Here is a 129,252-nt window from a genome sequence, read left to right as displayed (position 1 = left end):
AACCTTCTGATGGCTTTTTAATGCCTCAGGCGGTGTGGCCTGTGCATGGGCGAGCACACGGTTAAGACGATGAACTCGCTTTGGAGTTGTTCCTAGTCCGGCGGTGGGGGGGGAGGGGCAGGGCGTGGATGACTGGGGGCCAGCCTGGTGTGGGGGGCACAGGCTAGGGTTGGACGGGGTTCACACCCGCTCTGCCCCTCGTTAGTGTGTGACTGGGACGTCGTCTGGACGCTCGGAGCCTCTTCTTCATCCATAAAAGGAGAGCGTGACACCCACGTCCCAGGCCCGCCCAACAACCCAGCGTGGAAGGGCTCAGGGTCAAGAGCGTGGGCGCTGCGTGCAGAGGTGTGTGCGTCCGAGGACCTGCAGCTCACCGCACTCGGGAGTAATCACAGCAAGGTTCCCATGAAGACAGGCCTTTGGGCTGAGCCGTCGAGGATGAGGAAGTCTTGGCGGGGAGGGTGCCCCGGCGAAGGGGGATGCTCTTTCAGCGTGCGATCAGGGGGGTCATCCTGATCGGGCCCCGTGGACGCTCTGTCCTCCCCAGACCTCCAGCATGATGGAATGCGCCAAGTGGTCAAAGCAGAGGCTGCAAACCCCAGCTGGGCAGACGCGGCCCGGGGCCTGTGTCTGTACCGTCCACAGCCCAGGCCAGGCTGAACGTTCATAAAGCACTGGGGAAAGGAATAGACGACAGACACACATGTGGCCCGAAAAAGCCTGAACTAGTTACCATCTGGCTTTTTAAAGAAAACGCGTGCCACCCCTGGATTAAGCCCAGTAGGGACTCCCCCCGGTCTGGGAGCTACACCGGCTTCATCAGAGCACAGAAACCGCGTGGGGAGAAAGGAGATGCGAGCCCAAATCAGGGCCCCGTCAGGAAGGGGAAGTGGCTCGTGAGGCACCCAGTGGCGTCTGCTCTAAAGCCAGTGCAGGTACCCAGGTGGATTCTGGCGGCTTAGGTCAGCAGGTAACACAGCAGGTAACAGTGGGAGCAGAAAGAGTTCAGACACGTTTGGAAACGCACTTGGTATGTTTGGCGCAAACAGACTTGGTGGGAAGTTGGGTAAAGGGTGTGAGCAGGGAAGGAGCACATCTCGCACCCAGGATTCTGGCCTGTGTGTAACGGAGTGGGTCACCTGGGTGATGGTGTTTGTGCTGAGATGGGGAGACTGAAGGAAGTGCCTGGGAAAAGCCAGAGGTCCTCCTGGCTGTGCTGGGTTTGCAGTGCCTAGAAGATGTCCAGGTGGATGTCTGTGTTCAGAAGATATAAAAGATTAGGGTCCAGAGAAGAGGACTATGCTGGGAACACACAGCCGGGAGCCTGGAAGGTGGAAGCAGTCGCCCAGGGAGAGAGGAGAGGGAAGAGAACCTGGGCCAGACCTGAAGAGCTTCAGCCGTCAGCGTGGGATACGGGGGGAGCAGGGGGGCTGAGAACCCAGAGAGGGGACGCCCAACAGGGGACGGTGCTTCGAGAAGAAAAGATAGGTCGGCAAAATGATGAGACCAAATAAAGCAAGGATGGAAGGTCCTGGTGACTTTGAAAACTTCAGTGGAGTGTTGGGGACAGAACTGACTAGAAAGAGGGAACACTCCTCCCGTATGAGGCTCACCTAACCTTGAGCTCAAAACCTGAAAAGGATGACTGAGGGGGGAAATGTATGAACCACCCTCACTCATAAACAAAGCCTAAGTAAGTTACCATAGCATCCTAAACAGGACACTTAGCAAACCAAAATACAGTAATATGTAAAACAAGAGCAACGACATCATGACCAGCTTGGCTTTACCCAAGAATATAACTGATTTAACACTTAAACGTCTATTACTGTAAGTCACTGTATCAAGACAACAGAGGAGAACCCCGTATGATCCCCACAACAGGTGTAGAAAAGGCACTTAATAAAACCCAGCATCACTCATGCTGAGAAAAACAAACTCTTCGAAAACTAGGACTAGAAGGGAACTTCCTTAATCTGATAAAGGAACCTACAAACCCCTGAAACAAAGCAGTGAAGTGCGAGGTGCATTCCCCCTAAACCAGGGACAAAGCGAGGATGATGGTTCTTTCCACCGCTGTCCAGCCTTACAATGGAGCATAAGCAACAGAGCGAGACATGGCCGTGGAATGAGATGGATAAAGAAAGGAAACAGTCACAGGTAATAGGACTGCATATGCAGAAAAGTAAAAATAATCTAAATTAATATATTTAATAAAATCCAGCAAGATTATTGAATATAGAATCGCCACACACCCCAAAAGAGTTTCTGTACATCAGCAATGGGCAACCTATAATTTAGAAAAATGACCCTGTTTGTAATAGCAACAAAAGTATGAATTACAAATAAATCTAACAAAAGAAGTATATGATCTTTCAGAAGAAAAAATGTTTTAAAAAATGATTGGAGGAGCAAGTGAATGTAGAGACATTTTAATACATGAGGAGATCCCAGTATCATAAAAATGTCTCTTCTCCCCCAAATCACCTATAGGGTCAATGGAATTCTGGTAAATATCCCAACATGATCTTCATGCACCTGGACTGATTCTAAAGTGTGTAACAGGAGGGCAAAGGGTCCAGAATATAGCCAAGACACCCTGAAGAAGAAGGCGAAGGATTTGCACCAGCAAATATCAAGACGTACTAATACGTTATAATAAGTCAAGCCATGTTGTTGGCCCGCAGGTGGACGAATTGACCACTGAAGCAAAATAGAAAGTCCAGAAACAGACCCACACGTGTTTTGACATATGACTGAAGAGGCATTGCAGATCAGTGGGAAAGGCAGTGACTTGGATAAATGACGCTTGGACATTTTTTTGTCCATTTGGGTAATAATTGGAATTAGGTATGTACCTTACACCTTACCCAAAACTCAGTTCCAGACAGATTAAGGAAAATAAAACTTTTAAACTTCCAAAATATAGGCAAATGTCTTTATGACCTCAAAGAAGGAAGAATTCTGTAAGGTACGAAAAGGGCTAACCATAAAAGGTAAGATTGATCAATTTGATCGTACTAAAGAACGTCTGCTCGTCAAAAGATGCAATGAAGTAAACAGACATACAGCAAGTAGGGAGAAAATATTCGCAACTATCGGAGGATTTGTATCCAGGACATATAAAGAACCAAATGTCCAATAGGCAAAGGCACACAAGCTAATTAAACATGGACGAAAGATGTGAACAGAAGAGGAAATGTGAGGCCAAAAAGCACATGAAAAGATGCTCAGCCTCATCACGGAAATGCAGGTTCTAGTCAAAATACTACAAGTTTAGAGCCACCATATTGACAAAAATTTAAAAGGCTAACAGCAAATATCAAGTGTTGGAAAGGACGTGGATCACCAGAATTTTGGACCATTGCTAGTGGGAGGATAATTTGCAACCATTTTGGAAAACACTTGTCTCATAAAATTGAATATTTGTGTACCCCACTACCCAACGACCTGACTCCTAAGTGTGCACCAGAAAGGATCCTTCCACGCATGGTCAGGAGACAGGCAGCAGGCCGGGTTCACCATGGCCAACCGTCCATTTCCTGGGGAAGATGAGCCACACGGGGTTTGATCCACATGTGGAACGCACGTGGTGAAGTGGTTATACAGCCGCTCAGTGATCAGTGACAGCAGCACCCAACATGGGCGAACCTTGGAAGTTAAACGCTGGCTGAAAAGCATGCCATTTTAGAGAGCCTAAAAACGAGAAAACTAAGCATCTGAGGACTTAGACATGCAAACACATGCAACGTGTGTGTATACATATATAACATGCATACACGTGTGTGTATGCATACACACATGCATGTGTACACTCGATACATTTACTGGCAAGGGATTGGTATGCACAGAGCCTCCAGCAAGCAGGAAGATGACAGGGAATAGGTCAGGGGACGAGCACGTGGATGGGAGCTCCTGGAAGCAGGCTTGGTCTTGGGTCGCGTGGTGGATGAGAGGTCAGATACGACGCTTTGTAACTTACGTATGTGCTGCATACAACCTTTTGGTAAATCAAAGAGCATATTAAGAATATTCTAAGATGTAGAAGCAACCTAAATGTCCATCGACAGATGAATGGATAAAGAAGATGTGGTCTATTTATACAATGGGATATTAGCCATAGAAAAGAATGAAATAATGCCATTTGCAGCAACATGGGTGAACCTAGAGATTATCATACTAAGTGAAGTAAGTCAGACGGAGAAAGGCAAATATATGATATCACTTATGTGTGGAATCTAAGAAAAAGATACAAATGGATTTATTTACAAAATGGAAATAGACCCACAGACATAGAAAACAAATTTATGGTTACCAAAGGGGAAGGGGTAGGAGGGATAAACTAGGAATTTGGGATTAACATATACACACTATTATATATAAAATAGATAACTGACAAGGACCTACCGTATAGCACAGGGAATTCTACTCAATATCTTGTAATAACCTATAAGGGAAAAGAGTCTGAAAAAGAATCTATGTAGAAAGACACATATATATGTGTATATAACTGAATCACTGTGCTGTACGCATGAAACTAACACAACATTGTAAACCAACTTTACTTCAATTTTTTTTAAAAAATTTAAGAATATTTTAAACTGTAAATTTTAAAAGAAGAACAGAGTGATAAAACACTTTGGAAAACAACTTGGAATTTTCATGCAAAGAGATGTAATTCCCCTAAGAATCTTCAGTCCCTCTCCTAAGCACACTCTCTAAAGAAGCGTGTACCTGTTTCCCAGAAGACATGTCGCAGCAGTGTTTGTAATATCAAAACTGTGGCAGACGTGACACGCTCTCCACGAAGGTTGGGGTTGGGTGAGAATCCCCTAGGACGGCGTGTGGGAGGATGTGGTTCTCCATGGTGAGAGCGGGGCAGTAACACCACACGTTATTGTGAGGACTAAATGTGACAAACTACTTTGTAGATGCTAAGGGACCATAAACGTTAGGGATTAGTATGGCCAAACACCTCAAATTCTTTGTGGAACAAATACATAATTCAAACAAAATTAGCACCTGCACCCGCTTCTTTTGCATGGTAGTAGGTTATTTGGGGTTTTTGTTGTTGTTGTTGTTTAGAAATCAGATGCAAAAACAGTATGACTCCTGGTACATACTATTCTAAAATAATGGACTGGTACCAGTAAAAGGAGCTTTTCTTTTTTTGCTTTCTTGCTGAGTTATCTCTTAATTATTATTTCAGCTGAAAGGCAACTGAGAACTGAAGCCGGGCAAGGGGGTGAGGAGGTAGGGGGCCTGGGAGGGACCCACGCTCCCTCCTCCCTTCCTCTGGGGCCCTTCTAGGGATGGCTGGAGGCGGAGCCTGTGCCTGAGGAAGGTTTGGTTAATGACAGCTTAGATGGCTCGTGGTTATTCAAAGCCTTCTCTCCGGGGGATTTCAACTACCATAGAGTCAGTTCTTGTAGTTTACAGTTTTAAACTTGAATGCTAGGGGCTCCAGCCAACTGTCACACACCTGGCCACCACCCAGACTCCCCTTCAAGCTCCCAAAGTAACCTCTGCCCTGACATGTAGCACCATAGGTTGGCTATGCCTGTTGTTTACTTGGCATGAGTGAAACCATACAGCAAGGGTCTTGCTTCTTCCACTGGATGCCACACTTGGGAGAGCCATCGTGCTGGGTCTGAGCACAGCAGTCTGGAGTATTGCCATTCCACGATATATTTATTCATTCAACTGTTGATGGAGTTTGGGGTTGTTTCCTATTTTTTGCTCTATGCGTAATATTCCAATGAACATTCTCATACCTGCCTTTCAGTACACACGTGTACATGTTTCTGTTGGGTGTGTACCGTATCATCGGGGACGCACATGTCTCACTTCAGTAGGTGACACCAGTTTTCCAAAGTGTCGAACCACTTTCCGCTCCCACCAGCAGCCGTGAGAGCTCCACCTACCCCTCGTCCTCAGCAACACTTGGTGCTGGCGGTCCTCTTCATTCCAGCCGTTCTGGGCGGGGTGTGATTCTCACCAGTGGCAGGCGGGGCTGAGCGTCTCTGCGTGTGCCGGTTATCCCTGGGCACGTCCTTTTGGTGAAGAAGCTACTCAAGAGTTTTCTTATTTACTTACAGAAATTCTTTGTATGTTCTGGACACAAAGTCCTTGGTCATTTGTGTGTATTGCAGATATTTTCTCACACTCAGCAGCGTGCCTTTCCACAAGCTCAATGGTGTCCTTTAATAAACAGTTGTTCTTAATTTCAATGTGACCCAATTTATCACCGTTTTCCTATGGTTAGTGCTTTCTGTGCCCTGTCTAGAAAACCGTGACTACTCCCTGCTTAGGAAGACATGCCCCTGTTATCTGCTCTAAGGTTTATTGTCCTGATTTTCAAATTCAGAGCAACAATCAGCTGGAATTGGTTTTTTCTGTACAGTGTGAGGTAGGGGTCTGGATTCATTTTTGTTGTTGTTGTTTGTATTTGGTATCCAGTTGACCCAGAACTATTGATGGGGAAGATTGCCCTTTGCCCTGCTGTTCTCTAGTGCTGCCTTTGTCATAAATCCAGTACCCACAGGAGCATGTGTCCTGTTTATAGGGAACTCAATATTTCGTTAGGTTAACATGCCTGTCCTTACACCAACACTTACTGTCTTAATTGCTGGAGTTGATCACAGTCTTGTTATCTGGTTGTGTTCTCTCAGTTGTGTTCTTCCTCAGAATTTTCTGGCTATACTTGTTACTTTATACTTCCATATATCTTTTTGAATTGGCTTTTCAGTTTCCCCCCAGATCCTGCCAAAATGATTAGAATTGCAGTGAAGCTATAGATCACTCTGGTGAGAATGAATGTTCCCACAATATTGATGCCCATTAATGTTCATCCCTCCCTCTATTTAAGGATTCTTCAATGTCCCTCATTAACTTAGAGTCTTCTGTGTAGATATTTCACACATATTTTGTTAGGTTCATTCCTAGGTATTTGGTGCTTTGGATGTTTTGTTTTTTTTTAAGATGTTGGGGATAGAAGTTTATTAATTTATTTGATTTATTTATGGCCATGCTGGGTCTTCATTTCTGCGCGAGGGCTTTCTCTAGTTGTGGCAAGTGGGGGCCACTCTTCTTCGCGGTGCGCAGGCCTCTCACTATCGCGGCCTCTCTTGTTGCAGAGCACAGGCTCCAGACGCGCAGGCTCGGTAGTTGTGGCTCACGGGCCTGGTGGCTCCGCGGCATGTGGGATCCTCCCAGACCAGGGCTCGAACCCGTGTCCCCTGCATTAGCAGGCAGATTCTCAACCACTGCGCCACCAGGGAAGCCCTGGATGATATTTTTAAATGTTCTTTACTTTTATTTTGTAGCCACTGGTTTCTGGTTAAAAGAATACAGTTGATTTTTATATATTGACCTTCCATCCTGCCATCTTACCAGATTCACTTAATAATTTTAAGACTTATCTGTAGGTTCTGTTGGATTTTCCGCACACACAATCATTTTGTCCACGAACACTGACTTTTTAATTTCTTCCTTCTTTGCTTGTTGCTTGCTCACTCCACTTTAGGTGTGTCAGTAGCGAACATCCTTATCTTATTCCTGACCTCAGAGTGAAAACATTCTGTATTTCGCCTGTGAGTGTGATATTCGTTGTAGGGACATTGTTTATATAGATGCCTTCTATCAGATTAAGGAAATTCCCTTCTATTCCTACTTTGCTAAGGGTTTCTTTTCATGAACGCATGTTGAGTTTTATCAAATGTTTTCTTCTGCGCCTACTGAGATGATAGCATGATTTTTCTGATTTGTTCTATTAACATGAGGAACTAAATTGATTGAAGCGCAAATGTTAAACCAATCTTGCATTTCTGGAATAAGCCCAATTTGGTCACAATGTGTTTGCTATCTCTTTTATATATTAGTAGATTTGATTCTCTGATGTATTGGTTAGGACTTTTGTATCTATTCTTTTGAGGGAAATAGGCTATAATTTTTCTTTCTTATAACGTCCTGACCAGGCTTTAGTATCAAAGTTTATACCAGACTTCATAAAATGCGTTAAGAAGTGTCCCCTCTTTTGCTCTTCTCTGGAAGAGTTTAATGTAAGGTGGATGCTAAGCCTTTCTTAACTTCTGTTGAATTCAGAAGCCTTCTAAGCCTGGAGCTTACTTTGTGAGATAGTTTGTAATGATGGATTCCACTTCTTTTCTGGCCGTAGGACTATCGAGATAGTCTATTTCTTCTCATTTGCACAAGAGTCAGATCCTGGTCTTGCCAAACCCGATCTCCACTGCCCTGGAGCGGATGGCTGAGCGGGAGGGACGGCTGAGCTGGTCGCCTTCCTGGTGTGACGGTGCCTTTGGAAGATCTGCTGGTCTCACACGCGAAAAGAATTGAAAAGTGACTGAACTCTGTATGTCAGCCAATCAGAGGGTGCCGAAGGGTGGAGGGGTTACATTCCCACACGCAGGGCAACCTACTCAGACCTTCCTCTTGGCTGTCTCCCCTGGGAAGCCCGGCTCCCCCTAAACTCCAGACCTCACCCCTGCCCAGCCGCCTTGGCTTCTGTGGTTTTCTCTTCAGGGAGTCTCTGTCTCGCCCCTTCGTTGCGAGTCATTAAGCCCATCTCGTCTCTTCATTTCCCTGCTGTTCCCGTGTCGCAGTGGAATACAGCCAGGAGGCAGGGATGGAAGAGGGCAGCTCTGAACACTTTGGCTTGATGATTGATTGTGACTGGATGAGTTACGTGAGTTTGCCTCCAAGTGTGGCCTCCAGGCTGGCCACCTTACGGTCACCTGGGCTGCTCTGCCCCTCACACCCTGCATCCGGGCCTGGGAGCCCGAGTCAGTGGGAGCCGTTGGGCGGGGCGGGGGGTAGAGTGTCACCGAGAGGCTGTTGTTTGCCGGTCGGCCCACGACCCGTTGACAACAGGTGGGGAGCTCGGGGACACAGCTTATGATGGCAGGACACCCCAGGGTAATGGCGCCCGAGCCGCTGCCTGAGGCCTGGTGCCACCTGCTCCCTGTGCCTCTGAGGAGTGTGTGCCCAGCACTTCCAGGGTTCCTGTGACACCCCAGCATCCCTCCAGGAGCCCCTCTGCCCTACCCCTCACCCCCAGTCTCAGGGCAAGCACCATTGTTCAAGGACGATGCCTGGGGAAGCTCGGGCCTCGGGCCTCCTGCCAGCCCTGCCAAGCCCTGCCTGCCCGGTAGCTGTGTCCTAACCCCGGACTGTGCCTGGAGGAGGGGACGCCCTCGGGAGAAGGCAGCCTGGCCGGTGGAGGACGGGCCACCCCTGCCGGTGGACAGGTCGCCCCTCCAGCGGGCTGTCTGCCTCTCTGGGCCGCACTGTCCTCAGTGGTTGTTCTAAACCATCATCAAGGTAAGTGGGCGATATCCTAACAGAGTCTGCAAAAACAAAATGTAAGCTGAACATGAGAACTATTAGGCAACGCGTACATTTCGATGTAAGTCACTGTTTCTGCCTTCGGGGGGCTGTATGCAGAGACCCTCCAGCACCACCAGGTGGACGTGGCTCTCAGCACTTTAAACCACCTAGAGTCCTAATGGGAAAATGTCGCTACCTGTCCAACGCCCGCCACCACGGGCACTTGTGATGGCGTGACCAGCCAGTAACGCCGGCCTGTGAGCAGTGCAGGGCCCCTGCAGCCCCGCGTGGTCCCGGGCCAGGCCTTCAGAGCAGGGAGGACGGGAGGCGAAGAAACCAGGGCCTGGAGAGGGTTCAGGGTGGCCAAGCTGGTACAGCCCCAGAGCAGGTCCCAGACGCCTCCGGCTGGTCCACGGCCTGGTGGAAACGCAGGCACACATTCCAGAAAGATGAGAGCATGGTCGGCTGTGCAGACTCGTTAGAATCGCATACATGGATAAGCCCACCTATTTTTGCTTTCTAGAATTCCACTTCTATTTTTGGTGGAATAGAAAAGCTTTGACTGTTTCCCAAAGTGGAAAAACACATTTTTTTTCCTTGACTGTCTTACGGATCACAGTTGCTGGTAAGTAGGTGCCTTCGGTCTGGATGGGCTTGGCGGCCCCCCAATCCCCTGAGCCGGAGCCGGCTGTGTGCACCCCGCCTTTACTTTATTTAGCTCCGTTTTTAATGCTTCGGGGTTTTGTTTTTTTGGGGGTTTTTTGCGATACGCGGGCCTCTCACTGATGTGGCCTCTCCCGTTGCGGAGCACAGGCTCCGGACGCGCAGGTTCAGCAGGCATGGCTCACGGGCCCAGCCTCTCCGCGGCACGTGGGATCTTCCCAGACCGGGGCACGAACCCGCGTCCCCTGCATCGGCAGGCGGACTCTCAACCACTGCGCCACCAGGGAAGCCCTATGCTTCGGTTTTTAACACGAACCCCAGGAGGTGGGTTTGGATGAGGGCATTAGCCGTGCCCACCATTCTGTAACTGAGGACTGCAGAGAAGCCCCTTCACAGGGATTCCAGGCCTCGGGTCCCAGGCCTGCCCCCCACCTGCCCCGGGAAGGGAAGGGAGGAAGAGGAAGGAGAAGGGGGCAGTGAGAGGGCGGCAGTCTGCCCTCTCATTGCCCTGCCCCAAGGATGCGCTCTTGCTATGAACCGGCTACTTCAGGAAACCCGCAGCCCCCGTCGTGCTGGTGTGAAGAGAACGTGCCCAGCTTGGCGCACTCCCGCTCACCGTCAGCCTCCATCACGACCGGCTAATTGGCAGGAGGATTTCAGCGTCATTATCAGACATTTCTAGAAAGTAACAGAAACTTCTTAACACATTCATTAAAACAGCAATCACTCCACTCTCCCCACCCCCACCCCGCCCGAAAAAGAGCCTGTAGTGGGTTTACCAGAAAAAACGAGCCCCTCTGTCCCTCCCAGCGATGCCTGGCAGGGCTCCTGCCCCGGCACCAGCACTGAGCCCCTGAACGGAGACACGGTTCACACGGGAAGGGTCAGCCTCACAGCAGGACGACCTTCGACGGAGCCCCAGTCACATCAGAGCAACTGTCCCCCGGAAAGTCCCTTTCAAGTCAAGCCGTCCTTTCCTCTCTGACCCTGAGCGGGTCTGTTTCTGGACTCTGTCCTATTCCGCCGATCTGAGTGTTGTCACCGCCACCAGCTGCCATGATTCCTGTAGCTTTGCCCCAGATGCAGCTGCATCCGCCGCCCCCCAGACCCCATCAGGACTGTGGGGCCACTCGGGTCCTCGGCACCTCCACTCGCGCTGGTGGGATTCCCTAGCTCGTCAGTTTCTACAGAGAAGCCTGCTGGGGTTTGGTGAGGATGGTGTAGACCGGGCCTTCCGGGGAGCGTGGACCTGAGTGCTGCGTCTTCCACCTGTGCTCATGCTCAGTACCCTGTTCATTTAGCTGCTCTCTCTGCGCACTGTTGTGGAGTTTTCAGGGTAAAGGTCCCACACATCTGTTCGTTAAATTCATTACTAAGCTCTTTACGGTTTTTTGCTGCTTCTGTAAAAGGTACAGAAAATCCAACTTTCCTGTTGTCTCTTGCCAGCACATAGAAATGCACCTGATTTGCTGTGCTACTTCGTATCCTTCAGCCTTGCCGTGTTCACTAATTCCAAGGTTTTTAGTAGGTCCTTTAGGATTTTCTACATCTAAGTAATGCGGCCTAGAAGCAGACACATTTACTCTATTTCTTTTTCTTGCCTTGTTGCACTGGACAGAGCTGAGATGCCGTGATGCTGGCAGCGCTCGCTGGGCCCACAACTGAGTTACTGAGGGACACAGGCGTCTCAGGTCCCAGGAAACCACAAGAGGAGGAAACCCTGGCAGGACGGCTTATATTTTCTGATGCCTGATGGCCGGGCCGACTATGTAACTTGCAGCACCCAGTGAAGAATGGGAATGTGGGGCCCTTGTTCAAGAAGCAGGGAGAGAGCTTTCCTTTCTTTCAAAGTCTGTGTCTGTGTCTCTTTGTCTGTGCCTGTCGCTCTCCCTCTCCTCCCCCTCTCTCTGCTTCTCCTCTGTCTCTCTCTATCTCTGTCTGTCTCTCTGTCTCTGTCTCTCTCTGTCGCTCTCCTGGTCATGGTGTTCATTATTTGCTACTGAATGTCACGCCCCCTCAGGCGTGGGAAGAGTTGCAGGACAAACACAGACCATCACAGGCACCAGGGGCCTCGCCCGACAGCTCGGTACTCTGGGCACATGTGCCCATCTGCACCCCTTCCCACACCAGCGCCCAGGTCCCCAACAGAGCAAAGGTGGCAGTGGCACTGGGTGGGGGCGGGCAGGTGGTGGGAGGGGTGCCTTCAGGTGAACCCAGGCTCCAGCCCTGCACATGCTTCATTTTCAAAACACAAATTCAACAATACAATTATCAAAATTCAAGATGGCAGCAACAAAACATTAAAACTGCAAACAGGGTCCTCCTGGTGGGACACCCCAAGCACGGCCCCCCGGCATGGAGCACCGAGCACGGAGCCCCTGAGCTGGGTGCTGCGCGACGTCAGGCACTGAGAGCCCTTTGAGATTCACCCACTTGATGGTGGGCTCTGGGCATCATGTAAAGGGGTCCTTTTTAAATTTCTAGTGCGTTTCCCTCTTCAGTGGCAGGAATCTAGGGCTGTGAAATTCATTTTGGGGAATATTCATCAAGGGACACCATATGAGGGACACCATATAAGTCACTTCCCTGGCAACAGAGATGAATCCAATACCTACCCACCCCCCGCACACGGATGACACAGGCCACCGTGGCCAGGCGTGTGCTCAGGGATATAGACCCCGCCTGCTCTCCAGGGCCTGGCCTCTCACGCTGCTGAGCACTTGCTATGGGCCAGCCGTTCTGCTCGTGAGACAGAGCCCCAGGGGGCCCGTGTAACGTGTCCTGATCACACACCTGGCGGGGAGGGGACAGCCCTGCAGTTGGAACACAGCTGTCTGGGCTAGCCCCATCTCCTCCCCCCATGCCCCCACCCTCTCCCTAATCAGCCTCGACGGACTGGCTGCCCCTCTGCCCCCTTCTGCCCTCCCAGTGCCCCCTGCTCCCCACACCGCTACCTTGCCCCCTGCCCTCCCTCTGCCGTCTCACACAGAGAGCAGTGCACCGTACCACTCTTCTGCACTTTGCTCTGGTCCCATCGCCATGCCCTAGAGTCACGCAGACCAGGGACCATCCATGGTCCTTTTGACCCTCTCCCGTGTGTGTACATTCAGGTTTTCTCCAGGGTTTTGCAGTTACACACAGAGCTGTGGTAGAACAACCTTGTGCACAGGTATTTTCGTTTTGCTGGAGGCATCTTCAGGGCAGCTCCCTAGAAGTGGAATAGGCGAGTCTGAGCACAAGTGGGTGTGCGTAGTTCGGTGTCGCCAAACTTCCCTGGAAGGGCCTGCAAGTTGCACTCCCACCAGCAGTGTATGAGAGGCTGCGTCCCACAGCTGTGCTCACAGAATGTGTTCTCACACTCGTAAGGTTTGCCCGTCTGACACCTGAGAATCGGCATCTCCCTGCTGCTCTAATTTGTGTTCGTTAATCATGGCTGAGGGAGCAGTTTTCAGCTGATGAAGGTCCATCGTCATGAATTGTCTCTTTATGTCTTAACCTATTTTTTCTATCTGGTTTTCGGTCCTTTGTCCCTCGATTTGTAAGAGATCTTTATATATTAGGGTTATTGGTCCTTCATGAGAACTTTATGGTACAAATATTTTCTCTTAGTTTTTTAGTTGTGTTTTGATTTTTGTTCATGGTGGGTTTTCTTGCTCTGCAAAAATATTATATTTTATTCTCATACTTATCAATCTTTTGTTTGTGTCTTGGTTAGAAAGCCCTTCCCTACATCCAAGTGAGAGAGAACTTCACCACCACGTCGTCGTGCGGTATTCGTGCGGCTTCCTGTTTCACACCAGGTCCCCCTCCACCAGAAGTCCATTCCTGGGTCTGGTGTTTGTGGGGGAGGGTATATTTGCTATATGAGGAATGATGGGGAAAACCATTGTGTCCTTATAATCACTGGGTTTCTCTGTCCTTATTGTTCGTCCTTTGTCTCCCCAAAGGGGTAGGGTTGGCTGCATTTGCGTAAGTGAAACGTGCATGTGCACCGTGCTACCTGCGTTCAGAGGACTCCCCCGTCTCCATCTCCCTGTCCTGGAGACCCCCTTGTAGGCCGATCACCTCTTCCTCATAAGCCTCCCCAGACCAAACTCCTCATTTCTTCCCATCCTTCCCTACCTCCCCCAGCCCCTGCCCTTCTCCTGTCCTGCCTGGACCAATGGTAGCTTTGTTCGACCACCCAAGCCAAACACCTGAGAACAGTCCCCAGATCGACCCTTTCCCTCAGCACCCACATTCCGTCAGTAGCCGAGTCATATTCATTCTACTTTTGTAAAACTGCTAAGACCCCTCCCCTTCTCAAGCCCCCATCCCAGTGCTATTGCCTTAGTTCACACTCTCAGCATCTTTCGCGGTTCCCTAGAATCTTCACACGGGCTTGTCTTCCCTCCTCCTGCCCTGTCCCCTCCTCACTCCCAGTTGCACCCAACATTTTTTTTCTAAGTACTAAGTGTTTTACCTTTTCCCCCCTCTAATATGATTGGTTATTTTCTCCCTATGTATTGTCTCCCTAGGAATCTGCATACAGAAATGCTATTTTAAATTATTTTTTATATATATACACACACATATATTTATACATATATACACATATATGTATATGTGTGTGTGTGTGTGTGTGTGTGTGTATATATATATATATATATATATAAAAGTATATTTAAGGCTCTATTTGATAGTCACTTTACATCAGATGTGGTCCTGGAGCTGGAGTGTGACAAGTGACCCTTAGGTTGTCTCTAAATACCTCTTGTTACACGCTTGTCCTTGTCTTCCCTTACATGGAAGAAAATTGGACCGTACGACTTCCAAAGAAGTTTCCCGAGAAAGACTGTTCTTTCTTCTGGGAAGCTTGGCTGTACTTCTTTCTTTCTTCATTTTTTTTCCATTACCTTTTAACCTCCCTCACCTGTTTCTTCCACCACTCGCGCCCGCCCCGGGGGTGGACTTACTTTACTCTCTCCCAAAGGCCATCCCACGCTCCACACTGTTTATTAAAATCCACTTTGACCCAGGGATGTGAGAGGTCTCCTTTGCCATATACTAACTCGTTGATGTACATGGGCCTTTTTCCGATTTCTCCTCCATCCTGGGTCTGGCTGTCTACTCACACACCTGACTGGGGTGCTGTGTGGTAGGGAAAGCTGGTCCCAACCTGGAGTCTTTTTATTTGGGGCTTTTCTGGTTCTCTTTGGAGGATCTTTCAGAGATAATCTCTTGTGACAAAGATTCATTTACGTGAAGCTTAGCAGTCTTCGATTTCGCTCGATTTCTCTTTCTTCTGTTAAAACCAGCGAAGGTCCTTGCACTCTATCCCTCTGCCTATCCACCTGTGTGACCCAGCGGCCAGTCTGTCGGTGGTCTGCACGGGACCTGCTTCCCCCGACGAGAACAAGGGGTATTTCTGGCCGTGGGGTTGGCAGTGAATTTTTTGTTTGTTTTTGCTCTCTCTCGTAACCTTTGGAATTGTTTGACTCTTTACAATGTGCATGCATCCCTCCTATAAAAAACAACCAAGTCACTATTCTCAAAAAGAATTTTAAAAGGTCACCCAGATGACCTTGGGTGGAGGAGGGGAAGAAGGAAGTGGCTGTCTGCAAACGAGTGCTTGGTACACTGATCTTTCCTAAAACTGCCTCTCATTTGCCTCTCTGACAAGCAGATGTTTCATGGGAAACCATTTTTCCTTCAGGATTTCTGGAGCAGCTGCCGTCCCCGCTCTGCCGAGAACGCCTGCCGTCCCGCGTTTCCTTTCATTCTGCTGCAGCTCAGTCCTGGCCTTCCACGAATAGAGGAGGCCAGAAGGTGCAGGAAGAGAGATAACCGTCGACAAGCGGAGCCGTCTCTGCCCCCCAGGTCAGCTCTGGGGTTTTGTCTTCACGTCGACAGTAAAGAAATGGCTTTTTGTTTTGTTCTTCTCATGGCTCATTTGAGATTCAAGGAGCCCAGAGGTGGAAGCGGGTGACTCAAGTCTGGGTTGGAGAGGGGTTTCCGCAGCAGACCTCTCAGTACGTGGGAGCGTGGCACCAGCCTTACTGTTTGCAGGGCGGGCTTCCCGTGCTGGGTGTGCCACCCCAGCTCAGGGCACTCGGCAGAAAGGAGTTGAATGTGACTGTTCTTGTCCCAGCAGCTCTAGTGCAGTAAGACCAGCAGAGCCTTCGGCTCACAGCGTCTGACTGAGGCAGGCTGGGCGCTGCCACCGCCGTGAGGTGCAGGCACTGGGCCCGTGGCACAGGATGCGGGATACGCCTCGCCTGTGCAGCGGGGCAGCGGCTGCTCCTGCCCTGCCCTTGCAGCTTGTGCCTGGAAGTCGCCCTTGCACTGCCCTCTGTCCCTGGGATTCTTCTTCAATGTCGTCTCAGCTCTGCAGCCACCTCCTTTTCCGGAGCCACAGCACTGCCACCCTGGGCTGTCCCCACGCCGTGCCCCCCTGCATCTCCAGGGGGCTCAGGGCGCCCACAGGGATGAGAAGAACGCTCTGGGCAGTCCCGACAGGTGCACTTTCCTGCCCAACCTGATGGCAGACTTGGGCTCACATGTCTCGCCCTGGCCATGACCCACCGGCAGGGTGGAGGAGGAAGAGAGCAGCGTGGCCCTTCCGTTCCTGCACCGCTGCTCTGGCCTCCCTGGCAACCCCTCCCTTTAGAGCTGGCCCTCCTCCCCGCCCCCACCCCACCCAAGGCCGCCGGCACCATATGCAGGCTCTGCTGGCCGCATTCCCTGGGCTCACCCGGAGCGGTGGTCTGCTCCTGGGAGGGGAGGACCCCTGCACAAAACACAAGGCGGGGGGGGGGGGGGGGGGATGGTGGAATGAAAGGGGCTTCCAGCCCCTCCCCTTGGCCCAGCCCCTCCCTGAGGACCACCCTGAGCTCAAACAGTCCAGGGCCCCCACCCTGGGCTCCACATCAGCATAGCTCTCAAGGGCTCTGTTTGAGGATGCCGTAGGTTTTGGTCACAAAGGTTTGCAGAGACGGCTCAGGTCAACCTGTCCTTGGGCCTCTCCCCTCCCCTCACCGCAGCCCGGGGCATCGCAGGGTCTCCCGTCTCTCGGGGATGGCTGTCCTTCCTTGTCTGACCCTTGTCTGACCCCAACCTTGAGAACCATTGTTTCATGTATTTTGTCTCTCCTGGGTTTTTCAGTTGTTCCAAGCAAGGGGGCAAATTTGGTCCCTATTCCTCCATCATGGCTGGAAGTGAATTCCCTTGTTTGAATTGTCGTACCTTCCCATTCTTTATTATGGAGAGATCTCAAACCCAGGAGTTCGCGACAGCTGGGTCCGTGGGTGTCCGTAGCTCCCCCTGTGTCCACGTGGATCCTGCTGGGATGTCCTTCTCTGACTTAAAGCAGGGGTGGCCTGGCCTGGCCTGCTCCCCGCGGAGCCCAACCTCTCCTGGACCACGTGAGCCCGGCCTGGCCCCGCCCCCTGCCTTTCGGACTCTGCGCCCGTGGAGGCTACTGGACCACGTGAGCCCGGCCTGGCCCCACCCCCTGCCTTTCGGACTCTGCGCCCCGTGGAGGCTCCTGGACCACGTGAGCCCGGCCTGGCCCCGCCCCCTGCCTTTCCGACTCTGCGCCCGTGGAGGCTCCTGGACCACGTGAGCCTGGCCTGGCCCCGCCCCCTGCCTTTCGGACTCTGTGCCCGTGGAGGCTCAGTGCTCTGAAGATTCTGAAGATTTAACGCTCTGATGGGTGTTGCTTTTTTTTTTTAAAGATTTTTTTTGATGTGGACCATTTTTAAAGTCTTTATTGAATTTGTTACAATATTGCTTCTGTTTTATGCTTTGATTTTTTTGTCCCCAAGGCATGTGGGATCTTAGCTCCCCGACCAGGGATCGAACCCACACCCCCTTCATTGGAAGGTGAAGTCTTAGCCACTGGACCGCCAGGGAAGCCCCTCTGATGGCTTTTGGTTTAGATGGCTTCTTGCTAACAGCTTCCCCCCAGGCCAGGAGGACCCTCCCCCCTGCCCTCCCAAACCACCAGGCAGGGATGCATTACCATCCTACCCAGGAGCTGTTCCTCCCCCGCCCCACTCACCCCCGGCTCCCTGCCTGGCACCGCCTTGGGCCTCCAGGGTGGTCCTGGTCACGATTTGCTGTGCTGAAACTTCTCACCTTGCTTTCTCACCCAGTAATACACTCCCGAGCTCATGGGGGGCGGGGATGGGGGTGGCTGGAGGTTCGGTCCTTTCCTCAAGGAGAGACAGACACAAACACAGAGCCCACACACCGGCTCTCACTGGTGAGGGTGCAGCACAGATGCTTGAAGCAGGGAAGCAAAGCAAGGAGCTGGGGGAGGGCTTCTGAGTTAATGTGTGACCCAACGCTGCAGGGAGGACTTCAAGATCAGACTGTGATGCTGATGCGGAGGGTGGGGGGATGGAGGGTGTGGGGACGACTGACGACCTGCTCGCTCAGGTAGCTCCGGCTGCAGTAGACACACTCGGGCTCGGACGGCGAGCACTCCACGCAGCCATTCGGGATCCCAGGCTGCTGGGGTCTGCAGTGCCAGGACTCCCCTGGGTGCCTCCACTGTCCGATGGGGACGGATGGGCCAGGCCAGGAGTGGGCACCCCCCTGCTGCCCACTTCCCATGGGGCCAGCGGGTGCAGGGGCCTGGGAGGAGGGGCTCTGGCGGGGGCAGCTGCAGTGCACTCTAGCAGAGGCTGGGAACGTGGCTCTCAGCGCAGAGCTCACCATCTGTGCCACGAGGCGAGGGGGCGGGGCAGGGGGACGCCAAGAAGAGGCCAGATTCTGGGTGTTTCGGGGGTAGAACCAACATGTGCTGACAGCTTGGACGCTGGGCGAGCAAGAAACAAGCGTGGAGAGTGGGTCCCAGGCTCCCGCATGAGTGAGGGGCCAGTGGGACAGCTGCTCCCTGCGGTGGGCTTGGGGAGCGGGGCAGACGCTCATCGTGGACTTGTTGGCTTGGAGGTGCCTGGTAGCATCTAGATGCAGAGGACTCGATGGTAGTTGGGTGCTGTGACGGTTAATTTTATGTGTCAACTTGACTGGGTCATGGGGTGCCCAGGTCTTTGGTCCGACGTTATTCTGGGTGTTTCTGGATGAGATTAACATTTAAATCTGTGAACTGAGACTGTCCTCCTCGTCCCATCAGACTGACCTCCCCCGAGTTAGAAAGAATTCTCCTGCCGGACGTCCTCTGAAACAGGATATCGACCCTTCTCCACGCTTGGCGTGAACTAAAGCACCCACTCTCGTGAGTCCCAGCCCGCCGACCCACCCCACAGGTCTTGGGACTTCTCGGCCTCCCCGCTCACGTGGACCGATCCTTGTAATACCTCTTTCTCTGTATACACACCCTGTTGTTTCTGAGGAGCCCTGACCAACACAGGTGCGCCTGCAGGAGTCCAGGGAGAGGTGTAGGCAGCAAACCTCGAGTTGCTTAATCACCCCCAACAAGGTGGGTCCCCGGGAGGCACTGCAGGCAAGTGAAGAGAGGAGAGCTCGGCCAAGGCCGGCAGACCAGGGACAGGAGCGCGGCCAGCTGGGCAAGCTGTGCTGGGAGATGCTGGCCTCGTGGCGGCCACCCAGCAGTGCTGTTCCCATCCTGGTCACGGCCCGGCCACTGTTTCCCGTCCTCCTTCTGCAGACAGCACGACAGTTGCCCAGGACCTCATGCCATTTCCTCCGTCTCGGCCCGAAGCAGGTCTGTGGGATGGAAGGACTCGCCTGTTCGTCGTCCGGCGGTGCATGGACTCGCTCCAGCCGGCTCCGTGTGAGAGTTCAGCTCATCGTCTTAAGATGATAAACTGAGCAGAGTCTTATGACCCAGTAACTCCTAGAACCTCCGGTGTCCACCCCGGTCGATGAGCTGAGGCTGCATTAGAGTTCCTGGACGCCCGCCCGTTTGGTTACTAGGCTTTTGTCTGTTACCATCCAGGCTGCGGAGCCAAGTTGGCGTCGGAAGGATGTTTTTCTGTTTAATGGACAGTCTCTGGAGGGCTCCAATCTTCCTTCGAGGTTTCCCCTCCCTGGGGCACTTTCTTTGCCAGTTGTTTTCCTGCCATGAGGTCCTTGGGGTCCCCAGGCACCTGCAGCTCAGAACATCTTGTCTTTTGTTTTGGTTTGGGGTTTTTTTTGCACAGGTGGAAAATGCTTTATACTTCCCCTGAGCTGATGAAATTCCACGTATGGAGGAAATTATTTTGGAATATGAACAAAAAATACCAAAAAACAGGACCGCCACCCAGCAGGACGGCTGCAAAATACATCACTATGTTATTAAGAAGGGTGTCAGAACAGCCAAGTTGGATCATCTGACTGAGTTCACAGAAAAAGTGGGGGATTTCAAAGTTTGTGCAGAAGGACAGTCGTAATGTTGTTAAGCTTTGTAACAAGGAATTCAGGACACTCATGATCCAGGACATCAGTACCAGCGGTCCACAGTACCAGCGGTTCATGACGACTGTGCAGTGCAGGGGGTGGCAGATGGCCACAGAGTGGTCACAGGCCATAGTGTCAGGCGAAAGATGTCCAACACTGCAAAGAATGTGAGAAAATAAATCTGTGTGACGCATCCTTCATAGCTAATAACTTTGCTCTATGTCTGGATAAAGCATCCTCTCTTAAACGACCCACAGCCGGGGTCCAGGGTCTCGCCCTTGGAGGAATGGAATTAATTTGAGATTGTATGTAATGAAACAGTTCTATATCTACATAAAGTTAAGGCTAAGCTCCGCAACAACATTTCTAATACAATCCCCACTTAAGGGTGGGTGGATTTACCTACCGAGAGGGAGATGCAGCCCAGGGAGACACGAGCAGGCTCTGGTCCCGTCACCACAGCACCAGCGTGTGCGCCTGCCTTGTGGGCAGGAGGGGTGGGGTCTCCCTGAAGTCTACCAGCTTCTGAGGGTCCCTCATGTATTCCATGGGCAGGGAATTCACCTTGCACCGTGAACCAGAAAAGTGTCCAAGATTTAAAGAGCTGAACGTAAAAATCAAACACAGACGTAAACACAGAGTACCTGACACCGTTATGGTAACTACTGAGGATAAAGGCATAAATCAGGGCGGGAAGAAAGACTGACAGAGTGAAACAAACAACGACAAAAACCCAAACAAAGTGAAAAGGCATATGACAAACTGGGAGAAATATTTGCGGCAAGTAAAACAAACAAAGGGTTAACGTCTTGCTGTTTAAAGGACGTCTATATATCAATTTAAAAAAGACTAAGAAAAAACAGATGATAAGGCAACAGGCAATTAACAAGAAGAACAGCAAGTGGTCAATTATGTGAAAATAGCTCAACGCCATACATAAAACGGTAAATAGACCGCGTTTCAGTGATCAGATTAGCAGGCGTTAAAAAGGATGTCATTCCCGGTGTGGAGGGAACATGGTGGACATCGGAGCTTTTGCCCCTTGTTTCTGTGGGATACATTGATAAAATCCACCAAAAAATCTCTCTGACTTCTTAGAATTAATCCTGAGGATATAATGAGAGACGTGCCCCAAATATACGCCCGACAGTGTTTGCACAGCATTCTTATTAGAGCTAAAATCAGAGCAAATAAGTGCTCAACAATACAGGATCAATCTATAAATTTTATGTATTCAAAACAATGTCATTCTCAACACTATTACAATGACCCAGTAGATCTACATTATTGATCTTGAAAACTGCTAGTGATATAGTTATTCCATGAAAAATTGTATAGGAGAGACCACACATGGCATCCCCGGACTCTACAGGACAGTGTGCATAGTTCTGTGTGTTCGTGCAGATACAGATATGTCAGTCGTTTTTCTGTGTGATGGAGCTGTGTCTTTTTCTACTTTTTGTTTATTAATTGTATGTTTTTATGCAATTAATAGGTAGAGCTTGTATAGCAAAAGTGACAATGTTTCCCGTATTCCACGCCCTAGGTCTCAATTCTCTGGAAGCGTGGTTTGGACAGCCAGCCTCTGCAGTCTGCTGTCCCATCACCTGCTCCGAGTGGAGCCTCCTGGAGGGACAGGCCTGGCAAGCTCCCTGGGCTGGAGGACGTACAGCTGAGTAAAGGCTCCGCCCCGAGCACATCCAAATGGAGTCTGAGCACCTGCTGTGAGCTCAGACGCCCCCGCGACGGAATGTTCTGGAGCGGCCATAGCAGGTCAGAGCGGGAGCTCTGGCAGACACCCACCGTCAGATCCCAGGATGGAGAGGGACGTGGCGAGTGTGACAGAGCCTCCGCGAAGCAGAGTTAATCATCGCTGCCGGGAAACCACCACAAGGACAGGGTGTTCGGAACAAAAGCTCTGTGTCCGGGAAGAACGCTTCTAAACCAGCTCCCATTGCGGAACAGAAGCTAACATCAGGAGGTGAACAGAAACCAGGGACGCTGAGCGATATTTCAGGATGAAGGTGTGAGACGAAACCTAACCGCTCGCTGGGTGCACTGGGGTAGGCTGACCGCAGAAACAAACAGACCCCGAACTGTTCAAAGGCACAAACACAGAGAAGCGTATTTACTGCCTGAGTATAAAGTGGAAAGAGGCTCTAGCTGATGGGCGGGCAGGGCGCGGGGTGGATGTCTGAGTAGAGGGACAGAGGATCCCTCCTCCACGCAGGCGTTCAGGGACCAGCTACTAGAGGCTCCTCTGTCTCCCCAGGGCCACCGGGCTGCCGCAGGGAAGCGGGGCGGGAGCAGCCTCTGCAGGTGCTGCGTCCCTGCTGCTCGGCTGTCAGCTGGAACTCAGTCAGAGCCCACCGGCCACAAGGAGGCTGAGTGATGTCCCCAGACGGTGGACCAGGAGAAGGGCGGCTGGGTCTGTGAAGCAGCGCCTGCATGCATTGTTGACAGATGACTATTTATACACTTGAGAAGTTCCAGTGCTTTCTAGAATAAAAATGATTAAGACGAGTTTGGATTTGACAATGACGCAGGTACAGATTCATACAGACGCAGTGGGTCACTTTAACTCTGCCACTGACAGCAAGAAACCAGGGAATTTCTAGACACACATTTGGCACTTACGAACTATTTTTTTCCTTTAAATCAGCAAATACAGGTAGTATTGTTATTTTATGAGCATACAGAGAAACATAATTATTTTAGACTCAAAAATTACTGAAAGTATTATCTATGTGGTTCTTTTCAACCAAAATTAATGTAAATACCATAAAAACGTTGAACTGAAGATGTGGTTTCTAAAAAGAATTTCTGTGGCTAACATTGCATTTCTTTGAACGGCTTTTAGTTTTTTTAAACAAATTTTCCTGTTTTTCTTCCAACGTGCTCTCCTGGTATTTTTATTATTATTATTTTTATTTTGATCCCTGCACAGCTTTGCTCTAATCACACTTATTTTTCTAAATTCTTTTGTAATCGAACACTGCATTTTCAGTTTGTACAAAAACTATGTGAAAATCACCTCAACCAGCGAGTCTAGCTGTTCACCAGATGGGCCGATGTCTGGCGTTCTCTGCAGAGAGCGTCCGAATCCTGCCCAGATGGTCGTGATATTTCCTGACAACAGGCTGCATGGGGGCAAGGTGGGCGGATCGTCTGTCTCATAGTTGCCAACATCGAGAATTGAAGAGAATTTCAAAGCAAGGAGGAGAAACCAGCACTCTTATCTAAGTTGCTCTCGATTTGAAGGACCTTCGGTGGGAAAGCCTGATCAGAAGAAGATAAATTTAGTTTGTAAGCATAATAATTACCTTATTATTAATCGGTGACAATTTCCACTCAACATGCTTTTAATATGGAGAACCCAAAATAAAATTTAAAACTGCAGCCATCGAATATGGAATTTTCCTTGCAAGTTATTTCTTACCAAAGGAATATATCATCTAGTGATGGGAACTTATTTTAGGGGTTTGCTTTCTTTTCACAGTGGAGTGCTTGGGGTCCACAACCAGCTTGAGAAAGCCATCTCGTGGTTTTAGTGTAGCAGACAGCCAGTTCTTCAGTCTTAGGGATTTTTAGATGTTGAGAGGTATTCTGCAGAAAAACCTTGAAAGTTAACCATCCAACCTCATGTTGGCCTAAGAAACGTAATCTTTAGTGAAAAGATAAAACAACTCTGAAATCCTATTTTATCGAGCTCCTCTGATTGTAAAACTATATAATCACAAAATGGAAGTGTCTTTTTTGCTATTGCTTCTGGCTCTCCAGCCTTTACCACCATCGGGTTTGGATACGAAATAAAAAAGATCAGCCTGAAAGGGGTGACACACGCAGACAATATTTCTTACTCTCATCACGTTTTGGGTAAAATAAACACCTAATATTTTGAGAACAATTTTGGAGGTATTAATTTTATTTCTAAATTTGGAGTAATTAGCTTCTGTGTTTGCTGCTAGTGTATTCTCCTATCTCTAAGCAATATGTACCAAGCGCCACCGTGAGCAGAGCACTGAGTGACGCAGCGGTTCCTTGCTCGCCCCGCCCCTCCATAACCCATCGTCTCGCTTAGTGCTTACCACTTGCTGTTAAACACACCTGCGCCTCTATCATTTGCTCTATCAATTGTAAATAATGTCTTTTAGCCCCTGGCTGTAAAGATGAGGAAATCAGCACACTTTTCCGATTTCCCAGCTCCATGCTCCTTTTCACTCCACACCATTGTTAGCATCACAGTTTCTCTGTGGTCAGAAATTTATGACCTTACATTCTTACAAACTTGTCCTAGCCATATTTGGCAATGTTTTAAAGTTCGTTTCCTAGTTGGCTGCAGTTTACATTCTAGCTTGTGGGAATAACATCTCCTGAGCTTTTGCACTGAGAAGTGGTTAGTTGGCTCTCACTTATGACAATTTAGCTGGATATAAAACTGCGTTCACACTGGCTTTCCCTGAGGATCTCAGGGGTGTCACTCTGGTATCATTTGGTGTCAGTTACTGTTGTGAAGAAGTCTGAGGGCAGACTGATTTTTTTTCTCTTTATAACTAACTCCATATTCTTACTGGGCTGCTGAGCAAAGATTTGTTTTTTAATTATTTTAAGTCTAGTAAATTCCCAGGTATCTTAGTATTGACAGTGCCGTGGGGTGTTCATTTTTCTTGAGATCTAATGTGACATCTTTAAAAGTCTTCTTTTATTATGAAGAGTATTCTTGAATGATATGCCTCAACATTTGTTCTGTCCCACTGGTGTAATTTTCCTCCTCCGGGGCTCCAATTGTGCACACGTTGAATAGCCTTTGACTGTCTTCACATTGAGCATTTTCTCTTTAATTGCTTTTTTGAAGAATACATTATGTTATGGAATAGTTCCAGCATGTTACACAGAATTATATAAAACACTTCTGTGTAGCCGACACTGCAATACTCATGAACCTCCTCCCATTCCTGATAATCTATTCTTCCACTTACGTCTCACTCTCACTCAGTTATTATTACTATTTTAGCCTTTTATGTATGTTTATGTGCATTGAAATGCACAAATCTTAGCTGTACAAATTTTAATAGACATCTTTAGAGCAGTTTTAGTTTCACAGCAAAATTGAGTGAAAAATGCAGATAGTTCATACACTCCCTGCCCCCGCACGTGCACAGCCTCCACCATCATCAATATCTCCCACCAGATGGTACATTTGTTGTTACTGATGACCCTACATTGACACGTCATTATCACCCAAAGTCCCTAGTTTACACTAGGGTTCAGCCTTGCTGTCGTCCAGTCTATTGGTTTTGACAGGTGCGTACTGACGTGTAGCCACCACTGCAACATCATACAGAGTAGTTTCTGTGCTCCACCTATACAGCCCTCCCCACCCCAACCCCTGGCAACCACTGACCTTTTTACTGTCTTCATGGTTTTTCCCTTTCTAGGATGTCATATGGTTGGAATTACACAGTATGCAGCCTTCTCAGATGGGCTTCTTTTACTTAGTAATATGCAGTTAGGGTTCCCTCGTGTCTTTTCATTGTTTGATAGCTCATTTCTTTTTAGTGCTGAATAATATTCCATTGTCTGGATGGACCAGTTTATTTATCCATTAACTTACTGAAGGACATCTTGATTGTTTCCAAGTTTGGGCAATTATGAATAAAGCTGCTATAAACATCCATGTACGTGCAGGTTTTTTAGGGACATAAGTTGCTAATTTCTTTGTGTAAATATCAAGGAGCATGATTGCTGGATTGTATGGTAAGAGTATATTTAGTTTTATAAGAAACCACCAAACTGTCTTCCAAAGTGGCTGCTCCATTCTGCGTTCCCACCAGCAGTGATGAGGGTTCCTGTTGCTCCACAGCCTCGCCAGCATTTGATGCTGTCAGTGTTCTGGATTTTGGCCATTCTGATAGGTGTGTAGTGATATTTCGTTGTTGTTTCCATTTGCATTTCCCTTATGACATAGATGTGGGACATCTTTAAATATGTTTATTTACCACCTGTATATCTTATATGGTGAAGTGTCAGTTAAGGTCTGTGGCTTATTTTTAAATCAGGTTGTTCATTTTCTTATTTTTAAATCTTAAGGGTTCTTTGTATATTGTGGATAACAGTCCTTTATCAGACATGTGTTTTGCAAATATTCTCTCCCAGTCTTTGGGTTGTCTTTCTATTCTTGACAGTGTCTTTTGCAGAGCAGAAAATTTTAATTTTAATGAAGTCCACCAATTCTTTCTTTTGTGGATCATGTCTTTGGTGTTTATCTAAAAAGTCATTGCCGAACCCAAGGCCATCCAGGTTTTCTCCCATGTTATCTTCTAGGAGTTTTATAGTTTTGCATTTTATATTTAGGTCTGTCCTCCATTGTAAGTTAATTTTTGTGACGGGTGTAAGGTCTGTGTCTAGATTCATTTTTGTGTGTGTGATATCCATTTGTTCCAGCGTCGTTTGTTGAAAAGACTATCTTTGCCCCATTTCATTGCATTTGCTTCTTTATTAAAGGGGAGTTGACTGTATTTATGTGGGTCTATTTCTGGGCTCTCTATTCTGCTCCATTGATCTGTTTGTCTATTCTTTCGCTGTAGCTTAGGAAGTTTTGAAGTACAGTAAGTCTTGAAGCTGGATAGTGTCAGTCCTCTGAATTTGTCCTTCTACTTCAATATTGTATTGGCTGTTCTGGGTCTTTTTTCCTCTCTTATGTAAACTTTAGAAGCAGTTTGTTGACAGTGCCAAAATAATTGCTGGGATTTTTATTGGGATCGCACTGAGTCTATAGATCAAGTTGGGAAGAACTGATATCTTGACAATATTGAATCTTCCTATCCATGAACATGGACTATATTGGCATTTCTTTAATTCTTTGATTTCTTTCATCAGAACTTTGTAGTTTTCTTCATATAGGTCTTTGTATATATTTTGTTAGATTTATACCTAAATATTTTGTTTGGGGGGGTGTTAATGTAAATGGTGTTTTTAATTTCAAACTTCACTTGTTCATTGCTGGTATATAGGAAAACAGTTGACATTTGTACATTAATCTTGTAAGCTGCAACCTTCCTATAATCACTTATTAGTTCCAGGGTGCTTTTTTTGGTCAATTCTTTTTCATTTTCTACCTAGACACTCAGGTCATCTGGTAATAGCTTTATGTCTTCTTTCCCAATCCCTATACCTTTTATTTCCTTTTCTTATCTTACACATTAGGTGAGACTTCTGGTCTGATGTTGAAAGGAGGTGAGACGTCCCCCCTTGCCTGTACCTGATCGTAGTACGAAAGCTTCAAGTTTCCCACCATGCAGTATGATGTTGGCTGTAGGATTTTTGTAGATGTACTTTATCCTGTTGAGGAAGTTCTCCTCTACTGACAGTTTACTGAGTGTTTTTCATGAATAGATGTTGGATTTTGTCAAATATTTTTTCTGCATCTGTTGACATGCTCCTGGGATTTTTCTTCCTGTTGGTGTGACAGATTACATTAATTGATTTTAGAATACTGAACCAGCGCACTCTGGGTCACTACCTAGCACCTTCATGGACTTGCTTTCATGTATCATTCAGAGTTTATAGTTGTCATCTGTGAAAGGACAGTCTGATTAGGAGCTACCTGGCCATGACTGGAAGCAGAACAAGTTATATCTCATTCTTTTGTTCACAAGGAGAGAAATGTTTTAAAATATTAAGGCAAGGGGCTTCCCTGGTGGCACGGTGGTTAAGAATCTTCCTGCCAATGCAGGGGACACGGGTTCGATCCCTGGTCTGGGAAGATCCCACATGCCGCGGAGCAACTAAGCCCGTGCGCCACAACTACTGAGCCTGTTCTCTAGAGCCCGCAAGCCACAACTACCGAGCCCATGTGCTGCAACTACCGAAGCCCACGCTCCTAGAGCCTGAGCTCTGCAACAAGAGAAGCCACCACAATGAGAAGCCCGTGCACCGCAACGAAGAGCAGCCCCCGCTCGCTGCAGCTAGAGAAAGCCCGCGCGCAGCAACGAAGACCCAACACTGCCAAAAATAAAATTAATTAATTAATTTTTTAAAATATATTAAGGCAAAAACAGCAGGGGAATAATCAGACGTATCCTGAAATCCCCGAGAAGAATCATATTCCCTGATCAAATTTTTATAAGTCTACATTAAAATTTCTTCAGACGCAAACAAGCAGCGCACATTTTATTTTTAATGTTGAAAACAGCTCGCTGATTTATATTTAGACTGGCAACTAGATCATCTTCTTGCAAACAACAGGAAAGACCTTCCTGTAGCTGCAGTGCGGGCGTGAGCAATTTCCCTCGGGCTCTGTCACATCCACTCAGGGCTTGGCCTTCCCTGGGAGGCCGCGGCTGTGAGGGGAACGAGCATTTGGTGGTGACCTGACTCTGTGGTCGCTGGTGGGCTGCATGGAGTTAGTCACGTTATTTCCCACTTTCCTTTGGCGGAGCATTAAATCCACTGAAAAAAGAGAAAAGAGTCCGCCGTCGACTGTCTTCCCTTGCAGCATCTCGTGCTTACCCCACAGCCGTGGCTCTGTTGCTCACAACCTGGGCCCTGCCAGCCCCACCACGGCAGCACCCCACTGTCTCTCCTCCGTCCTCTGCTGAGTCTCACCTCCTCTCTAAGCCAAAGAGATGGTACCTCCTTCAGACGACCACAGCCTTACTTCACGTCTGGGCATGCAGAGAAGGATTTCGGACCCGGCTTTGGGTTTCAAGGCGGGGTCCCTGACATCTAAACCGGGAGAGAAGCATTTAAATAGACGATTTGACATTAACTGCTACGTCAGCTTCACACGCGTTACACAGCTGTGCGGTCACACCAACAAAGGACCTCCCGGCTACTCACGGAGTGGTGAAACGTGAAAGGCCACGAGCCGCTAATGGTTTAGGGCCAGATGGTACCAAGGCACGTTACCCGCCCTCGGGCCACCCATTAAATTGCTCAGACGGGACTTCTGGGGTTGGCAGGAGCGGAGCCTGGAGGAGGAGGTGGTACAGAAGGAGAAGCACAGCCCTGTGGTTGTGAACGAGGTGTCCTGGCCAACCCGGATCCCGCAGTGCCTTAAACTCAACGCACGCGCAGCAGGGGTGGGCGCTGGCGGGCCCGTGGGGAGAAGTGGGTGGGGCTGCGTATGAGTGGGAGGGGGACATCTGGAGGGGGTGCTGGGCCGCGGCTACTCTGCGGGAATCCTTGCTCTCAGAAGAAGCACTTCGGAGGGGAGCGTCACAAGGTCTGCATCTTACCTTGAAACGGTTTACCAAAAAGTAAAAAGGTGTGTGTGTATGTAGAGAGAGAAAGAGAAAGCAGGATACGCAGAAATGTTTAAAATGGGTGAACCTACAGGCGCAGAGTATACAGTTGTTTATTGTATGTACTACTTTTCAACTTCTCTGTGAGTTTGAAGTTTTTTGAAGTAAAAGATTGAATAAAAAGAGAAACAATTCAACTAAATTAAACCATATTTTTACTTAAGTAATTCTAATATTTGCTAATGAAAAAAGAAAGGAAGTTTCCCATCCCTGATTTAGGAATCCCCGTGGCCCACCCATGAGCTTCTCCACGCACGGCCAAGTGTAACCTGCTCTCGGTGGAAGGCCCTTCTCTCACTTGGTGACATCAGAACTGCCCTGCCTCTCGGACCCGGGACACCAAGGCAGCACAGTCCAGTGGCTTTGAGCGTCGTATTTTCCCACAGGTCACCTGCTGACTCTGGGATCGGGGACAAGTGATCCTCCTTCCTGACCACTCATTTTCTCACCTGGTTTTTGAAAGTGGGAACATTATTACTTGCTTTGCCTATGTCACAGGTATTTTGTGGAACCACCAAAATTATATAATATATATAATGTTTTTATATACAGTGCTGAACAAATGTATGGTCAAATTTTATGATTATCATTATCTTATGTAGTTAGCATATGTTTATTATTCTGAAGTGTTGAGCGTTAAAAAAAAAAGATGATTTGTTTTTAAAAGGAAATAGAGTCAATAATAAACACCTACTTTGTGTGTTAATGCCTGAAAATAGACGTAGTTGGCATTTTCACTTTTATTCAGTGTTATTACGATTTGAAAGTGTTTCTGTTCATACCATAGTGGTCTGGAGCAATAAATAAACGGAGTAACCCCCCAGCCCTCCTGGGCCTTCTCCATCACTCATCCCTAGGTGACAAGATGTTCCCAAGACAGTCCCTGGGGTCTGCTTGGGACGGGGGGCCAGAACCCTGGCAGGGCCCAGGGCCTGGCGGAATTCTCCTCATTTCTCTCTCCTGAAGTGGATTTGGGGAGAAAGGCAAGAGAAGGGTGTGGGGTGGAGCTGCAGGGTCATCACCCCAGGAGACCCGTCCACATGGGTGGGGGGCCACCCAGAAGGAGAGAGACCAAGCAGCTACCCCAGAACCTCCGGGCACAACCAGCGCTGAACGTTGGTGAGGTTCCGGACTCACCAAGGCCAAGCGATTCTTCACTCACTTAAGTTTGTTAGTTTTTCTTTTTCTTCCCAGAATCGCCCAGACACCAGGGGCTACTCTCAGAGGGCAGACAAAGGAAACACTTCAGCTCCTACATCTCCACTGCTTTTGATTTATCTGTGGGCGACATAACAAAGCCTGGAAGATGCTTTTAAAGCGGCAAGGAAGGAATTCGTCACTGTACGTAAATTCAAAAATGAATGAAAGCAATTCAGTTAAACTGTAAGCTGTGAATTTACACAGAAAATTTCAGGCTGAAAATAAACATCTGTAGAGCCTTAAACTAACAGCCACTGTGGTGAGGGCTGATTTCCACCTTAATCACCACTTTCACATCCGTAAATAGAGAGACTTTTGTGCTGGGCGCAGAGCATGAAGCCCAGCTCCCACTCTCAGTGGCTTCTCCATAAAAACAGAGATCGAGGAACTCTCCAGACTCCGCCGCGGCCACGTGTGCCGACGTCGGCAGCGACCTGAGCACCGGTATGTGCGCCTTGCACATGGGGGTCTTTCACCCTTGTTACATTTAGTGGCAGAAACTTTTTCCCAAATAAAGTCTAACCCCATCATGTAAATCAGATAAAAGGGAGCTTCTTGGGCCAGCCCCCCCCCACCTGCAGGGCCCCTGGGTCACCTGTTCCCTCTGGGCACCCCCTGGTGAAGGCCGTGGGCCCCCGGTTAAACAGCAGTGTATCTCAGATACTGGTCCTAAACCTCTGTTTTCTGATGAAACTTGATTTCCACTTCATTTAGTTCTCCCCATTTACTCTTTGAAATCACAAACATAAGAGCCAAAATGGCATTTTAAAACAAATGATAAAAGTAATCGTAAATACTCAGACCATGAAATCAAAGCACACAAGCGGGAAAGCCATCCTCCGCCTCGTCCTGCGTCCCCGGCTGCCCTTCCCAGGGAGACGCACGTGGCTGGCTCTGCTCCCTTCTTCGGGGGGGTGGCCACCTAACCCAAAACAAGAGCTTTACACTCTGGGTTCTTTGAAAGAAAAATAACAGTAATTCCACTTTAGTGTAGATAATACATGTACAGGGTTCAAAATATAGGAGCATGGGTGTCCCCTCCCCACCCCCAGCCCACGTCCAGCCGGCAATGTCAGGATCAGGGCCATCACACCCTGGTCCCTCTGCCCATGGCCTTGCCCGTGCTCTGCCTGAACCAGGAACCGGGACATCCGGGCGACCCCCTTGGACAGAAAGAGTGTCCCCCGGCTCCATGTCTCTGCACCATCCTCCGTGTGAACCACGCAGGCCCCAGCTGGCTGACGGAGGGTGGTTTCTTTGGGTCTGAGCGATGGTGCACGCACATGCAGTGCATCTGCAAGAAAACTCCTAGGCGTGGACACGTGAGGTCCACGGGTCTGTGTGCGGAACGATGCTCGTGTGACAGGCCCCCTGTCAAGGCCACGGCACAGCGTCAGCAAAGTGGGGCCCTGCCCAGTCCAGTCAGTGAAACAGGGCCCCAGGTAAGGCTAAGGGCACTTTTCTCATGGGTTTAGAACGCTTACTTTCTCTTTATGTGGGCCAATTCTCTGACGTTTTCTTTCTCACTTTTTATATTATTAGTCTTTTTCTTCTTGATTCCTAGGAGCTCTTTATATATTAGAGCCCTTTGTCTGTGGGATGAGACGAGGTGCACAACCCACTGTGTCTTTTGACTTTGGTTACAACAGCTTAGGATGTGCAGAAATTGTTTTATTTTTTTATAGACAAATTTATCAGCTGTTCATAGTTTCTGGGTTTTGTGTCACAATTTAAAAAGCCTTTTCCCTTCTGAATTTTTAAAGAATTCTCCCATTTAAAAAAAAAACACTTTTAAGATTTTATTTTTTAACTATTAAATATTTGAGCCAATTGGAATTTATCCTGCTGCACTGGGTAATGTATAAATGCAACTAACTTTTTCTCTAGGTAGCTACCAGGTGTCCCCACCAAGCTACTAATTTCCCCGAGGATGTGAGTTTTGGTCTCAGTGCAGACCACACCCCTGTGTGCATGGGGGTCTACTTCCTCTATTCAATTACACCCACGGGCGCTACCATACACACTGAGGCTTTATAACTTGTGTTTGTTTGTTTTTTTGGCCGCACCGCACAGCATGAGGGATCCTAGTTCCCTAACCGGGGATTGAACCCCTGCAGTGAAAGTGCCAAGTCCTAACCACTGGGCCGCCAGGGAAGTCCCTAGAACTCGCCTTAAATACTCTGCTTTGTAGAAAGCGTCCCGGCTGCTCCGGCACGTTGGTTTCTCCCGATGCGGCAGGAATGCAGCTTCTTTCCTCCTCCCCGCCTTGCTCGGTGCAGGCCGTCTCCTGCACACTGGTCCTCTTTGCAGCCGCCTTCCCCTTCCAGCCTGATGCTTCAGCCTCCAGGTGTGCTGCGAGGCCCCCTCTGTCCCCTCCAGCTCCTCAGTTTCCTCTCCCTCCTGCTCATCACAGGACTCTGGGAGCCCTCACTTCACCTGTCGGAAGGTCTGGGCAATCCCCTGTTCCTTGGTTTCCAGAAAAGGGAGCTTGCACCTTTATTTCTCCTCTGTGCTGCTTTTGGGTGATTTCTAGGAAAAGGGACATGCTGGCTTTACCAGCCCTGTGGGACCTGGGTCTCTAGGTCTGGGCCACCTATGGACATCCTCTCGGCTCCTTGGCACACTGCACTGCCTTCCTCCTCCCCTCCCCCTCTCCCCCACCTCTCTTCTCTCCCTCCCTGTCTCTCCCTCTTCCCTCCCCCTCCTCCCTCCTTTTTTCTCTCCCTTCCCCTTTCCCTCCCCCTCCCCTCCTCTTCTCCCCCTCCCCCTCATCTCTCCTCTCCCTTCCTCCTCTCCCCCTCCCCTCCCCCTCCCCTCCCCCCTTCTCTCCCCCTCCCTCTCTTCTCTCCCCCTCCCCTCCTCTCCCCCTCCCCCTCCTCTCCCCTCCCCCTCCTCTCCCCTCCCCCTCCTCTCCCCTCCCCCTCCCCCTCCCCTTCCTCTCCCCCCTCCTCTCCCCCTCCCCCCCTTCTCTCTCCCTCCCCTCTCCATCAGCTACAGCACTACTTATACATTTTCAAGGTTCACGCTACGTACACTCCCTTTTAGGTCAAGGAGCACAAACCTCTGCTTTGCGTTTCAGGCTTTGGCTCCGTCAGCAGCACCCTCGGTGTTCTAAGCTTGGTGCAAACACCTGCGGCACCGAGGAGACACGAAGCAGCCCCGTCCTGGGCCGCAGATGTGCTGGTGCTCGATAGCAAGTGTAGCCTCAAGGCCAGGAGGGAGGGCGGGCGGAAGGAGGTGCAGACGGTCCCTTCCTATCTTTCCCCCTGAGTGGCTCTGTGTGTGACCCTGTGGCCCCAGTCTCCCGCACACACGGAGGCCTCTGCAGCGGAGCGTGGGCTGGGGTGGGGTCTGACGCTGACCCCAGGGAATGAGAGCAGAGCATGCGTCACATTTATTTCACACCCTGTTTAGAGCCTCACCCAGCCCGACCACCTCCCTGGACCAAAGGTGATACTTAACCTCCAGCTTTGCTCATCAGCATAGAAAAGGGATTTACAACTTAATAATGAAATAAAGTACCATCAGGCCAAATGTCCATTCAAAGTTTTTCTTTAATTTTATTTTTTCTTCAGTTAAAGCGTCTGTCTTCTGCAAGTGGGTTTCTGGCGTCCTGTTTCCCGTGTCAGAGAGATGCCTTGCTCCATGCTTCCTGCCGGCCATGGCCAGGAGCAGCACACTCCCTTCGTGCCATGGTTGGGTCTGCAGAGAAGGAATGGGGTCCCGTGGACAAGCAGTGCCACCAGGGCGATGGGACAGGTGGGAGGCCTCCCCCCACACATCCTCTGCTGCCCTCGCCCCTGCCCCGTCGGCTTCCCGCACAGCCAGACGTCCGTTCTCTCGTGCACATTGTGTTGAGCTGGGAGTTTCCAATTGCCTTCCTCCTTCTTGATGATGGAAATATGTGTCTTCACCCCAGCTCATCCGCTCCTTAATGATTCTGTGGCCGAAAGGACTCCACCCCTCGGAGACCTCGCTCCGAGGGGCTCTGACCCTGCCTGACTAGGACGGTACCATCTGGACCTGGGCCAGTTGTCAGACACTCTCTCTGTGCTCCTGGGTGGGGGAAGCAGGGGAGCACTTTCCCTCAGTCACATGTCTTCCTCTTCCTTCCAAGCCTCGTTGCAGGTCAGATGGGAAATGCATGTTTGGAGCTCTTGCAGGCCCTAAGGTGGCTCTGCTTCTCCATCAGCCTTGATGGACCGTTTGGCTGGGTATAGAATTCCAGGTTCCAAGCCATCGCTTACTGGAAGTCCCAAGGCCCTACATGGAAATCTAACACCCGCAACGCTGATTGCACATGATTCTGTTCCCCTGCAAGGAGCTCCGTCTTCCTCTTGCTGAGCTCTTAGGACCTTCTCTCTGCGCCAACGTTCCCAGATCTCAGCAGGCACCTCAGGGGCCGATGTTCTGTCCTTCCTCCTGTTCAGGACACTGTGGCCTTTAAGTCTGATTGACTTTCTTCAACTCCGGAAACTTTTCTTCTATTAATTCTTTTAGTATTTCCCCTCACAGTTCTCTGCTTTCTCATTCTGGAAATCCTAACAGGTGGTTTTAGGAGCACCCAGATTAAACCTCCATACTTACTTTGTCCTGAACTCATCCACATCTTTGTCTACATTTCTCTACCTTTTAGAAAATTTTCTAAATTTTCATTCTTCCTCTTTCTCCTCCAGCCCTCCACTGAATTTTTATTTTGAAAATCACATTTCAAATTCTAAGAACTCTGGCTTATTCTCCAGTTGTTTCTTTTTTTGTTTTCTTCAAAGAACCCTGTTCTTGGTATGGGTGTGGTGTCACCATGGACCCTTTCCAATAGTAACTATGGTTTCCAAAGGTTCTTCCAGCTCTGAAACATTAAGTATCTATGAGAACCTGGGCCCCATTCCCAACTGCGGTGCCTGAGGGGCAATTTGGAACAGCTGAGAAGAAAGAGCTTGTTTTAACCCTGACTCTGCCAGTAAGTAGCCTCAAGCACTCTCTGTGCCCAGCTCTGGGTGTCAGTTTATCCTGTAAACCTCAAGGGGCTATAATAGGTTGATTTTTAAAAATTCAGTTCCAAAGATAATGTACTGAGGCCCCTCGTGTGCCCATCTCTGTGCTGGGTGCTGGGGACACAAAAAGATGACACCTCACAGAGGAGAAGGCCCGGGAGCTGTTGTCAGGACAGTTGCTAGAGAAGCTGAGCTCCCTGATCAGTCCATCCTCCCTGAGTCGCTTCTCCCCCGTGTTCCTGGCTCAGCTCTGGGCCGCTCGACCATTCCTGTAACTCAGGCCCCAATCCTTGGGGTCCTTCTCGGCCCCCTCTTCCCCTCACACTGCATCTAATCTCCGCAAACCTTCCCACTTCTACCTTCAAAGCACCTCCAGGACCCACGTCTGTCTCACCACCTGCTCCACGGCCACCTGGGTGGGGTCGTCTCCCACCTGGACCCCTGCCCCACGCCTCTCCCGGGGCCTGTGCTCCTCACAGCAGGAGACACGGGGCCCCATGCATTCCCCTCGGCCCACCCTCTGCAGCTGTTGGACCGCTGTCCCCTGTGTCCCCCGGGCGAGCCCTGTGGTGCTCTCCTGGCCAGGCACACCTACTCACCTCCCTCGGGCTTCTGCCAGGGCCACAGCCCCCTCACGTCTCTCCTGGCTCCATCCCCGGCCAGCCTGCTTCATGTACACAATTGGCTATGTTGTCCCCTGTCCCTGACTCCGGGCCCCATGGTTTCCCTGATGTATCCCCGGCACCTAGATCTTCACCCCGCCCAGCTGAACTTCTACAGACAGTCATCAGATGGCCCAAAGGCAATGAAGGGTGCAGCCTGAGAAGCAGGGTCTGCTGGGCTGGACCACAAGGCGTGTTCACGGAGAAAATGCAAAAGTTCACCTTTTATAGACGGTGTTGGAGGGCGAGAGAGGCCCAGGGGGCACCAACGAGTGAGTGAACAGACAAAGGGATGGGGTGCTCTTCATCCCCCAAGAATCAGGTCACAAGTTATCAAAGAATCTCCTGAGTTGCCTGGTGTGGAGGCACCCAGCATACCCAGTGGCTGGGAGGAGATCCAGCCTCCATGATACCCCAGTCGAGGTCACGGGCCCACCCAGGCCTGGCTCAGAGGTACCTCTTGGGTGTTCTGTCCAGTTACCAAGGCCAACCCCAGTGACCCTCTGGGTCCCTCTGAGCCAGGGTTGGCACCCGCTTTGCCTTCTGCAGCTCCAGCAGCTGCTTCCGGTCCAAGTTGATCAGACAAATTCCGTTCTCCACAGGGAGACCCTGGCTCACACGTGCGTCTGGACTGGGCAGTCAGCTGAAGGCCACCTTCCCAAATACTGCAGGGGCCTTGGGCCCAGAGCCTGGGCCTCCCTGCCGAGGAGGAGGATTCCTGGTGGGCGTGGAGTGTACATCAAACACTTCAAAACTGGGATAAATTTCAGAGGTCGCATGAAGTTGGGCCTGCAGACATTAGAGCCCCAACCGCTGGGAGGCAAGGTAAGTCGCTGTTCGCAGGGTCTGGGCAGCTGTGGGGCAGACCCAAAGGGCAGCAGCTCTGCAGTCGCAGTGGACAGCAGGAGAGACCCCGGAAACTGTTGGAAAGGAGCATAGGACCTCCCTGTGCCTAGCTGGAAGGGTCCCCAGGATGGGTTTTTATGTGGAAGAATAAGACAGCTACCTTTGGTGTAAGAAAAGGGCAATTCTGAAAGTTTTTTCTGCTTGCATCTTCAAAAAGAAACAATGGAAGGTAAACCAAAAGCCATCAGGTAAACGTTTGCCTGGTGGGTGAGGAAGGGGAGGGATGAAAGTGAAGCTTCTAGAATGTGCTTGGTCATAGAGTTTTGACTGGGGAACCATATGATTGTGTTTTATAACTTTTTAAAGAAAATCAATCCCTAAAGAATATTTTAAAACTAGAAACAAATTTGTGGTTAGTAAATGACTTCAACATATATTATTTCAAGAGATTTTAAAATACAGCATTGTGACTGTGCATCCCCAGTGGGACATATTCTAAGAGCTCAGAGAATCGCACAGAAGCCTTAACGTGCATCTGGTACTCATAAGGTTCGTCTTATCAGTGCTGTTGTTTTGAAACTATTCAGATAGACTGTAGGAGTGAATAAATGAGGAATTAAGTTACTGCGGTAACAACCAAAATTTTTACGTAAGAGAAGAGAGATTCTCAGAGATCCCCGTGTAGAGTCAATGAAGCAAAGTAGAAGCTCGTTAGCAATAAATCTGAACAAATAGTAGTCAGAGCTCCTGCCTTTTCTCCTCTTAAAAATACGTATATTTCCTAAATCTGTCCACTGGAAACAATGGCGCTGTACCAGCACTGAGCACACCTAGCACCAAACTGTGGTTTCTAAAGACCATTTCTCACTCTGGGAAGCCAGGGCTTCTTGGAGAAATGGCCATTTCAGGTTTGGGACAGAAAATGCCCAGATGAGCCTGGCAGAGAGCAGGGGAAGGACTCGGTAGGCTTGAAGGGGAGCACAGGGCCACGGTGGGGCATCCATCCCACGACAGGCAGGTGCGCTGCTGCTTGGACCAAGTGCATCCCACAGTGATCCTGGGAGTGAAGGGATTGCATCGTAGACCCTTCAGGAGCGCGGCTGGAAACGAGGATACATAGAAACGCTGTTTCCAAAATTAGTGCAGACATTGAAAAATTAGCTTTCTAAATTATGAAAATGTTGTGGAAAATGTGGGCAACTCAGGGAAGTAGGAAGAAGAAGGTGGACCCTCCCAAACCCAAACCTGGTCTCACCCCCAAAAGCACCAGCTGGCTTTTGAAGCACCATGAGACTGAGATGGGCTGCTGACCCCGGAGCCGAGGGACAGACACACACACACCGCCCCCCCAACCAGCGCTGGATCGACCACATTCTGCCAGTGAGGAGAAGCACGTCTGAGGCCCTCAAAACCGTCCTGTCCCGAGGCATTGGGCCCCGCTGCTCCCGCCTCCACAGCAGTCAGCCGAGGAATCCAGAGACTCTGAGGACCCTCCTCAGCGTGTTCAGAGCCCACGGGGCTGCGTCCTGCCTCCCAGAGCGCTCAGGGTCCTTAGCCCGTCGCATACGTGATGTATCAGCACTTATGAGACTGTGCCAGGCGTGGGCACTCGGGGACGAGCGAGTGACATCCTGGCAGGGATGGTGGTCCCTGAACAAGAAGCTGGAGTCACAGAGAGGCCGTTGCCTCTGCAGGCCGGGCGGGCGGTGTCCGTGCTGCGCTCCAGGGGCTGGGCCAGGTCAGCTGCTCTCTGTGAGCCCCGCGTGACACACGTTTCACTTAATATTGGAAAAGCCTTTGCCTCCCGTTAAAAAAATCCCTGCAAAATGGAAAGAATGAAGTTGTTTAGAGAAAAGTGCTCAGCGACTCGGGGAATCGATTCAGGATGTGAAGGAGATGCACCGGCTCCAGCTTCATGGGGGACCATCCCCCCCACCCCACCCCAAGGAGGCACCCAGCCCGGCCCGAGGAAAGACGCCAGCCATCTCCAACCGCCTCTTCATCTGGGAGACAAGAGTATCTGCATGCAGGCCTGGTCGTGTCCAGCTGTCCAGGCAGGCGTGAGGGGCGACATCGGTCGTGGGCGCAGAGCATTTCCACCATCTCATCCTCACGGGGCTATTCCTGTCTCAGAGGGGCTGGGCACCGGGCATGTGCATGGCTCACTCAGGACAGTCGTTGGTGCGGAACCAAGACTCAAACCAAGGTCTTCACATCCAGGCCCGTGTCTCCCCGACAGGCTCTGCTCTGAAGGGCAAAGGCTGAAGTGCAGACCTCGAGGCTGGGGTGAATGGAGACCACCTGGGCCCCTTAGACGGAGGTGTGTGGGCAGCTGAGGACAGGGGTTTGGGCGTGACTCCCTGACACCCCGGTCCCAGCCTAAAGGCCATCACTACAGTGGGACGCCCAGCACAGCTATGGAAGGTACTGAGGCCAAGGCCCCCTCCAGGGCTATAACTCCGTCCTCAGGCACTCTGTACACCTGGGCATCCCGGGGAAGACCCAAGGGCTGCCAGGAGCTCGCGGGCTGCGTGCTCAGCCGGCTCAAGGGAAAGGCAGCTTCCTGGGTCTGCAACGCATCATCCTGGGGGGGGGCGTCATGACTCACAGAGAGGCCCCCCCATGGGGGTATCTGTCCCCTGGCCTGAGAACCCAGCTCCCACACCAGCTTGGAGAACAGTTTGCTTTCTGACCCGCCAGAGCCCAGTTCCTCCCGGCTGGTGGTGTGGACTCGGGGCACACGGGGGGAACTCGGGCAGAAGCCTCCCCAGAAACAGAGCACAGGACAGCTAGCTTTCTCCAGTGCAGAACTGAGACCCTCCCTTTCAGACGGGAAGGTTCCAGGATTGGCGTGGGGTTAAGGGACATAGTTCTCATCTTAAAGTTGGCCCATCTTAAACAACCCAAATAATATCAAGTGTCACATTCCTGAAGCTAAAAATAAAAGTGCAACCCAACATTTCCTAAGACACAAATGTCCTGGCCAAGAACTTTCGTGGCTGCAAATCCCACTGCAAAGCAAGGCTCAGACAGGAAAATAAATCACTGCTCTCCCAAACAGACATGCGCGGATGGCTCTCCGCCACCGGTGACCCCTGGTAAACTCTGCCTCTCCCCTTCACAAACGTTTCTGCCGGCAAACAGAGACCTCTCCGGCTCGGGCCTCAGGCGGCCCAGGTCCAGCCTGGCCTGGTCCCAAGTCCCCCCGTCATCCACAGGGGCCTCGGCAGCCACCCTGAGCCCTAGAACACAGATGTCCCTACACACGGGGTGATGGCGTCTGCCAGCCTCATGGTGGAGGCATGAAAATAGCCGGGGCCCCCAGCTCACGGCGGGGATGCGAGCACAGCCTCCACCCCGACACCGGCTCTTATTGAAATCACCCGAAGGAGCGGACCGGGTCCCTGGAGGGAGCAGGCAGTGCCTGCCCATGGGAGAAATTACTCGGCATTTCCAGGATATACACAGAGCCCAGAGTGACGGAGGGAGCGTGCCCACCCCATAGTTCTCACACGCGGGGATGCAGAGGGGTTCACCGTCTGGTGAGGGGCTCCCAGGGGGAGGTCACCCCACAGAAGGGCCAGTGTCGACCCTGACCACCGCCTTCAGACACAGAATCTTCTGGGAAGCTCCCACCCTGCCCCTGGGATCGGGTTGACTGGGAGCTGGGTCCCCCCGTGCGGCAGGGCCATCTGACAACCAGGCTGAAGGATCTGATACCCCAACTCCCGAGCCGGGCACGGACTCCGCTCGAGCCAGGCCAGCCCCTCCAGAAAGGGAGGAGGGCAAGGGACACTCCGCCACCCCTTCCCCCCGTGGAAGAGCCTGAGGGGGCAGGACCCGATCCTTTGGCCCAGGGGGACTGAGCTCCGAAAGCCCACCTGTGCGCCCAACTCGTCTCAGAGGGACCTGGTGCCTATGGGCATGAGCGGGAATCGTTCTGGGAAGAGGACAGGGTCTTGAGAGAAATGTGGGCTTGTTGACTCTGAAAGCAAAGGGCAACTCGCCCCCCCCCCCCGAAAAACAAGCCCAGGAATCCGAAGGGAAGTTCAGAAATCCTCCCAGGACTGAAAAGACAGAGGTAGAGGCGAACGTGGCCAGAGCGGCTGAGAGACAGAGCTAGGACGGGGACACACACCCGACGTGTGTAAAGGGGACAGAGGAAAAGCAGACACAGAGAAAGACCTTGCCTCTGAGTCAGACAGAGACACGTCTTCAGATACGAAGGGCTTGTGAGACAGAAAACTGATTATTGAAAAACAAGAGAGAGAGAGAGAGAAGGACAAGGATGAATCCCAAGATGAACTTGTGGGAGGTGGGGGCGGGAGGGACGGCTAAGATCCCCCCAGCGAGACGGAGCGAGGTGCCCCGGGAGAGGAGCCTCCCCAAACCCGCCAGCAGCTCCTTAGTAGGACTGGGGTGAACCCCATCTCCCCAGCCTGACATTACATTCCAGCTGTGTTCGTTAAATCTTGCTCTAGAGAAATTTCAGATTCTTAGAAAATCAGGTCCCACTAGCTTTACAGTTTGGGCCTTGGGTCATGCTAAAATTCCTCACCGCTGCTCGACCCTCAGACCTTTATCCTAGTTTTCTAATGCTTCAGCGGTTTCAGCAGTGCATACAGACATTTAGGTATAACGTTCACTTGGGTGACCATGAGTTGTTCTAACCTTGTGAGGGGTGCACATGAAACTGCGAGAACGTTTCTCCATAGGTCAGGACCCTTTGCAGCCCCCAGGTGAGAGCTCCACGGAGGGGGCTCTCCTGAAATGCACGTGGGAGGAGGGGGCACCACCAGGACGCAGGACCCACGGGCCAGAGTGAGTCAGCGCTGGAGGGAGACAGTTGGCCCCGGGCAGGGACCCAGAGCCTGCAGCCAGGCCACCCCCAGGACTGCAGGCCGGGCACACTCAGGGGCACTGGAAGCCCCCAACGCACAAAGAGGGGTGGGCACGGGGACCCTGTGGGCGAAGGAAAGTGTCACGAGGGGACGGGCAGTGGGGGCTCTCCCCCAGGTAAGGCCGGGGGGCCAGAGCCATCGCCAGCCTCTTGGTGGGCCCCGGACCTGGACACGTAGCAGGACAGGCTGGCGGGGTGCTGGTGAGGCCAGGCCTGAGATGATGTCCACGCTTCCCCCTCTCAGACCCCTTGGGCCACTGCAGGGGTCCCTGCGCCCCGAGTTCAGGCTTCTGTGGACACGTTCCCACCCAACGACGGCGGGGTGGCCTGTGTGAGTCTAGGGTCGTCTCCTGGCCTCACTAACTGACCCCGACCGTGCCAAGCCACTGTCCTGAGACAGGACTCAGCTCTCTGAGCCTGGACGCAAATTCCCCAAGAACGGGCACTTTAACCCTTTCTTTCAGACTTTAGGGTTTTTAACTCCCCCCCATGGGACTTCCAGAGGGGGGTTCAGAGACACGTGAGAGGCATGTGGGCGGGGTCTCAGGCATCATCTCTCACCACAGCACCGCCCCCTCCCAGAGAGGCCGCGCGGAGCCCGCGCAGGACGGAAGGATGATGGTACCAGGCGGCCTTGGAGGAGTGGGCAAGGAGGGGGCCTCAGGGCCATCCCGACTGGAGGCAGGGGCCTGGCTGACCCCGGGCTTAATGGGGTGACGGCCAGCAGCTGGGGGGCCAGCGCCCCTCCGGAAGCTCCTTCTCAGTGGCAGGACATAGGCCGGTGGGCCCTGGCCTCTCTGGAGGGGACACAGAGCCAAGGCCTCTGGGACAGGAAACCCTTCCTGCTCCCACCCCCACTGCCCTGTGCTACGAGGCCGGGCCGTCCTGGGCCTTCCTCTCTTCTGCCGTCTCTTTGCTCCTTGTCTGCAACTGGCCAGAGCCCAGGGGTGGGAGAGAAGCCGGGGCCTCGCTGCCCCGACAGCCTGGGTGACACCTGGCACCCGTGTCACACCTGTGCCTGACCCCTGGGGACACCAGCCATTCCCTCCTCTGGCTGTTTCATTGGCAATAACCCTGCACGTTTAGGGCCCAAGCCCAGAAGAACCCTTCCCAGGGGTGCCCAGGCCAGCGCTCCCCAGGACAGGTGCAGCCTCTGTCACCGAGTCCCCCGGGCCCACTGGACACAAGGTGACCGGCACAAGAGGGGCTGCAGCTCCCGCCCCGGGGGCTCTGCGGGGGGAGCGCTGATGCAGACGTGCGGCCTCCCTGGTGTCTCCACCGCGTCCAGGCTGCGGTGTCTGGGCACGGATCTGCCCCTTTGGGGTTGGCATCTTCTCGCGACCGCGATGGGCAGATGTGCCGCGTCCGGAACGGGCGGCGGGAAACCACAGTAGTTGCCCTTCATCGCTGGCTGCCAGACGCCGCGCGGCCGAGGGCGCAGACGGGCTGAGGCCTGCGCGGAGATTTAATCTCTCCGGACTCCCGTCTCAGGAGCCTGGCCTTGGAGCGTCTCTCTTCTGCTATAAATACTTATGTGAGTCAGAAGAGAAACCGCGTCCAGACGGGCAGCCGGCCTCCCCCAGCGGTGGCTCCACGCGGCCCGATGAGGGTCCAGGCTCCCCCCACCCCCTGCCCCGCTGGCCCGGCCGCGACCCACTTTCCAGGCCAGCACAGCACGAAGTTTGCCGGAGCGTGATTAACAAAGGGAGACTTTCTGCTTCTCGGCAGCTGCGCCCCCTGGCGGGCAGCCGCGTGTGAACCGGTGCTGCGGGCACCGTCTGGCGGGGGAGGGGCCAGGTGTCCGCCTTCCTCCAGACGCAAGTCCTTCAAGGAAAACCGACGGAGTCCTCATGTGTCTCAGAATAACATGGAAGTGCGGGACGCCCATTTCAGGGCAGGCCTGGGGCCAAGACCCCAACGGGGCCCTGGTGAGCTGGCCCTGGCACCCACCCCCGCCCACCAGGGCGCTTCCTTCCTCCCAGCTCCGGAAAACACGGAGCACCCAGGTGTCCAGGAACAAGGATTGGGTCCAGTGAGACCCTCATGACCGACCTCTGACCCCTGACATCCGAGGCAGCTGATAAATGAGAGGTGGGTGGAGCCTGGTTTTCAGGTCCCACAACCTTCAGGGTGTCAGGGCAGCACGGACCCCAGATTTCATATGAGCTTCTTGGAGCCTGGAGGAGCCCCACCTGTGGGCCCGTGTCGAGCGGGTTCAGAGAAACAGCTGTTTTCCCGTCTACCCCTCTCCCGGGGTCCCCTCAGGGGACGCGCAGCCCCACCCCAGCCCCTGCAGGTGCACCAACCTACGTGGGACCCCGACTCCTAGACAGGGTTTTAAATAAAGTGGGGATGTGTTTGCAACATCATAAGTACACGCTGTGGGCTTGCCATGGGAGAAGCAGCAGACCAAAATAACATAAAGATAAAAAAAGGCTACCGAGGGCACTCGTGACTTCTCCTGCTGAGATTTTCGTGGATTTCCCGTATCTTCTACATCGAGCAGCGTTATTTACAATCTGAAAAGGAGCACACCGTCTCCCACGGTGCCCCGTCACCTCGGCCAGGTCCTCACCTCCAGATGCGGCCACCTGCCCCTCAGGCAGCGTAGGGCTCCCCCAGCACCCCCAGAGCCTGTGGGGGCGGAAGCTGCCCCCAGATCCCTGGACAGGGCCCCCCGCTGCTCCCAGGAAGCTGCTCAGAAATGCAGCCCCCGACCCCCCGGCTCAGACAGGACTCATATGCGAATGCTCACTCGTGCATGAGAACTGTTAGCAAATCAAGTCTCAAGACTCCAGAAACCGTTAACTTTTTTTTTTTTTTTTACATCGCCATTGGAGCATAATTGCTCTACAATGGTGTGTTAGTTCCCGCTCCATAACAAAGTGAACCAGCTACACACATACACAAGTCCCCATATCTCCTCCCTCTTGCGTCCCCCGCCCTCCCACCCTCCCCATCCCACCCCTCCAGGCGGCCACAAAGCACCGAGTCGACCTCCCTGTGCTACGCGGCTGCCCCCCACTAGCCATCCACTCCACGTTTGTTAGTGTATATATGTCCATGCCACTCTCTCACTTTGTCACAGCTTACCCTTCCCCCTCCCCATATCCTCAAGTCCATTCTCTAGTAGGTCTGTGTCTTTATTCCCGTCTTACCCCTAGGTTCTTCATGACATTTTTTTTTCTTAAATTCCATATATATGTGTCAGCATACGGTATTTGTCTTTCTCTTTCTGACTTACTTCACTCTGTATGATAGACTCTAGGTCCATCCACCTCACTACAAATAACTCAATTTCGTTTCTTTTTATGGCTGAGTAATATTCCATTGTATATATGTGCCACATCTTCTTTATCCATTCATCCGATGATGGACACTTAGGTTGTTTCCATCTCCTGGCTATTGTAAATAGAGCTGCAATGAACACTTTGGTACATGACTCTTTTTGAATTATGGTTTTCTCAGGGTATATGCCCAGTAGTGGGATTGCTGGGTCGTATGGTAGTTCTATTTTTAGTTTTTTAAGGAACCTCCATACTGTTCTCCATAGTGGCTGTACCAATTCCCATTCCCACCAGCAGTGCAAGAGTGTTCCCTTTTCTCCACACCCTCTCCAGCACTTATTGTTTCTAGATTTTTTGATGATGGCCATTCTGACCGGTGTGAGATGATATCTCATTGTAGTTTTGATTTGCATTTCTCTAATGATTAGTGATGTTGAGCATCCTTTCGTGTGTTTGTTGGCACTCTGTATATCTTCTTTGGAGAAATGTCTATTTAGGTCTTCTGCCCATTTTTGGATTGGGTTGTTTGTTTTTTTGTTATTGAGCTGCATGAGCTGCTTGTAAATTTTGGAGATTAATCCTTTGTCAGTTGCTTCATTTGCAAATATTTTCTCCCATTCTGAGGGTTGTCTTTGAGTCTTGTTTATGGTTTCCTTCGCTGTGCAAAAGCTTTGAAGTTTCATTAGGTCCCATTTGTTTATTTTTGTTTTTATTTCCATTTCTCTAGGAGGTGGGTCAGAAAGGATCTTGTGTGATTTATGTCATAGAGTGTTCTGCCTATGTTTTCCTCTAAGAGTTTGATAGTTTCTGGCCTTACATTTAGGTCTTTAATCCATTTTGAGCTTATTTTTGTGTATGGTGTTAGGGAGTGTTCTAATCTCAAACTTTTACATGTAGCTGTCCAGTTTTCCCAGCACCACTTATTGAAGAGGCTGTCCTTTCTCCACTGTACATTCCTGCCTCCTTTATCAAACATAAGGTGACCATATGTGCGTGGGTTTATCTCTGGGCTGTCTATCCTGTTCCATTGATCTATATTTCTGTTTTTGTGCCAGTACCATACTGCCTTGATTACTGTAGCTTTGTAGTATAGTCTGAAGTCAGGGAGCCTGATTCCTCCAGCTCCTTTTTCGTTCTCAAGATTGCTTTGGCTATTCGGGGTCTTTTGTGTTTCCATACAAATTGTGAAATATTTTGTTCTAGTTCTGTGAAAAATGCCAGTGGTAGTTTGATAGGGATTGCATTGAATCTGTAGATTGCTTTGGGTGGTAGAGTCATTTTCACAATGTTGATTCTTCCTATCCAAGAACATGGTATATCTCTCCATCTATTTGTATCATCTTTAATTTCTTTCATCAGTGTCTTATAATTTTCTGCATACAGGTCTTCTGTCTCCTTAGGTAGGTTTATTCCTAGATATTTTATTCTTTTTGTTGCAATGGTAAAGGGGAGTGTTTTCTTGATTTCACTTTCAGATTTTTCATCATTAGTGTATAGGAATGCCAGAGATTTCTGTGCATTAATTTTGTATCCTGCTACTTTACCAAATTCATTGATTAGCTCTAGTAGTTTTCTGGTGGCATCTTTAGGATTCTCTATGTATAGTATCATGTCATCTGCAAACAGTGACAGCTTTACTCTTCTTTTCCGATTTGGATTCCTTTTATTTCCTTTTCTTCTCTGATTGCTGTGGCTAAAACTTCCAAAACCATGTTGAATAAGAGTGGTGAGAGTGGGCAACCTTGTCTTGTTCCTGATCTTAGTGGAAATGCTTTCAGTTTTTCACCATTGGGGACGATGTTGGCTGTGGGTTTGTCATATATGGCCTTTATTATGTTGAGGAAAGTTCCCTCTATGCCTACTTTCTGGAGAGTTTTTATCATAAATGGGTGTTGAATTTTGTCAAAAGCTTTCTCTGCATCTATTGAGATGATCATATGGTTTTTCTCCTTCAGTTTGTTAATATGGTGTATCACGTTGATTGATTTGCGTATATTGAAGAATCCTTGCATTCCTGGAATAAACCCCACTTGATCATGGTGTATGATTCTCTTAATGTGCTGTTGGATTCTGTTTGCTAGTATTTTATTAAAGATTTTTGCATCTATGTTCATCAGTGATATTGGCCTGTAGTTTTCTTTCTTTGTGACATCCTTGTCTGGTTTTGGTACCAAGGTGATGGTGGCCTCGTAGAATGAGTTTGGGAGTGTTCCTCTCTCTGCTATATTTTGGAAGAGTTTGAGAAAGATAGGTGTTAGCTCTTCTCTAAATGTTTTATAGAATTCGCCTGTGAAGCCATCTGGTCCTGGGCTTTTGTTTGTTGGAAGATTTTTAATCACAGTTTCAATTTCAGTGCTTGTGATTGGTCTGTTTATATTTTCTATTTCTTCCTGGTTCAGTCTTGGAAGGCTGTGCTTTTCTAAGAATTTGTCCATTTCTTTCAGGTTGTCCGTTTTATTGGCATATAGTTGCTTGTAGTAATCTCTCATGATCTTTTGTATTTCTGCAGTGTTAGTTGTTACTTCTCCTTTTTCATTTCTAATTCTAATGATTTGAGTCTTCTCCCTTTTTTTCTTGATGAGTCTGGCTAATGGTTTATCAATTTTGTTTATCTTCTCAAAGAACCAGCTTTTAGTTTTATTGATCTTTGCTATTGTTTCCTTCATTTCTTTTTCATTTATTTCTGGTCTGATCTTTATGATTTCTTTCTTTCTGCTAACTCTTATAGGAAGTGGGTGAACGTTAGGGAGAAGCAGAGATGCCTTCAGTGTTTCAGGACACCCTGTGTAATTCCAAAGTAGCTTTGCTAGTTTCTGAACCTAAAGTTTTATCACGCACACTCTGGTTTACTCAAGTACTAAACCGGAAAGTGTATTTTATTTGTACACTGATTGCAATTTTACCCCCTTTCGCTCTTTGCTCATTTAAACTGTTTCAAATGGGGCCACAGCTGCCAAACCCGCAGAAACCCACCATTGGTGAGTTTTTGCCAGTTTACAAGGAAGACCGGACGAAGAGGCAGAACTGCTTTCAGACAGGAAGCCCTGTGGGTGAAGTCAGGCTGGGGCTCCGGCAGCCCCACAGGAACAGGGAACTCCAGCCAAGATAGGGTCTGGAGGTGGCCACACAGGGGAGCCGCTCGTTAAACTCAGGCTTGTGGGGTGGGGGGGCGCCCTCAGAAAGCTGGCGATCCAGGACCGCCTGCCGCCAACGGGCCGGGAGGGACCCGCTGTCCCAGGACGCGCTGAATGCCACCTTTGTCCCGCAGCCCCTCTCATTAGAACCATTATCTGAGCTGTCACACGCCACACTTCCTGCCTGTCTGGGCCTCATTACACTTGTGGGGACAGGGGGAGGCTGACGGAGAGCTCCCGTCCCTGGCACACCCTCCATTCAGGGAAGAGGGGGCTGGGACAGGAACCTCATGGCTGGTGACACTTGACAACACCTGTTCTTGGGGGTGAGAACTGTGTCCCCCAGCGGGGACCAGACGCAGGCTGGTGTCAGCCAGGCTGGGGGCAGGCAGGGTGTCGTGATCTTGCGCCGGTCGGTCGTGGACCCTGTTTGCGATATTAAGTCCTGATGCCCCCAGCAACACTCGGCAGTGCCCCCGAGCTGTCCCTGGGTGATGCCAGGGCCACTTTCTCCAGATTCTGCACTGGCCACGGGACCAAGCTCTCTGAGGTCGAAGGTCAGAGACAAGGTCCCCCTTGGTGGGCTCTGATGGAAGGCGGGGGTGGGATGTCCAGGGGCCACAGGGCCTCCCCGAAGGAGGCAGCGTCCCGAGGGCTACAGGGGGGCAGAACGTCCTGTCCCAGGTGGCGGTGGGGCAGCCAGCCTTGGCCCCCCGTGGAAGCCCCTGCAGCCCTCCCCTCCCCTCTCCAGGACGCTCCCCACCCCACAAGGCCCCCCAATCCACGGCGGTCTGCAGCCACTGCTCCAGGACATTCGGTGTCCAGGGGTGAACTCCACCTTGCTTAGGGGGTGCACCCGCAGAGAGGGCTGGAGCGGGGCGCCCCGGGGAGAGGGTCCGACCCAGACAGCGTGCGGAGACTGAAGGAGGCTCGACCTAGATCGTGGGAAGGAGAGCACCGGCCTTCCCCTCCCCCTCAGGGAACCCCACAATGCGGACCAAGGCGGGGACTCTGCACCAGGATGACACAATGTATTGGCCTGTCCTCAGGGACACGTTTCTTAAACGATAAGGACTCCAGGAAAGCTTGTAGACTAGGAGCTCTCATCCATGAGTAACTCTTAACCTGGGGCTTGGACAAAGCCCCGCCCCTCCTCCAATACGCCCTGCTGACAGGGGGACCCTCGAGTTGAAGGGGTGCCCAGGGGTGCCCAGCAAACCTGTGGCCCTTGCTGCTGCGCCATCCTGCTGGTGGTACCCAGTGGACTCTGGTCTCGTTGACCAATGTGTTGGGATTGACCCGGGCCCACTGGGAGGCCGAGGGCCGGGGTACCGGGCAGATGCCAGGGACGAGGGTCCTGCTCTGGGCGGGGCCGGCCCAGCCCTCTTGCCTCCCCACAGCCTCACATGAGCCCCGAGTGGCCGGACTGCCTTTCTGCTTATCGTCGCACCCTGGGTTCAGACTTTACGTGTGCACCCTACTCACTGGTCAGGCTGGGGGTGCCCAGGGCCCCTTCCAGAAAGACCAGGAGGGGCAGCGTAGCCCTTGAGGGCTTCACCGCCCAATTCCTCACCACTGGACCTAGGCTAGAGGAGCGTTCACACCCCGCTCAGACCCGACCTGCAGAAAAGATTTAAACCCAGTCGCTTTGAGGCCTTGCTGACGCAGCCCACCTCTCCTCTAGGGCACAGTGCCTGGTTATCACGCCGGCTCCATCTTTGACAAATGCCCTGCCCGTCCTCCCGGCTATTGCGTTCTGAGAATAACCTCGATGGGAATTTGCAAGGCTGCACCTCTGGGCTCCCCCGTCACCTGTCACAGAAGCCCTTCCTGCTGGCCCTGCGGAGGGGACAGAGGATTCCACGACAAGGTGATGGAAGCTGGGGCCCTGCAGCTCCTAGACCCCACCCCTCCGCATGCACCGTGGGGTCCCCACTGTGCATCCAGGGTCCTCTCTGCTCGGCGGAGGCCCCCATGGCCCCCATGTCCTCACTGCTAAATGCAGCACCGGCACTGCAGCTGGTCCCTTGTCTGGCAGGTGTTTTAAACATTCTGGAGTGTGTGACCCACAAGACCTTTGCTTTGGTCCTCCCGACAGGGCACTGTCTGGACTGGGTGGTGGGGGGGGACCAGCTGCCTCCGCCTGGCTCTGATGGCAGCTTTAGGCTCTGGGGCTGCATAGTCAGGTCGCGCCGGGGTCTTTAAGCTAAAAATACGCGTTGCTGAAATTATGGCAAAGGCCGCCGCGCCCCGCACATTTGCTGAAAGCCCTCCTGCCAGTACATGGACCCCGGCAGCAAAACAGCTGCTCGACGCGGCTTCCCGCGCATGGCACTGAAACGAGCAAGGTCATGCGGTGTCTCGCAAGCCAGGCCAGAGTCCGGCCCACATGGCTCCAGCTGCCACAGAAGACCAACGGCCATCCCACTGCCTCCTCCCCTCATCCCCCAAAGGGGCTGGAGGCTGGGTGGGCGCAGCTGGGGGATGTCAGTGGCATGTCACCACTCCCAGCAGGGGATGACCTCCGGTCGTGGCTTGGACCTTTGGTCTGCCCACTGCCTGAGCTGTCCTCTCAGTTCTGACTGCTTGTCCCTGCATCCCTGCCCCATTCTCCATTTGTTCTCCACTTGTGGCCACCCAGAATTAAGGTGACAGCTGAGTCCAATAACGTCCTCCGGCCAGTGGGGTAGAAGTAGAAGCGGTAGATAGGCCTCTCAAGTAACGTCCAAGCAGAGAGCAGTCATACTTCCTTCTCGTTTACTTTCTCCACTTGGCTGGAATACAAACATGATGGCCAGCACTTGGGCAGCCATCTTGGACGATGAGTTAACAGCCAAATGTTGAGGATGACTGTGCGGCTTTTCTTGTCTTCCCTATGAACCTTTCCTAGGACTTATATACAGCGTTGACTAGAATGGTGACAGTGGTCACCTCTGCCTTGTTCCTGACCTTAAAGGGAACACTTTCAAGAGTTCACCATTAAGATATGATATATGACATAGACTTTTAGAAAAAGTTCCTTTTCATATGCTCTGAAATAACTTTTTTTAGATTAGAATCCTTTCTTTCTTAAATGCTGGTAAAACTTGCCGGTTAAAACTATCTAGGCCTGCTTTGCTTTGAAAGGTTTTATCCACTGGTTCAATTTTACTAATGTTTACAGGACTATTCAGGTCAGTTATTTCTTCTTGGCTTGCTTTTATTAAGTTATATTTTTCCAGAGTTCTAGCCACTTCATCCAAGAGGATAGAGCTATTCATAACAACCCCCACGTAATTGGTGGAGCGTCTGTGGTTATGTCTTCTGTTCTCATCCCTAACACTAGTCATCTGTGCCCTCCTTCGTGGTCAGGATGGCCAGGGGTTTGTCCGTCTCACCAGCCGTCTTCAAAGAATCGACTTTTGGCATTGTTGACGTCTCACCACATGTTTGTCTCAACCTTGATATTTGTCTCCCTTTCCCTATGTTTCTTGTTCTCTCCTTTCTTGCTCTGCTGCCCCTTCCCCTTAAAAGTCAAGAAGCTGTGTGCTCCGCATCCGGCATCTCATCCGTCACGTAAGTTGCCTGCCTGAGCTCCCACAGCCTGAAGTTAGCCCACACTGCTCTTCGTGCCCTTGTCTATTTTATCTAGGTGGGTAGACAACACGTGGTGTCTTAGATCATCTACTTATTACATTTAACTGTGCATACTTGCCATTTTCTTTGCTCTTAACCACGTACTCTTCACGTTTTCCGTGGTTGTGTGTCTGCCGAATTAGAGAAAATTTCTTCAGCTCTATCTTCCATTTCACTAGTTCTTTCTTTAACCTCATTGAACTGCAATTAAATCAATCCCTTGACTACTGAATCTTTATTTTTAATTTTATTTACTTCTTAATCCACTGAGTTTTATCTCCATTTATTATACTTTTCATTTCTAGAAATTCTATTTGGTCATTTTCAGTTTAGCTTGCTACATTTTTGTTGGTCACGTGCCCTTTATTCACATGTGAAGTCCCGTTGTATTGACCCAGGCACACCTAACTCACCGGGTATTCTGCCCTGACAGCCCCCCAGTCGGAGCACCTGTGACCTGTTTTGCTGCCTCTGGTTTCTTAGCTCACTTGTGGCGGCTTCTGGCCTGTGTGCTTTGTGGTTTTTACTATGATTTCCTGTGTCTTGGACTTTTACCTGTGGGAGCTCCTTGAGGTCAGGTTGAGGTTGGGTTCTCCCAGAGGCACTGCCAGACTGAAACCACTTCAGCTGAAATTCTGGGCCTTGGGGTCCTCAGGTGGCGTGAATTTGGTATGCCAGCCTCCTGAGGGTCCGTGAGCAGTCGCACATCCCAACGGAGAGGTTTCCTCCTCCTCTCAATGCCAAAGTTAGGGGCTGGCAGTCCCCTGGGTGGTGGGGTTGAGGAGTTATCCGGGTTCACCCTTGTGAGGAGAGGGCGGCCCCCGTGTGGGGAGGGCTTCCCCACTGGACTGCACTGGTCTGGCCGGCCCTGAACCTCCCCGACCTGGGCCTCCCCTGGGCTCCCACACGCCCCAGCTCCAGCCTCTGCGTATTCGCTCCTCCCCTCCAGCTCCCTCGGGTGTCTGAGGACGACTGCTCGTGGTTTATTTGGCACCTTTGCTTCCAGTGGGAGTGACAGGCAGGGAACCAAGTTCCTGGATCTGCCAGAACCAGAAGTCCTGTGTGTGTGTGTGTGTGAGATCCTGGTGTGAGGGCTCCCCTGCCAGGACCTGGGGTGTGGGTGCAGGAAGGCAGGGGGCGGCCCTGGCTGCCCGCAAGTGACCTCTGCACCGCTGCCCAGGGTGGAGCATCAAGGCTGCTCTGGGAGAAACACTGTTACCTCCGTGACTGCTGCAGGGGTCACATGGCGCGTGCGTGGCACAAAGCCGGCTTTGCTCTAAAAGGTGCACGAACTGTAGCCGTGTCTCTGCTTTTGCCGTGTGGAAAGGTTCTTGCCATTGTGACACTTCACAGCACTGGGGTGGCCTGGATCTGGGCCCCTGCACGCCCGCTGCTAGGATCCCACATGGCCAGGACAGATGCTCACCCGGTCCTGGCCACTCTGTTCCCAAGACAGCCCAGTGAGTAATGAAATGGCCTCGTGTCATCAGCAAGGACACCGAGACCAAGGGGCCGGCCATACTGGGCCGGGGGGGGGGTGAGGCCATTGTTAGCTGAGCAGTCAGTGGGTGAGCAGGGGGTCTAGTGATCCAGGGAGGGGCCTCCCTACCTGAGAGGGGTGTGAGAAGTGCAGGCACAGAACGCAGAGGAGCGCGGCCAGCACAGCAGGACGTGCCGCTGGCTGCTCACAGGGCACTTCCACGGGCATCGTTGGCTCACCCTTCATCACCTTCTGCAGTGACAATACACATCCTGCTCCCGTTGCAGTCTCCCCACAGCCCCACTCTCCCAGGGTCATGTACCCCAGGTAGGCAGTCCCAGAGGAGAGCCTCTTTCCTCCTGTGCTCCCAGGGGGGGTGCTCCTTGGCCGGGTCTGGACCCAAAGAGGTGGCATGAGTCTGGGCCGTCCTGGAGTTGGGCTGCCTGCCAGGTCCAGTCCGCATTCTCAGTGTCCTGTGTGTCCCGGGTCACCGTGTCCAGGGTGGTGCAGGCTGTTGGCCATGGCTTTGTAATTTTCAGACACTCTTCTGCTGCCCCCAGTGGAGCTGGCTGGGTTCAGGTGGGAGCAGGAGATCCCTGGGCTGGCTGGCCTGGGGAGGGGTGTGGGGAGTGGGGGTTCTGGGGCTCCCCTGGTACCGACCTCCCAATGTCCCCTTGGCTCTTCTCCTGTGTCGGCGGGAAATCCATCCCATCCCCGTCCCGGCACTACCACTTGACCTTGGCGCTCCAGGGGCATCAGCCAGGCTCCTTGGGACCTGGGCCAAGGGTCCTCACCTTCCCCTCAGCCCGCTCCCCAGCCAAGCCTGACCATGGCCGAGGGGTTCCCAGACACTGCTGCCCAGAGCCTCCCTCTCCTGCCTTTGGCCTGGCCCAGGGTCCAGGTCCAGGGCCCATCACCCAGCCAGGGCTCAGCTCTGCCCCTCCTGGGTGTCACCTCCCCTCCCAGGGCTGGGAGAGGCAGCAGCCCCTCACAGTGGGCTGCGTGAGGACAAAGGATCTCTGCACACTTGGCGGGGTCAGCACGGAGCAGCGCCACCCAGCAAGGGTGGGGGAACATCCATGCCCCTCCTGTGAGCCCCTCAGTCACCCCAGTCTCTCCTTAGGTGGTTCTCTTGGGCTGAACCTGCCTCCTCCACTCCAGGGATGGGCAGGGTCTTGGCTGGCCGGTCAGTGCACGCCACCCCTGGCCCCACCATCGTGATTGGCTCAGGATGAACATGTGACTCCATCCTGGCCAATGAGCATCTTCCCTGGGACTTTAGCTGGAACTAGGAGGAAAGAGGCACTGTTGGCTGTGCCCACCTGGAAGACACAACCCAGGGGCTGGCCAAGGCCACGGACAGTGGGACCCACAGGGAGCCACCAGGGCCAAGGGGAGAAGCAGATGACCCCTCCCCAAGCTGAAGGCACAGTTATCCCTGGGGAGAGTAGCCCCCCGCATGGGTCTAGCTGGTTAGAGCAGGGCCGGCCCCAGGTGTGAGCATCTGGGGATCTCGTGCTCCTGCCTTGACGGGTCTGAGTGGTGGTGTGGAGACAACGCCTCTGGACTGGGGGCACACACCAAACATCGGGCAGTGCAGGTGCGAACAGCACTCTGTACTCAGAGCATTCGGCAACCCGCGACTGTTCTCTGGCAGGAGCAGGGGCCAGCTTTTTTCAAACCACATAACTAATGCATATTTATTATGGAAAAGTGAGAAAACAGATAGGCAAAAACAGAATGATCTACGCCACCCACCATTCCAAAGTAACAGCAGTTGGAATGGTAGCTGCTCTCCCCTTTCCTAGACATTCTCCAGTGCAGAAATTACACCTGTCGGCGTCTGCATATAAAGTGGGCGCCACTCTACACACTGTTTCATTATCCCACCGTCTGCACCTCGTGTATCACGAGTATTTTTCTATGACAACCAATAGATAATGCAGTCATCTTTTTTGGTGGTTACGTGGTATTTCACTGTGGAAATCAATGGTACTTGCAGTAAGCTGTCCATTGTTACTGGCCATTTAAGTGTGCTGCTTTTCCTTGTCTTTGCTTTAAACATCTCGTGCATACCTGGGGCTCTTTGCACACTTATCCAATTAGTTTCTTCGAGTAAACGACAGAGTGGAATTGCGCCATGTGTGTTTAACGATCGCGTGAATGTGGCCCAAAATACGTCTTGAAGGCTGTGGGGACGACAGGTCCCAGGCTCTGACGCTCTGGTTCTGCTTAATCACCCTCTGGAGGCTGCACGTCTCCCATTAGAATCTGTAATTCTAGATTCCTAATCATTTTCACATAGTTACTGGCTGTCTGTGTTTCCCTTTTGGTGGCCCTTTTTTCCCACTTTTAATTGGGGGAATATCTTGGTTTGATTCCCTCAGGACTAGATCCCGAGTCCGGGAGTTGCACTAAGCAGCTTATCTGGGAGATGGTCCCACCTCGGGAGGGGGAAGGGAGCGGGAGAGAGAAGGCAGTCAGTGAAGGGGTCCTATAAGCCACTGGGCCGGCATCCCCTCCCAAGGGTGAGAAAGCTGAGTGATTGACCCCCGGCCCCGTCAGGCATTGTCGAGGCTGCTGGTGGAGTGGGTGTGGGGGCTAAATTCCCCAGGACTCCAGGCCAGCACCGTGCAGACCCTGAGAAGAGGCACGGGGGGACGCGGGCGGCAAGTGGGCGGGGCCAGGCACCTGCCAGGTCAGCCACGCACCTGCCTTGCTCTTGGCCTCTGCGTATGTCAGAGCGCTGACGACAGCATCACACACTGTGCCATAAAGGCTGAAATTCCTGCCTCCTCCAAAGCCATTTGCCTTTCCATTTTGTTCCTGGGATATTTTCAGTCATGAAGAAAAGTTCAATCCTTAATTTAATTCTGAATCCTTAGAGTTTCTGCCTTTATGATAAGCTTAGAGAGTATTTCTTCACTCTGCGAGAATACAAACATTGTGCTCATTTATTCCTCGTATTTTAATCACTTTGTTTTAAAAATAAGGGTTTTATCCATCTGGAACTGGATTGCTTTGAGTCTTCACTGGTATTTTGGTGAGACGTCGGGAAGGCATGCCTGGAGGGCTGTGAGGCAGGGGGCATTTTGGACGCCGAACAGCCCAATTTTGAGTTTGTATCTGTACCAGAAAATGGCATAAATCTAGATAAAGATGAGCGAAATAAGCGAAGTCCCTTTTGCACATAATCGTAGCGAACATTCACACCGCAGCTCGCTTCCTGACGCGGTCCCTCCCCTACTGGCCACCCATGTGGACATGGGCAGGGGGAGGCCTCCAGGTTCAGGGGAGGGTCGGGGCCCAGCTCTGCCACCCACCCAGCCGGCCGCGGTGAGGAAGGACACGGGTACGGCTGGCGCTGCCCACGCGGTTCCGGCCCTTCTGAGGCAAGACGGGGGCGATGCCTGCAGAGGGGCCCGAAGCCGTCCCCGCCCGGAGCTGCTCTGCAAACAGTGCGGCGCTGTGCTCACTCCTTCCACGCGGGCTTGGAGACTTTCTCTCTAAGAGGCAGAAAGTCAGTCTGTGAGGCTCTGTGGGCCCTGCGGCCTCTTGAAACTTCTCAACTGCACGGTTGCAGCCCAGACCGCACATAAACGATATGCAAATGAACACGCGCTGTGTGTAAACTGCGGACCCCGACATTTGAATCCCACTTGATCTACACGGGATCCTGCCCTGAGTCGGCATCTGTGGGGCCTCATCCCTGCCTTTCCTCTGCTCCTTTCCAGGGACAGAGACCCCCTGAACCGGGGACCCGGGACCATCTGGAAAGGCAGAACAGCAGGAGGGCTACCAGGCTCCAGCTGCGCGGAGAGACCCCTGGGGGCCTGTCCCGTCTCCCCCTCCCCTCTCCTGTCTCCTTCCACCTTCAGGTGGAGGCTTCAGTGCCCGCAGGCTGACCTCGGGGCGGACGCCATGCACAGCCGTGTCCCCTCAGCACACGGACGCAGACGTCACAGGGGTTCAAACACCTGTGTGGATTCTAGTCATTCTCCACGTGCTGCTTCCGGAACCCAGCCTCCCCTCTCTCCAGAGTTCAGATGGCAAACTGTCAGCTCTGCCCCGTGACAGTCACACCTGCGTATGAGAAACACGGCAAGTGTTCGCCCCGCCGGACGCAGCAGAGGCCACGGTGAAGTGAGCTGAGCTGCAGACACTTCCCCTGGGGCCGGGGGTCAGCAGATAGGTCTCAGGGGGCCCCAAGGGCATCTGGCCTTTCTGTGCACAGGTGAGAACAGATCTTCCCACAGGAGAGGGTGGAAGCAGAGGCCTGAGTCCAGGGGGTTCTGCAGATATGGGGGCCCCAGCACAGGCCGGAAGACCCCATGACCCATTACTCCAGTTTGTCTATCTTTGCTTTTATTCCCTGTGCCTTTGGTGTCAGACCCAAGAAATCATTGCCAAGTTCAACATCATGGAGTTTTGCCCTATGTTTTCTTCTAAGAGTTTGATTGCTTTAGGTCTTACGTTTAGGTCTTTGATCCATTTTGAGTCTATTCTTTATGTGGTGTTAGGGGAGGGTCCAACTTCATTCCTTCACATGTGGAGGTCCAGTTTTTTCAGCGCCATTTGTTGGAAAGACTGTCTTCCCGGCTGAAGGGTCTTAGTGCCCTTGTCGAAACCATTTGGCCACACGTGTGACGGTTGATCTCTGGGCTCCCAGTCTGGTCAACTGGTCTACGCGTCTGTCCTTGGCCGGCACCCCACTGTTTTGGCCCCTGCAGCTTTGTAGTAAGTTCTGAGATCAGTAACAGTGAGTCCTCCATGAACCTTCTAAGTCTGCCCCCAAAAGTCTGCACCCGCGTGGCACACGGCATGTGGGCCTGGTGCACAGGGCGCTCGGCCGTCCAGGCCAGTCCCCGAGTCTGACCTCTCGCCACGGGAGCCGAGTTGCACCACAGCGGCCGCCCACGTGACCCGTCACATGCTGCCATCCACCCATCCCTCCTCCCAGGACACGGCTGCGTGTCCGGTGCCCAGCCAGCCCCTCGCTGCTCCCCCTGCATACACGTGTGCCCGCGAGCCCCCTGTCTGTGCGGGGTGGGCGTCTGGGCGGATGTCACAGCCCACCAGAGCCTCCTCTTGTCATCTGTCCCAGCTGCGTGAGGCGCTCCAGCCAGGGCTTTGGCTCCTGGACACTCCCTCTCCGGAGGTGTTTTCCACGGCTCTTCACTCACTTGTCCGTCAGACGTTTGTCGCTTACCAGGCACCTTCCGCGTGCCAGGATGGAGCAGGGAGCCCAACTGCCAGGGACAGGGGACGAGCAGCAGACAGGTCACTGGGGGAAAGTATTCGGAGAAAGCTGGAGCGGCTGGGAGGACAGGTGATGCTGGTGGGGGGGGCGGTGCATGTTACACATGGGTCAGGGAGAACCCCCCCTTAAGTTACATTCGGGCAGACAGCTGAAGGAAGACCGGGCTGCCGGGCCGTGACCAGGTGCTGCAGGGGTGTGGTGGGGTGGACGTGTGAGGTCAGAGGGGTGACCAGAGCCGTGGGGCTGGGTTCTCTGGGGACGTGGGAGCCCCAGGAACGGGCCCTCCAGCTGTTGTATCCAGGATGGGGGTGGGGGCCAGGGCAGAGCAGGGAGCGGCTTGGCCTTGGACGGGTGCCAGGGGCAGGGTTCCGACTTGTTTCTGAAGGTAGCACCATGGTCTGATTGATCTGCTGTTAGGTTGTCCCAAGGCCCTGCCAGCGCCGCTGTGGACAGCACCCTGGTCCAGCTCTGGAGTGGCAGCCAGGGGGGAGCTGCTGGCGTGTGACGTGCAGCGCGGGGCCTCCTCGTCTCCCCAGGCCCGTCCCCTTGCTGTGGCCTGCTGTGCCGGCCAGGCTGGGCCAAGCGTCCAGTGTGCCCTCGAGGCAGACCTTGGTTCTGGCCGTCCTAACCTCCATCCCCTGATACTCACAGGGAGGTTTCCGGGCAGCACTGCCCGCATCCGGCCATGCCAACCCGCTGCCCCAGACCCACACAGTCCCGGGAGACCGAGAATTACACTGGAGAAGCCCCGCTCCACACCGCTGCCCTCCTGACGCTAAGAATCACCATCGTGGTGGACCGGGACCCTGGAGACTGACCCAGGTGAGGACCCCCCGGAGGAACAGGTGCAGCCCTGAGGACTCTTGTTAAGCCGCTCCCCTTACCCACCACCCAGGAGCCCACAGGCGAGGTCCCAGCCTCTCCTGACGGCCAGAGTCCTTTGCCAGGTCCCAAGGCGGACCCCTCCGTCCCGGTGCAGCTCCAGAGCCCCAGTGACAGTGGTCAGCAGAATAGTGGTTCCAGGGACACCACGTCCGAAACCCTGGAGCCAATGACCCTGTCAGCCTACGTGGCGAGGGTTGCCATCCGCTGAACTTGGAGGGCGGATTCTCCTGGCTGAGGGGGCACCCAATGCAACCGCCGGGGTCCTTGACACGGAGGAGGCAGCAAGGAGAGAGGCACAGAGTGGGGGGCGAAGAGGACTGGCCCCCAGGCGGCCTGGGGATGGAGGAGGGGCCGCACGTCAGGGAACGCTCAGCCTCTCGGAGCAGGAAAAGGCAGGACGCGGCTCTGCCCTGGAGCCGCCCACACCGTCTGGATGCCCGGCATGCTTTGCTCATTACGGCGGCAACAGGCAACCAGAGGGTCAGGTCTGTGCTCCCCTGAGGGGAGGCCGGGGCTCCCTTCTCTCCCGGGACCCCGCCCTCTGCCGGGGCCACTGTCCGCATCTCCCCGTGTGCTCCCCGTCCTGCCCGGAGCCGAGGCCCAGGGCGAAAGCAGGCTGCCCCAGTACCGGGCCTGGACTCCCTAGGTTTTCGGTCAGTGACCCACAGATGGGTCCGCAGGAACGACCTGCTCTGAAGACAGGGACTGGTGGGGACAGGGGCATCTTAAGCCATGGGTGTCCCTCCCCCAGCAACCGGCAGGCTTCAGGAAAGGCTACACCCAGTGCAGGACCCACTGAAAACCCTCGGTGGCCTCACAAACTACGCCGCCATGTCCCTCCCACAGGGGGCCCGGCCCCAGACCTGACGGCGGACGACCAAGACCCTCCGTGCCCCGCCAGCTCCACAGCCCCACGCAGGCGTCGCAGGCCCAGTGTCCATCGCCTGGCTGGCCCGGTGGTCACCGCCGGCCGTGTAGACGTGAGGCTGGAAGCTGGGGTCCCTGCCTGGAGGCCCCACAGGGAGCGCCTGCCGCTGATGCCCTGGGCTCGTCCGGTAGAGCAGGACACAGGCCCGCCCAGGGGAGCGGCCGAACTGCTCACCGCTGGGGCTAAGACTCTGGTTTGCTAAGTGTTCTCGGCCAGAGCACATGCGTGGCCTGTTTGTTCCGACGTCGTCCTGGGACCTCAGACCACTGGTCGTACGGGCACCTCAGGGCACAGGCGGCCACTGGCCGCTACTCCACGCCGGCGCCCGGAAGCCTCGGTCTTCCTCTGTGGGGTGGGGGCCTTGTGGGAACGGGTTACCACCGCAGCCCGTCTGTCCACGGCACAGTGGCTGGAACGGGCGGCCCGGGGGGCGGCGTGGGAACCGAGCCCCTGGGTGTCCTGCCCACAAAAACAGCGCGGTGACCACGGCCTCTCCAGAGCCCCAGCCGCGACAGAGCCGGCGTGTGGGAGCCGGAGCCAGGTCACTTCCCAGCGCCGCCCGCCAGGATGCCAGGGGCCCAGGGCCCCGAAGAATGTCTGGGAATGTTGGACGGCAGGCGGGGGCGAGAGTGTGCAGCCAGCGGGGTGCGGCCGGCCTCGAGGGAAACAGTGCGGCAGATAAGGCTGCTCTCCCTTCCGGGCCGGCTGCTGACTTTGGCTCCAGCGGTACCCACACGGGGACCCGGCGCCAGGGGACAGGAGGGGCCGGCAGGGGACGGGAGGGGACGGGCTGGGGGGCTTGAACTTTCCACAACCAGATCCGGCTTCCAGGGAGGACGTGGGGCCGGCAGGGCCGGAGCAACTCCACGTCCCTCTGCCCCCCGCATCCTGTCACTGGAGCTTATCTGGCAATAAAGGGTTTCTGAAGGGCGCTGGGCTGAGCAGTGGCAGAAGGACAGGCCCGGGGGCTCGTCTGGACCCGGGGACCCTCGGCAGGTTTGGGCTGAGCGTGAGCTCGACCGCCTCAGCTTTTCCTTTTGTTTCATCTTTTTCTTGCTGAGCCGCACCTGCGCCAGGGGTGAAGGTCGAGCGACGCTAACAGAAAGCCCAGTCGGCCGGCCGGCCCAGCCAGGCTGCAGCCACGGCCCTCCCAGGCCATCACCGTCACCCCGGTGGCCCTCGGCCCCTGCCTGTCCCCCCGGCAGTCCGCCTGACACGGGGCCGTGCGAGGGGCCCTCAGCCCAGCACCCCGGCTGTTTTCCTTCTTTTCTGTGCACTTCCTCCCCGCCACGGGGAGAGCTGTCCGTGTTAACTTTCCCACGGCTGTCTTTGTACCATCTCCCCATCTCTCCCCACGCCTGGCCTGAGGCTCTGGGACCATCGCAGCTTGCCACAGCGCCACATTCCCTCGGTCGCATTCCCTCCACCTCTCCCTGGGCCCCTCTGCCTTCCCCTGGCTGGATCCCTGTCCCTAATCCAGGTCATTCTCGCGGCTCACACGTGGGCTGTAGGGAACATCCTTCGAGGTTTCACCTGGATCACAGGTGCGCTGACTGCGGAGGGCGGCCCCGTCCCATCACGCAAAGGAAGGTCCCCACCCAGCCATGCACAGGCCACCACATGCAGTCCCCGCTGACCTGCGCCCCCGCAGGTGGTCAGGACGGAGCAACTCAGGCCCCGTGTGAACAGCTGGGCCACGAAAACAGCGGACCAGGCAGTGCTGAGAAGGGGGCGGAAGCAGGCCCCAGGCCACAGCCTGGACAGCCCAGCCAGATGGTGGAGGAGGGGCCGTGTCCAGTCGATCTGGGTCCCCCAACATTTCCCCTGCCTTTCCCCGGTGGGCACACGCCGGGCGGGACAGAGGAGCTGGGGGAGATGGGAGGCAGCAGGTACCCACATAGGGCAGGGAGGCCCAAGGCCGCCCAGGTTGGAGCAACCATGACCTTGTCTGCAGAACCTGGGATTTCTGTGGGTTCATTGCTTTCACTCACTTATGGGGCGTGGGATGAGGGTGCAGCAACAAAAGGAGGAAACAGCGTTTGACCGAGACCTGGCCTGGGGTGTCTACCTCCAGCACCCACCCTGAAGCCCTGCCCACGCCAGTGGCCCGGAAGGGAGGGGGTCACATGCTGGGAGGAGGGGCCCACACCCCACTCCCCAGGCTGCCACCAGAGGACGCTCAAGACAGCAACCCGAGGAGCGGAAGGCAGGGGCGCCAGGGGCGGGCCTCACAGCAGCACCGTTCCGGGCCAGGGCTCCCGCCACCACCGCCCCCCGCCTCTGCCTGGGGAAGAGCCTCTGCTCTCCCACCTCGAGGGGCACACGGCGCTCCCGCCTCCCGACGAGCCCTCCACCCGCCCCAACCTGCGCCCGCCCGACCCCCCGCCCCCGGCACTGCCACGTGCAACACCCAGGCCTGCTACCACTTCTGCATCCGTCCAGATGCTCTGGTCGCAGACCCAGGTCTGTCCTCTGGTGTGTCTCGCGCTCAGACAAGCAGATACACCCACGGCTGATGCAACGGACACAGGTAAGGGGACCATGATTTGGGCCCAGCTGAGCCAGGAGCCCAGATGGGTCTCCGGGCCACTGTCCCTCCCACACCTGTTTCTCTCTGCAGGGCTCTCCCTCCAGAGTGGCCCAGAGATGACCCCCATGGCTGGCAAGCTCCAGGAGCAGAGGGGGCCCTCTCCCCAGGGGTTCTGCTGGCTCAGCCCAGGCCACGCGACATCCCCGACCCAGTCTCTGGCCAGGGCGACGGGTCAAGCCTGCCTCACCCACGTCTGGAGCCGGAAGAGCGGGCAGCTCCACCCAGACCACGTGGTGCGAGAACGGGGCTTCCCGCTGGGTGTTAGGCGGATACAAGGCATAAAGCCGGCTACAGGTGTTCACCGCTGTGTTATTCAAGAGAGAAAATCCGGAAATAACCGAGCGTCTGACCACGGGGCTGGGTTAAACCAGCTCAGGTCCACACACTTGGCGGGACGTGGAACAGCCTGTACGTGGGGAGGCTCGTAGTCTCCCAGACAGACACAGCGTGACGTGGAGAAACAGGCTGCCAGGAGACGTAAATAGTGGGGTCCCTCACATATCCGAAAGGCCACACGAGGAAGTAAATACCAACGTGGATCTTATCAGAGTGGGTGGGATGCCAGCAAGTTTTACTGCCCTCCTTTTGCCAATCTGCCTTTTCTCAAGTTTCTCAAAGGAACACACATTAATTTTGTAATAAAAGGAAAAGCTATTAATAGCACGTCAGAAGGTGTCCCAGCCCCTGCCCCGGCCCTAGCAGGGGCTGTGGGAACGGGCTTCCTTCCTGGTGAGAAGCCCGGGTCCGCCCTCGGCGGTAACCTGTGGGCTGCGCCGTGTGCCCACTAACAGGTCGCCCTCCAAGAGGAAGGGGGGTGTCTCCAACCAGCCCAGGGGTCCGCACAAAGGCCCTCCTCCCCAGCCATAGGCCCAGGGCCTCGTTCAGGCGCCCCCCCCCCCAGCCGGGCCATCGGTCCCACTTGAGCTGAGGTCAGGTCCCCAGTGACGCCCTGCCCCTGTCCCCCACCCGCTGCTGAGCTGTGTCAGCAGGATCCACCACCCCGACCCTGACGCCCCCAACGGTGAGAGGTCTGGTTGTGTCAGCAGAAACACACGCACCCCCTCCACCCGGGGCCCACAACTCAAGGGGCACGTCACCCCGAAAGCTAGCCGGCCGTGGGCTCCCACTCAAAGCCGCTCCCCAAGACCACCGCCCAGTCTCCCTGCTGTACCCCCGCCAGCATTAAGCGATCCTTTTAGAAAACTAAAAACAGGAGCCCAAGCATGGATCTCACGGGATGCTTGTCTGTTTCTAATGAATAATTCACTTTGAAGCAGACCCACTGCTTACGTTTAAGTTTTGAATTCCTCTGCTCAGGCATCCATCCAGCAAATGGACAGAATTAGTTAATTTGACAGAGAGCACGTGCTACCTGCTCGTTCTGCTTCTATCTGGACGGAGAGATTCGTGGAGGGAGGGGCCTCCCCACGGAGCCGCGGGGCTGGGAACGGGCTGGGGCTGAGGAGGGCTGTTGGGTGAATGAGGCCACATCTGCGGGTGGGCGATCCCCTGAACATCCGGCCTGCCGGCCTCGAGGAGGCTGGGGCTTTGCTCAGTCTGGAAGACAGGCTGTCTCTGGCCGGCCGGCAAAGAGGAAAAGGGTGGAGGCTTGTAGCTTTGAGCACCCAGACGAGCGCAGTATCGCTATGCTGCAGGGGGACACGACCCCGGGGCTGGGGACCCCTCGCAGGGGGTTGCGATCTGCTCCCACGGCTTCGCAGGTGGCGGCTCCCAGCCTCCCTCTTCCTTCCCATAGAGGGGGCACAAGAGCAGTTAAATTATCGCGCTGGATCTGCCCACCCCAGCTAGAACCTTCCGGGGGCCTCTGGTCACATCCAGAGTCCGACCCAAACCTCCCCAGGGGCCCAGGGACCCAACGGCCCGTTTCCTGCCCCTCCCCTCCGCCTCCCCCTCCCCCTCCCCCTTGCACACGCAGCCCCTCAGCCTGGCCTTTAGTGGTCCCACTGCTCCCACGGGGACATCTTCCCCCCCGGACCCCAGTGGTTCCTCACCGGCCAGGGCTCCGCTCCTGTAGCTCCGGCCGCCATCTCTCCACCCTCCGCGGTGAGGGGGCTCAGGGGACCGGGGGCGGTGGGGTGCGGGGGGGCCCGTCCTCAGAGGACAATGTGGGGCGTTGGGTGGACTCTGCTTCCCCTCGGCCACCGGAGCGCAGCCACTGCTCCCCCACCTGCCGACTGAAAATTTTCAATTCCCATTTTAAGACAAGACGAGAAAAATTTTAACATCAAGATTTTTCTGTCGTTTGGCCTCCAGTTGTGCATCTGTGCCAAGCAGACCTCCCCAAGCTGAAACACCTGCTCAACCACGAAGGTTGAGTTTTCTCCTTCTGACACCAGCCGTGTAACTCCTTAGGAGACAGCGTTCCTGTGAGGGGTCACAATGACCCGCCACTCGCCTTGTACGTACAGACGTCTTTGGTGAACTTTACATAAAATGCCGATATATCATTTCCCTTAAAGACAGCGATTAGAATAGACTGCTCCGACGACCTGGGGAGATATGGGCCGCACTTCATGGAAGTTCTTAGCTTAAATACCTATGATCTTATTAATGTTACTGGCTGTATTACTTGTATTCTATTTTACAAGATTTTCGTTTCTGGCATTACCAAATGTGTGACCGAGCCTCAGATAAAAATTACGGTGACTAAGGGACCTGAAACAATTGACCAAACATATAGTCCTATAAGATCAGTGATTGTGATAGGGTAGCTCTAGGCATGGGAAGAAGCAGCAACAGGGAAACGTTTCCTGGACCGTAACAGACCAGTAGGACCAGAGACCCAGAGGCGCTGGGCCACCGTTAACAGGGCCCAGTCCAGTAACAGCGCCTTGACGGGCCGATCAAGGAAGTCCTCGCCTGACCTGGGAACGAGCATTCCTAGCACCGTGGGATAAATTGGTCATGAAATGCCTCCCACACTTGGGTTGAAATTAAGACCGAAAGGGAGGGAATTATAAAATAAAGAACGCTGCCCACCCTCCGGTTCTACAAGAATCAAGCCCTCAACCACTGCAGTCGCTGACCTCCAAGGAATTCGGGGTGGAGATCAGGAATGAGGCCCTCTGGGCTCTGGGAAAACTGGCAGAACCGGCCCTCAGATGATATCTTCAGGAGACAATTTTTATGATGCTGGATTCTTGCCTCTTCCCGTACTTAGAAAAGCACCCAAACCATTAACCGAGATGTCTGTTCCTGGTGACCAGCGGCAGCCTTCTACCCACATGCGTGCTGGGTTGCACGTACCCCTTCCCCCAAATCACACATATGCTGACCACCCCCATCTCCTCGGAACAGATCTCAGAGCTACTGAAAGACTGTTTCGCAGCTGCAGTCCTCAGTTTCTCTCAAATACAATTCTCCACTTCTTCCTTAGACTGAATATTGATTAAGGTTTTTCTGGACAGGATGAAGCCGCTGAAAGCACCCCCTCCACGAAGATGGCGTCAGGACAAACTGACCTTCCAGAGCTTGGGGCCCTGTGCCACGCGGGCCCCAGGCCTCTCCCGTCCACGTGGTCCATCGGGGAGGCTGCTTCCTGCTGAGTCATGCCCCCGGCCAACTTCAGCCCATCCAGCCCATGCCTGAGCCCGGGGCGGGGGGGGATGGTGTTGGGGGGCCCTGGGCTCCAGGTAAGTGCGGCATCAATGTCCGTGTCAGGGCTGGGGCTGGGACAAAGTGTCCTTCCTGGGAGAGCCCGTGACACGCCCACCCTCGTGATCCCAGCTATACCACGGGACCCTCCCCTGGAATCCCTGGCACCCCCCACCAGGTCCTCCCCGACAGCTGTGGGCACAGAGGGGGGCTGGCCGGGGGGGGCGGGGCCCAAGGGAGGAGGGAGGGTTTCTAGCTTCACCCTGACCCGGAGGGTGTTCCCGAGGACGGCGGCCCCCGCGACAGGAAACGGTGCCCACCAGCCCGCAGGGGACCAGACAACACCCGGAGTGCCATCTTCGGGCCTGACAGGCTTCGGACGGCCAGAAAACTGCGTGGCCTCCGGGTGCCTGTGCCTGCACTGTTGTCTCGGTTTAAATAGTCTCTCGGTGAACGGGACCACCACCCTGCAGAGAGCTTCGGCCGGATGTCAGAGCCCGCTCTGCTCACACACCTTGACCCAGAAACTCCATTTTTGGGATCCGCTCTAAGGAAATGCCACACCAAGACCCTTCTACACACAAGGGAAGGGGCCTAACGCCTACTCATCTGAGATTCAAGACACTGCCCCGCAGATTCTGCAGACCCGGTGGGGGAGCCATCCCAGCCTTTCTGCGGGTTTCCCACACCGCTGGGGCTGCTTCCCGGGTGCCAAGCACCAGGGCCCGGGCAGGGCCAAGGTCTTTGACAGTTGCTGGGACTCCGGAGCTGGGGGGGCAGTAGGCAGCAGTGGGTTGCACCTCGGCCTTACAGCCCCGGACATACCTGGCTTCTCTGAGTCCAGCACTGGCCTGGCAGTGCCAAGAGGCTGGAGGTGGGGCACCCCTCTGCTGGGGTGGGCACAGCAGACTAGGACACACTGTACCATTAAGTCAAACGTGTTAGCTGCCAGTGATATCAGCTGTGATTCCTACATTTTTCTTCCTACATCTCTGCATTTTCTAGATTTCCTACAATAAACATATTACTTTCTTTTTTTTAATATATAAATTTATTTATTTATTTTTGGCTGCGTTGGGTCTTCATTGCTGCGTGCGGGCTTTCTCTAGTTGCGGCGAGTGGGGGCTACTCTTCGTTGCGGTGCACGGGCTTCTCATTGTGGCGGCTTCTCTTGTTGCAGAGCACGGGCTGTAGGCGCACAGGCTTCAGTAGTTGTGGCTCGCAGGCCCCAGAGCACAGCCTCAGTAGTTGTGGCGCACGGGCTCAGTAGTTGTGGCTCGCGGGCTCTAGAGCTCAGGCTCAGTAGTTGTGGCGCATGGGCTCAGTTGCTCCATGGCATGTGGGAGCTTCCCGGGCCAGGGCTCGAACCCGTGTCCCTTGCACTGGCAGGCGGATTCCCAACCACTGTGCCACCAGGGAAGTTCCTTACTGTCTTCTTTTTAAATTTTTATTGGAGAATAGTTGATTTACAATGTTGTGTTCCTTTCTGCTGTACAGCAAAGTGATTCAGTTATACATATACATATATCCACGCTTTTTAAGTTTCTTTTCCATATAGGTCATTACAGAGTTCCCTGTGCTCTACAGTTGGTCCAAAGTATTACTTTCCAATAAAAGGAAAAAAGATGGAAAACTTCCACTTCCAGCCAAGACGGAATCAGAGGGATTGGATTACTTTCCTACCTGAAACCACCAAAACACAGACAAAACATATGACACCAGGATTTTCAAGGCACTGGACATCAGGCCACAAAGAGCCGCGAAGCCAGAGAGATGGGAACAGAGGGGGTGAGCCCGATGGGAACCCTGGCCAGCTGCCTGCACAGAGCTTCCAGGCCACAGTGCAGGGGTGACCCAGCAGAGCCTGGTGGGCATCCTGAATGGAGGATCTTAAGAATTCAGGGAGACCAAGGCAGTGATAGTTTGCAGCCAGGTACCAGAGAGGAGAGAGCTGCATCCAGAGAGCCCAGGGAGATGCAGAGTCCCGTGAGTACACGGCAGAGCACAGATTTGCAAAGCGAATTTGTGCTTAGAAACCTTCCCACAAAGAAAAGTCCGGGCCTAGACGGTGGCCCGGAGGATTCTCTCCAACAGTTAAGGCAGAATTCATAGCAATTCTGCACAAACCCTTTCAAAAAATTGAAAAGAATTATTCCCAAGTCATTCTATGAAGCCAGCAGTTACCTGACACAAAAATCAGACAAGAAGTTACCAGAAAAAAATGCAGAAAATATCTCTCACACACATAGATGAAAAATTCTAAACAAGTCTACTCAATTGAATCCAACAATATATAAAAAACGTAATACATCCCAGTTCAGCCCAAGAATTCAGGGTTGATTTAACATTCAAAATTTAATCAATTCAATTCACCAAACCGACAAACTGAAAGAAAAACAAATTACGATTATCTCCGTAGACACAGAAAAAACACTTGACAAAATCCAACATCCATTCTGATAAAAACTCTCAGCAAACCAGAAATAGCCGGGAACTTCCTCTACTTGATAAACAGCATTTACAAAAAAAATCTACAGCTGACATCATACTTACGGGTGAGATTGGATGCCTTCCCCCGCCCGATCAGGACCGGGGGGGAGGTCTGCTCTCACACTCCGTCCCAGCCAGGGCAAGAAAAAAGAAACGGAAGGCTGAGGTCATGCCTGGAAAGGAAGAAGTGAAACTGTCTTTTTTCGGCAGATGACGAGCTCATCTATGCAGAAAACCTAATGGAATCTGCAAAAAAGTGACTGGAGCTGAGGGAGTCCACCAGGTCACAGGATCAAGGTCAACATGTATTTCTAGAGTGAGCAATGGGCAATCAACAACTGAAACGAAAAGAACAACCCCATTTATAGTCAAGTGAATATAAAATACTTAAGGATAAATCTGATGAAAGACACGTACACATAAAACAACAAGACGTTGCCGAGAAAAAACTGCAGAAGACCTAAAGAAATGGGAAGTCACTCTGCGTCATAGTTGGAAGACCTGAGGTTCCTAAGCTATCAACCCCCAAACGGATCTATAGATTCAACAGACTCCTAACCCACAGCCCAGAAGACTCTTTTCTTTTTCATTAGAATTTGACAAACGTACTCTAAAATCCATAAGGAAATGCAAAGAACCTATAAGAGCCAGAATGATTTTGAAAGAGAAGCATGAAGTTGGAGGACTTCTACCACCTGACTTCAAGACTTTATAAAGATAGCGGCCAAGATAAGATGCTTATATAAAGCCCAGACATAGATCCGCACACACGTGAACGAGTGATTTTTGACAAAAAATGCAAAGGCAGTTCAGTCGAGAAAGGAGAATCTTTTTAACAAATGGTCTAGGAACAATTGGCTGCCATGTGGATAGAACATGAATGTTTATCTATGCCCTGCACCATATACAGAAATTAACTCAAAATGGATCATAGATCTAAATGTGAAACCTAAGACTATAAAACTTCTAGGAGATCACGCAGGAGAAAAGCTTTGTGACTGGCTCGGGCAAAGGTTTCTTAGCTCCAACGCCAAATGCATGGTCCATAAAAGAACAAACTGATAAACTAGATTTCATCAGAATTTTAAATTTCTGCTCTTCAAAAGTTACTATTAAGAGAATGAAAAGACCAGCCACAAAATGAGACAAAATGTTTGCAAACTATAGGTCTGATAAAGCTTGAATCCAGAGTACTCATTAATAAGAAAACTAATAACCCTTTTTAAAAACTGGGCAAAGGATTTGAACAAATGATGATCACAGAACATATACAAAGAGTAAATTAATACCCCAAAATGCTCAATATCATTAGCCATCAGGGAAATTAAAACTGCAGTAAGATGCCACAATCCACCTACTAGAAGGGCTACAAATAAAAGGCCCAGCAGCGTCAAGCGCTGATGAGGTTACGGATCCATCCGCACGCTGCTGGCAGGAATGTAATACGGGTCCATGCGCACGCTGCTGGCGGGAATGTAAAACTGCTTTTGAAAACAGTTGCACAGCTTCTTAAAAAGTTAAACATATTCCTCCCAAGCGATCCAGCCATTTTACTCCCCAAGAGTAATGAGAAGCATACGTCCCCACAAAGACTTGTACATAAGTGTCCATAGCAGTTTTATTTGTAATAGCCCAAAACAAGAAGCAACCCACACGTCCATCAACAAGGGAAGGGATATGCAAACTGTAACGTTTCCAAGCAATGGGATTCTGTTCAGCTTTAAGTAGGAATGAAAGTCTGGTTCACAGAGCAACATAGATGAGTCTCCAAATACTGATGCTGAGTGACAGAATGATTCCACTTACGTAAGACTGTAGGAAATACAAACTGATCTACAGTGACAGGAAGCAGGTCAGCGGTTGCCTGGAGACAAAGGCAGTGCAGAGCGGGGAGGGACCCCAGAGGGCGTGAGGAGTCTGGGGGAGGTGGGTGGCTGGACTGTGGTGATGGTTCACAGGTGCACACGTAGGCCAAAACTTGTCAATCGGGCTTTACGGCTGTGTAGGTTAATATATGTCAACTTTATAAGGCTGTTTTTAAAATTCAGAGTAATGGCATTGGTAAAATGGCAGAATGAGGACATCCAGAAACCTCTGAGCCATAAAAGCGACGGGAACATTGGCAAAAATGATCAGAATCAACTTTCTCAGACCTCTGGAAATCCACCAAAGACTTGCAGTGAGGAATGTTTATTCAAGAAAAACAGCTGAATCTTGGTAAGAACAGTGAGCTCTGTGGCATTTTAACTTGCCCTACTCCCATCTACCCTCCCCTCCGCATCTCCCCAGTAGCCTTGAAAACCAGCAGGCTGGCAGCTGACAGGGGGCAGAATGGAGGTGGCGCCCCCTGATGTCCTATCCCCAGAGAAGCGTCACCACCTGGAGCCCACGCTTGCAAGGCTGTCTTCATCTAACTTGACCTGGAGCTCACCGAACAGGAACAGCCATTTCCCCGAGGGCATTTGCTTTGTTAAAAAAAAAGCAGAAGCAAGTGGTGAGGATTCTGGGCTTTCAGTGCCGTGGCCCGGGTTCAATCCCCGGTCAGGGAACTGAGATCCCAGAAGCCCTGCAGCACGGCCAGAAAAGAAAAAAAACACAATCAAAGGCAATCATTCAACATTGCAGCTGCCCAGAGCAGTGCATAACAGCTGGGGCCAAAAAAAAAAGACAGAGAAGCTTAAAAGGAGACGCTGGGGAACGTGATGTCCGTGGGGAGATCTGGGCAACTCCCGCATATTCCTAGGAGCCTGGAAGGCCACGCACACGCCCAGGGCTGTGCTCCTGCTCGGTAAGGAGCTGAGGAGGCCCTGCACTCTCACCTCTGGCCAACCTTCAGGGAGGAAGGGAAGGCTGAAGCAGAGTTGCCAACTGCCGGGCTGAGGGTTGGAGGCGCCCAGCACACGCTCAGAGCCCCTCGGCAAAGACTGAGATGCAGTGGCTCAGGGGCTTAAGGGGGTCTCTGTCCAGTCCTTAGCTGATCACCAAGGTAGCTGAGAAGACACTTGAGTAGCTCCACAAGACAAAGGGTACAGACTCTATACAATTAACTCAGAAAATCACTAGTAACAACCACCAAACTACAAATTCCAACAGCAAACCTTGGGGAGGGGAAAGACTCTGATTTTCAGAGTTACCCCATTATGTTATTTTAAATGTCCAGTTTTTCATTTTATTTATTTATTTTTGGCTGCATTGGGTCTTCATCGCTACACACAGGCTTTCTCTAGTTGCGGCGAGCAGGAGTTACTCTTGGCTGCAATGCGCGGGCTTCTCACTGTGGCGGCTTCTCTCGTTGTGGAGCATGGGCTCTAGGCATGTGGGCTTCAGTAGTCGTAGCCGGCTCGCCAGCTCTAGAACACGGGCTTCACTAGTTGTGGCACTTGGGCTCGGTAGCTGTGGCTCAAGGGCTCTAGAGCACAGGCTCAGTAGTTGTGACGCATGGGCTTAGTTGTTCCGTGGCATGTGGGATCTTCCTGGACCAGGGTTCCAACCCATGTACCCTGCATTGGCAGGCAGATTCTCAACCACTGCACCACCAGGGAAGTCCCAAATGTCCAGTTTTTCAAAAAAATAGAGACATGCAAAGAAACAGGAAAGTATGTCCCATACACAGGGGAAAAAGCAGTCAATGGAACGTGTCCCTGGAGCAGCCCAGACACTAAATTTACCAAAGACTTCAAATCAGCTGTTTTAAATATGTTCAAAGAACTGAAGGAAGCCAAGTTAAAAAAACTAAAAGGAAGCATGAGAACAATGTATACAACGTACAATAACACTCCCCCTATTCCTCACCAAATAAGGAATATCAACAAAGAGACATAAAAAGAACCAAATAGGAATGCTGGAGTTGAAAATACGGTAATTGAAACAAATTCCCTGGGGGCTCACTAGCAGATTTGAGCAGCAGAAGAAAGAATCAGAAAACCTGAAGATAGGTCAACCTACCTAGTCTGAGGAACAGAACAACAGAGGGAAAAAGAGAGAAAAGTGAACAGAGACACAGAGACCTGTAGGACACTACTAGGCACCCCAAAATGCACATAATAGGGTCCCAGAAATAGAGGAGAGAAAAGAACAGAGAGAATATTTGGAAAAATAATGGCCTAAAACTTCTCAAATTTGATGAAAAACATTAACTTACATATTGTAGAAGCCCAACGAACTCTAACTAGGATAAACTTAAAGAAATCCACACCTGGACACATCATAATTAAACTGTAAAAGTCAGACAAAGAGAGATTTTTTTTTTCTTTTTTTGGCCATCCCGTGGCACGCAGGATCTTAGTTCTCCGACCAGGAATCGAACCCATGCTCCCTGCAGTAGAAGCACAGAGTCTTACCCACTGGACTGCCTGGGAAGTCAAAGAGAGATCTTAAAAGGAGCAATAGAGAAGCAATGTGGCACATACGAGGGATCCTGGGTAAGATGGAAAGCTGATTTCTCATCAGAAACCATGGAGACCATATTCAAAGGGCTGAAAGGTAAAGATGATCAACCGAGAATTCTATGGACAGTAAAACTGCCCTGCAAGACGCAAGAGAAATTAAGACACATAAACAAAATAAATAACAAAATAAAGTGATATAAATACTAAACATTTATAAATATAGATATGTTTTTAACAAAATGAACAACAGTAAATAAAATCTGAGAGAATCCATCCCTAGTAAGCCTGCCCTCCAAAAAACACTAAAGAGAGGGCTTTGGGTGGAGAAGAAAGGGCACTAGACGGTAACTTGAACTGAAATGAAAAAGTAAGGAACATCGGGAAAGGTAAATATAAAAGACAATACAAATGCATTTTTCCATTTGTAACCTCAAACAGCTAAACACAGAGTTTCCATATGACCCAAAAATTCCACTTCTAGGTACATACCTGAGAGAATGGAAACATACAACCACACAAAACCTTGGACAGGAATGTTCATTGCAATAGTATTCATAATAGTCAGAAGGTGGAAACAACCCAAACGTCCATCAACGATGAAGGGGTAAATACAATGTGGTCCATCCAGACAATGGAATATTACTCAGCCATGAGAAGGAACGCCCCAACATGCTACAACTTGCAGGAGCTTTGACACTTATGCTCAGGGGAGGAAACCAGACTCAGAAGTTCCCACACTGTGTGACTCCACGTGTAGGAAACGTCCAGACCAGGGAAACCCATAGAGACAAATAGCTGAGCGGTGGCGGTGAGGCTGGCAGGAGAGGGGAGAGGGGAGGGATCGCTAGTGGGCACAGCGGTTTGTGTTTGGGGTCGTGGAAAAGTTCTGGAACTAGGGAGAGGTGACAGTGTCCTGCATACAACAGTGTGCACGTACTAAATGGCGCTGAATGACACTTTTAAAGGATGAATTGCAAGGTATGTGAATTACATCTCAATTTTTTTTAATTCTGTAAGAGATGATTCTTCTAAAAGATGGTCACTATGGTTAAAGGGGGCAGCACGCTAGTCCATTTGCACTGTGCTCCTGGGCCTGGGTGGCGCTGTGCCCGCCTTCGGGGGAGTACACACGCAGGGGCGCGAGGGCCCACAGAGCTGCTCTCCCGCCGCGGGTCTAAGGAGCAGCCTGGCCCTGTCCTGACGTGGATGCTCTCGTGCCCAGAGCGCCCTGGCACCCTGCTGCAGCAGCGGCAGTTCCTTCTGGCTTTGGCCGGCCCCCAGCCCCTCCCCTGCCTGTCACTCCGAGGCCTAATCTGGTTGCATCTGCCGTTGATTTCTAATTCGAAGGGTGCTGTGGTTTACTGTGTGGTGAGAGGAGCGTGTTTCTATGGCAGATTCTAGGAGCCAACCCTCGGGGCCGGGGAGGTGGCTGGTGTGCCCTGGCCCTCGTCTACCGTGCCTATGCCCGGGCAGCCTGAGCTCCGTCCCAGGGCCTGGCATCAGGGGTTGAGGAGGGACAGAGGCGGGAGGAGGGAGCCCAGCCAGGCTCCCGCCACGGGGCAGAGGCGGCCTTGAACTGCCTTGCATCCAGGCTCCCAGCTGCTGCTCACAGGAAACTGGTCAAGAAGACACTGCAGATTCCCGCATTTAAAAATCATCTTTATGACTCGTAAATACTAGGGCCGCACGGCCCCCTGGTGCACCCACCCATCCAGAAGGCGTGTGGCTGGGGAGAACCAAGAGGGTTTGGGTTCTGTGACCCTTACTCTACTCCTGCGGGAGGCGCTCGGGCAGGCTGGGGTCTGTCCGTAACCCTGCCTGGGCACACAGACATCGGGACGGACAGACACAACTCCTGCTCTCGTTCCAACATCTCCCAGGTCCCCAAGTGCAGCACCTTCCGTGCAGGGCTTGCTGAGACCCACTAGGACTCGCTGATCTGCCTGTCAGGCTCGAAGCCAGAGACCAAGGTCTGGGGTACAGAGCAGCGGCCGTGGGTCCTGACCCCCCAGCTCAGTGCCGGCCAGGACTGCCAGCTCCTGCACGGGCCGCTGCTGGCTTCCGAGGCGTCTGCAGGAGGCCAGCCCTCTAGGCCCCCACCTCTAGGAGCCCCCCTCTGCTGCCAGCTGGATCTGGGGCCTCCCCCTCTGCAGAAGCTGTGGGGCGGGGGTGGGAGCTCAGGAGACCTGGGTTCCGGGCCCGGCTCGGCCACGTGCCAGCTGCATCCAGCAAGTCTTGTCCCCTCTGCCGGGCCACGTGGACAGGATGACCTTAGAGGCACGCCCGGCTCCCAGTGTCCCGGCCCTGACCCACTCGCTCTGGGCTTCCCGCCGCCATCTCCGGTGCCAGCCGCCCAGCAGAGCTACCGAATCAGGCATCACGAGGTCCCCAAGCCCCGGAGCTTGTGCCAGCTTCCCCTCCTTAAGAGGCTGACTCCGAAAGATGGCTTCTAGAAAGAAGAGCCTGGGGCTGGACGGTGAGACCAGGTGCAGAGCCCGCAGGGCTGGCCGCTCATGCGCGAGCCCAGGACGAGGGGACGGCACCCACGGGTTGAACTCGGGCTCCGAGCTGTGGTCACGGGGTCTCTGGTCACAGGAATGTCTGCAGCTCCAGGTTCCAGCTCACTCGGGGTTGGGCTGTCACAGGACCAACCAGCAGAGGTGAGCCCCCACCGCTCCACGGGATGTCACGGAAACGGGGTCTGACGGGAAGAGGCCTCTGGGCTTCGGCTTCTCCCACGTGGAAGAACGCACTTAAGGTTCGTCTGTCTGTGTTGTGTGAAGACCAGCGTGTCCCTTCCCATCCTGCGAACGGTCCCACTGTGTGGACGTGCCACCACCTGCTTATCCACTCACCTGCCGAACACACCCGAGTTCTGTCCAGGTTTTGGTCCTTGCAAAGCAGAGGTGAGCACAAGCTCTCAGTTCACCTGGGCAGATACAGGGCCCCTCTGGCTGGAGGGGCTGCAGGGGGGCGCAGAGGGAGGGGTAGGGGGCAGCCGTGCCAGGAGCTTCCGAACGGCCCTGAACAAAGACACCCGGCAGCTTTGAAGGGAGTGTCACCAGGACACTCCCCTTCAGCCTGCAAAGACAGCCCACCTTGGAAACCAGGCCCCTCACACACACCTGCTGAACTGAGACCCAGAGGGACAGGGAGGGAGGGGACACAGCCCCCAGCACGTGGCGACAACAGTGGCGGCTCCTTGGGCCTTTCTGGTGCAACGTGGTCACCCTGCTTGTTCTCAGTCCCTGGAAGTCGGGAGATGAAGCCCTGAGCCTCCTCGGCAGAAGGGGGGCCGGCTCTGAGTCCCCCTCCCTGACCTTCCTCCCTTTACTCCTCCTGGGATGGCCTGAGCAGAGCTCCCAAGAATGGGGTGCAGGTGGAACGTCCCATCACCCAACAGAGTGCTCAGGGGAGCCTGGAAGTGTCCCTGCAGACCAGGGAGACAGGGGAGCCCTGGGAAGGGCATGGGGGTTGCTCCGGGCAGAGGGCTCCCGTTCCTGGCCTGCTGTTCCGTGATGTGAGTACAGGTAAGTACAACCAATGAAGTCAAAATCTTCGTCTGTCCTAGGCACGAGCCCTCACTAAGAAGCCTTTCCGGCAGGAGAAACCTCAGGACAGAGGCTCAGGAGGTGTGAGCACAGGACGTCCCTGCGGTCGCGGCAACAAACTTGCTGCCTTAAAACAACAGAAATTGGTTCTCTCACAGTTTTGAGGCCAGAAGCCCAAAGTCGGGCTGTGGGAGGGGCCACACCATCTTGCAAGGCTCCAGGGGAGGCTCCTTCCTGCCTCCTTCAGCTCCTGGCGCCTGCCAGCACTCCAGGGCTTGTGGCCGCATCCCTCCAACCTTCAAGAGCATCGTCTCCGAATCTCTCTCCATCCCGACGTCCCACGGCCTTCTCCTCCGTGTGTCACCAGATCCCTGCCTCTCTCACATAAGGACGCTTGTGATGGCATTTAGGGACTGCCCAGATAATCCAGGAGAGCCTCTTTCTTTTAAAAGCCTTAATTCAATCACGTTTTGCCATATAAGGTAATATTCTCAGATTCCAGAAATGAGAGCGTGCATATATCTCTGGGGGGGGGGGCATTTTTTAGCCTGATGCACAGGCTTTTCTATTTTCTAAATGGATTACTTCTGTTCTACAGGAAAGACAGATGCTTAAAACTTCTGTGATGAGACATCTCACTGATCTTTCGTATGTTATGTTTTCCAGGTAATTCTCTTGGGCATCTGAAGGAAGCAGTGGTCTGCCTGCAGTGGCGACCTGTGTGTTGCCGCTCGCTCGCTGCGCTGCTGGGACTCCTGGTCTCGTGTCTGACCTTGATGGGCTCACCACGGCTGTTTTATCGCCGGATGGGATGTGGGCTAATGGTTCATGGTGGATTTTCATACTACCTTGAAGGCTGTCTCTCAATGCCTAATTTTCTTTTCTTTTCTTTTTTTTTTTCTTTGCGGTACGCAGGCCTCTCGCTGTTGTGGCCTCTCCCGTTGCGGAGCACAGGCTCCGGACGCGCAGGCTCAGCGGCCATGGCTCACGGGCCCAGCCGCTCCGCGGCATGTGGGATCTTCCCGGACCGGGGCACGAACCCGTGTCCCCTGCATCGGCAGGCGGACTCTCAACCACTGCGCCACCAGGGCAGCCCCTCGGTGCCTAATTTTCTAAGATTTTTTTTTAAACAGGAAGTCTCTTTATTGGGGGAAGATCTCCAGGATGAGCCCTTCACTGGCGTGAATGTGGAGCTGACGCCCACTGAGCGTTTCCTGGCGTCAACTGTAAACTCGCCATCGGGTCGACTGCAGATGCTGTGCGCCAGTGGGGCCCAAATACCGTCTTACGTTTGGAGGACCACAAATGTGGAGGCCGGTCATCTCGTGAGGGGCAGCACCTGCCGAGGTGGAGCGGGTGGGCCCTGGGGCGTGAGCGTCAGCCTGGAGGAGGACCACGTGCCCACAGAGCCCACGCGGGGACACCTGGAGGGGGCACGGAGGTCGGGGCCGGGCCAAAACGGGCGGTCCAGCAGGTCGGCCACAAGCCACCTTGACGTGACCGTCCGGGTGGACATGCCGACGCCGTATCTGAGCTCTGGGCTCTGCCTTTCCACAAAGAACTCGGAGACGGATGGGTACACGTCCCCAGAGCCAGGGCCCACGACCGCTGCGGCCACGCTGCCCTCGGCCGCCCTCTTACCCCACTGCCCACAGGACTGGTGCCGGATGAGCAGGCAGACGGAGGGCCCCCTGTTCCCCCTGCAGCATTGAAGAAAGCAGTTAGGGCTGCTGGGGGAGATTAGATTTCTTGGAAAACATCACAGCAGAGATCTGCTTGCTCTTGCAGAGTTTGCAAATATCACAGAATAATTGGAAATTACCCTTGCCTGGAAAAAATTTCACACAATCAACCCTCTAGCCAAGAACTTTTGGAGAAAGAGGAAGGAGGGAAAGTCCAGGTCGTGTACATCCGAAGGTCCTCAGGCCCGTGACGGAGCTCTGGTTTCATTTCGGTACAGCTTTGAAAACACCGGTGCCTCTGGGCCACAGTCCCCCAAGGTGGGAGCCATGCCTGGCCACCTTCCCAGCTCCTACGTGTGTCCTGGAGTCGAAGTGGGACGGGCCACGTTGCGTCACCAGCAGGCCCCAGATCTCACATCAGCTCCCCTCTCGCACGCTCCCTGCCTGTGCAGATCAGCTACGGAGTCTCTCTAGGGCCAGAGCCGCACAGAGCAGGACCCTGGTGGGCCTGAATGCCTCTGCGCAGAGGTGACACGCTTTCCCTCGCTGGCCAAAGCAGGCTGGTGGACACCCCAGAGCAGAGAGGAAATGCAGCCCTGGAAGGAGGGATCGCGGGTGTCTGTGACGGCCCTAATCACTCCCTGCTGAGACCTCTGGGACCCCCTGCTGCCCCCAGAGCGGCGAGCACAGCAGGGGGTCCGGACCCTGCCCACCAGGACCAGACAGAGTACAGGGGGCCGGGGCTGGGGGTGGCGTGGTCCTGGGATCAGAGCAGCTCAGTTTGAAAGAGCTGGACCACCAGCTGGAGAACTGTCCAGAGAGTCAGGGGGCCGTGGCGGACCCAGGAGAGAGGTGGGGTTCGAGGCTGGGTGGCACCTGGCGGGCGGAGGTGGGGGTCTCAGGGAGCGCGCACATCCTCCCCCCGCCGGTGGTCGCTTCCCACGCGAAGGATGCTTCTGACCGCTGAGCGGCAGGGGCGTGGTAGACTCAGGAGGAGCCCACGTGGCCTGGGCCAACCCAGACCTGGAACCCGGCCCCCAGGGCTGCGCTCCCAACCCAATCCTCCCTCCTTCATGAAAGTCCTCTATGACGACCTTCTCTGGGTGTCACATGTGGGGAGTACACGCAACCAGCATGCAGCTCTGCAGGTACCTGCCGTTCACAGGGCCCGCTGCCAGCTGCAAAGTGTAAGCGTGAATGAAAGAGAGAGAGAGAACGTTGCCGCAACTCCAACAAGTCAGTGGGAAATTAACTTAACATGCAATTTAGCTGCAGCTTTGCAGAACACACTGAACTCACTGGACTGTTGCTTCTTCTTGGTTACGTTTCTTCAGTCACCCAGAAAACTCCTCACAGCACCTCCCGGCCAGCACAGCGCCAGGCTCAGACCCCCCACCTCCAGGCTCCTGATGGGCACAAGGGCCACAGGCCAGGAGACAGGGCGTCGCCATTCGTCCCGGGGTCCCCCTCCGCCGACCACTGTCCTGGCCTCACCCCGCCCCCCGCACGGTGGGGCGTCTTGAAAGCGAGGTCAGCATGGACCGGAGCAACGGGTCTGCCCTCTCTGCCCGTCCTTTACCTCTCACTGTCCCCAGCTTCCATTGCAAATGGAGACAAGCCCCCCACCGGGGGGGCAAGAACAGTGGCGCCTGTCAGAGGGCTCCGCCCGGGGCTGAGGTCAGCATCGCCTCTCGTCAGCTGCCTCGGCACGGCCGAGCCTTGAAGCTGACACTGGCCGGCAACCCAGAGACCCTCCCGGTCCACCAGCCCGCAGGGTCCCCCACGGTTAGTCCGTCAGTGGGTGTCGGGAAACCCCAGGATGCGAAGACAGAATCAGAACGCCACGCACAGTGAGGGTCGAGGAGACGGGGTCTCTGCCGCGCAGCTGGGGACGCGCACGAGTTCCCATCACCCGCCTGGATCACGCAGGAGAAAGTGGCTGGAGGCTGCAGCTTCCTCACACCCACATTCCAACAGGTAAGGAGACTGGTTAAAATCCAACAGTCCTGTACTTGTAACAATTTAAAAGAAAAGAGCATTTGGGGTCCTTGAAGTCAAGGGAACAACGAGGGCGTCCTCAGGGACAAAGAAACCAGCCTGATGAGAAACCAGTCGAAGCAAGGAGGTAACTAACCCGGGACCTGTGCGCCAGGGAGTCGTCTCTTCCTGGGCGGGAGGGGGCCCTGCCCAGAGGCCCCCACGTCTGCAGGAAAGAGCCAGGTGAGGCGGGAGGATGGACTGAGAAGGTCCTTCTCAGATGTTAAACAATAAGAAGAAAGTGAGGAAGAGTTAAGGTTTTGTTTTTTAAAAAATCTCTGCCCTATATTTTCTGTTGTTGGCTGTTCTGAAGCAGCATTCTCAAAATATGTTCCTAAGACACTGACCCTGTGAGAATTTCCATGAAAATTAAAACACCAATTAGTTTGAGAATCCTGCTGCCCACCCCCCCACCATCCCCAGAGGGTCAGGGTTCATATTAGCCCGTTAAAGGCACTGATAAGTCCTGCTGTAGGGCCTATTTTCAACCTTGCCTAACTCTGCATCCCCCAAACAATTTTGGCCAAAGAGCCCCGTTTTTCATGTAGTAGCTGATGCCGACCCAGAACTCCTAAAACTGACCTTGGGTAAAGTTGCATTAGAGTAACAGTATAGAGGGTGAGTCAGGCAGGACCCGGCCTCCTGATGACGGCTCCCTCCTGAGCGGAAGGACTTTGAAACTGGGTGATGCCTCTCGGCTCCTCTAGGCTCCAGGCTGGACGGCACCCTTTCTCCCAGTGGAGAGCAGCGAACACAGAGCCTGGAGACAGAAGCAGGAGGGACAGTCAGAGGCGGGGAGTCACCCAACAGCAGGAAGTGCAGCTGCAGAAGGGCAGGGCCGGCGGTGGACGGACGGGCGGAGGTGACAGGACGCATGGCCCTGCCCCAGGCCGAGGGGGCCTGGTGACACCACAGCATGGGGACCACGGGGACAGGCCAGCCTCCGCTGGGCTCCGTCCTGGGCTGGTGAGCTCAGCCCGCCCCCCTGTGTGTGAACCCTCCCTTGCCTGGGCTGGGCTCACTGAGCTGCCCGACAGTGGACATGGCTCTCCTGACAGAGGGGAGGGCTGCGGGCACCGACAGGGGTGGGGCGTGTGGACCCAGCCCAGGACAGGCCCACAGTCAGGATTCCCCCTGACCACAGCCCAGCCCCTCCTCAGATCAGATGCTCAGCCTCTGCGACCCCCAAACACCCCTGGAGCCCAGAGACGCCAGCGGCCAGATGTGTGGGTGAGCAGCCAGTGCCCCCCACCCCCAAGGCTGCCAGTGCCCCTATTATGGGTTGAGCTGTGTCCCCAAAATCATATGTTGAAGCCCTGACCCCCAGGGCCTCAGAATGGGACTGTATTTGGAAACAGGGCCTTAAAGAGCTAATTAGGTTAAAGTGAGGTCACTAGGGTGGCACCCACTCCGATAGGGACTGGTGTCCTTGGAAGAAGCGGAGATGAGGACACAGACACACACAGAGGGACGACCACCTGGGGACACGGGGAGGAGACGGCCGTCTGCACGCCCAGGAGAGAGGCCTCGGGAGGGACAGCCCTGCGACCCCTGGGCCTCAGACCTCCAGTTTCCAGGATTGGGAGAAAATAATTTCAGTTGTTTAAGCTGCCTGAGCTGACTAATACACACAGCCTTGAACCCTAACCGGCAAGAGACAAAGAGAGCCAAGGGACCTGATTTTCATCATAATAAACACGAAGGACCCCCTGAGGTGCTGTTTCTTGCACCATTTAGCCATTTGAGGTTTCTGCGGGGCAGGGAGGGGAGGGGGGCCCCCGCGGACCCTGGCACCCGCTATGCGGGCCCCCCCCCTCCCCGGCACCCTCAGCTGCTCCCCCAGCCACGTTCTAGTCGCTCCTTCATTCCGTCTTGGGCAAAGCAAACGCTTTCTCCGAGATGCACCTGACTCGGTACAAAACGGCTCACCAGCCACTCGCCCCGTTCCAGGGGTGTCCCTGCCCGGCAGGAGGAGAGGAGGTGGCTGTCACCTCACCAGGCCCCTCACCGTGGTGTCAGTGACGGCGTGGAAACCACAAGGCCCTTGGGAACATCGTAGCTGGGGTGGGGGTGGGGGAGGGTGCTGGGGAGGCTTCAGGGCTGTGTGGTCCAGCCCTGGTAGATCAGGGAAACTGAGGCCGAGGGGGGACATCGCCTTTGGGGTGAGCTCACCCCTCCTGAACCCCATCCGCCCCTACAGCCCGCACCGCAGGGAAGCTGGGCAGCACTTGGTGGGGCAGCAGTGGGGCTGGCAGCCCCACATCCCAGACCTCAGGACCACGTCAGGCCCAGCCCTGGGTCAGCGAGTCCCTGTACCACCACCAGCCTACTGGCCTGTGCAGAGCAGCTCTGCCTGGGGGACAGGGGAAGGTGTGCAGGAGGGTGGTCAGGTGTCTCCCACAGCTGCCACCACTGCCCAGAGGGACACCTCTCACGCGCTGGCCACGCACGGGGGGCTGTAGTAGGGGAGAGCCAGGTGCTAGCCCGGCCCGGTCTCTGGAGCTCACAGCCCTGGCTTTGGGGAAGCAGGGCTGTCGACCTCAGAGCAGCCGTGTGGGAACCACCCAGGCGCCTGGCCTCCGTTCAAGGTGTTGGGACACAGGTGGCGGACCCATCGGGCAGACACGGACTCTGCCAGGCCAGCCGACCCTCGGGCACACGTGGGGCTGAGAGCTGGGTTCAGCTTCTGCGGCTGGGCAGCCCCACTGCCGGCCCGAGAACAAGGCAGGGTAGCCCCCTGGGGGAAGGGGCCTGTCTGCAGACCCCCAGGGGAGGGGGTCCGGGGCAGCTGCCTCTTCTGGAATCGTCCGGAACAGACCAGAGTGAGAGGCACTGATGCTAAGCCAGCTAAGGAGCCACACAACCGTCCTTTCTGGAAACGTCCAGATTCACAGGCAAAGTCCTGCCCACGAGATGTGTGCAGGGGAAGAGTGGGGTGACCCTAGAACGTGGGCCCGGGAGCGGGGGAGCTGCCCCAAGAGCATGGGAGCGTGGGGTGGGGGGCACCGCAGAGAGGTCCTGCTTGGAGTCCAGACAGCGTTACCCGCTGCCCAGGACTCACGTGGGTGGTCAGGGCTGGGCACCGCCCGGGGGGCCAGGAGGCAGACGTAGCCCCGTCTGCGGGGGCTGCAGGGGAGCAGGGCCTAGCTCGGCACCCGGAGCTGTGCTTCCTTCTGATGCGCCCGCAGCACCCAAAGCGCCCGGATGCTGGGGGCTTCCAGCGGCCAGGAGAGGCCAGGGTCCTGCTGCCCACCCGGAGACGGGGCTTCTGCTGCCTTGGCCTGCCCCCTCCCCAGCTCCTAGCGCTTGGCTGGCCTCAGCCCCTCCCCTGCAGGCTCCAGGGGGACCGTGGGTTCGGGGCACCCCGGGAGGGATGTGCCCAAGGCTGGCAGAGGCCGGCAGACCCACTGCTGCAATTCCCTGGTGTCCCCGCCCCGGGGCAGGGAATGAGGGGCTCTGGTGTGTCCTGGGGAATCTCTCCACGCCCTCCAGACACAGCTGCTGAGCCAGCGGCCGCAGGACCAGGCCCGCAGGGGTTTTGTCTGTTTGTGGCCACACTGCTCACCCAGGGCTCACGGCACGTCCCTTGAGCAGATGATTCCGGGCGGGGAGGCAGGTGCACAGGGAGGATGCCCCAGCTTCCCGCTCGGAGGCGAGATGCACGGTTACAGCAGCACCTCGTCCTCGGCTGCCGGCAAAGCTGCAAACCCAGGCTAGGAATCAAAGGCGTTTCTCCTGCAGGGGCCAGCGCTGAGCCCGTGACGATGCCCTCACCGCAGCGAGCTCCTGAGCTCCCTCCAGGTCTCAGAGGGGCCGACGGAGGGAACTCACCGCCGGCCCCTCTGCACTGGAGGCTGTGAACCTCCGCCTCCAACAGCCCAGCGGCTCCTGGCCTCGCCCCACACCCGTGGAGCCCACAGTCCAGCCTCTCCGGGAGCACCACTGGGTGGGGGGCCTTCGCTCCCCTGCGTCCCAGCCAAGGGGCCTCACACCCACATGCATGTGAGAATCACCCGGGAAGAGTGGCTGGGATCTGGATTTCTGTCCCCACCCCAGCCCTGAGGAATCTACACCTCAGGGCTGGGGCAGCCCACACACAGCTGGGAGCCGTGGCCTTGGACAGACTCCAGGGGCCTGAAATCCCCTCCTTCCCCGTGAGTGTGGACTCAGCAGAGAGCGAGGGAGCCAGCCGACGCCCGGCCATTACCCGCCCCCAGGCACGGCAGCCCCTCGCTCACGTCCTCCCCTGCCAGGAGACCCTCTCAGAGACCTGGCCCTGGGAGCTCAGTGTGTGCAGAGCACCTCCGGGTTTGCAGGTCCTCCCGGCCCCTCGCTCACCCCTCCCCGTCTCTGTGTGGTGGGCGGAGCCGACGGTGCCACCTGAGTCCCCAGGCAGGCGCCCTCCCCTGGCTGCTTCAACCTGCCGAGGGCTGCAGCCTCAGCAGATGGCCTGGAGCTGGATGGGGGGCGGTCTGTCAGACCAGTGGCTCACATGCAAAATGCGAAAAGATCCAATTCCAATTAGCAGACAGCGTTGCGTGGGCACGGGCCTCCTCTTGCTCCAGCAGGAATGAGGTTTAGAAGGAAAACTGTGGTTTTCTGAAGAATGTCCTACGTGGGTCCTACAGGGCTGAGGCCAGGACCCCCTGCCGCCTGCAGGACATCGTCTTCCTCTGAGAGCCCACCCGCCCTCCTCCCTGCAGGGCGGGGTCCAGGGAGGAGGCCACAGACCCACCTCTGAGGGCAAGGCCCCTCAGCCCGCATCAGGGCCTGGAGGGATGATGGAGACGGAGGTACCTCTAATGAGCTGGTCTGGGGAGCAGGTAGGTACCTGAGGCAGAGGCCGTGGCCTCTGGGCAGGGGGAGCTCCGTCCCCACCAGAGCCTCCAGGCCCCCGTGCTTCAGCGGCCCCGGCCCCGCCCAGAAGGCCCCAGGTCACAGAAGCAGCGCCTCGTGAAGCCCTCTTCCCAACTGTCCTCACAGATCCCTGCTCTTCCTTCCTCTGCTCCCAGGGGATGGGCTGGCAGAGCCCCCATCCCTGCTGCTCTGGGCCTGGCTGTGGGGTTGCGCCTCCGGCGCCCAGACAGCAGCCCCAAGTCTGCAGGCTGCCGTGTGCAGGGCCTTTGCACATGCAGAGCTGCCTTCCGTGTGCCAGCTGGCAAGCCCAGGCCCTGGCCGCCGTCCCGGGTGTGGCCACCAGCAGGTTCTTGTTTTCCTTCCTCTCCTGGGAGATGGGCTATTCTTGCTGCTTCCAGAAAGTGTGTTTGTTATCTGGTTCCTGGAAACACTATCTGATTAAACAGGCTCTGTCCAGGCCTGCCAGTCAGAGGCTGTGGTGCCCACGGCCCACCATGAGGCTGAGGGAGGGGCCGCCACGCTCTGCCCTCCAGGCTGGGACCAGGCTCTAAATGGGGAGACGGTAGAACTTGGGGGACCCCCCTCAGAGCAAATGACGGCGTGGCTTCTCGGGCATCAAATGGCTTCAGGATCTCCCTCTGCAGGCCATCACCCCTCAAGCAAACGGACGCCTGGGCCCAGGAGTTCAAGTTCAAGAACAAGCACATGCACAGGCACACAGGCACACACATGCACACGTGCAAGGCGCACACGTGAGCCCACACACACGGGAACACACCATGCACCCATGTTTGGACACACACACATACAAATAAACATATGCACGTGTGCACAGACACACACGGGGAGGCCCAGTCTCAGCACCAGGGTGCAGTTGTAGGAACACTGGCTTAACACCTAATAAATAACTGAGCAGAAAGGTAAATCATTAATAAAGTCTCATAAACAAAAGGCAAGTGGGAATTCTGTTTACAACATGCAGGAATGCAGAATTACTGACAAAACACCTCCTCCGTCGCCCAGCCTCCCGTGACTGACAGCTGCCCCCAGTCATCGCCCTTCCTCTCCCCAGATGCCCTGAGCCTTCACACCCCAAAGCCCACAGCCTTGGCTACACGTGCCAAGACCAGGCCCCTGCGCTCGGGCAGACAGGGACACTTAGGGAGGGACCGGGTCTCCCCCGGGCCAGTCACTGGCCGGCCAAGGCTCCCGCCGGACGGTGCCTCAGGACCCCCAAGACTCTTCATCCAAGGCTGGGAAACCGCGTCCCAGCCCCGAGGTCCTCTGGAGGCATGGCGGTGGACAGAGCCAGTGCGCGGGCCTCACGACAACACGCCGCCTCACACCTCTTCAAAGGACATGACCAACAGGGGCTGCACGCCTCACTCCACTGCACCTCGGGTCCTGTCGCCCGCTGGCGCCCTGTGGAGGCTGATGACTGGGTTCTGTAACCTAAGTAGTAGCTGCCAGGGGTGGGTACCTGACACACAGGGGTTGGGGACACGTGTGGGGGATGGGACAGGTGTGGGGGATGGGACAGGTGTGAGGGACAAGGCAGGTGTGGGGGATGGGACAGGTGTGAGGGATGGAAAAGGTGTGAGGGATGGGACAGGTGTGAGGGATGGGACACGTGTGAGAGACAAGACAGGTGTGGGGGATGGAACAGGTGTGAGGCATGGAAAAGGTGTGAGGGATGGGACAGGTGTGAGGGACAGGACAGGTGTGGGGGATGGAACAGGTGTGAGGGACAAGACAGGTGTGAGGAATGGGACAGGTGTGAGGGATGGGACAGGTGTGAGGAATGAAACAGGTGTGTGGGATGAACAGCTGTGAGAGACAGGACAGGTGGGGGACGGGACAGGTGGGATGGGACAGGTGTGGGGACGGGACAGGTGTGAGGTTTGGGGGTCGGGAGGGCAGGAGGGGAGGGGTGTGCAGAGCCTGCCTGGATTCTGGACCCTCCGGGCAGGGCTGGGATCCAGGAAAACTCCCTTGGGTCCCAGGAGAGGCGCTGGAAAGGGCAGTGTTGGGGGTGGAGCATGAGGCTTGAGGCCTGGATCAAGTCCCAGGGGACGTCAGCAAGCACAGGGGCCTAGGGTCACACGTGAGGATGACGCCCTGAACAGGCTGGGCCCCTCAGTGGGCTTGTGGCAGGAAGGAGGAGATGGGAGGGGGCTAGCCAGGGGCCAGAGGGCTCGGGGCCGACAGGAGCAGGGTCCTGTGCGAACTGTGGGACGGGGCCTGGCAGGGCTGGGGCGTGCGGAGCCTGCAGGGCCGCAGGCTCGGGGGAGGGGCTGCCTGGGGCGGAGAGTGGGCTGTGGTGGGACGGGGTGGGGGATTTGACCGCCCAAGCAGAACCCCAGTGTAGAGTTAGCTGTCACTGCCTCACAAATTTCCCCAAATGTAGCGGCTTCACTTGGCCAGCTCGCCAGTCTCTGCGGTTTCTGGCCGCACCCTCGGGCTGCACCGCCCGAAGGCTGGAAGCCGGAGGGTCCGCTTCCAGGAGAGACGTTGGCTGCGGCCTCATGCTGTGCCTGCCCGGGGCTGCCCATCTCCTCCCGTCGTGCGGGGGCCGCGTGGCCTACCAGACCCCGGGTGTGGACAGGGCTGCATGGCTGTCAGTCCCGAGGACTTCCTTGCTGCAGGGCCTCAGGCTCCACTCGGTGCACGAGGGGCCCCAGCCTCCCTGAGCCTCGGGGCCCTCACCCGTCACACAGGACAGCAGTGGCACCTACGTCGTGGGGTTGGCAGGATTCCAGGAGACAACGTGTGGAGACACTCGGCCCAGAGCTGGCCGCCACTGAGGGTGGAGAATGCCCTGATGCCACTTGTATTAACACCCATCGGCCGTGGTTCCAGGGACTGGCTGTGGAAAACGCCCGACGGTAGTTCATCCCCTTTCAGCCGCGGTGAGCGGGGGCGCCACAGTGGCCTTTGGACTTGGGGGCCGCGGGGTCTTTCACGGCAGCCAAAGTGCTCGCGAGGGCTCGGAGTGTGACCACCCCCCGGCTGAGGTCACATTTTTCAGGATGCGCACAGGGCAAACAAAACCAAAATATTATTACAAGGCTAAGTCCTGTTTTACAGCTGCCTTTAATATATGACGGTCTTGTTTTAGTTTCGTCCAAACAACTTTCCCTTCGCCCCGAGCAGCTGCGTGTCTTTCTGCTCGCAGCCCTGGAGCCAGGCGGAAGCGAAGGACAGCGCTGTGAGAGGAGCCACAGCAGGGATGCGGGGTCCCTCGGCCAAGGTGTCGCACCACGACGCTCCAGAGCTCCAGAGAGACCCCTGCTTTCTCTTCGGTTCTGGGGTCGGGGGGGAGGAGAGTGGTGCCTGGTTTCCTTCAGGGCTGGGGGCCCTCTGTTTGGGGGCTGCTGTGTTGCCATGGACACCTGACGTCTGTGGTCGGCTGTCCTGGACAGGATGCGGAAGGGGGGGCCGGGGACTCGCCCTGGCGTGGCTATGGCGGGACCTCTTGGGCACCAGCCCTGGGCTCAGGCCCCCGGCCCAGCGGGCCCTGGACAAGGTGCAAGTGGCCCTTCCCGGCCCTCAGGCCCCGCTCTGGCTGCTCAGGCCTCCAGACACCCGGACATCGGGGGCTCTGGCTCTCTTCCCAAAGCGCTGGGGGATCACTTGGCCGTGGGAAACGACTGACCCCTTTGGGGCCGCCAGGGCCCGTGACCCCTGCTCCATCCTGGGAGCCCGGCTCCCTGCGCCTTGGTCGAATATTTGTCCTTCATAGAAAGGGCGGGACAAGCCAAGAACCCGCACCCCACTGCCCCCCCCGCCCCGACCCCAGCACCTGGCAGAGCAGTGCAGAGAGCTCCCGGCCAACGCAGCGGCCCCGGGGGAGCCGGCGGGGAGCCGCTTTCCTGACAGCCGCCCGAGGGGGACCCCCAGGTCATGCAGACGCCTCCACAAGCAACTCCCAGGGGACATTGCAGGCTTATTGATTCTATTGTTTCTCTGTTTGCAAACCAGCCACTTCTTTTCTCTTTTTTCACGTGTTCCTGCGCTTTCTTGGGCTTCGGGCTTTGCCTTATTTTTCTTCTCCACAGTCTGGAACTGAATGCTTAGTTCATGTATTTTTTATTCTCTCTTGTGTATAATGAAAACACAGTGGAAAGTTCTCCACCGAGTGCATTTCTGGCCGCCTTCTAGAAGCTGCACTGGGGAGCGTCTTCTGTGCTAGGCTTCTCCAGACCTCCCATCGGGCCGCATGGCTTCCTCTGGGGCCCGAGTCACTCTGGAGAGCACGTGCTTCTTTTCCAGGTTGTTACGCTCACCTCACTGTGACTTAGAGGTTAATTTCAGCTCCACTGCGTGTGTCGGAGAACTCGTCACGTGTCCGGCAGAGTTTATTGAATGTCCCACGTCCCAGGCAGCTCCAGAGAGGAAACGAGAAGGAACAGCTGGTACCATGTCGGTGTGAAAACCACCACGGGAGATTCTTCTTTAGTTGTCATTCCCTGCAAGCACATCTGATTTGCTGCTTCTTTCCTGCAGAAAATTCTTATTTCTCAGTATTTCTGGCCGACTTGCTGATGGCAGCCTGCCCTGACCTCAGCACAGACAGGGCGACTTGTTTCTACTCCTCGGTCTCCCGGGTGTAGGGGTGGGGGTGGGGGGACAGGTAGGAGGCGTGTCACTCACAAGGCGCTGGTTCTGCTGCTGTGACAAACACTCTCGAAAGTCAGCGGCTCCACGACCACGGTTCACCTCTCGCGGCACAGCAAGTCCACCTGAGTCAGCGGGGCTCTGCTCCGTGTCGTCCTCACGCAGGACCAGGCTGGGGGACAGGCAGCCCGGCGCATGGGGTGCATGGGGCCCTGACTCTGGGAGCTGCCCCCAAAGTGGTGCGTGTTACATGCACTCACTGTTGTGTCCAGATCAGGCTGGGGCTGTGCGCGACCCCAGAGAATCAGAGGGCGCAGGCCCACAGCAAGCCGGGGAAGGACCAGGCTCTGTGCTCGGCCTTGGGACTGGCCATGGTGGTCTCCACCACAGAGACAAGGACAGGAAGGGGGCAGGCGCCTTACCTGCACCCTGGTCACTAGGAGCTGCTTCTGGATGGTCCGCGGAGGCAGGGTTTGAGGCCCCATCGTGCTGGGAGGAGGTGGTGATTGATTAGTAATGCCTGTCCCGGTGGGGGCGGGGCACGGGTGCCGGGTGTCTGCTTTGCACTGGACGTGGACACATTCCTTGCGAAGCAGGTTTTGTCACATGGTGACAAGGAGACACCAGCAGGCTCCAGAGGCCAGGCAGGAGGGGAGGGCCCGTCTGGTCAGGGACCTCGGGGGACCCCAGAGCAGGTGGAGGTCCCGGCCCAGCTATCTGCTCCTTCTGGGATGTTGGGACCAGGACACCAGCCGGACAACAGGACATCCGAGGGGCAGGCCAGGGTGCAGTCCTGCTGGAACCCATGTGTCCTGTGCAGGATCCCACCCCAGGAGGAGTTCAGGGTGTGGGCTGGATGGGATGAGGACCAGAACAAAGCCTCACCTGGGATTCCAGGGGGTCCTGCAGCAGAAGGGGCCTGGGGAGAAGCCTCCGCCCTCTGGGGGGCGTGGGAGCAGGGTGGGGTCCAGCCTTGGGGTTGGAAACACCCCTCCCCCCTCCAGCAGGAGGAAGCTCATGGACACCGTGGACCTTCCTGCGGACCTGAAGGGAAGTCTCCAGGAAAAGCTGCAGGCCCCTCATTTGTGAGCAGAGTGGACACAGCACGGCCAGGGACCCCTGAGCCAGGCTGCGGCCCCAGGAATGCAAAGCCATGCAGCACATGGAAAACTAATCGCACCATCTGCCCCCGCGGCAGGAAAAGTAATAACGAAACACATGACTCTGAACAGGAGCCGAGAAGGAATCCAAGAAAACTCGGCTTCTCCCCTCAGCAGAAGCGCTCAAGGGTCAGGAACCATAGGTGTCCTTCCTATTCTGAGAGCGCCGTGCCGGAGAGCAAACACCTGCCTTGCACCTGCAGACTTTGCTCCTAAAAGCACACTCGCGTGCACATACATGTATGCATGCATGCACACACGCAGGCCCATGCACACACGCTCACACTCACACACTCACCCCACGGCCGGCAGGTCAGCATCACAGCGCCTGACGCCCCACCCCGTCGCAGCTGGTGGTCTCTGGGTGCAGGAGTCGGGGTGGCGGCTGCCAGCCTAGCCCCACCGGAGCTGCCTTTCTTCCCTGTTCTCCTTCGTTTAATCCCAGTCGTAACAATTACCCCAATCATTCTTGTTTGGGAGTCAGGCTGCACGGCCCAGGGCTCCAGGACTCCCACTGGGCTGGGATAAGGGGATGAGGTTGTCCGGCCCTGAGCGTGGGGCCCCCAGGCACCAGGAGGGTGGGGACATGGCGCTGGACGTGGCAGGGTGTCCAGGCGGCATCACTCACCCAAGTCTCACACCCACTTGTGGGCTTATTTTTTCCCATACACACAGACCGAGGACCCAGGGCCTGAGTGACAGCTGGGACGCCCAGCCCCTGACCCCAGCCGTCCTGTCCAGTGTGAGTGTGGCCCCCAGTCTTTACGGACAAAATCAATCTTATCTGCTGTAGACGCAACACAGCTCCCTGCTTTTAAACACGTTCTCCACCAGAACAGGAGCAACCCCCCCACAATTGTCAAGTACTGTTAGAGAGGATTAAATCTTATATTGCAGACTTGACCCTCACAATGCAGCTCAAGTTCACATATGATGAAACAAAATTAAATATTTAAGAAGCAGCCCCTAAAGGTCAAAGGAAGCAGGTGAAGCTGGCTGTACCCAGCTGACAGCAGGCAGAGCGAGCAGGTGTCCCAAGTGACCTCAGAACCCAGTGCAGCGACTCCAGCAAACCACGGAGGAAACAGGACATTCATGGGACCCGGGAGGTGGGGCCCCCGAGGGATCAAACCACGGAGGAAACAGGACATTCACGGGACCGGGAGGTGGGACCCCCGAGGGATGACGGTTAATGACGCTCAGACGTGCGGCCCCAGGGCAGGGAGAGCTGAGGGCTGGGTCGAGTCTCTAAGCTTCTCTGGGACCAGGGGCAGGTGGGCCCCGAAGGGACCTCTGACCTGGCTCTGGGAAAGGGGCCCCAGAGCCCACCCAGGGGACAGGAGGCGGCCGGCCACGAGAGGGGAGGAGGACAGGTCCACCCTGGGGGCAGCGGGCAGTCTCCACGGAAGAGGTGGCCTCCCAGGGGCTCGAGAGGCCCCGCCCAGCAGGCAGACGTTCCTGTGGCCGGGCAGGAAAGCCCAATGGCACCGTCGCAGTGACCAGTGCCCAGAGGGTCTGTGGGTGAGCAGAGGCCTGGGCCACGGGCTGGGGTTGGGACAGGGCCTTCGGGAAGACAGCCGGGCTGCCGAGCGCGGCTGGGCAAGGACAGGGCAGTGCCCGGCTCTTCCCCAGGACGTGGCCCCGGCCAGCAGCAGCAGAGGTGTCTGCAGGCCCCCACCAGAATGCCCCACACCTGCCCCGTGTCCAAACCTGAACTCGCCTCTCAGCGCAAAACTGAGCGGGGAGTTCGGGGCACGTGGCTCTGGAGCGGCAACAGCCAAGCGTCCCAGCAGTTACTGCCCCGCCCTCCCCGCCAGCATCACCCACCAGCCGGGACCTTGTCCAAGCAGGGCTGGGGCCCGCGGGGCCCAGCTGCCCACCTGGCCCGCAGCACGCGACGTCTAACTCAGGAGCCCTGTAGCAGAGCAGCCCCCCGAGAGCCTCCATCATCCCCCAAGGGCCCCCCGTCACCCCCCTGCTCTTTTCTGGAAAATGGGGACCCCGCCTACTCCCAGGGCTGGGTCTGCCCACGACAGGGGGCCCTTGCCCAGCCCCGGCGCTTGGGGTCTCCCCGCTCCCACCGGGTGTCCCGCACCCTCGCCACACCAGGACCCATCACAGCTCTGCAGGGCCGGAGCTCAAAACACACCCTCCGCCGCCTTCTCATCCCCGAGCATCTCGCCCTTGGACATCTGACCTTCACCTGGTCCAGGGGTCAGGCTCCTAGCGGGGAGTCCTCCTGCCCCCCCCAGCTGACAGCCGCCGCCCTGCTGACCACTTCCCCCAGCCGCTTCCACACGCTCAGCGCAAGTATAAAGAAAGCACCTGCTGCCCTTGCTGGGCCTGCGGGCGGCTCGCAGACACCCTGGCAACAAGGGCCTGGCGAGGGGACACAGGCTGCTCCTTGACGTCCAGAGGGAGGCACCAGCCATCTGCCCAACGCACCCCGACAGGAAGACGTGCCCAGCGGCATGGAGGACTCCAAAGTGGACGGCCCTGCCTCCCCGAGGCCTCCGGGCAGGTGTGGGGTGTGCAGGGGCTGGCCTGGCCCCCAACCCGCCATGTGCCCCCAGAGCAGCCTGGGCCACAGCCCTGGGACGGCCCCTCCTGAGAGCTGCTTCTTGGTGGGATGCCACCTCCGCTCTGGGGACCCCTCCCGGGCCTGGAGGGGACACCATGGGCACCCTGCCTCGTCCAGCCTGGGCTGTGGAGTGGGCACTTCCACACAGGTGCTCCCGTGCAGTCCCGTGCCGGGCCATCACCACCCCTGGGATGGGAACTCCCCTCCCGGACGCGGGTGACAAATCCCCCAGAGAGGCTGCAGGGTTTGGTGCTGAGGCCAAAGGCAGGGGCACGTGGTCAGGGACTGGCGGCCGCCCCAAGGGCCAGAGGGCAGGAGGCCTGCTCTCCACAGCAGGGGCCGGCCCTGCCTGCCCAGCCTCCCTGGAACCTGGGGGGGGACGTAACCCAGCCCTGGCCAATGAGCTGGGGCTGGACATCCCTGGGTGGGCCTCTGAGGAGGACTTACAATGGGGGCAGGGCAGGCTTCCCCGTCCCTCTTGCGGTCTGCCCCCCGCCCCCCACCTCCCCCGGCTGGAATGTGCTGTGATGGGTGGGGCGCTGGCAGCTGTTTTAGCACAAACAGGAGGAGAGACAGTGGAGCCCGGGCTGCTGACGGCACTCTGCAGGCCTGGACTGCCCGCTCCCAGATTGCAGACCTGGACTGCCCGCTCCCAGATGCTCGCCGTAAGGGACAACTCTCCCGCATGTTAAACAATCGGCCACGATGACCTGGGTTTCCTGTCACGAGCGAGCAGCCTGTGGTGGGGACTGGCAGATGACCACGGCACCCCTCTCCCCATCCTGGGCCTCAGCCAGACAGCAGCCCCAGCCTGCTCTGCGGTCATCCGGGGGCCAGTGCAAACCGCCCTTGCGGGCTGCCACCCAGCCTGACGCCTCCAGGACCCCAACCATGCAGATGCAGAGCCAGGAGGGGCCCATCTGCCCTTGGGGTGTGAGTTCAGCTGGCACGGAGCTGATGCCCCCGTCGCTCACACCTGCCACCGTCCCCCTGCCTCCTCCTCCGCTGGGCCCCAGGCAAGCCCGGACTGGGCTACAGGACAGTTGTTCCTGCCCTACCGGACACAGCTCCCCGTGTGGAGGGGTCTCCTCTCCCTCTGGTGGGGTGACTCGGGCCGGCCACAGATTAGGCCAGAAAGGGTTGGCTGAATGAGACAGAGCTGCAGGTGGGCCCTGCCAGGGGACGGGGACGAGGGCACATCAGGGAGGCAGAGGGAGGGCTCGCCCGCTCGTCCCCGCAGGAGCCCTGCAGCCAGAGGGCCGACCTGCGCCTGGTTCTCTAATTAAACATCGCTAGTGATTAGACTCTGCTCCCAACCCGGGAGAGACGCTGACTTGGGAGTAACTACCGCTGTGCTGAAAACCAGATGCCGAGGCAGGAGGAGGGCGCTGCGGGGGCGGCGTCCCGGGGCCCGTTCCTCCCGAGTCACACGAGCCCTGTGCTGCGGCTCGCCTGGTGCTGGCCTGAATTGAGGGCGAGGTCACGGGGCAGCCAGAAGCTCTGGGTTCCCGAGAGCCCAGCGCCGGCTGTGGGGAGGCTCCCCATCTCCAGCGCGTCTGGGCCTTGCCCCCCTCCCTGCCCCACCCAGCGGATGCCCACTCAAGACACATCTGGTGACACCCAACGCCAGGCACAAACAGGGTCGGGCCCGCCGACGACTCGGTGCGGGTGGGCGGCCACGGGGAAACCCACGCGGGACCCTCTGGACAAAGCCAGGAGCAGACGCGCAGGGTCCTCCGTCGATAACCCCGACGTCCGAGGGCGTGGCCCCCACACAAGCCACCCTCCAGTCCCCGGGGCTCCTAGGCCTTCCACCTCCCACCCGCTGGGCCCTTCCTCCCCTGGCCCGCCCTGAACCCCGCCCAGCACGGCGGCAGAGGAGGGATTTGCTGGGGGCCCCAGAGTGACCCTGACCCTCTACCCAGAACACCACCACCCACGTCCTCCCTCTCCCAGGGCCCTGCTGCCCCCAGCCTCAAGTCCCCTCTCCCAGCTGCTCCCATCCTGCCCCCCAGCCTCCAGGCAAGCAGCTGGCACCCCCTGCTGCGTGTGTACCAATGTCGCCTCTTCCCTGGGGACCCCGCCCCACCCGCTTCCCCAGAGGGCGGTGCTCGACCTTCCCGCACAGCCCCTGGCTTCCTGAGCCTGGCACCTGCTGCTCCGGCCGCCGGATGACACCCCTGGTCCGGACACTCTGCCTCCCCCGCGGCCCCTCAGGGGGCTCCTCCTCCAGCCCCCCACTCCCTCCCACGGGCCCGGCCCAGAGCCCCTCCAGGGCCCTGCCGGGCGGGAACCACAGCCCAGGCCCACGAGCCCTGCGAGCCTTCTCCTGCTGTGTGCATTTAAAATGCACACAAAAACCATGGAACCGTTTGTCATTTAATTTTATTACCAGATAGTCCAAGTTCATTCTGCAAAGATTAAAACCACAGACAGGGCTGTGGACGTGGAAGTCCCTCCAGCTCCGAGACCGCAGCCAGCAGGCTCCCAGGCTGGCGAGGTCTCTCCCACCCGCCCGCCTGCCTTCACCACCCACCTGTGCCTCCCTGATGTCGGGGAGGCGGCGTCCCCACACGCTTGCAACTTCTCAGGCCACTTTCCGGGGCGAGGCCCGAGTCCGCCGCGGTGGACAGTGGCGCCAGTCTGGCACCGCACGCCCGTCCTCCCTCCCCCCCATCCCCCCCAGCACAGCGGAGGGGAAGCTCCTGGCGTCTGGGCAGAGGTCGGGGGCCCTGAGCAAGGGCATCTGGAGAAGGGGGCAGAGCCACGCCCAGCCACGGTCAGCCTGGAGCCACTGGAGCACCAGGAAGCTAGAAGGTTTTTCTCTTAAAATAATACACAACGTGCAGTCACTGTTGACAAACTCAGACAAAACAGAAAAGCGTGAAGAGTGCCCACCGAGTGGCCGCACCACCTCCTGGGGGGCCGGCACCGAGCTCCACGGACATCCTGGATTCTTCCAGCACTTTATTGCAAAAATAAACGGGTAGTCACAACACTACCACGTCAACTGCCTGTCTCACTTCAGTAGACCCGCCTGTGCCGAGGACAGCAGCCCCGTCGCTTAGGGGCTGGTGGAGCAGGGCGACAATGGCAGAGTTGGCCCCCTGGGCACCTCCTCGTGGGCGTCCCCGGAGCTCAGGCACGCCCCGCGCTGCGTCAGGACTGCCCACTGCCCTCCAACCGCACCTGCTGGGCCAGCTGCCGCCCGATGGCCTGCAGGGGGCTGGCTCTGTAGGCCGGGCTGGCCAGCAGCTCCCGAAACCGCGTCCTTTCCTCCTCCCTGAAAGAATGGAGAGCAGAGGTCAGCAAACCCCATGCCCGCAGTGGGGGGCTGGGGATGAGCCGTCAGCACCCCCAGGACCAGCCTCGGCTCGGCCAGCCCGCAGGGACACCGGCAAAGGGTGGTCCAGGACCAGGATGAGGGGTGGGGAGTGAGGAAGGCTGTGCGCTGGGAAGCTCTGCTTGGAGCGTCTGGGGGGTGGGGCGGGCTGAGGGGGGTCTGAGGCCCGACGGGGGCTTTGGGCAGGACGGGAGTGGCTGCCGGGGGCCTCCTCGTGGTCACAAAGGCCCCTCATCCCCGACTGTGACGGTGAGTGGCTATCGAAGGCAGCAGGTGGCAGGCGCCCTGCACACACGAGGCCTCACGTAAGCGGCACCTCCAGCAGGAACCGGGCACAGGGGCTCCGGGCCCCACGGCGGCCATGGCGATGGGGGTGCTGCAGTGGGCCCGCCCCTCCGCAGCAGAGTCCACTGCGGGGCTGCCACTCTGTGCCTGTCCCTACAGCCAGCCAGCCCCCGTCTGGAGCTGCACGGGCCCACAGCCCAGCATGGCCACGGGGGCCTGGCCAGAACCGCAGGGCAGCAGCTCCAGCACAAGCCCACACGAGCCCGTCGTGGCACCATGGTGGGGACGGCCCTGGCCTTGGGCGGGAAAGATGGGATGGAGGGCCCAGCCGTGCTCTGCCCCCACGGGTGTGTGACCGAGGGCAAGGCCAAAGCACACTGGGCCCCAGCTTTCCTTGCTGCCAACGGGGAGACTTGGACTCCACCGGATGACTGACTGCCCGGCCACATGTCCACACACGCAAGAGGCCTAGGATCTGGGGCCCGAAGCGGCCCCCCAAGAGCCAGCAGCTGCTCCCCTCACTGCGCTGGGGGAAGGGGCTTCCTGGCCCCTGGAGTCGGGCTGGGCCCAAAGCTGGCCCTGGCTGAGCTGTCCCCAGCACCCGAGGGACCGGGGTTAGGGGACGCGGCCCAACGCCTGACAGTCCCGGGGGTGGGCCGTGCAGAGGCGGGGCCATACTCACAGGAGCTGGAACCTCTGCGCCGCGCTCATCCGGCTCAGCTGGGCTGCCCGGGGCCTGATGGCCGCTCTGCTGGGGACACAGAGAAGACAGTCAGGAGAGCATGCACCCACCTGGAACCTCCAGCAGAGCACCTGACTCAGGCCACGGTCCATGGTGCACGCAGGGCTCTCCTCCCTGGGGGCCTGGGGGCACGTGCGGCCTCACGGCGCCACACGGCAGGAGGGACCCGGCAGGGGCGGGAGGGCCCAGAAAACCAGGAAATCCTGGGTCGACACCTAAGTTTAGCCTCCAGACCGGGAGCCCTCATCGTGTATTCGTTTCTTCGTAAGTTATGAATGAAAGGCGTTTCCTGTCTCCGCTCCCCGGGTCCCGGCCGCTCTGGGGGCGCTCCGTCCCACTCCAGGCCAGCCTCGGTCCCAGGACACTGCGGCCCTGTTCGTCCGACCGCTGACACCCTCTGTGTCTACCCGAAAGCAGTCCCCCGCCGACCACCCAGAGCTCCCGGGAGGCCCCACCCTTGCCGAACCGGTGGGCCCGGGCTCCCTTCCCCCAGCCAGCACCCCCAGGAGACAGCCACGCGCTGGGGCATCAGGAGGCCGTGGGCCTCCACCCCCGTCTAGCACAAGGTAAGAAGGCTTCCCACGGCCGAGGGCACCAAGGTGTGAACACACACCCAGGAGTTCCCTCGGGGCCAGGGGCCAGGTGCAGCCAAGCACAGTGCAGTGGGGGCACGGCTGGGGGGCAAGGAAGGGCAGGACCCTCGCCCGAGCCTCAGGGCACGCCCAGGGCCTGTCAGGCCACTCACAGTGGGAGGCAGGACCCTCCCCAGTGGTGTTTTCCACTGTGGACAGATGCAGGCGGGGTGGATTCCCCAAGGCCGCGGGCTTGAAAGGAACTGACCCCCAGCACTCACCCCAGCGGCCCGGGCAAGGGCTTTCACACCCGACGCCGGCCCCGGCCCTGCCCGCCCGCTCTGAAGTCCCCCCGGGGAGGGCCCCAGCTCACTTACGGTGGCCAGGCCTGGCTCTGACCGCACGGCCGAGTTGGGTGGACAGGGATAGAGACCTTCCTGCCAGGACCAACTGCAGCTCAGAGCACACTGCCCGCCGCCCAAGTGTCCACGGAGGTGCCTGGGCTGAAAGAGGACCCCAGCCCTGGCTGCCCTGGGAGGAACCTCAGGGAAGCTGCCCCACCTCGAAGCCTGTTTCCCCAACTGTAGGACAGGCCAGTGCGTTCCTGACAGGCTCTCTTCGGCCGGCACTGAGCGCCCAGGTGCGCCCAGGTGGCTCCCAGCTTTGAGGCTCTTGTGCCACTCCCTGCCCCTCCCCCTCTGACGTGAAGGAGCCCATGTATCACACCCAGCCCAAGGGAACGGGGGCCTAAAACCAAGCACCAGCGGACGAATCCCGGAGGCCCCAGGGGCCGAGTGAGCCCTGCTGACGCCAGGTCCAGGCTCCACGCGTGAGGCCCTCCACCTTCGTCCGCTACGACCTTCGGGCCGCGGAGGACCGACGTCCTGGGGAGTCCAATCTTCCCTGATGAGCGCGGCCCATTGGCAGCGGCACTGCCCACTCACCGGCTCTGGCCTCAGGGGCCCCGCGGGCTCTCCAGGGGGCCCTGGTGCCCCGTCAGTGCTGGGCAGCGCCCACCCGGAGTGTGGGGAACACCTGGACCCGCTGGGCCCACTCAGAGCCTCGGGCTCCCCCCCCCGCCACCCTGCAGGGCCACCCAGGTTTGGGACAGGCTGGGAGCAGCCCAGGGCCTCAGTCAGGGTGTCCCAGATGGCAACTGGGGACGGAGGCCTTGCACTCGGGATCTGGGTTCCCAGGCACAAGGCTGCCCCCAACACATCCCACCCAACTCGGATGCCCGGGGGCACGTCCGGAAGCCACCTGTCAGCTGGGCCATTCGTGTAACCTGCTGCTTGCAGCAGGCACCCCTGGCGTGCGCTGCCCTGAAGGGCACCGCCTTCTCTCAGCTCCAGGAAACCCTGCCCTTGTGAAGACACAGAAGGGGCCAAACACTTTGTGCAGCAAACATCCCAGGGCTGGGTCTGCTCTAGGAGCTGCAAGACTGAGGGCTGATGACATGAGGACCCCGACCTTGCGAATGGGGCTGGGGGCTCCCAGCCAGGTGTCACTTGGCCAGAAGGCCACAGGAATGGAGTGAAGGGACCACAGGCAAACCGTGCCGGCCTGCTCGCCCATGCCCCCCAGGGGTGGAGACAGGTGGGGGTCCCTGCACGTCCTGGGCAAGACCTCTGTGCTGCCCCCACAGGGAAGGAAGACTGGAACACTCCCGGGCCCTCCCACGGTCTCCTCCCCCGGCTGATTTAATCTGTATTCCTTCTCCGTAATAAACTGTAACTGAGTGTAGTGGCCTTTGTGAGAATCATCAAACCTAAGAGTGATCTTGGGGACCCCAGACTTGTGGTCGGCATGAGAAGTGAGGATGGACTGACTGTTCCCCGAATTTCACAGGAACACACCTGGGTCAGGACACACACGCATGTCCCTGCTGTCAGCTGAGAGGGCCTAGAAGAAGCACACCGCAGCCGCGGTCGGCACACCAGCGCCCAGATCTTGGTTTCTCACACCACTTCCAACGGAAGAGAGCCGGGCTCCCTGGAGAAACGCTGACTCTCGGACAGGAGCAGGAAATGCCCGGGATGAGCCTGGAGCACCTCGTGCCAGAGAGGGAGGAAAGTGCTCGGAAACAAAACACAACAGCCTCCACGGATGGGTGTGTCGGGGGGACAGCGGAGCCAACCGAAGGAGCTGCCAGGGACCAGAGCTGGAGCCGGTTCAGCAACAGAACAAAGTCGTATTGGATCATGGCCCGAAGTATAAAATGAACACCCACGGGTGCAAATGGACATAAATGAGTGATTGATAAGGAAACGGGGGAAGAGGGAATCTGCTCTGCGGGAGAATCCACGTGGTTCTGCAGACACTCCATCCTCGGGGAGGGGAGGGGAGCGTCCCGCCTCCTTGGGTGCAGGGTGTGCACAGCGACCTCCTTCCAGAGGACAGTGGGGAAGGGGGGAGCAGCTGCACAGCGGAGAGACCTGACACACACACCTGCGCCAGGTGGCCAAGGTCAGCGTCCACGGTGCAGGTTACGTGACAGCACGCACCCCGGAGGGGACGTGATGAGACGGGCCCTTCCCCTCTGTGGTCTTCACTGAGGGACATCCTGAAAAATGCCTGACTGGTCCTCAAAACTGTCAAGGTCATTAAAGACAAGAAGGTTGGGGCTTCCCATGTGGCACAGTGGTTAAGAATCCGCCTGCCAATGCAGGGGACATGGGTTCGAGCCCTGCTGTGGGAAGATCCCACATGCCGCGGAGCAACTAAGCCAGTGCACCGCAACTACTGAGCCCACGTGCTACAACTACTGAAGCCCATATGCCTAGAGCCCGTGCTCCACAACAAGAGAAGCCACCGCAATAAGAAGCCCGCGCACCGCAACTAGAGAAAGCCCGCACAGCAAGACCCAACACGGCTATAAATAAATAAATAAATAAATTTATTATTTATTTATTAAAAAAAAAAAAAGACAAGAAGGTCTGAGAGACTGTCACAGCCCAGAGGAGCTCTGAGGGGACACGATGACTACATGCCATGTGGGGTCCTGGATGCGGTCCTGGGACAGCAGAAGGACACCAAGGAAAACTGAGGAAGTGTGAATAAACTGTGAGCTTTTAGTCAATTATTATTTTAAGCTTATTATTTATAAATCAGTGTTGGTTCCTTAACTGTGACAAACGCACACGCTGATGTAAGACGTCACAGAGAGGAAGCCGCGTGCAAGTTGCACTGGAACTGTCCGCATTATCTCCGTCATTTTTCTATTTACATTCAAACTGCCCTAAAATAATGTTTACTTAAACGAACAGCTCCCCAGTGCCAAGAGGCACTAGATGGGGAAACGGTGACCTTGGTCGACCGGAGGCTGGGGCTGGGAGAGCAGCTGGGCCCCCGCAGCCCCACGCGGCCCTCCTCGGGCTGCTGGCCGCGGTGTTTACACAGCTCTCTCCCCTCGGGGAGCCCCGAGCACATTTTTCAGATGAGAAAACTAAAAGCAGGGAGAGAGAGGATGCTTGACCGGGTCACATTTTTGTTCAAGAACCAGGAATGGAATGTGCATTTTGGGTTCTGGTTCTGTCGCCAAATCTCAGCTCTGGTGGCCACTCCTTGTCTGGACCTGATGTTCTGGGCGATTCCATCCTGGAACCGGCCTGGACCGACCATCTGGCTCTGCAGCCAAGGGGCCCTGGGCGTGTCCCCTGCCAACCCCGGATCCTTCCCCCTCAGAGGGGAATTCGGTAGGAGAAAGAATTATTTCAAAAAGGCAAAATGAGAGACAACACAGTAAACGACGGCGGTCCAGCAACCGTGACAGAACAGAAAGGCCCTCCAATTGCTGCCCGTTTGCCCTAAAGCTGAGGTCGTGGTCACACCTGCGCTGGCGCCTCCCAGCCAGGCCAGGCAGCCTCACCCTTGCTCGGAAACGGCAGCCCGGGCACAGCAGAGGGACGTGCTCTCCTAAAGCACACAGGACTCAGGGAGGCAGGAAGGGCCCCAAGAGGACGGCAGGTCCTGGGAGGCAGGCAGCAAAGGCAGCAGCTGCGGCTGCTGGGAGACAAGCAGGAGAGCACGGAGCCCGGCGGCGGCCCGGCTGAGCGGCTCTGGCCACGCGGCGGGAGAGCAACAGTGCTGCCCACGTGCCACCGGGCTCCCGCCCCCGAGGAGGCCCCAGGGCCCCTGGCTCACGGCTGGGCCTGGGACAAGGGTGTCCAAGTCAAGACGGGCCTCTCCGGGGTCAGTGCCCAGCCCAGCCACCCACCTGCTCGTCCTCCCGCCCTGGACAAGGCGGCAGCCCCGTGGCCAGGACACTCACCGCTGGCCACCCATCTGCAGCTCCAGCAGCTCGGGCAGGGCGTCTCGCAGGGGCTGCAGGTCCCCTACCACCACCGTGGCCCTGCGCCTCTGCTCCGCCTTGCGCTCCTGCTCCGCCAGCCTTGTGGCTTCGATCTCTGAGGAAGGGGGATAAGGGGTCAGCGAGAGGGGACCCAGGAGGACAAGCGCCCGGCCGCCGCCCTCAGCGACAGAGGGTCCCGACTCCCAGCCCACAGAGCCCGAGCTCGGCCTGGACCCCGGGGGCGGGCTGGCTGCCAGCGGTCTGCTGCCCTTAATCCCGGAGGTGGCTGTCGAATTACAGGCTGATGAGGAGACGGGCTCAGGCGGGGAGCGGCCCCTGGGAAGGCCGCCGGCCGGCTGCGGGAGCAGGGCGGGCGGAGGGAGGGGCCGCACAGGCAGAGCAGCCGGCCCCTCCCGCTCTGCTTCCCTTGTGCCTCCTAGGGACACGCCCAGGAGGGAAAAAGAGGTCCCCACGGGAGACGTCAGCAGGCAGGAGGGTCCCCAACAAGGCAACAGGGTGCGAGTGGCCAGGTCCAAAGCGAGAGGAAACATGCACCGCGGGGTCTCAAGGGGGCTCCTGCACTGGTGGGGGGGCCTGGGACAGACCCTGGGGAGGGGGCGGCACGGCCCGGGCGTCCAGGGTGCCGAGCAGAGGGCAGGGCACGGACGAGCCACCGGGGTGAGGCTGTGGCGGCCGGCAGGGCTGCCGCCTCTACAGAGAAGGGGTTCGGCAGGGCCTGGACGGGGACGTGGCCTCAGGATCTGACTTTCATTTTAAAATACATGTATTTCAAAATTGCTAATAAAACACGTACTCAAATGCATGATTTCCCCAGTGTGGCTCGTGGCAAACACCAGCTCACTAGCTTGTGTGCAGACCTTGCTCCAGGGAAACTGCCTGAATCTGTGACAATTGATTTGCTGACTGTTCTGCATTAGATTCCTTAAAAAAAAAAAAAAAAAGGCTCTGCTACTAAAAAGCTTGGAAATGAGGCTCTGATGTGATAGATTTGGGACAATCAGACTGGAGCCTGAGAGGCTCTCCTGCCTCCCAACTGCACGAGGTTTATTGGGCTATAAATAACCAGGCTGCAGACTCTGAATCACATCTAAAAAGGGAACTGAGAGCACCTTCCTGACAAGCAGCCGACAGACGCACAGCCCAGCCGACAGAGGCCTGGAGACGCCAGCAGAGAAGCGCCAGCCGCGGCCCAGGTGGCCCGACGCGGGGCGTCTCCCTCCCGAGGGGCTGTGAGTCTGCAGCCGGTCCTTCAGGCGCTGTGGCCGCCCGGCCACCCCTCGGGGCAGGTGCAGGAGGCGATGGCGGCGGGCACGGCACCCAGAAGGGCGGTGATGACACCAGGCACGGGGCAGGCCAGGAGGACGGGGACCTGGACGGGGGCCCCACGAGTGAGGACAGACTCAGGACAGCCCACCACCGATTATTAGTACAAAGAACACGCGTGCACTCGGCTTGGCCCCGGTCCACCCAAGCCCCAGGAGGTGTATGAGAAGTGAGGGATGTGTAGCGACCCTTAACAGGCATTTCCAAAAGAGAACACTTTCTGGAAACAAGGTGCGTGGGAGGCCTGGCAGGAGCAGCTCGCCCCCAAGCTCGGAGTCCACCCTCGAAGGCCCGCGCCGCCCAGAGCAGCTCGGAGAGGCCCACCCGGACAAGCCAAGTCAGGGACACACCCCCCCAGGTGCACCCAGACTGGGAGAGTCCAGGGGACCCTCAACTCACCCCAAAGAGCTGAGCTCTGGGGACGAAGACCGCCCGTCCTCCCGGGTCCTCCTGCCCTGGGCCCCGGGCCACCCCTCCATGCCAGGGATGTTCGGATGTATAGGGTGACAATTCAGTACTGTCCATGCTGACGGGATAACAATCTACTCAGTGCCTCATCGAGCCGGGTGACTCTTCCCAGAGCCCTGGCTCCCAGGAGGGCCGAGGCAGTAGCGGGGGGTCGGGGGGGTTCAGGCAGGGGAAGGGACAGGGTGCCGGCCCGGCGCCCAAGCTGGGGGACCAGGCAAAGCAGGCCCAGCTCACAGGAGGACGGAGGCAAACGCCAGCAAGTCAGAGCCAGAGCCTCTTGGGTCCAAAGCGCGCGGGGCCCACCTGGGACGCACCCGAAGCACGCGCGAGCACAGCACAGCACGGGGACGCGTGCCGGGTGGCCGCTGCAGCTGCTGCTTCAAAGGGAGAGACTAGGCACCACAGAAGTGCCCGAAGAGTCTGACAGAGTTCACTGTCCACTCAGGGTAAAGGTCACAGTGCAACCAAGAACGGAAGGAACTTCCTTAATTTGAGAGAGATCATCTACCAGAAATTCCACATCTTGTGTACATCAGGCAGACTCTCTGATGAAGCAGGCCACAGAAGGGATGGCGGGCACCCCCGCCAACCTGGCCAGGCGGCTCCGAGCCCAGAGAGGGCACGAGCGCGGCTCCCACACCGGCCTCAGGTCTGACGCAGCTCCAACTCCAACAGGGCCTGTAACTGAACCTGGGATCTAATTCCAAACCTTATTTTTTAAAAACACTAAATGTGTAAGAATAGCCAAAACATTTTTGAAAAAGAACAAGAAACAAGAGAGCTGGCCTACTGGATATTAGAGCAAATTATGAAACGAGGGAAATTCCGACAAGGAGGCGTCAGGGAGGTGGGAACTCGAAGAGCAGGCTTTGCGACCAGCCATCCTGGGTAAAGGGGGGGGCGGTCCCTCCCTCCCGCTACTCCTAAAGATTACCTATGCCAGAACTGAATACTACAAATGAGACAATTTCACTGGCGTGCGGGATGCTGAACGTGGGAAACTTTTATGGGCTGAAACCTGTGTTTCTACGTGCTGCCCAGGAGGGCGGGCCAGACCCCTGAAGGGCCATCCATCCTGGTCATTTTCTCCTTGCTTCCTGGCCCACATTTGCTAACCTGTAAGAAACCGAAGGGAAGTTCCTTATAAACAGGGCCCGAAACAGAGCTCGCATGAGGACCACTACCTTTATGCACCGTCCCGGCCTGGGGTTACTGACCCTGAGCAACGCTGGCTCACAGGACACTGACCACGGCCCAGTCCTCAGCCCGTGGAGACTGGGACCAATTCTCACCCCTTCTAGCAACACTGCAAAGGTTCCGGCCACTGCAGTAGGATGAAAAGACGACATAAAACAGAGTTTGAAAAGAAAGTGGTAAAACTGTCTCTATTTTAGTAGCATGATCATTTATGCAGAAAATTCTAAGGAATCTCCAGGATAACTACCAGAACCAACACAATTTTAGCAAGGCCAGAGAATACAAGCTTAATAATCATTCATAAGCAATTAATGAATAATATAATAGCAAAAACCGGAAAATGAAGCTTTTGTGAATTTCATTTATAACGGCTTCAAAAACTGTCAGACAGCAATGAGCTTATCCAAACCCCACAAACCTAAGACCTCTGCTCTGAGAACCACGAACACTGACGACAGAAACTAAGGAGAACGTAAATAAAAGGGGAGACACCACGCTCATGGATGAAGACCCAATACTGTTAAAATGGCCATTCTCCTGAACTGACCTATAGACTCAGAGCAATCCCTGTCATTGCTATCATAGGTTGTGTTGGTGGTGGTGACGTTCAAGACATTGACAAGCCTGTGATAAAATTCATATGGAAATGCTATGAACCTGGACCACCCAAAGCAGTCTTGAAACAGAGGACCTGGGACACAGGACTTCCCTTATCTGACGCCAAGACCTGCTTCACAGCTGCACAATTGAGACAGCCTGGTACTGAGAGGCTATCTGACTTTTCACAAAGACACAAAACTGATGAGGAAAGAAAAGTCTTTACAACAAATTGTGCTGGAACTGGAAAAAAAAAAAAAAAAAGAAGAACCTGAACCAGGACTTCACACCACAGACAAACATTAATTCAAGATGGATTACAAACCTAAACGAAAAAGCCAAAACCGCAAAGTTTTTAGAAGAGTAGGATTTATCCGCCTGACTTGGGACTGGGCCATTTTCTTAAACAAGACGCACACTAGCCCCGTAAGGAAAAAAGACAAATCAGCCTCCTCAAAATTAAACTTTTGTTCATTAAAAAAAAAAAACTGTTAAGAAATTCAATAGGCAAGTCCCAGTCTGGGAGAAAATTATTTGCAAAACACACCTGACAAGACTGGTCTCCAGGACGGAGGAACTCCTTGAGCTCAACAATAAAGAGCCCAGCAAGAGCCTCATGAAACAGACCCTGGGCCTCAGAGGGCGCCCCAAGGGGCAGCAGCACGTGAAAATGCCCATCCACCATGACAACGGGCACCTCACGCTCAGCAGCTAGGACTGCAGGGACAGACGTGCCGGCACAGCCGCGGAGCAGCCACAACTCTCCCACGTTGCTGGGGGCGTGAACGCGCAGCCACAGCAGAGACGTCTGGCGGTTGCTTATAAAACTAAACATACACCTGCCCTATGACCCAGCATTCCATTCCAAGTATTTACCCAAGAGAAATGAAAACATATGTCCACAAAAAGACTTGTAGAGAATGTGCATAGCAGCCTTATTCACAGCAGCTAAAAAGAGAAAACAGACCAGGTGTCCATCCATAGGAAAGTGGACACCAAACGGTACGTCCACATAAAGAAACACTTCTCAGCAACAGGAGGGTGCAGACTACGGCTACACGAAGCACGGACGAGCCCAATGCCAAGCTGAGCAGAAGAACCCAGACAGAGAAAGAGCACATCCTACGTGACTCCTTTTATACGATGTCCAGAGCAGCAAAACCTAAACTCTGACCTGAAAAAGACCATATGGCGGCTACCTCGGGGGCAGCCGGGACTGGGGAGGGGCACGGGGCATTTCTGGGTGATGGTGATGGTCTGCACCCTGAAAGGGATTCTGGTTGTACAGGTGTAGGCATTTGTCATAAATCACTTAAGATTTGCATTTCATTGCATGTAAATTTTACCTCAAAATAAAAACTAAAAAGAACCATAAGCAAATATTGAACTCCAGCGGAATTATTTGGGAGAAAGCGTGCTGAAGTCTGTAATTTACTTTGGAACACGTAGCTAAAACACGGGTTGGTGTTTGGACAGACAGATGAACAGACATGTGATAAAGAAGTGAGGTGCTCACTGTAAAACGTGGATGGTGGGCATAAGGACGCCCACTGTAAAATGCTTCCTACTTTTCCGTACAAAACTTTTCGTAATGAAATACTAAGTAAAATCAACTGCGGAGATGTAGCTAAAGCTATGTTCAGAGGCCGACATACAGCCTTTCATTCCTACACAAAACATACAAAAATAAATACGTCACTAAAACAAACCTAAAGAAACTAAGAATGGGGTACTAAAACAATAGAAACTAACAATTTGGAAAACAGAAGAGTAGAAATGACAACTAAATACAAGAACTCTTGGCATGGAAGAGACAAAATTAACCAGAAATTAGAGAACGGGATACAAATAAAGAATGATAAACAGGATATTAAAAAATGAGAAGCCAACAACTCTGCTAATAACTGTTGAAATCTGATTAGATTAGATGTTTTTATAGGAAAATGAGTGACCAAGATTAACTCAAGTAGTTAGAAAAAGACCAACCATCATGGAAGAAAACTTAAACGTCTTCAAAAAATTGTAGCCCATGGGCTTCCCTGGTGGCACAGTGGTTGAGAGTCCACCTGCCGATACAGGGGACATGGGTTCGTGCCCTGGTCCGGGAAGATCCCACATGCCGCGGAGCAGCTGGGCCCGTGAGCCATGGCCGCTGAGCCTGCACGTCCGGAGCCTGTGCTCCGCAACGGGAGAGGCCACAACAGTGAGAGGCCTGCGTACCACGAAAAAAAAAAAAAATTGTAGCCCAGGAACGTTCAGGGCCCCAGTGCTCACGGTCTATTAACTTTTCCAAATCCATTTTACAAAGAATATTTTGCACAACTCCATGCTAGGGACTGTGAAAAAGAAGATGGATGAATGAATCATTTCCTTAAGAAACATCCAAAATGTGAAAGAAAACTTAAAATTAACAATTGTGGAGGAAATTGATAAATTTCTCTAAAAAATTAAAAGCATACAGTTTCTTTAAAACCATCAAGGAAAAAATAATGCAGAGGGCTTCCCTGGTGGCGCAGTGGTTGAGAGTCCGCCTGCCGATGCAGGGGACACGGGTTCGTGCCCCGGTCCAGGAAGATCCCACATGCCGCGGAGCGGCTGGGCCCGTGAGCCATGGCCGCTGAGCCTGCGCGTCCGGAGCCTGTGCTCCGCAACGGGAGAGGCCACAACAGTGAGAGGCCCGCGTACCGCAAAATAAATAAATAAATAAATAAATAAATAAATAAATAAATAAAATAATGCAAATCATGTTCTGTGTGAGAACATAAACAAAAAACCATTTCAAATTAATTTTAAAAGTCAGCAAAACACTAAAAAGACAACCGTAAGAAAAAAATTTCAAAACAATCTTCACAAGAAAATCTTTAGAAAAAATCAGATGCTCAGCATCAAGAAATATAAGTATCTTTTCCAAGCAAAATTAATAAGAAGAAATCCACCCCACAGACAGGTGCTCGGAAAGGAGGGAGCCACCAACCCCCGCAGAGCGGAGGCCCGGGGTCCCCGACCCCACCAGGTGGGTGAAGAGCCGCCTCTGCTGGGGACTCTGTACTGTCACACGCCCGGAAGAGGGCCTGGAGGGACACACGCAGAACCAGAAAGTGGGAAATTTAGTAGGTATCATAAAACACCCGACCCGCACGCACTCCCTTTGCAATGCCTTCCACGGGAGAAGCAGCTTCCTGCGACGTTCCCGGTGGGGGAGGTCGGGGTTGAGGCAAGGCCTTGCGGACACTTGTACAGGTGACAGGGCCAGCCCCTCCCCCCGCGGGGCCGCCTACTTGTCACATCGCAGGCCCCCTCCTCCAGGGCCCCAGACCACCCAAAGCGGGCTCCGAGCCAGCCCGGGACAAGGCCCCACCAAGGACAGGGCCCCACCAGGGACAAGGCCCCACCAGGGACAGGGCCCCGCCAGGGACAAGGCCCCACCAGGGACAAGGCCCCACCAGGGACAAGGCCCCGCCAGGGACAGGGGGAGCTTACTCTGCAGCCACCTCTCGCGCCGCAGCTTCAGCTTCTCCTTCTTGGGCAAAACAGCCTTGGCCTTGGCACCTGCGGACAGAGAACACAGGGTGAGCAGGACAAAGCCAGGAGCCCAAGGTGTGCACACAGGTGTAGCTATTCAGGGTGCCCGGCCACCACGCCTGGCCCCGGCTGCAGGACACCAGGCCCCCCAGGCAGGGCCGCAGCACACCAGGCAGAGCGACGCCAGGCTGCCCCGCTCGCTGGGCCTTAGCTGGTTTCCCCAGAGGTAACGCGGCTTAAGCCCAGGCCACGTTCCACCCGGGGCGCATTCTGTACAGGATCCGACTGTCCCGCAGATTCCCGAGCTGGTACAACACACCCACGGCGTCTAAGGAGAAACAGCGCAGAGACGAGCTCCGTCAGGGCGGCGCCCCGGGTCAGCTGGACTCGTCAGTTCAGGATCCCCTGTAAACGCCCGTAACCCGTGACTCCCACGGGGAGCTAAGCCCTTTCCCAAGAGTCAGATCCCACACGCTGCGGCCGTGCCTGGAGCTGGCCTGCTTTCCTCCCCACTCACCCCGACCTCTCAGCCCAGCAGGAAGGGGAGGCGCAGGGCCGTCAGTCACCCTGTGCCAGGTCGGCGGGCTGCGGGCAGGTGTGCAGGAGGGTGACGGGAGGGAGGGGCTGCATGGCAGGCGCCCTGCAGGCGTCAGCGGCCGTGGGACTGTGGGTGAGGGAGGGGATGTCCCCGGGCCGGCGCGGGGCCCAACCGCCAGTGGGGTGAGGGCAGCATGTCTGGGGCAGGAGCCTTAGCAAGGGCAGCAGCGGCAGGAGGCAGCAGAGGCGCCTCACACGGGAGCCTCGCACCCGCCCTCAGAGATCCAGGGAGAAGTCCTCTCTGCCTTGCTCCTGATTCTGAAATAATTTCAAAACAAAAGAGTCTACGACCCGCAGAGACTGACAGAACCGTAAGCGCATGCGGCATCTGAACGAGCGGCAGGCTGGCACGCAGGTCGGGACCCTCCCCGCGCCACCCAGGACCCCTGCCCAGCAGTCCAGGAAATGGGACCCGGCACGCTGACCCTGGGAGGCCCAGGGGACTGGGAAGCTTCAGTCTCGCGGAGGCTGCAAGCCCGAGAACCGGGGAGCCTCCGGCCCAGGGCGGCCAACAGACGCTGCCCCCAGGGGCACGGGAGGGAACAAGCGGGAACGGGCACTGCGGGGCCAGGGCACCTCAGGTCTGCTCACCTCAGCATCCCGCCAGGGACCCCAAGGGCATCTGGAGGCTCCAAAAGCCCAACGAGCCCAACCCCCAAGGCTAGCAAAGCCCTTCAATGGGACAGTGAGGGGCCAGCGGGCCAGGTGGACCAGCCTTAAGAAGAAGGCGGTATCTGGGCAGGGCCACCACGTCCCCAGGGCTACGGTCAGGGCTGCGTGAGGGCAGCACGGCTGCCCGGGGCGGTGCTCTATCCTGTCTCTGGACATCTCCAGGGCTATAGAAGGACACGTATGTCCAGCCAAAGGAGAAGGGCCTGGCTCCATAGTGGCTTTAATGGAAGTTTTCAGACTCACAGGAGAGAGGGCCCTGTGAAGACCCCTTGAGTGTCCTGACCGCACCCACCCGACCCTGGCACTTCAAGCCAACCCTAGATGGGCCAGCGCCCATCCTCCGGACTCTGGGACAGCAGGCACAGGTAAGTCCCCAGGTGTCTGAGCCAGCCGTGTGGAAGGGTCCCGCCTGCGGACGCGCTGCCACGCACCGAGTGCAAGTGCCCGACACACAGCGAGGCCGAGCAACTGAAACGCCAGAGCTCGGGGCAGAGAAAAGCGTCCTGCAGGGCCAAGCAAGGAGGCGGGTGGTTTGTGCTCAGAAGACCCCAACCTGCCTGAAGGGCTTCCGCAAAGCATTCCTAAAGGCCCCGTGACAGAGGCGGGTGGCAGGGCATGTGATCAGCTCGTGCACAGCTCTCTGACTGGTTGATGGTGAGGTAACAGGCTGGTTAACATGTGGCACCGGGAGGTCTGGGGGCTACGTGCTCAGGGTCATCAAGTAGTTAATTTCTTCCACTTAGTGGTGGTTTTTAGCACCTGAAAAACTCAGGAAATATGCTCAAGGTACTATTACCTGGGCACTTCAGAAAGGAGCTACGGCAAAGGATGTGCGAGAGGGGTCTGCCCACCCCCCCAAGGCCCCAATGGGTCCCGCCTGATTACAGACACACCCCGTGAGAACGGGCCATCCAGGCTGGACGGGGGACACTCAGGGGGACGCTGGCCAGCACCAAGGAGGCAGCGGCACCACGTCGAGCCTGTCCCGTCCGCTCCCTCCTGAAGCCTGCGTATCACTTCTCTCCATCCCAGCACCAAGCCCCCTCGGACTCAGCCCGGGACAGGCCAAAGACCACAGTGTCCCCCCTCAGAGGAACGTTCTGGAATGGCAGGAGAGGAGAGGACAGAGCAGGTGCTCAGGCCACCCCACCTGGTGACAGGGGAGGAGCACCTGCCGGTGACCAGGCCTGGCCTCACCGACCTGAGAACACAGCTCCAGAAATCGCCACCCCCACAAAGGCGGCTCGGGGGGGCCCCTGTCCCTCCTAGTGGCCAGGAGGGCCTCCTGGCTAGTGTGTGGAGCACAGGACAGAGGCACTCCGTGCACCTCGTGGGAGACAACCAGGGCTAACAGCAGGCCAACGTCCCCCCAGCGGGGCCCCAGCTTCGCTGAGCTGCCCACGTGAAGGGGCCCGTCTAGACAAGGAGCAGCCTGCGGCCCCTTCCCGGGCGGCATCAGCGCCCCCAGGTCAGGGAGCACCTGCACACCGGGATGGGTCACAGACACACAGTCCACGTGGGGACACCGGAAGAGCTTTCACTTGTAATGTCGCTTCTCTCTCTTCTACAACGTGCACGTCCTGCTTTTTCAACTATGAAATGTTGTATTTTACAGAAGTAATTTTAGCAGGAGGCTGGTCCCTAACTTCCAAGTTTCCGCCAGTGGCGCGCTGCGCTGCAAGGAGGGGCCCCGTGGCCATTCAGTGTGGACGACTCGGCATCCACCCAGGCACTGGCTCAGCTGCCGTGGAGCCAGGAGCTCAGACAGGAGCCCAGAGCTACCGCGGAGCACAGGCCAGTAGAGCGCCTGCCCTGCCAGCGCCGCACGCAAGCGCTCCCAGGGTCTGGACCCTGGCCCACCTGAGGCCTCCTGCACCCATGACCCGAACGCCAGCAGCACAGCACAGCTGGGGCAGGGGTACACAACACACCCATCGTGTCACAGCTCCGAGGGTCAGTGTGAGCCACGGCAGGGTACAGGCCCCACCTGTCATGCTGTCGCTGGCCAGTGTCCAGGGTAGACTCAGGCGGGCCAGTGTTCACTCGTGTCTGCCCTCAGAAGAATGAAGGGGAACCACCAGGGTGGGCCAGGCAGCTACTCTGCGGGACTGAGGGCCCAAGGTCCCACCTGTCAGTGGGAGGAGGACCACACCCCACTCTATAGCCAGGCCACTGGGGTGCCACGAAGAGGAGATGGTAACACCGGGAGCAGAGGCCCAGGCTGAGGCTCCAAGAGGGAAGCGCCGAGAGAGGCCCTGGAGCTGGGCAGGGAGGCCCCGTGTCCGCAGGGACGCTCCAGCCACTGGCAGGGGACACAGGGGGCTTCTGGGCCACTCCCATCGCCCACCCTGAGCCCAGTATCCCGGCGAGCATGGGCACTTAGCAAACGTTCACCACACTACGTGGACTTCGCTTTTGACCACAAAAACACCTCCTAAGGCCACCTGGCCTCCCCCGACACAAGAATTCAGCCACCCCAGACTTCCTGGTGGCGCAGTGGTTGAGAGTCCGCCTGCCGATGCAGGGGACGCGGGTTCGTGCCCCGGTCTGGGAAGATCCCACATGCCGCAGAGCGGCTGCCCCCGTGAGCCATGGCCGCTGGGCCTGCGCGTCCTGGTCCTGTGCTCCGCAGCGGGAGGGGCCGCGGCGGTGAGGGGCCCACGTACCCCCCCCAAAAAAAAAGAATTCAGCCACCCCTGCACTGGCACTGGTGGGACGGGCATGGGGGCTCTCACTGCTCAGCCCAGCACGGGGAAGCGGGGCAGCGGGCGGAGGGCGAGGGTTATGATGTGATTTCTTTTGTGTTATAATTCCTACTCATCCCGTGTGACACACACGTGAGCTGTGAAGACACGTTAGATGGTTCAAAATGGAGCCACAGTGGCCAATGTGAACCTCCGCGTCAGCTGTTCTGAAACGTCCGCTGCAGGACCGCGAGTGTCGTAGTGATGAACTGAGAGCATTACCTTAGATGAGAAGTTTGATGGGGCACGTACGTCACTGAAACAGAAGAAACAGCTGATAAAGCCCAGACCCCCTTTCTGGGACAAACGCTGTTCCCTGAAGAGACCCCTGAGCCCAGCGACTGGAGCCGACTCCACGCTACCGAGAGCTGTTCAGAGGCGCTGCCCGAGGCCCTCCTGCTCAGCCGCGGGGACCTGCCGCCGGCTAAGATGCCGCCTCCTGCCCGAAGACTCCGGCAGTGGTCCGGCACCTCTCCTCTCTGACCACCTGTGTCCTGTGCTGTGCGCCATAAGCCGAGTGACCGTCCACCTCCACCCCCGCGACTCTGACCTGCCCTTCCTGCTGGGCCCTGCAACAAAACAGCGCAAGAACTGGGGTGCAGGGCACGCTGCGGGACACTGGGGTCCCTGTGCACCCAGCTCCTCGGCACCTTGGGCCCATCCACACACGCCTCCTCACAAGGCCACGCTGCAGCCAAATCCCCTGCACTTCCCACCAGCCGAGAGCCCGTCCAGAGCTGGGAAGAAGGCGCTGGGAAACACCCCGTCCTGCAAGCAGGAGGAGCGGCCCGAGGGCCCCAACCCTTCGCTCTCCAAACCCAGCAGGCAGGCTCCTCCGTGCCCTTCCCTGCTTCTGTCTGTCCAAAAGAACGGGCTCAACGCAGGCAGAGCAAGGTGAGAAGAGCCCAGCAGTGGGGCCCTTCCTGTCCCCCAGCTGCCAGCAGGCCCAGAGCAGGGGCCCATGCCTTCCATCCTCTGGTCGAGCACACAGAGCTCAGGCCCCGCTAGTCAAGGTGGCCCTGGAGACAGTGGGCACCCCTCTCAGGGCCTCCCCCCACAGTCAGGAGGCAAGCGCCCGGGCAGCACGCGGGGTGCTCAGGGCCTGCGGCCACAGAGGACGGCGGGCACCACGCACCACGGCCAAGACCAGGAAGGCATCCTCCAGCCCCCAGCCCCCCAAATGCCGCTGCCCACCGGAGACCTCCAGGACTCCCCTCAGCGGCCTCAAGAGGCCAGGGAGGCCAAAGGGGAGAGTGAACCACCCGTGGCCAAAGTGGGTCTCCACGGAGCAGCAGCTCCCTCCAGGCCTTGACCTTCCTGTTCCTGTTACACTCGGGCCGGATGGACATGAGTAAAGCTTAGTAAAGCTCCAAGTGGATTATTCTGTCACAGCCCTGGCGTCACAGCCCTGGGGTCACAGCCCTGGCGTCACAGACCTGACTTGAAAGGCGGGGCAAGTCCCTCAATGGGGAGCTGCATCAGAAGTCCCTAAAGACAGCCTCTGGGAAGCGCTCGGTCCGCCTGCACCCCAAGGTCAGCGCTCCCAAGCCTCCTCTCCTCCTCCAGGCAGCACCCGCTCCAGGTCTGGGCTCAGCCTGGAGACGCAGGGACGCAGCTCTGCTGCCCTCTGCTGAGCACCTGCCTCGGAGGAAACCGGGTTCCGGAGGAAACCGCAGCGGTTGGCCAACGGGGGGAAGCTCAGGCCGCAGGGAAAGGGAAGGTCAGGGCAGAGCTTTCTGCCTGGGTGGGGGAAGGGGGCGTCTCAGCAGCGCAGCCCACAGGACATGAAGGCGGGTGACCCCGAGGCCAAGTCCCTCCACTGGGGCCTCGACGCCTGCTTGTCCACTCACCACGGTCCCCTCCCCAACCTCTTCCACCCAGAGCCCCCGCAGACGCGCTGCCACCGCCACGTCCTCCCTCCTGTCCTTCTGCTCCCGTGTCCCTAACCAAGCCCGTCTTCCACCCGCGCACGTCCCCGTGTGAGTCCAGGGGCCAGGACTGCCCAGCCCAGGGTACAGGCGAACAACTGGCAACAGCGCAGGTGCTTTACCTGAGCACGGACTGGGCTTGCTTCCCGCAGCACCACAGCACAGAGAACACAGAACTGGAGGGCGGTGCTCCGTGCGGGGCAGGATGCGGGAGCCCGCCCCGCCCTCCACCCGCCCTCCAGTCCGGATGCGGAGGAGCTGAGGCTGCTCCCTTGCAGGTGCAGATCCGTGGGCCGCAGGCCCAAGCCTCAGGGCGAAGCTGAGTTCTGCTGCTGGTGGGGGGCGGGAGGCCCATCACTGCAGAGCCCAGTGGTCCCCTCACAGGAAACTCAGGGCCCCTGCCTGGAATCAGAAGGAAAACTGGGGGGCAGACCTGGTCCCAAAGGCTCCCGGAGGAAGCTAAAGAGATGCCACCAGCAAGCCCCACCCTCCCGCCCCCCACACCCCCGGGGTCAACCAGGCCCCACTGCGTCCAGGCTGCAGGGCAGGGTGTGAGCGCCGGTCTGCACTGGGAGGGGAGTCCAGCAGACATGCGTCCACCCCGGGGCAGGGAGCGGGGGGCACCCACAACCAGGCTCCTCTGGGACCACATGGACCACACAGGCACAGTGGCCAGGGACGCGGGGAGCAGTGCTGTTTGCGCCTCAGCCCAGGGCAAGGACGTGCTCACCCAGGCAGACAGCGCCCTCGCCGTCACGGCCCAGCAGGCCACTGAGCAGAGCCGAGTCACCGGATGCCACTTTCCACATGACCTGCCTCTGCCCCGGGCCACCGGTCCCAGCTCAAACCCGGGGGAGCCACAAGGCCCATAGCCCAAGAGATCCAGGGCACTGGCCAATCAGGAGGCAGGTCTGAGGAACCCCAAAACGCAAGCGCAGCTGGAGAGGGAGGCGTGGGTGTGGTGAAAGACACCTGCCACCGGGAACCAGGGCGCCTCAGCCAGCAGAGGGCCTCGCTCAACGGGACACGTGGCCGATTACTCCTCCAGCATCACCGGGCACTTACGGAAGCCAGGCCCAGGTGCCGTTCCCCACTTTCCATGTTTACTGACTCATCTGAACCCCAAAGCAGGCGGCACTGAGGACGCAAGGACCAGTATCACCCCGTTACAGGTGAGCAGCCAGGGGCCAGAGAGCCAAGCACCCCGCCCAAGCCCCCAGCTGCGGCTCCGGAGCACACGCCCCACAACCACCATGGCCCACCCACTTCCTCCAGTCCCGGGGACTCTGCCAGCCGCAAGGCCGCAGAGCGCACAGCTGCCAGCACTCTGCGCCCCAGAGCCCGGGCCCTCTCCTTCTGTAAATTTTCTTTAATTTTCTGTATATTATGACACTCTGACATCCTTAATAGAAACAAAACAAAACACCTTTCTGGCTGCAGAGAGACTGCTTTCTGCGGGCTTTGATGAGCCTTTTCCTGAGCTGCTCTCTCTCCTCGTCACAGCCCACAGACCACCTCAGAAAAGAAAATAAACCCTTCCTTCCTCTTCTCCCTGTCCCCCTCCACACCCTGTGGTTTTCAGGCCACACCACCCAGATTTTAAGTGCCCCCTCTGATGGGAAGTGACATCTGCTCTTTCTGGTTGGCCATGCTCTCCGGGCAGCCAATGCTGTGGGAGGCGGCCTGGGATTTTGTAAAACCCCTCAGATTTAGCACGAAGGCTCAGGGGTAACTGAGGTCTGCCTGCCCCAACTGAGACAGTCCCGCAGATCAGGACCGCAAGGGCTGATCAGGAGATCTGGATGACAGCCCATCACAGCTCAGGACCGAGAGGAGATGGGGGCTTCTACGCTCCTGCAGCCGCGAGGCAGGACCCACTAGGCCCTGGGCCAGTGTCCTGAACCTGGCAGCATCGGAGACCCCTGGAGGGGGTGTGAAAACAAGGTTCCGCAGGTCTGGGATGGGACCCCAGGGGTGCTGGTGCTGGCCAGAAAAGCCATCAAAACTGCCCGGTACACAAACCGTAAGAGGACCGATGAACACACAGAAAGCTGTTTGATCACGTGGGTCACCAAAGGGACCTGAGAGGCCATGGCTCCGGCCCGCCAGGCACACCCTGCCCGCCCAAACGAAGGCAAGTCCCTGCGGCACCCGCCATGGGAAAGCACTCAGGCAGGTCACGCAGCCAGAGCGGCAGTGTGCTCTGCGGAACCATCCCCAGAAACAGCAGGAGAGCCTGAGGCCGGGAATACGGCACCCACACGCACCACTCTGGATGTCAGCACTACTGTGGGCTGGAGGCAAACAGAATCCGCAGGTGCAGAAAGAAGCCATCCAGAACTGCCCTATCTGACCAAAAACAGACAATTCTGAAATGAGGGCCACCACGCATCCCCTCTTCCAAGGAAGTCTCATGGCCACGAGGACACCAGAGCCGGCGCCACATAGACCTGCGTGAACCTTCCTCTATGTATTCACCACCCCCCCGAAGTTTGCCCTCGGAAGCCCACAGCATCACTGCTCTTCGCTAAGATGCTACAGAGCCCCAAGTCCTCACCACCACTTTGAGTTACTCATCACTGAGGTTTCTCCCATGTGATGTGACCTGCACACCGTAGTAGTTTGTTTTTCTCTTGTTAATCTCTCTTTGTTAGTCTAACTTGCAGGGTCCTAGCCAAGAACCTAGGAGGGTAGAGGGGAGAAGGCTTCCCTCCCTACAGCTTCAACATACAAGGAATGGCAAGGAGATTCCGATAATCTCCCCAGTGAAATAAAAAAAAATCCAAAGCAGTGATGCAAACAACATGACCTCCTGAGAGATGCCTGATGTAAGCCATACCTGTGAGATAACTACAGCTTACAACCGCAACAGCTGTTTACAAACTTAGATGGAAATGCTAGAAGCCCTGCCCCGGAGGCCAGGGTGCTCCCCACAGGGCTACAGACGCTTCTGTTCTCAACGGCTCATCTGTAAACGTGCAGCTCACGTGTGCGGCATGAAGCTTCTCTCCAGGAAGCGGTGGCGGTGTGGCCACCCAGGGCAGGAGAGCCGCTCCTCTCCTCCAGGAGCAGCCCAGATGGGACGCTGGAGCTAGGAACACCACAAAGCCCCAAGTGGGGGAGGTGCAGGAGGAAAAGCGACCTCCCCCACGTGATGAGCACGTGAAGGAAAAGGGGAGCGGGGGCTGCCACGCACCCTTGTTCCCCCCTGGTTCCGACTGAGGCAAGCACGAGGATGGGAGATTCTTTTACTTCGTTTACCTGAAATAAGGAATTACCGCTGATCTGTTTAGGTGTGATAATGGCCTTGTAGGCGTGTTTACGTCTTTTCTTCTAAGAGCTCTTAAAAATACTAACTAAAGAATTCCTGAGGGAAATGCTGTTTGTTTCAAAATAACCCAGTACTGTGTGTGCTGAAACAGAGGATGGGCACATGGACTGTCTTATACCATCTTCTGCTTAGTACATCCTTAAAATTTTCCACTAATACAACAAATCTCTTCGAAGTGCACAGGCGCACCTGCAGTCTGCTCTGACCCGTGCCCGCGAGCACGTGGAAGCGGGCCTGGCGCCCACCCCTGAGGTCCGTCCTGCCTGCTCTCACCTCTCCTGACGGAGGCGCTGCTCCTCGCGTCCACGTCCAGCTTCTGCACCAAGGCGCTGGGGTCTATCGTGGTCCCGGCAAACACACTGGCATTCATGAAGGCCCACTCCTGAAATGGAAACAGGGGAGACCTAAGACCTGCTTCAGAGTGGCTTCAGAGACCCCTCGGCGAGGGCCGGACCCCGGCTTTTCCAGAGCGGGAGCTGGAGAGGAGCCCGAGGCCACCCCAGCTCAGACCCCAGAGCTCTCAAGCCACATCCTTTCTGCAGCCTCAGTTCACCACCCAGGCCTGGATCCTGGTTGCAGGACCCTTTGAGACCAGATGCAGGATCAGTAATGATCATGAATTGCACCCTCAACACTCAGGAGCCCTTGTGAGAGGAACCAGGTTTCCCCCCAAACCTCCCACCTTCCTACTGTCCCTCCCGTTTCACAGCCACTGTTCCATCTCAGCAGTCTCACTGTCTCCCAGCCCCGTTCATCCCACATCAAGATTTCAAAATCCTCCAGGTCACCCTGCCCATCACACTGCGCTAACCCAGACCCCGTCTCCCAGGCCTGGCCGGCTCTTTCGGGTCCAAGCTCCAGGACAGGGGCCTTGGAAGGGGCGTCAATAACACGGGGGCTTAGGCACCACCTCTGAGCAGACGCCGGCCGGGCAGCAGGCCGCCCTGGCCCGGGGGCAGCTTCCAGGAAGCGGCGCCATGGCAGGCTGGAGGTGGTGTGAGCTGAAGGCTGCACCGGCTCAGGAGTGGCCAGACAGAACGGCAAAGCCACTAGTCCCTGTGAAGGCGGGTCAAACGTCAGCTCCCTGAACTACGAGAGCAGCCTCCCAGCCACACACACGTATCCAGCGGTAAAGGGCAGATCTCTGTGGCCACGGGGGCTTAAGCACAGTCGGACCAGTAAGAGGCTTGTGCTGACCCAGGCTGCCAGGCTGAAAGGTAAAGACAAGAAACAGGAGCAGGGAGATGGGAGGCCGCACACTGGCAGAGAGCGGACCCTGAGTCACACGGCAGCCCGGAGCCAGGCCAGTGAGCAAGTAACTACCAGGTACACAGCACCAAGCCCCCGCAGCGCCACCACGCGCTAAGACATCCGGTTTTCAACACCACAGGGCGGGGCCTGTGCAAAGAAACTGGGGAGCAAGACCTAGGCAACAGACGCTGCTTCTGAGGGGCCCACGGGTTGGACTTGGCAACAGCCTCAGAGCGGCCACTGCAAATATGCTGAGGACTAAGAGACCCTGTGTAAAGAACTACAGGAAAGTATGCTGACAACATCTCACCAAACAGAGAACACCAGTAAAGAGACAGAAATCATTCAAAATAGAAGTCTTAAATATGCTACCAGGATATACTGCACAACACGGAATACAGCCAATGTTTTACAGTAACTATAAATGGAATATAACCTTTAAAATTGCGAATCACTATGTTGTACACCTGTAACTTATATAACATTGTACATCAACTATACCTCAATTTTTTAAAAACAGAAAAAAATAAATAAAATTGCAGCAATCAATTCAGTGTGGCATTGGCATAAGGATATACAAACAGATCAACAGAACATATTAGAGGCCATAAATAGACCCCCACATATATGGTCAATTGATTTTTGACAAAAGTTCCGAGATAATTTAATGGAGAACTCCAATAAATTATGTGGAAACAAAATGATATTTATATAGGGAAAAAATGATTCTCAACTCCTACTGCATACTGTAACAAATATATATATGTTTTTTATAATATATTTTTAATAATATACATATAAGTAAATAAAATTCTGGAGTAAAAAAGTACATTAATCAAAACGAAGAATTTCACTACAGAGATTCAAAAGTAAATCTAAGCTGGCAGAGGAAAACAATCAGTGAATATGAAGAAAGGTCAATAGAAATTGTACCATATGAAGAAAAGACGGAAAAAGAACAGAGCTTCACAGAAAAAAATGAATAGAAATAACCTTACACAACAGCCTTGCAGAAGAACAAATAGAGCCTCAGAACACCATTCAGTGTGCCAACCTATGTACATGTAACGGAAGCACCAGAAGAAGCGAGACAAAACAGGGCAGAAAAAGTATTCGAAGAAATTATGTCTGAACACTTGCCAAAGCTGATGGAAAACCCTAACCTATACATCCAAACTCAATGAACTTCAAGTAGGATAAACAAACTCCAAACAGAACAAGCACAGAGATCTACACCAAGACACATCATAGTCCAAACGTTTAAAGGCAAAGAGAAAATCTTGAAAGCAGCAAAAAATGACTCATCACATACAAGGGAACCCCAATAAGATTAACAGCTGACTTCTCATGAGAAGCAATGGAGGCCAGAAGGCAGTGGGATAACATAAAAGTGGTGGAAGACTGCAGTCAACCAAGAATTTTATATCCAGCAAAACTATCCTTCAAAGATGAAGGTAAAATAAAGACAGTCCCAGATAAACTAAAGCTGAGAGAGTCTCTTGCTAGTAGACCTGCCTTATAAGAAATACTAATAAAGTTTTTTAGTTTGAAAGCAAATGATACCAGCTTGCATACATAACAATAACAGCACAACAAGGGGATAAGAGGGAACGGAGTTAAACAGTAGTGAAGATTCCATCTTTCACTTGAATTAAGATGTAAATACTGATGTACATCGTGAGCCCTATGTCAACCAGCAAAGGACATCCACTGACAAAAAGTCTCTCCATGACCAAACTCTGCTCAGACTCCCCTGAGCTTTTCAACTAAACCTCGACTTTTCACAACACCAAAAGCACAAGCAACAAGGGAAAACAAGATAAACTGGACCTCATCAAAATTAAAAACTTTGTGCTTCCAAGGACAATATCAAGAAAGTAAAAAGGCAACCCATAGAAGTGAAAAAAACATTTGCAAACCATATATATCTGATAAGGGTTTACTATCTAGAATATATAAAGAACTCTGACAATTCAACAAAAAGACAATCAACATAATTTTTAAATGGGCAAAGGACTTGAACAGACATTTCTCCAAAGATATACAGTCAACAAGCCCATGAAAAAAATCCTCAACATTATTCATTAGCCCTTTGGGAAATGCAAATCAAAACAATGAAATATCACCTCACATCCAGCAGGATGGCTATAATCAAAAAGACAGACGATAACAAGTGTTGGTGAGGATGTGGAGAAATTGGAACCCTCATTTATTGCTGGTGGGACTCTTAAGATGGTGCAGCCATTGTGGAAAGTAATCTGGCAATTCCTCAAAAAGTTCAACATAGAGTTCCATACATCCTAGCAATTCCACTCCATGCACCCACAGAAAAATCTGTACACAGCAGTATTATCATGACAGCCCAAAATTTGAAACAACCGAACTATCCAACTTACGAATGGATAAATAAAATGTGACATAGTCTGGTATACCCATACAATGGAATATTTCTCAGCCATGAAAAGAATAAAGACAACAAAGAAATGGATGCTACAAAAATAGTACTATAAGGATGAACTGCAAAAGCATGCCCACTGAAAGAACCCTGACACAAAAGGCCACGAATCGTATAATTCCACTTGTATGAAACATCCAGAAGAGGCATATATATACAGAAAGCAGATTCACAGTTGCCAGAATGACTGATAATAAGTATGGGGTTTCCTTTTAGGCTGATGAAAATATTCTGAAGTCTGTAGTGATGGTTGTGCAAATCTGTGAATATACTAAAAAAAAAAAACCCCATTAAATTGTACACTTTAAATGGGTGAGTTTTATGACATGAATTCTACCCCAATAAAGTTTTTATGAAAACCAGGGCACTGATGCCAGATCCTGGGTTCAAACATCAGCTCCTCCACGAGCAGCTGAATGTCCTTGGTAATTTATTGAAACTCTCAGCTTTTTCCTCATTTCAGCAAAATGAGGCTTGGGGCTGTTATGAAGAAGTAAAGTGCCTGGCACACAGCAAGTGCTTAACAAACACGGCTGCTCTCTTGATCATTACTGATCCAAAGCCACAGTCCCCACAAACCAGCAAGATTTTGTCCACTGTCCGGGTGCTAGCCCCTTGGTTACAAACACCAGTAAATGCTTCCAGGAAGCTCCAGGGTCAGCACCTGGATAAACAAAACATGGTCTAACCAAACAGTGGAACACCGTTCCACCACAAAAAAGAATAGCACTGATATACATCATACAACCCGCAAGAGCGCTGAAAACGCTATGCTAAGTCCAAGAAGCCAAACGCAAAGGCCACGACTCCATCCATAGGAAATGTACCGAACAGAGGCAGAAAGATCAGTGGTTGCTTAGGGCTAGGTAAGATGGGGGGACGGGGGGGACTGCTACAGGGTACAGGGTCTCTTCAGTTTGCTCTTCGTTGTTTCCGTTAATCCTGGGAATTCCCTTTCCTTTCCTCGGAGCACAGCTACGATGCACACGAATTTTTGCCATTTTCGCGCAGCATTTCTACACGTGGGGATGGGAGGTTTCTGGTCCTCCCTCGCAGAACTCCAAACGCGGAGCAAGTCAACGCCTCCCAGGCCGTCGCGCACTTGAGCAGCCGAGCCTCGGGGCCCACGGAGGCCACGACACTTCGCGGACCGGGAAGACCCGCTGGCCGCGCGGTAAACTCCGCCGAGTCCCAGGGCGGTCCTGGGGTCGCGGGGACCCTTCGGGGGCGACAGAGGGGCGCCCACAAAGCACGCGGGGCTGGAGCCGGCCCGGGACTCCCGAGGCCGCAAAGTGTGGAGCCCCGACCCCGGCCCGCGGCCCCCTTCCCCCACCCGCAGCCCTTCCCCACTCCCACGGCCCGCGGTGTCCCCAGCTTACCTTCCCCCCGACTCCGCCAGCCGAGGCCTGCAGAGAGGCCGCCTCCCGGGCGGGGGGCGTGGGGCAGGGCGCGGCCTCCCCCGTGGGCCTCACGGCAGCCTTGTGCACCCGGGACCGCAGGCCCCTCACTTTCCCCATGTCCGCGGCGGAGATCCACAACCGGCCGGAAGCCCAAGAGCACACGCGGCACAAGCTGCCGGAAGCCGGTCCTTAGCTCTGGCGGCCCGGTGGAAACAAAAACCGCTGTGGCTGGAGTCCGCTACCCTGCCCGCGCCGGCCGCGAAGCGCCAGAGAGGAGTATGGCGGGGCCGCAGAGGGGCGGGGCTGCGGTGTGGGGGCGGGGTCGCGCTCCTCGTCCCGCCTTTGGCTCCGCCCCGCCTCCCGGGGCAGGTGTGGCTAATTGCTGGAATCACGCAGCCTCCCTGTGATCTGGAGAATGATGGTTACAGCGCTGGAGGGGATCAAGGTTGTTGCAACACACGAGTGTGCTTGCTTGTGCCTGTCAAAAACGCCCTGCGGGGAGGAAGAGAATCGGAGGACTGGGGAACCCCTAAAGGAAACCCCATACTTATTAAAACACCTCAGAGGCATCAGGCCAGGATTTATAGGGGCGACTTCACAGAACGGATCTGGGCTGGGGCCAGAGAGAAATGTCCCTGGAAGAAACCCCAGAAGCCAGCTCTCAGACTCGGCACCCCGACTCTGTCAGTGGCCCTGCTATCACCACTGCCTGCCCAGGGCCAGGTTGGGTGTCTGACCGGCGCCTGCCAGACCAGCTTCCTTTGGCTAGAACCTGTTTCCTGGCTGTGACCCAGACTAGTGGAACTTCTGGGGAGACTTTCTGGAGCATGGAGAAGGCCAAGCCCACCACCCACTCGTGTCCCCACTCATCTGGTGGCACCTACAACTTCCTTAAGGGGTGTCACGAGTCATTCTCTGGTTCCACCAGACCTAAGGAGAACACAGAGGTAATGACTGCCGGGTACACGTGCTGCCAGGGTGCATGCAGCCAGAGGCCTGCTGGGCGGCCTCCATTTCAGAGTCTGCGTTTTGCATTCTCTGTACAGCCCATGCTTTCTCAATAGAAGGAAAAGAACGTCCAACTGCTGCAAAATGGATCTGTTATGAGTTTTTTAAATCCTGGGGCCCGTTCCCTCTCTTTCCCTTCATCCCTCTGCGTGACCAGGCCACACCCTGCTACCCTGACACTTTCATCTGCAGCCCCGACCTCTCTCTGGGTCTCCACCTGAAATTGAGAGAATCTTAAAGTGGAATTCTTGGTTCCCATCCCAACCTGCCCCCACTACCCGGGCAGCATATTCCCCTTCAGAAGAAATGGCTCGGGCACTCACACAGCCCCCCAAGCCCCAAACCGAGGCGTCACCTTGGCTAGCGTCCCCTCTCCCTGTCACATCCAACCCAAGAGCCCCTTTATCACTCCCTCCAAATTCCAGCCCCACCTGGGCTCCTGCCCTGGCCTCCTCACTGGAGGCCCTTACCTCCCCTTACCTCCCCAGAGGGGCCACGGCCATGATCGCCCTGGAAAGGCTACCCCTGGCTTTGGCCTCCAGGGGAGGACCCCTCCCTCAGCCGCTCTGTCCTTCCCAGCGCTCAGTCGTGTCTCCTCTGTCCCATGTGCCGTCCGCCTCCCTGCGGGACCTCGCGGCCTTGGTGGTCTCTGGACAGGCCACGCCCCCCGTGCTGGAGGCGCGAGTTAATTCTTCTGTCGCGGGAGGGCGCCCGCGGCCCGCGTGGGTTTCTCTGGAGGAGCTGGGCGCCGCGGGCGCAGGCGCGGGCGTGCTGTGGATGCCAGCGCGGGCCCTTCCCCGGACCCCGAGCGCCTTCAGCCTCCGCAGGTCGCGGACCTCCTCGCGGGTCCGGTGGTCCCAGGAAGTCGTGGAAGGATGGCTTCCGGGAGAGCCTCGGGGCAAACACCCGGCCGCCCATCCCAGTCCACCCGGCCCTTCGGGGCCCTCCGCAAGGACTTCCGGATGACGCCCCCGCTCTCTGCTCTCGGGTTTCCCAAACCCCACCAGGCTGCGCGTTAGAGCGCACAGCACCTGCGAACAGCGGGGCTGCAGACCCCCGGTTCTGACCCGCTGCTCCTCCCAGCGCCCGCGGCTCCTTGCGGCGTGGGCGCCGCCCTGGCCAGTGACCGGGCTGGGACGTGGAGCCCCAGGGCCCACTGCATCCCAGCCCTGACTAACCCTGGGCCAATGCCCCGACCCCACGCATCTCCATGTGCCGACTGTCAGGACTTCCTTCCTGGGGTGGTCCTGGGGCTGCAGCAGCCTCCCGCGTACAGCGCCCAGCCCGGTGAACCTGGCCCCGGATAAGCCTTCCTTAGCCCTCCTCAGCCTCAGGAAGGCGTCCTATCAGCCCCCTCCCTGGCCACACTCCTCTCCCCTCAGCCCCTGCCGGGCCTGAGTCTAGGTCTCGGGCGCCCCTGGGGGCCTCTCCCCGGAGAGGAGGCCCGGTTCACGCGCCCCCAGCGAGCTGGCCAGGCTTGGAGGTGACTTGGGCAAGGTAGGAGCCTCAGTTTCCCCATCTCTACACTGGGTTGCCGCAGGGGTTCTTTGAGGACTGTCAGGTAAAGCACCAGGAAGCCCCTGTGGGCAGCCGGTGCTCAGATTCCAGTGGCAGCAAGTCGGTAGGGAAGCAAACCCGGCAGTCTGGCGGCTCAGGGGCGGGCCGTCGGGGTGTCAGCGTCAGCACCAGGCAGGGTGCCCCGCGGCAGGCGGAGGTTCGGCGCGCGGGCCTTGGGGCGTGTGAGCCGGGCGGGGGCAAAGAAAAGTCCTCGATGTGAGGACCTTCCTGCCCCGCCCTGCTGCCCCGGGGCGATGGGGGCGGAGGCGGCTCCCCACCCTCTCCGCTTCTGCAGGCGCGCCCCGAGGACCCCTAAGGAAGCGGCTCCGGGAAGGAGGCGCCAGACTCCAGGGCGTGCGGCTGGGGCGTGCCCCAGCCTCGCGGTCGAGTGGGCTCCGTCCACCGGCTACGGATTGGGAGAATGAGGCCGGCGTTGGGGTTAAAAATGATCGGTTTGGGTCTCTGCGGGGCCGTTTGTCGTCTGAGCATCCCCCAAACAGGAGGAATTTCTGGGAATCGGGCACGCGTGCCTCCCGCTTGGCTCTGGGACAGCGCGGCCCGGTCCCAACCTGTGCGCCTCTGCGCGCGGCGACCACGGGGTTAGCGGGTACCGCCCGTCTGCGCCCAGCAATGCGACAGGAAGGTCTGGCAAACTATTTGGGGTTGTGCAGTTGCCGCACTGGGAAACTCTTGGGGTAAAATAATGCGTCCTCAGTGTGGTCGCGGGGGAGAGGGGGGGTGATCGGGAGGAAGTGGTGAGGGAGGGGCGAGAGGATGAGGCCGGGCAGGAGGTTACCCGGGTCGCGATTTCCACTTGACTCCGCGGGCTAAGAGACGCGGTGGCCCTGGCCCGTGGCACTCCGGGGAGCCCCGCAGCCTGGCGCCCTCCTTCCAGCTCTGTTCCTTTTCCTCCTTTTAGCCCTCCCCCATCTAGAGAGAGAGCCAGCGGATGGGGGTGGGTCCGTAGGTTTTTGGTTTGTGGTCTCATTAACTTGATTTACAGTAACACCCTTTTCTGATTACAAAATTAATACGTGGCTATCATAGACAATTTGGAAAATATAGAAATCTAGTTCTGAAGTTAAAATCCCTTTAATCCCGTTGCCCAGAGATGTCCCCACAGTGCACAGTGTGCACACCCCTCGAGCCTCTCTCTTTTCCCTCCCTGGGTGGTGCAGCCTTTGTAACTAGGAAGTTTGATCGTTGCTAAAATGCGGAAAGGATTAGGTCTCCGTGACACCCACGCAGCACACAGTCCAGGGTCAGCCAGCTTGCAGCTCAGCTCTGACAGCTCGGCCCCACCTCCTACCCATGTGACCTTCAGTGGGTCGCTCCCTGCTGGACGGTGCCACGCCCAGATTAGGGCAGTGTTCCTCCCCAGCTCCACCTCGGCTTCACCCCAAGCTTAGCCAGCCTCTGGGTGCCCTGCTCTCCGCTCCTGACCGCCTGCCCTGCCCCCGCTTCGGCAGCCTTGCTGGGCTGGCCTGGCACTTGGCCCTGACCCCTGCCCCACCTCCGTGTTCCCA

General features: G+C 55.6%; 1 protein-coding gene and 1 pseudogene across 3 annotated transcripts; both read right to left on the bottom strand.

The window, feature by feature from the left end:
• Positions 1 to 18,357: 18,357 nt before the first annotated feature.
• LOC307186436 (olfactory receptor 1571-like) lies at positions 18,358 to 59,720 on the bottom strand (annotated as a pseudogene). Its single transcript has 5 exons — positions 59,691 to 59,720; positions 58,965 to 59,030; positions 20,067 to 20,575; positions 18,709 to 18,811; positions 18,358 to 18,543 (listed from the first exon to the last, which is right to left on the bottom strand). The product of its transcript is annotated as an olfactory receptor 1571-like (transcript).
• Positions 59,721 to 96,531: 36,811 nt separating this feature from the next.
• On the bottom strand, positions 96,532 to 125,757 carry SLX9 (SLX9 ribosome biogenesis factor). 2 transcript variants are annotated; one of them, XM_079923199.1, is made up of 6 exons: positions 125,141 to 125,757; positions 120,329 to 120,437; positions 110,742 to 110,810; positions 103,635 to 103,770; positions 98,733 to 98,801; positions 96,532 to 97,705 (listed from the first exon to the last, which is right to left on the bottom strand). In XM_079923199.1, exons 1-6 carry the CDS (start codon positions 125,276 to 125,278, stop codon positions 97,582 to 97,584), a joined length of 645 nt encoding a protein of 214 aa, XP_079779325.1. In that variant the 5' UTR covers positions 125,279 to 125,757; the 3' UTR covers positions 96,532 to 97,581. The 2 variants fall into 2 exon arrangements, with proteins under 2 accessions (XP_079779325.1, XP_079779326.1); XM_079923200.1 differs by having other exon boundaries at positions 98,733 to 98,798; positions 125,141 to 125,753.
• Between the last annotated feature and the right edge of the window lie 3,495 nt (positions 125,758 to 129,252).

The sequence above is a fragment of the Stenella coeruleoalba genome (genome assembly GCF_951394435.1).
Source record: "Stenella coeruleoalba genome assembly, chromosome: 5".
Lineage (NCBI taxonomy): Eukaryota > Metazoa > Chordata > Mammalia > Artiodactyla > Delphinidae > Stenella > Stenella coeruleoalba.
This window is presented reverse-complemented; position numbering and strand designations above follow the sequence as displayed.

Bases quoted from the DNA above. Each gene is read 5' to 3' on its own strand.
- SLX9 (XM_079923199.1), bottom strand. From the start codon at position 125,278: ATGGGGAAAGTGAGGGGCCTGCGGTCCCGGGTGCACAAGGCTGCCGTG. The intron at 110,811-120,328 runs GTGAGAGCAGGC...CTCTGTCCGCAG, and splicing joins CAGCGCCTCCGTCAGGAGAG to GTGCCAAGGCCAAGGCTGTT. The intron at 97,706-98,732 runs GTGAGTATGGCC...CCATTCTTTCAG, and splicing joins GCGCAGAGGTTCCAGCTCCT to GGAGGAGGAAAGGACGCGGT.